Raw genomic sequence first — 142,457 nt, forward strand, 5'->3', positions numbered from 1 at the left:
TCTGGCCTGGACACATGCCTCTGGCAAGGAGCAGCTGCATGCCAGTCCCCATGGGTGTGCGCACGCTGCATGTGGGGCTGTGCGGGCTGTGTCCCGCCTTTACTGGTGCATCCAGCCCCTCCTGCTGCCCCCAGAGTCCCGGCACAGCCCAGCATCCCACGGGTCCCTGTGCATCCTGTCGGTCCAGCTAGCAGGAATGGACAGTCCCAACCCTGCTTCCACCGAAAGGCTGTTTCCCTCACTCCAACTTCTATGGCTTCCCAGAGTCTTTTCTCCTGCCCTTCCCCTGCCTGTGCTCTGAGGAAGAGCAAGCGTGGGAGCAGCCTGACCCCCAGAGAGCAGGGAGGCCGCCTGGCCACTGCTGTGTGACAGACACGTGCTGCAGGGCTGCTCCGGTGACTGCCAGCCCGGCGGCTGAGCGAGCCCGTGCACTGTTTCGTTCACAGGCCAGGGCAGCTCTGCCCCACAGCCTGCCTGGTGCCAGGCACAGGATGCACAGCTGGGCTACTGGTTCAGCCCCAGGGCCGCGTCTGGAGTAAGGCTGGCGTGCACCATTACCCTGGGGCAGCGTTATCCGGGGCAGGCTGTGGCACTAAGCTGCTTTGCTCTGTGTTTTAATCACACCACAGCACCCAGATTAGGCACAGACCAGCACACCCCGTGCAGGTGTGCAGGACACTCCTGACCTATGTCCACTGCTGCTCCTTTTGCTGCATTGCTGGAGCCAAGTTTCCTCCATCCTATGGCATCTTCCACTGAACAGGAAACATTTCAGCAAGACGCATTTGCCCTGCACAAGTGCAGGGGGAAAAGCAGCCCCAGCAGGCTGGTAGGTGCCCAGGCTCAGCCAGCGTGATCTCCCATCCTCATGACGTTAAACTTGTGGGTCCTGCAAAGGGCAGTGAGGAAAGGGACGGTCAGTGAGACATGTCCTGTCACACAGGAGCACGGCACCAGCCAAGGGCAGCTTCCTGCTCCTGCGTGTGGTGGGGACTCATTAGCTCAGGGCTGGCTGTGCCTACTTTATTCTCTGGCAGCTTTTGTTCCTTTACAGAAATGTAGTCTCTCTCTCCCTTGCCCTTAGCCTCTTTTAATATTAAGGTCAATAGGTTGACGATTAAGCAGGAAAAGGGCATGAAGAATCAACCAAATTAAATCTTGTGTGCAAACAGGTGGGTGTGAAATTTCAATCAATGGCTGGTGTTAGCAGGGACCCCTGGGATCACGATTTCCCAGGGGAAGACTGGGAAGCCCCGGAGGGATTTGGGTACAAAAACTCCAGACATGGGAGAATAGAAAAAAAGTCTTCTCAAAAACCAATATTGACAAGGTTCCTGTGTTTGCACCCCGGCTTTCCCCGGCAGCACAAAGGGAGATGATTATCCCGGGTCCACCGGGGAGGGGAAGACGGGAACTCAAAGGTGAGCCAGGCCCCCACTCCCCGGCTCCCCTGGCCCCAGCTCCTCCGCTTAATCCCCCTCTCGCCCAGGCTTTGAAGTCGCCAGAGGTCGAATATGGGATGTAAATCACGTTAGACGCAGTGTGTGATCACAACGCCGCTGCGAGACAATGCCGTGCTTCCCCCGGTGCCCGGGCATCCCGCCGAGCCGCGGCCGGCCCTGGGCTATAAACATCCCCAACACCCCCGAGCTGCGGGCGACAGCGGGGACCGAGGGTGGGCTGCGGCCGGGGACACCCATTCCAGGCGGGACCGAGCCGAGCGCTGCGCCGGGGCCGGGAGCCGCGATGGGCACTGGCGCCCGGCGGCCGCGGGGCTGCCGGCAGCAGAAGGCCCGTCCCTGGGATTCATTAGCCAAGGCTGCGGCTGCGGAGCAATGTAAAACACGCTGGGCGTTGGTTCCCGGGGCCGTCCCGCAGCGCTGCACATCTTGTAAGCATTAGCATCACGTAAGGGGAGCCTGCACAGAAGGACCTGGGGTTTATTGGGCTGTAAACTGCGTTGTTCCCGTTACAGGAACGACGTTGCTGGTGAAGAGATGTGCCTTTAGCACATGAGGCTCGGGAACCAGGTGTGCCGGAAGGAAACAGAGCAGGGTTTGGAGGCTCTGCTGTCACCAGTGGGATAATAGAGAAACAAAGCAGACGTGGGAGGAAGCAGGGGGCGGCACCAAGGATATACCGCCCCTGCCCCCAGGGCTGCTGTGCTTTTCAGCCCTTTGCATTGATCTGCCCCAGACCCGACTGGCCGGTGCTCGGCCCCCCTGCTCCCTGACATGGGGCTGCACACCCTGCCCTCCGCCTGGCAAGTTCAGACCCGGGTGCAAGGGGTGACAGGGAAACGGCAAGTGACTGCTGGCTCCTTGGCTCTGTTTTGATGGACTTTGCTCTGCCTTGCTCCAGCACTTCCTCTGCCTCCTGTGGCACCTGGGAAGATGTGACACATGGAGTTTGCTGCCCGGAGCAGAGCAGGGGCAGTGTTGCCCGAAGGAGCAGCTCTGAGGACCAAAATCTTCCTTGCTCTGTGGAAAAGCCACCCATGTTTAATTTTCCCTTAGCCGCAGAAGAAGCAGCCTCAAAAAAAAAAAAAAAAAAAAAAAAAAAGTGATAGTGGACCATAACAATTAACACATTTCCTCTTTTCCCATTATCAAAAATGTATCCATGTTCTGCAGGCAGCAGGTTGGCTGGTTTAAGTCTTTTTTCACCAATTCACACCTAAACCAGGACTCATTTTTCAAGACCAGCCATCACCGTCTGGCTGCACAGACCTGGATGAACTGCATTATAGGCATGTTCCCACTAATCTGGTTCCAAATGCCCCTGTTTTCTGCCTGGTGCTGCCACCTGTCTTCGTGGCCCTGGCAGACCTTCCCAAGCAGGTGCGTGGTGGGAAACACAGAACCTGTCATACTCCCCACCTCCCCACCTGGTGTGGGGAGTCCTCCCCACCCTGTCAGAGAGGGTGATGGTTGATGCCAGGGACCTGAACCCCATGGCATCAAACCTCTGCACATAGCCACTAACAGGAGCCAGGCACAGGTACCAACCCACCTCACCCTTCCACTCCAGGCTCCCCTCCACTGCTGTGCTCCGTCCCTGCTCACTGCTGCAGTGCCCAAGCACAGGACCCTGGCAGTCAGAAACTATCTGCTTTCAAAGCCTTTTTTCCTTTCTTCTTAATTGGGAGAACAGAGGGGTTTTTTTTTAAAACAAAAATATGTTGTTATTGTGGAAAATATCTGCTCTCCACAGAACATGCCTTGCATTCGCTGTACACATTGTGGACCATACCAGAAAACATCTGATGTGCTTCCAAAGTAGACGGGGCATTTATTTTCTTATTAGAGTGGAAATTTTCTTCAGGAAATATGTTTTACCTAGTTTGCACTGACATTTGCTGCAGCAGAAAGCAAATAGCCCTGTCCCCATCTCACCCTTTCATCTCCAGGAGGTGGCATCATATGGGCATCGTGGCATGACCAAGACCTGCAGCACAAACCCTGGCATTGATTCAAGATTTGACCCAAGTCCTGTAAGCCACCAAGCAACAACCACCAGCACCCACCCAGGCCGGCCCAAGAGGGAACCATATTTCCCTGGGGCAAGATGATATCTGTCTGCAAAGACACAATATGTTACTGGTTTCTGGCTTTTAGTTAGTGTTGATGCTGTACAGTCATACTGGCTAACGTTAAATAGATGTTTATCAAGCAAAGTAAAACCTAAATATTGCCATTTCAGTTTAGTATTTTCTATGATTATTCTATATAACAGAAAAAAAAAGAGGAAAAAACATGCAACGTTTTGTTCATGTCTTTCAAATTCATCTGTGATTAATGTAGATGTTAGGATGGTGATTACAACTCCACCCATCATTTTTCCTGCTGCATCTGTAGCACAATGTGGGATGCACCTGAGGACAACTGTTATGATCCCTCCACAACAGCTCTGTCTGGGTCTGAGTCTGACTCTGTCAGCAACATTTCCAGTTGGGGACCACTCCTTAGCTCCGTTTCCCCCAACAAAGCTTCTGGATACAGCAAAGAAAATTGCCTGTGCCCCCTCACCTGAAACTTGCCTTACCAAGAGCTCCCCACCAAGTGTTTTTGCAAGTGGTTCCCCTTGCACTCTGGAGAGCCTGGGGGCTCCTTAGGCAAGGGCTGCCTTCTCCAGAGACCAACCCAGGAAGCTGCTGAGGTGCCGTGTGACACAGCCAGCCGGGACACAACCATATTCTCTATTTCTTTCTCTTTTTTTCAAACAGATTTCTGAAAAAAACATCTGCTGTGCCCCAAGCCCACACCGGATCTGAAGATCAAAATAAAAGACTTTTGTCTTTTTATTAAGCATTTTAGCAAACGAGACTATTACATTCATATTATATTTCCCTGTTTTGTACAAACACGTTTAAGTCAGCACTAAGAGGATTACGTTTATGGCACACCAATCTCTGCTCAAATGGGTTGACTAAGGAAACTCTTGTTAAACAGTATTTTCTATAATGCCTGTTGCTTTTCTTCCTTCCTTTAGTGCTCAGACGTCTATCCAGGCTCCCTAAATCCACCCTCCCCATAAGCTTTCAGATCAAGACTCTTCCCCCCTCTGCCCCCCTCCACACTCTTTAATACAGCTGAAGATGAACATTAGTGCTTGGTTCAACTGCACTGGAAAGGGAAAGGGCAGATTCATCAAAATCTTTATACCTCCATAGAAAAATGTAGCCTTTTGCCTTTCCTCGAGTGAATGTCTTTTCTAGAGGGTATTCATTAGGGGTTTGGTCTGTTTTTGCAGACAGCTCCACAGATGTTGACATTTTTTTTCTTCACTGGGTTAAGACGCCTTCTATAGGCTTTCAGTCTTCATTTGTTACTTCTTTATTATCCAAGAGGGGTTTTTCTTTTTTTTTTTTTTTCCGCTTCTTTTTTTTTTCCTTTCTTCCCAAGGAGTTGACTCAGTTCTCTGAAGAGAGCAGTGGTAGTCAGGCTCATTATTATCTCGGGCCCTTTTTCATCGCCCCGGCAGGCCGGCTGGGGCCGCGGGGCCATTGTGGCAGAGCAGCAGGTAGCTGTGGCACAGCGGGGTCAGCGCTCCGGCCGGCGCAGCGCCTTTGTGTGCCCGCCTCGTGCTGCTGGCTCCGTTTGTCCGGCGGTGGGAAAGGTCAGGAGCATGCTGCTGCTCCGTACCTGAGGTTTTGTCTCCAGCCGCTGCTGAGAACTTATGTAAATAATTCATTGGAAAGCAATCGCCGGACCTAGGGGGGAGCAGAGGGAAGGGGTAGAGATGTGCTGGCAGGGTGGTACCAGAGGTACCTGGTCCATCCAACACGCTTGCCAGAGTCTTGGCCAGAGCTGTGATGTGCTCAGGAAGCCACGGGCTTGCCACATTCCATAAGGCTTCATATCATCACTTCTATACACCAAGATAGCTGGTTTCCCACTGCAAACTTTGCCAAGAGAGCCATTTGTGTGTGGAGGCTTAAAGCATGGTGCAGGCAGCAACCTGCACTGAAATCCCCATCTCCGAGACCGAACGCACTGCAGTTAGCCCAGGACCCGTTACCCTTGCCTGCAGACATACACCATCCCAATACTCATCTCAGTGCCAGTACCTCTACCTCAGCTCCCACAGAAACTTTACTGTGTATCTTGAGATTTTTCCACAATAAAGGTTCGCGGCACGGACATGGGAACTGGCAAAGGCATCATAATTCAAGTGGTGCTTCAGGACCTGCCATAACAGAAACCCGAGGTAAGGACTCCAGCTAATTCACAGCAGGGCTCATTGTATCACCCCATCTCTGCAAGCCATACATTATCTCAAGGCAAACTAAAGCCCTTCTGCTCTTCCTGAGAGCCCTCCCAGCCCATTCCCACAGTGCCTGGAGTCACCAGCCCTGTAGAGAGCATGGAGCTCCCCAGCCGTGCTCCCAGCATGAGCTGGTGTTGGGGACAGGGCAGAGGTGACAGGTATCTTTATCCCACCATGCTGGAGAGCTCAAAAGTCCTGCTGGCAGGAATTTGTTTGCAAATTTTCCCCCATTGAAAGGAGTGAAGGGACTGATAAGACTGCTTGATTATGGCAGGGGCAGGCAAGGCAGAGGGATGGGGCAGCTCCCGGGGAGCCATGCTCCTAGTCCTTAACCTCTCCTCCACAACCAGATGATTTAGTACCTTAGTGGGGCATGTTGGCTCCAGCCACGGGGCAGGGGGTGGACATTAAGGGTGATGTGGTCCCACTTAGCAGTCACTATCTAAAAGAAATTGCCTCTGATTGGGGAGGGAAGGTGCCTGGCCAGCCGGCATGGCTCCGTCCTGCCCTGCAGAGCTGCAGGGCTGTGCCAGTGCTAGGTGCCCACATTGGGTGCCTAAGCACTCACCAGCTGTCCTTGTCCAGCCAAAAGTGGAGCAGGAGGGGAGCAGCTCCCCCCTGCCTGCTGCAGCCCTGTGCTCAGCCTAGGACACTGAACTTGACTGGAGTCCACATGAGAATATTGATGGGGAGGCCAAAATCCATCACACTCAGCCCCCACCAGTATGCTAAAAGCTCTTGCCATTTTCTCTTTTTATCACAGCTTTAGCAGGAGAGCTCCCATTAGCTTTCCACATCATCCCTGGGGAAATAGTGCTGATAGATGTGTGAGATCAGGCAGGTGGATTTTCTTTTCATCACATACACTGGAAAAGCCTTCCATTGCTAAAAGCAAGAGGAGACTGAGCCAGCTCTTGCAGACTGCTAATGATTCAGCTGGAAGGAGGGTCCTGCCTGGATTTCTTGCTCTGCTCTGGTGCCTGAGTGCTGCCTGGCCCAGCAGACAGGGCCTGATCTGGCCTAGAATCAGAAAGAGTTTCCTTTGGGCTGGACCCCTCATTTTCCCCCGAATGGAGACTGGTCCTCTCCCAGCACAACATTGCACCCCAGCAAATTCTCAGCGCAACCACGGGCAGAAAGTAGCTTTTCTGTAAACAGTGGAGTGATGGCATCTCTGGCTGTGCCTCCCCTTTGTCACTCTGCTGTGTTTGTGCTGGCCACTGCTTCCCCTGAGCACACCAATCTCAGTGGTGCTCATACACACTGAACGGCATTAGGGATATGAAGGAGCACTGGGCACAGGATCCACAGCAGCTCCTGCATGAACATTGCAAGTGCTGGGGTTTATAGCCCAGAAAATCTGGGCTCTGAAGGGCTCTATCTGGCGGGGTGGGAGGCGTGCCGCCCTGCCCAGAGCCACTTTTATGCCATTGTGCCTTTTCAGCACTGCATTAAGGGAGCCAAAGAAGGGGGATTTTTAATGGTTCCAGGGGAACAAAGCAGAAACATTCGACCCAACTTCATTACAGAATCATCTGAAACACTTGAGGAACGTTTCCCACTAATTATCATAAATAGCCGAAAAAAATCTTTCCCTCCCAAAGCAGGTTCCAGCTGCCCCTCTGTGTTTTCTCACCTCCACTTCCAATAGCCTGACCCTGCCCCCGCACAAAGGGGAGACCCCATCTCCGCTCCCCCCACACTCAGGGGCTCTAAAGAAATACAAACAGGCAGCAGATTAACAGCACTTGTTTGCACCTTAAACAAACAGGAACTTCCGCCCCTCCGAGCTCTCTCACTGCCCAAGGGAGGATGCACCAGCTTGTTTTTCTTGCCCTTGCTCTCATGCCCTGCCCAAACTCTGGATAAAAGCCCAAGGCATGAGGCAGACAGGATGAGAATGCCAGGGGTGTCAGCCCCCCATCTGCTTGAGCCCCGTCCCTAATCTGTGTGTCCTCTTGCTGCCCCATCTGCCCCTGGGGAAGTCAGGCCCCTGCTGCAGTAGGGCTGTGAGATGCCAAGGGCAAAGCAAATGCAGGAATGTCCCAGTTCAGCTCTTGCCCCATGTGTCTCACAGGGCTCCTTGCAAGGGGCAGCCTGACCTGGCTGGATGGGTACTGTGAGCGGGTGTGGAGAGGGGTGCTGAATGTGAAGGGTGGAGAGGGAGAGACAAACCATCCAGAGGACACACAGACGAGTGGTGCTGGTGTTCAAAACCATCACCAGCATGGAGGAGGCACAGCAGCATGTTAAGCAATGACTGGCAGCCCACAGGCCATCTCTGCTGACTGCAATGGGGAATGGATGAGTGCTGCACATGCCTGTGCAGCTGGGTTTGAGGCTGATCCCAGCAGCTGCCTCCTCTGGAAGCTGCTCCAAATTGTGTCCTCAACCTGCAGGTCCTATGTTGCCCATCCCACCTCTCCAGTGGCATTGCCAGCATCTCCCTACTCCTACAGGAACAAGTGTCAGACCAACTCCTTCTTGCTCTGCCCACAGCACACAGACAAGTCAGCCCCCAGCTCCCCATGCCTCTCAAACCACCCCAGAAGCTTTTGAGACACTGCTCCCAGCACAGCTTGGCACATGTCTGGCACCAGCACATGAGGCAGGCATGCAGGGAGGAAGCTGTGGCAGCGTGGCCACGAGCTGGGACAGGTTCCCATCACAAGCCAGCAGTGAGACTTGCCCACCAGAGGCCCAGGCTTGCTCCTTGTGCGGGTTATTGTGCAAATCCCCTCATGCAGGTGTGCATTGCCTCCCCTTCCCATGAGCCACAATAAAGAGTTTTGCTTGCGAGCCCCCTTCCTGCTCATGGGGTGCCCCAGGGACAGGAAAGGGACCTGAGGCAGGTGGCAGGGACAGGCCACCACACCCACAGCATGGGTGGCTGACGGCAGGGCTGACATGCAGAGGGCTACAGTCAGTGGTGCAGCATGAGTGACAGTGCAGTGGGAACCACTTCTCACCCGCACAGGGCAGGAAGAGAGCCAGCAGCAGCTGCAGGACTCCCAGGCCATGCTGGAGACCCCTGGTCCCAGCACCACTCAAGGACACACATGTATGGTGTCCTGTCTCTGCTTCTAACAGTTGGTCACCTGAGGCTGTGAGGGACTCAGGCAGTCACAGCAACTGGGAAGAGGTGTAGAGTGTCACAAGCAGCCTGGAAATGCCACACGGGGATGCTCAACTTTTTTTATCCAAAGCGAGAACCAGGGGCATCCTGTGCAAGGAACAGCAAGCAAGGGAAGAGCAAAGCAAGGTGATGTCTTGTTCAGTGCATGGGCAATCTTGGGCTGTCCTCAGCACATGGTGCTGTGAATGCTAAAATCTTACCTGAGTTCAGGGAAACCATAGAAATTCTGAGATGAAAACCTATCAACCACTACCCAGTGCAATGGCATCCTGCAAAGGGATGCCTGGGCTGCCCACAGCAGAGTGGAGAGGGTGTGCTGGGGACCCTGCACTCCACACCACTGCCCCAGCCACACACCTTCATTGCAGTGAGCTGCAGCCCTGAAGCAGCAAAAACTGATCTCCCCGGTGCAGATCCCCCTGCTCTGCCCCATTTCCGTGTGCTCTCTGGCTGGTCTTGCTCAGCAAGCAGAAACCCCAGGGTGCTGTCCCACAGGCTGCTCAGGCACATAGCCCCCAGGGCACCCTGCATCCCTCTAAGCTCCTTCCCTCCTGGAGTACACTGTTGGCCCCAACATGGGCAAATGGGAACAGCTGCTAATTCCTCCCAGCCCAGCCCAGCCGTAACCCTCCAAGGACTGGCCCTAAAGTGGTGGAGGGAGCGGAGTCTTGCCTGAGAGCCAGCTGCATCAGCCTGGCCCCAGGAACACGCTCACTGTATTTTCATTGCAAATTACAAATCGATCATAGCAGCAAATTCCCGTGCTGAGAACACCCTTGGATGTTATTATTTTACAGCACTCTGAAGCACTTAGAGGTGTTCTGGGCACTGAGAAAGATATGGCCCTTTCAGGGCATTATGGGGCAAATTAGTTTTAAAAGCAGCTGTAGGAATGTTGGCCATTTGGCTTCCAGAGCCGGATGGGCACAGGTGGAGGCTGCAGGGCTTTGTGCTGCTTTTGGATACAGCACCACCCTGCAAAGAGGGAACCAGCACGCTCCAGAGCGAACACCTCGTGCCTGACCCCAGCTTTATTAATAACCAGTAATTAATATGAGAGCGGACGTGCCTTGTGTCTCTGAAGACCTTTTAAGATGTGATTATGTTGTGCTAATCTCAGCCCGAAGTACTTCCCTGTTTAGACTGCGCTGGGCCATTAAATATCTGAAAAGCCAGCAGAGACCCCCCCCCCCCCCCCCCCATCACCTCGGGAAGTGCTCGGGGTCTGTTCCCCAGCAGCCAGGCCCCGCTTTCAAACCCTCTAAATCAAGTAGTAAGCTGAGTCCATCTGGATTGCCAGAAAAAACACTCCCTCCCCCTCATCTGTATCTCATTACCTGCTGTGCCAGCCCTGGCCCCGGAGCCGCTCGCTCTGTCCCGCCCAGATGTGCTGCCCCGCGCTCGCCTCCCGTATTTCACAGCCGTCAGCAGGACTTCAAGGAGTAGCTGAAGGGCCTGTAACACTGCACAGGTTCTTAGCAAGGATGTATATCCAGGTCCCTAATGCATAGCTACAGGCATGAACTCCTGCACAAAGCCCCTTCCCCCTCGCTGGTCTTGCACCAGGCAGGGGAACTGGGGTGCTCAGGGCTCACTGGCCAGGAGGTTTCTGAGTTGCTTTCCCACTTTTCCTTGTGAAACACACCTCCACACTATTGCTTTTCAGGGACTCTTTCCCTGGGACACCTCCAAGCCAGGTAGCTCCTATGCCACAAAATTGGGGAAGGCCACCCAAAGGCAGGACAAGATGGAGCAGCTGCCAGCAGCAATGGCAAGGAGTTGAAGACTCTTGCAACCCTGTAGAAACTGTGATCAAATCTGGGAGCAGCTTACCTTGCACAGGGCACAATCAACACCGAACCTAGAGCAAAAAAAAAAGGTATCTAGAGACCCAAATCAAGGGAACAACCCCTGTGTTCATCAGCTCAAATTCTCCTGAAATAAAGCTTCCCAGAAAAGGTTTCTGTGATGGCACTTTCTGTGATGGCAGAAACCACAGAGGAACAGCCACTTTTGTTTAAGTTTGGCACTTCCCTAGGCCTGGCAGGAGCCCATGACTGCAGGGGTGAAGGCTCTCATCAACCCCTCCTGCCAAGTTTCCCAAGAGACCTGCTCCCATCCTGCCGCTGGGGCTCAGCACCAGGTGAGGTTATGGTAAAGAAGCACATGGCCAGCCATGCTGAAACATCAGTCTTCCAGAAGGACTAGGCCAGCAGCACCACAAAGGGGTTTTGGAGGACATGAGATTTAAGAGTGGGAAGAAAAGCGTATCTATTGTCTCACAGTGCCACTGCCTGTGGAGGGTCAGGCCTGGTCCTACCCCAGCACTCACTGGGGGCCCCACACTCCAGCAAGCAACAGGAATCCCCCACAGAAGGTCACGGCAAGAAAAGCCCCAGGATGAAAACAGTTTTCTCACCAGCCCATCAGACATGCAGAGGAAGCTTTAATATCAGGGAGGAGGAAAAGGAGAGGGAGAGGGGAAGAGACCTGCGTGTGACGGAGGTACAGACACGGACACATCCTGCAACGTGGCACAGGGAAGAAGACAGGGTGCGGGGCAGGAAGCCTTGTGATATCTTTCTCCAAGGACTGCAAGCACCTTCCAGGGATGGGAGGAGATCCGGGTAGGGGCTCCTGACCGCGGTGCGGCGGGGTCCCGGCCGGCGGGTGCGGAGGCTCCGGCGTTTCGGTGGCCGCGGTCAGGCGGTGGCAGCCACTGCCTGTGTCGGGATGCCATCTAGTGTCCCTTGTCAGAAAGGCCGTCAGGCAGGGACACCGCGCCTGGGCTTGCAGGCTCCCAGCATCGCCAGGATCCCAAAACAACCTTGCTGCTTTGATCCCCTACACTGGGATTGGCCTGGGTGCCGGGACCCCCATCCCAGGGACAGCGCACCCTGCGGCCAGCACGGCTGCAAACCCCAAAGGAGGACTGGCACAACCCAGGCCATACAGGGGCAGCAAAGCTCACGGTGGTGCCAGGGCTGGCTCAGGGGTCCCCGGAGCAGCCAGAGCCTGAAGGCTCAGCAGCCTCACAGGTGGGCCGGGGTGGTGGCGGGTGTCCTGGTGAAGAAGGAAGGCGACCACCCCCCCCAGCAGTGTGCAGGCTGCCTGCAGTGCCAGCAAAGCCAGCCCCAAGGCCAGGGACACCTGGCACTGCCACGGACTGGTCCACAGGGACAAGCCCCAGGCACGATGACTGCTGCGGGTCAGGGGTGGGGAGGCTGGAGAGGGGCTCATGCTGTCTGATAGTGTGGGGATGGGAGGTGTTGGGAGCAGGACAGTGCCTGCCAGGGCAGGAGTCTCTTGGGGAGTAGTGGGGGTGGACTGGGCACCAGCTGTGGACAAGTCAAACGTGGTGGAATAGCCCCATTCCCTGCCTGGTGCAGGAGCATGGAGTGATGGTGAATGTGAGGCCAGTGGGACTGTGCCTAGAGCAGCAGTCCTGGGGAGTGGCCAGAGGGCCACAGAGGAGGCTGAGACAAGGGGGGTTATGGGTGCTCCCCGTGGGACTGTGGCTGGCCTCTCCCTGGGCACTGAGAGAGCAGGAGGCTCTTGTCTGGTGGTGCCTGCCAGTGAGCTTGTTGGCACCCGTGTGGTGGCAGAAGCTGGAGTGGGTGGCACAGGTTCTGGGTGGGTGGCCCCAGGAGACTGTAGCCTTACGATGGCTGAAGATGAAACAGCTGATGATGGGGTGGTGATGGAAGCCTTGGGCATCTCAGCTGATGATGATGGTGTGGCAGTGGAGGCCTTTGACAGCACATTTGGCGATGAGGTGGTAATGGAGGTGTCTGGCAGCACAGCTGGTGATAAGGTGTTGATGAAGGCTTTTGGTAGCACAGTTGGTGATGGGGTGGTGATGAAGGACCTGGGCACAGTGGTTGGTGATGGGGTGGTGGTGGAGGTCTCTGGCAGCACAGTTGGTGATGGGGTGGCGGTGAAGGACTTCATCACACTGTTTGTTGATGGTGTGGTGGTGGAGGTCTTGGGCTTTTTGGTTGTTGATGGGCTGGTGCTGAAGGCCTTCTGCAGCACAGCTGGTGGTGGGATGGTGACAAAGACTTCAGATGGCTTGGCTGCTGACAGAGTGGTGAAGGCAGCCTCCATTGGCATAGTTGGCAACACAGCAGAGGTGACCACAGGTGAACGAGTGGCTGGCAGTGTCCTGATGGGAAAGGATGCCAATGACAGCATGGTTGGTGCTGCTGTGGACACGGTTCCACGTGACAGGAATGCTGACGTCCTTTGTGACGGTGTGGAGTTAAATGGCAGAGTACCTGGGCAAACCAGGTGTTCATCCCTCAGCAATGTTACTGCTTGCCCTGCCAGGTGGGGTGGGCTCTTGCAGGAGACTTGGGTGGACAATTTGACCTTCTCCCTGTTGCCCAGGATCCAGCGGTGCAGGTAGCAGAGTTTGCAGTCACATCTCCACGGGTTACCACTCAGATACGCTGAGCTGAGCTTCTTCAAAGGGTCTAGGAGCCCTTGGGGAACATTCTCCAGCTGGTTCTTTCGAAGGTTGAGGGTTTTCAGATTTGGAAGAGAAGCAAAGACCTCTTCATCCAGAGCAAAGAGCTGATTTGTATCCAGCTGGAGGTCCAAGAGCTTACTGAGCCCAGTGAAGACCCCTCTTGGCAGGGCTGATAGCTGGTTGTGGGACAAGAAGAGTTTGCCGAGGGATGTGAGGTTGACAAAGATGCCCTCTGGAAGTGTGGCCAAACTGTTCCTGCCCAGATCCAGCTCCCGCAAGTGTGGCATGGTGTCAAAAAGGCAGCAGGGGAGCTCCATAATATGGTTTGAGCCCAGAGTCAGCAACTTCAGTTTGTTTAAACCAAAAAAGCCCTGAAGTGGGAGAACCCTGATGAGGTTGTTGTCCAAGAAGAGTTTCTCCAGGTGAGGCAGGCTCCTCAGAAGCATGGGTGGCAGTGCCCTGAGCCTGTTCCTCTGGAGGCTGAGCTCCAGCAGCTCCAGCTGACTGTCTAGCAGTCCCTCTGGGAGGTCCTGCAGCTCATTCTCATACAGCCGGAGGACTTGCAGCTGGGTGAGTTTGCTAAAGGCATTCACAGGAAGAGTTGTGATCCTGTTTCTAGACAGGTCCAAAAAAGTTAGATTGACAAGGGAATCAAAAATGCCTTCTGGAAGAGAAGGGATTGCATTGATGTGCAGGGAGAGCTCTCCCAGACTTTCCAGCCCATCAAACAGGCCTTTGGGGATGGATCTGAGCTGGCTGTCTCTCAGCTCCAGCCTCTGTAAACTTCGGAGGTTTTGGAAAGTGCCCACAGATAGTTTTTCTAATGAGGCACCAGAGATGTCCAAGTCTCTCAAATTGTCCAAATTATCAAAGGCTCCAGGTTCAACAGTCTTGATCTTGTTGCCAATGAACAAAATCTTGATCAGGTTGGGCATGTACCTGAAGGCACCTTTACTTATAGAAGTGATGCTGGTTTGCACAAAGATCATCTCAGAAACAAAGGGCTTTGCAATCTTTGGGATCTCTTTGACATCGTTTTTTGTCCCTCTGTAGACCTCCTGGTAGTCTTTGGGCATTTCATATGGATCTTCACCTGGGATTTGATCTTGGCATTTATGGGGATTGAAGGAGAGGAGGAAAAGGAAAAGGAAATGCTGGTACATTGTCCTGAAAAAAAAAAAAATCAATAATCAGTTATGAAGAACAAGAAATCTCTGTCCACAGCTCATGAACTGTGGTATCACATTGTTGTTCAGCTCTCAGGACTCTTCTATTCACATACCATGACTCATTTCACGAGAAAGAGAGACTGGACAAGCAAACATACACTGCATTTACACGAGTTCACTGCTGTTGGTACCAAGGGATGGAGAGGGAAAGCATGCCAGCAAGATGCTCCAGGAGGACAAGGGCTGGACAGTCTGTTCCCTGGCCCTTCTTCCCACATGTTTGAACTGTAGGCTCAGTCTGCCTGGGTGAAGAAGGCAAAGTGCTGCTGCCCATTAGTGCTGCCCCAGTGGGTCCAGTTAGTCAGCGGGGCAACAGCCCATTCATGCAACAACAGAAGCAGTCAGCCCTGCACTTGCTAATGAGGGATCAGCAAGGCTCCCAGGAGCCAGCCAAGACCAGAGGACCTTGTGTGCTTAGAATTTCCACACTGTGCTGGGTAGACTTGCTATTTCATTGCTGCTTCTCTCAGTTCAGGGGGCTGATTTAAAACATGGTTTCTAAGCACCTCTTTTTCAGGATTCTTGCTAATTGTACCATATTTTGGCCTTGGTCATGCAGCTCTGACAGACAGAAATAGTTAACCTGTGAACAGCAACCAAGCTTTACAGCAAGGCTCATTAAAACCTTGGAATGTCCACAGATGAACTATTTAACACCTAACATTTGGGGCTCTGACCTTGCAGGCAGAAAGTGAAATCACTGATGCGCACCTACTAGTAGAGCCCACTTCTTCCATGGAAACATTTGGAAACACTCAGCTAACACATTAACTGGGGTTTAACTGCCATGAGCACCTCACTGGGACCGTATTTCCAACTTTTAATTCACAGCCCTGGGTGGGAGCAGGTAAAAGAGGTATGAGTTTCTTCTTGGGTGACCATCAAAGCTGGCCATACAAACAAATTTATTCTGGGAGGGTAAATCTGCTTTGAAAAGTTATTTTTTTAAAGAATGTTGAGACATCAGCAAATACAGGAGATGAAAGCTGCTGGGTTTGAAGAGAAGTGGATGGGAGGTGACATTGGTTGTTCAGGCTGCCCCCCAGGGCTCCCAGGGCAGAAGCCACTGCTGATCCCTGCCCATCCTCTCCCCAGGTGGAAGAGCTGGGGCTGTGGCTGTAGAAGTGCCTGCTTCACTTCTGCTGCAGGGGCAGTGCAGTGGGTGAAATGTGGAAACATCTGAGTGTGTGGGGATGAAAATAGACAGTTTTGAAAACCCCAAAACCCTTTTAAAACTCTCACTGTGGGCCCGTGCTTGTCCCCCACTCCAGCCAGGCAGAGTCATGGAGAAATGGTCCCAGCTCATGGCACTGAAGCCTTCCCTGCTCCTTGCTGCAGGGAAACAACCAACAGCCCTCCACACTACCCCTCCCAGCACATTTTAAAGAGCAAAAAAGAAGCATTTTGCATCACTTACTTGGCTGAGCACTTGCAAACGAGTTCAGCCACTGGAGCCATGCCATGCAAGGAGTGAGGACACCGGATGGGGGTCTCAGCACCTGGCCAGCTCTTTATCCACGTCCCAGGCATGGAGCTCAGTTTCACGTGAGGTCAGGACACAAGTCTGTGTGGGGAGATAAGGGACAGCCGGGGAGCCAGCAGAGGAGCTGGGTCCCCAGTGCAGGAGGCCACGGCAGAAACCCCTTGGAGGGGACGCAGTCACATACTCCCCAGGCGTTATCTGCTGGCACCACTTGACTCGTCACATCCAGGGAAAGCTGAAGATCTCCAGGCCAGCCTGTTTGCAGGCAATGGTCTCTGTGGTCCCGTATCTCCAGCAGGGTAACTCTATAGTTTCACAAACACCACCCCCATCGACACAACAGACAGCTGTTTCATTCCTCAGGATCTGCCTTATGTAGCTAAAAGTGTGGTTCTGAAGCCTTTCTTAATGCTTATAAACAATGAAACATTTATGGCTCCACAGATACAACACCTGGGCTCTGTGCTCAGCCCCACAGCTCCACACCTTGCTGACCCTAGTGTTGTGTGCTGCACCCCAGTGCAAGCCAAAGACCCTCCCATGGTGACACCAGAGCCCCTGGCTAGTGCAGGGCATCCTGTGGGATGCTCATTTTGAGGCAAAGACAAACTGAGAGGATATGTGTTACTTCCAGTGGGTAATTGCACTGATTGCATTTAAACTTCCATTTTCACCTGCTCCTGTAAAAGCTCGGCTTCTGCTTACTGGGTTTCATTGCACGTTTCTTGGCAAATTTAAAAACAAACTACTGCACATTTTCAACAGCCTTATCCCTTTCCGACGTCAACATCGTACACATCCATGTCCCACTGGCGCTCCCCCGGCTCTGCCGGGCCCGCGGAGCCCGGTCCCGATGGCCACGAGATGGTGCCGCAGCACCGCCACACCGCCATGCACGGACAGACAGACACGGGGACACTCACAGACACGCAGGGACACTCACAGACACTCGCGGGCACGGACAGACACACACGGACAGGCCCACGCTCGCCCTCCCAGGGGAGCACACGCCTTACCTGCCACCCCCGCGGTGGGCAACACTGCTGGGACTTTGTGCCTCATCTCCACAGGTCACAGAATCAGAATCCCAGGACGAGAGAGGTTGGAAGGGACCAGTGAAAGTCATCTAGTCCAACCTCCCCACTGAAATAGGGTTCCCTGGGTATCCATGGCTGTGTTCAGATGGCTTTTGAGTATATTCAGAGAAGGAGACTCTACAACCTCGCTGGGCAACCTGTTCCACTCACTCTCACAGCAAAGTTCTTCCTCTCATTTATATGAAACTTGCCACTTTCCATTTTCAGGCTGCAGGGCTGCAGACCAAGCCCTGACAGGGTAGGGGTAGGACCTGCCTGTGCACACCTGGGCTGGAGCTCACCCTGCAGCCAGGCAGCTCATGCCTCTTGCTGGGCAACCAGCAGCACTCCTGGACCTCCCCTGGACACCACAAATCCGTGTCCTCAGGTTTTACCAGGCTGCAGCTGGGCCTGTCTTGTCTCTGCAGTGCCAAGGGAAGGTGGCTGCAGCGGGCAGACATGAGCACACCATGAGAATGCCAGAGTGGCACCTACTCACCACCAGGCACCTGCACTATGGCACACCATGCACAGCTCCTGACAAGATCCCAAAGTACCACATCGACCTTCACTGTCTCTCCCAGACACACAGACAGTGGTGGGGAGAACAGAATGATTCCTCTCTCTTCCATGGGAACTAGTAGCACAGAAATAATAGATAAATTTTAATTACATTTGAAATACACAGGAAACACATAGCTGAGAGGATAAATACCCCCAGGCCAGCTGTTGCAGAGAGCTCGGTGACAGCTGGGGACCATGGCAGCGGTAGCAGAGCGAGACGGAGGGCTGTTTGTTTCCCAGGCTGGTTCAGAGGTTGCCAGAGCAGAAGCAAACGCCTGCCCAAGCCTTAGGGCACCGCGGGGAGACCTGGTGATGTGGCCTCGCTCCCGCTCTGTGCTGTGACAAGGACACTGACCTGCAGCGTGCCACAGCGGGAGCGCAGCACCCAGGCACGCTGGTACGCTGGCCCCAAGCCCCGCTCCTGCCCGGGAGGCGGGAGGCGAAGGCTGAGCTGCTGGCAGGCTGTGGCATTGCAGGCCACGCTTACGGTGCCCTCGGGGTTGGTGTAGGTGCACTGCCCCGGAGCATCTGTGGCCCAGCCTTCCTCTGGGGGGACACCGTGTGCTCCTGGGCACTCCAGCTGCCCGCGGGAGACCTCCAGCAGGGACTGGCCCTGGAGAGCAGCTGGATTGGCACAGAAGGCTTGGCCGTGGATGAGGGGCTCCGCAAAGCTCTGGAGCCAGCGCAGGAGGTAGGAGAGGTGGCAGTCACAGACCCAGGGGTTGTCAGCCAGCCCCACACGCACCAGTTCATCGTTGGCATCGAAGAGCCCCGGGGGCAGGCGGGCCAGGCGGTTGTGGTCCAGCACCAGGGCGGTGAGGAGGGGCAGCCCAGCCAGCAGCCTCGCCGGCAGTGTGGAGAGGTTGTTGTGGCTCAGCTGTAGCTCTGTCAGCCCTGCCAGCCCCTGGAAAACCCCAGTGGGCAGGTGATCTATGGCATTGTGTGAGAGCTCCAGGGTTTCCAGCACTGACAGGTTAGCAAAGAGCTCCTGGGGCAGTGTCTCCAGCTGGTTGCGAGCCAGCGAGAGGTGGAGGAGGCCAGGGGTGCCAGTGAGCAGGATGGCAGGCACAGTGGCCAGGTTGTTGCCCTCCAGGCTGAGGACAGTGAGGTTGAGGAGATCTATGAAGATGTCAGGGGTCAGGCTGCCCAGGGCATTGTGCTGCAGCTGCAGCCGCCGCAGCGCCCCCAGCCCGGAGAAGATGCCGGAGGGCAGCTCCTCCAGCCGGTTGCCATCCAGGTGCAGCTCCGTCAGCTGGCCAAGTGCCCTGAAAGCACCAGGAGGCACCCGTGCCAGCAGGTTGTCACTGAGCTTGAGGACACGAAGGGCGACAAGTGGGGCCAGCAGCCCCTCTGGCAGCTCAGCCAGAGCATTCTGTGAGAGGTCCAGGGCCTGGAGCCGCTGGAGTGGGCGGAAGATGCCAGGGGGCAGTGCCTCCATCCTGTTCCCTGACAAGCTCAGGTCCTGCAGGCGGCAAGAGGCAGTGAAGAGCCCCGGCTGCAGGGTGCGGATGGCGTTGGCACTGAGGGAGAGCTTGCTGAGGCTGGTCAACCCTGCCAGCATCCCGAGGCTGACAGCTGGCAAGGGGTTGCCTGACACTTCCAGCTCAGTGAGGCTGGGCAGCCCCTGAAAGGCACCAGCCTCCAACTCCTGGATGTTGTTATTGATGAAGACCAGCTTGGTGAGCGTGGTGCTGGAGCCCAAGTCCCCGCTGTGGATGCTGCTCAGGGCTGTCTCCACGAAGAAGAGGTGGGTGGCACTTCCTGGCAGGCCCTCCGGGATCTCCCGCATCCTCTCGTTTGAGCAGAAGACTTTGGAGGTGTCATAGCACTGGCAGGTAGGGGGGCAGGATGGGGACAATGCCCCCACCCTCAGAGACCCCAGCCCCAGCAACACGTAGATCACCAGTCTGCACTGGAGAAGGAACCAAGCCTTAGCCCATGCACCCAGAGGCAGGCACTGCTGGGGAAATGGCTTCTGCAGCCAGAAATGTAGCAGGATCAAGATTAACCTCTGACACACCACCAGCATACCCAGCTGCCCTAGCCATGGGGCATCCCTCCAGCCCCTGCTGCCAGCACCTCCCCAGCACTCCCCTTGCAGGAACGGGGAGCACTTCCCTCCCAGATGTCTCCCCAGGGTTTTTACTCTTTGCCCCAGCCCACCCTGTGACAACCGGGGTGATGCCACCCTCACCAAAGGTGGCGAGCAGCTGCAGAGAGCAGCTGAAGTGGGACCTGTGTGGGTCTGTGGAAGTCTTGGGGGAAACCTGTACCCTCATCAGATGTCTCCACAGGCACAAAGCCAGGTTCTAAGGCAGGGGAATATATGAAACACAGGGCTGTGCTGCGCACACTGGGTGATGGGGACAACCCTGCAGGGCTGCTCTGAGCTCAGTGCCAATAGCTGTGGGCTCCACCACTTGTATTTCTAATTGCCTGTCGGGTACTTCTTTTTCCACAATGAATCAGAGCAGCATCAACCTGCTGCGGGGATATTCAGCCTGACCAAACGCCTATTCCCAGCCCACAGAAGCACTTTTTGAGGCAGTGGCCCCCAGACCTCTGCCAGTCCCTCCCTGGGAGAGGGGATACATGGGATACATGCCAGTGCTGCCTCGTGATGGGGGATATTGCCTTATTGCCCACCCCAGAGCAATGCCCACCTACAGTGGAGCTCTCCTGGACTTACACTGGCACTTGAGAGCAGCCCTGGGCTTGGCACTTCCTTTCCTCCATCTCGCTTGTCTTCACCAGAGCCAACAGAGGCTCCCACCCGTCCCAGGGCCCCAAACTACCCAAGCAGTGTGGGCACCACTTACCAAGTGTGGCATCACAGGGACGGTCGCTGAACTTGTGGCAGATTTGCAGGGATGCTGCTTGCTGAGATGGGACAGTTTTCTGGGCGGATGGGAAGCCAGCTGAAGCCAGGGACAAGCTGTTCCTGCTGGGGCGGAGCTGCCCCTCACTGCTTATCGGCAACAACAACCCGTGTCCTTGGAGCACTTTGAAAAATAACCCGGCCTCAGAGGGACTCGAGGTGAGGCCAGGGGCAGCTGCCTGTGAGCATCCTGGCAAGGAAGTGGGGTTCTGGCCCCGGACATCCACTGGTGCAGGGATGGTGGCAGGGTGCTGCTGTCACAGGGGGCTCCAGTCCTACACCAAGGTCAATACACTTGCTTCCAGAAGCCCCCTAAGAGAGCCCCAGAACTTCATTACATCTCACTGGGAAATGGTGCTCAAAATATCTCTGCCATGAGAGAAGCGATCAGGTGCAGCTTAGCAAGGCAGATGAAGGTTGTACATGAGGTTAGAGGACTTTTCCAACCTTATGATTCTTTGGGGAGGGGACCACTGTGGGACCATCATGGTGGTTACCAGGGGTTTTGCATCCCAGCCAGCAGTGGGATGGTGAGGGACCCATGGATCAGCTGGATTCTCTAGGAGTTTCAACCTGCCTGGAGGAGCAGCACACACTACAATAAGAGCTGCATTGCAAGGGCCTATGTTGGCAGGGGCTGGGCTGGCAGCAGCCATGGAGACACCCCCAGGGGCAGGAGGAGGGATGCACTCAGTCAGTCTTATGGAGCAGAGGGTGACACATGGAAAAACACAGTTGACACAATCCAGAGGCAGCCAGCTCTGAAGGGAGCCAAGCAAGCTCTCCACCACCCCAGGAGTGGAGTGTGCAGGAGACAGTCAGTGTCTCCATTGAGAAGCTTGCTGAGGTCTCAGCTCACTCTCCAAAAGCCCACCCACTGCTGTTGTATGGCTTAGCCCTCCTTGGTCCATCATCCCAGGCTGGAATCCAGGAACCAGCAAGGGTTCTGCAAACACAGCCCACTCTCCCAGCCTCACCAAGTCATACAGGCTTCTCCTCAACGCTGTAAAAATCTCTGAGGAATGGAAATCAAGTGCAGCCCCTGTCCCTGCTGGGCCATTCCCCTGCTGCCCACCATAAAGGAGTGAATAAACAGCTCTTGGCACTTGGAGTGGACAGTGGCACTTTAATGAGAAGGTCACACATCAGCACCCAACAGCCCTGTGACACAGTCATGAGTCTCCTGTTACCATGCAGGACTCTGCCCAGAGAGGTGACCCATCACATGCACCAGCGTGGAGCTGCTTGTACCAGCACTGGCTGCTGAGGTGCTGTGAGCAGCCAGCGCTGCAGGGTGGACACCAAACACGCACCTTGTCCCACAGCAGCAGTCCTCAGGTGGCCTGGTGCCACTGCAGCACACATGGAGGTGAGCTCAATCCCCCCATGGTCATGCTACATCTGGAGAAGGCAGCTGGATGCAGGGGGCTGGCGTGGCACCCATTTGCAAACTGCAGAGCAGCCAGTACTCTGTGCTGCCAGCATCCCCCCTGGCCAAGGGCTGCCACCCAGCAGGGGCACGGGGCACACGCAGGAGGGCACTCAAGGGACTAAGAAGAGAATGAAGAAGCTTTGTCAAGCAGAGCAGGACCAGGTTGCTCACTAGCTGGTGGAGGGTGTTAAGGAAATGAGGACCAGGAATGGGGCGCAGCAGAAGCAGCCCTAACATGCCCCAGCAGTCCAGGAGCACAAGCACAGGAGCTTCTCCCAGTCCCTGCAGAACCTTCACACCCATCGTCCCACTCCTCTACCCTCACAGTGCAAGCCCCTGGCACCCTGTGGGGCTGAGGCAGGGCGCTGCAGGCAGGGCCACAGCCACAGCAGGGTCAGCAGTGAGGGCTGGGGGGCTGCTCCTGCCTGCCCATCCCTGATGCCAGTGCCATGGCTCTCCTGGCTGGAGGTGCACGAGGGAAGCAGGCAGATGCTGGGAGCCGGAGAGGGTGCTGCTTGTGCTCTGGCCTGCCCTACTTGCAGGCAGGGAGGGCAACTGGGACGCAGCTGAGACACTCAGCTGGGTGTGCCAGCCTGGCAGCAACGCAGCCCCACGGGAAGCCCTGCCCAGGCACCGGTGAGTGACAGAGCAGCCGAGGACATGCAGCTCCCCCGGGGCAAAGGTGCTCGCCCGGGGCTCACACTGCCTACCCAGGCAGGGGCAAGGGGCGAGGCATGGTGGGAGCAGAAGGTGGGGAAGAGAGGCTGGGCAGGGGTGAGGGCAGCAGGCAACATGAGGGCAGCAGCACTGCAGGGAATGAGGCAAGGTGAAGGATGGGGAAGTCCTGTTATTTGGGGTAAAGCACCATCATGGCCAGGCTGTGGCTGCTGGCTCGAGGGGTCCCTGTCTGCATCCCACACCTCAGCCGCCGGACCCGGGCAGGGAATGGACACAGAGGCTGCACTGGAGGCAGGAAGGGCTGGGGATAGTGGGCAGCCATGGGAGGTCACTTGGTGGGAAGGCCCTGCTGCAGAGCAGGGGCAGGGCAAAGCAGAGCAGGACAGTGGTACACACAGCACACACGGTGATGTTGTCCCATCCCAGTCAGCAAGGGCAGCTGATGCAGAGCCACTGTCATGTCCTTTGACCCCACAAGCACCTCTGCCCTCAGGGTCTGCCAGACATTCAGGCTTCATTCGGAGCCTTCATCCTCATGAGCACAACGTGGCTCTTCTTCCTACAGCCATAGACCACCAGTGCCACCAGAGCAGCCAGCAGGGCCACACACACCAGCACGATGACTGCTACCACCACGCCACTCTGCAGGCGTGTCAGCCCCCACTGCCCCCTTTCTTCCTCCTCCTTCTTCTCCTCCTCATCCTCCTGTGGGGAGGCTGGCAGCCCCGTGGGGGGCTCCACCGAGGCATCTTCTGCTGCTGAGGCATCATCCGATGCTGCCTCAGAGGTGTCAGCAGGGAGCAGGGTGCTGGGATGAGGAGCAGTAGTGGGGGCCTGGGGGTCGAGGAACTGGTCCTGTGGCAGCCCAGCAATGGGGATGCCCTGCAGGGCAGGAGGCTGGGCACACAGCGGGGGTATCTCACCCACCTTGTGAGGGTTCTCCTCCAGCCAGCCCTGCAGGGGCAGGATGCCCTTGTCACAGCGCCAGGAGTTGTTGTGCAGCCTCACCTCTCGCAGGGCAGTCAGCGGGGAGAAGATGCCGGCAGGCAGGTACTCCAGGGCATTGGAGTGCAGCTGCAGGTGCCGCAGCCCAGGGGTGGCCTTGAAGAGGCCCCGTGGCAGTGCCTGCAGCTGGTTATGGTGCAGAGAGATGTTCTGCAGCTTGGGCATCCCCTCCAGTGCCCGGGCATCCAGGCGGCGCAGGGCATTGGAGTGCAGCGACAGCTCCAGCAGCTCCCCCAAGCCCTGGAAAGCCCCCGGTGCCACCGACCGCAGCCGGTTCTTGCTGAGAACCAGGAGCTGCAGCTGGGTGAGGTTGCTGAAGACGGCAGTGGGGAGGGTGGAGAGCTCATTCTCATAAAGCCAGAGCTCCTGTAGGTTGGGCATGGGCCCAAAGGCACTGGGGGAGATGTCCCGCAGGCGGTTGACGTGCAGGGTGATCTTGGCGAGAGCGTGCAGGGGCAGGAAGACACCGCTCGGCAGGGTGGTGAGGAAGTTGTTGGACAGGTAGAGCTTCTGCAGGTTGGTGTTGTGCACAAAGAGCTCCGGGGACAGCGTCTCCAGCTGGTTCTGGTGCAGCCCCAGCTCCTGCAGCTCTGGCAGCCCATCAAAGGTGCCCACCAGGATGTGCCGGAGCCGGTTCTCGTAGAGCCGCAGCACCTGCAGCCGCGCCAGCCGCTCGAAGGCCCAGGGCGGCAGGCGGTCGATGTTGTTCCTGGCCAGGTTGAGCTTGGTGAGGCTGGTCAGCTGGTCAAACACCCCCTCCTGCAGCTCCTTCAGGTTGTTCCCGTGCAACTGCAGCTCCTTGAGGTTGCTCAGATGGGCGAAGTGGGAAGGCTCAACTTGGAGGATCTGGTTGCTGGAGAGGAGCAGAGACTCCAGCTTGTCCAGAGGCTCAAAGACCTGCACAGGGAGCTCCTGCAGCTTGTTGCTAGCCAGGCTGAGGTAGCGCAGGTCGGGCAGGTTCTGGAAGGCCCCTGGGCTGATGCGTGACAGGATGTTCTTCTCGACGCGCAGCCCAATCAGCAGGGAGGCGTTGCCGAAGGCGGCGTCACCCAGCTCGGTGATGTGCGTGTTGATGATCTGCAGGGTCATGGCGTTGGCAGGGATGGGGCTGGGGACCGTGGTGATGTCGGCACCAAAGCACTCCACCTGGGCACTACGGACACACTGGCACTGCTCTGGGCACTGGCTACTGGCCAGCTGGATGCCCACCAGCAGCAGCAGCCACCGCTGCCAGCCTCCCTGCTCCATTGGGCCTGCAGAAAAAAAAAAAAAAAGAGAGGGGTTCAACCCCTGCAATTTCCCAGCTCCCAGAGCCACTGCAAAGGATGGGTGCTTCTTTCTCCCAGGAAAAAAACCCAGGGCTGTGGCCATCCTGCCCCCAGCATGGCAACGAGGCAGAAAAGGGCAGACAAGGGAGGCTTAGGGGAGGCAAAGCTTGACTCAGCCCAGGCAGGAGCTCAGAGCAAGACAGAGTTGGAAGCCACAATGCCTGGCTGCCATACCACAGCTATTAGTGGCATGCCTGGCGTCCCAGCTCTCTTGGCTTCTCTGGCAGCCAGGAGTGTGGTTTCCTGTTTTACAGAGTGTGGCAAGCTGCTACCAGCAGCACTGGCCTCCCAGCACCACCAAAGAGCCCAGACCTTCACCAGAGCTGGCTCGTGGCACCTGCAGCGGGTCCCAGCATTGCCCCAGCACCCCCAGCACCCTCTGAGCTCTGAGCTCCTGTTGCAAAGCCAAGAGCAGTGCCTAGGGATGCTTTAGCCCCAGTCCTGCAGGAGCCTGGGTCAGCAGGACCCTTGCCAGCTCCCCAGCACAGGCTGGGTACAGGCTGGCCCTGTGTTCCCCCATGCCTAGCAAGGTCTCAGCCTGGCCTATTTTTGCCATGAGTGGGGTGTCTGATGTAGGCACGTGTATGCAGGCTGGTCCCAGGGGTGGTGCCCAGCAAAGCTCTCCATTACCCCATGAGCACAGATACCATGGACACCCTCTCCTCTCTCCTCTGGTCTGTGAGCTTCCTCCCTCCCTAGATTAAAGCAGCAGCCTTTTGCCAGGCTGGCATGGAGCAGCCCCCATTAAAGCTTCATGTGGCACAAGGGAGGGAGAAAACCTGCAGCTCCTGCTCTGAGCACAGCTCAGCCAGACAGGCGACTCAGGCAGCACAGGGGTCTGGTCACAGTGCCCCAGCTGGCACCCAGGGTATTGGGGCACAGCCCCTGCCCTCCTCCCTGCCCCCCCCACAGGGAACACTCTTACTGTCAGGCAGGGAGGGAGGAGCCCTCCACAAGCCAGCATGGTTTATGTTTCCCATATGGAAACAATCTGCATCCAAGAACAGCTATGTTTATAGCAAGACATTTATAAACTTCCCCAAAAGCTCGGCTCATCAAAAGCCCTGCTCATGTCACTCCCTGGTAAGGCAGCACTGAGAGCACCCACACTAGAGCAAACTTCAGGAAAGGCAGCTGAAAACAACTGATATCTCTTTTTCTTCTAGGGATAAAAAACTTACAGACTAAGAGGCTGAACAGTGTCTGCTGCTCAGCCCCTCAGCATCTCACTGCTCCTAACATCAGCCCCCCCCCAAAATATTACTTTGCCCCCTTTAATTTTCTCTGTTGATCATTGTCTGGGATACATTGTCTATGTAACTCTTTCAGCTCCCACAGCATCTAAGTTTCAGAGGTTTTCGGAGAACCCTTGCAAGATAAACATTTCCATCAAATAAAAAGGTGCTGAATGTGCAGATCCCACCACTCCACCACCAACCCTCAGAGCTGCCCTGTGAGTCCCTGGAATCCGTGTCGGCTCAGAGGGGCAGTAGAAGAAGGAGACTTACCCGAGTGTCCTGCAGCCACGAGCACCGAGCGAGCACAGCTCCGTGCTGGCAAGAGAGCAGAGTGTGGTTCATTCTTCCCCTCCCAGTATATAACCCGTCCAAATCAATGAATCAGCACAGGGGCAGTGGCGGGGTTAGGGAAAGCGCTGGAGCAGAGCTGCTTCCAACTCCTATTTCCTCAGCAGAGCAAGCATTTCAAGGATGAGTTTTGGGTTTCCCCCTCCTGAACCCCAGTGCTCTTGTAAGAACACAAGCAGAGGGCCCTGTGAACATGCTGCTCATGTCAGCCAGTGCCCAGGCAGTGGCTTGGCCCTCGGAGTCCCCCTGGACCCCAGTGGGACACAGCCACTGACCAATGGGGGCAGACAAGCAAAGCTGGACCCCTAGGCACAACCCTGTCCTTCCCTGGCACGAGTTCACACCAGGCTGCTCCATGGCACTTCCTTGGCATAGGCACAGCTCTTGTTTCCCCGTCTATGGCTCCTGTAAGTGTCAGGACCTCTGGCTGTGCCCCAGCCCAGGGCCACCAGTGCAGGCAGACCCCTGGCACACTGACCCTGCCCAGGTCACAGCCACAGATGCCAAGGGGCCACAAACCCATGAGCACCCACTGAGGGCTCTGTCCTGTGGGCACCACAACCAGCACTCCAGGAAGCAAGAACTGTGCCAGGGTCAGCAGCTGTGTGGGTGCCAGCCACAGGCCAGGCTGCTTCAGAGAGCCCTCAGTAAGCCAGAGCATTGCCCACAAGTCCTGAGGAACACCTTGGTGCCAAGGAACCCCCACTGCAGGCATCCCTGGAGCCCTAGAGCAGTGTCTCCCAGTGGCTGCCCCTGCTCTGCCCCCTCAGCAGTCCTGACACACAGGTGATGGAGCCTGGTACTCAGGGATGTTTGGAAAGCATCCATCAGCTTCTTCAGGGGCACCTGCTGCCACCCCTCCCGTGCCCCCTCCAGCACACACGGGTGCACTGGGGTGCCCTTGGCTCCCATCACCCAGCCCAGGTCTCCCCACCTCGCCCACCTCCTCCGGGCAGTCCCAGTCCAGCAGCTACCGGGAACGGATATTTGGGAGGAAGCAGCTAAGGACCGTCAGCGTACGTGGCCCCTTGGGGCTTCCTGGAGAGCCACTGCAGTCCCTTGCTAAACACGGGGCAGCTGGAACTTCCCTGCCTGCCTCTAATCCCGTCCCACCCCTCCGCCGGTTGCAGCAAGCTCTGCTCAGGCTCCGGTGGCACTGAGGAGCTGCTCAGGATGGGAACAGCGTGGGGCTGCCGGAGAAGGGGGAGGAAATGTGTCATGCTGGGAGGGCTGGGAGCGTGCAGGGCAGTGGAAGGGACAGCTGCCCTGTTCAGAGAGGGGACCAGACCAGGACAAACAGCAAACTCCAGGGGTGAAGAGCAGAGTTCCCAGGCAGTCTCAAAGGAAGGAGACAGGGATCGTGGGAATATGGTAGGGAGTAGGACCTCAGCTGGAGGCCACGGCCACCACGATGTCACATCGCATGGGAGGCCCATCTGCCATAGCACATGCTGGATGGCCGTGGATCCTCTGGCTGGAAAGTGAGTGCAGAGGCTGAAACTACCCCCGGCCATGCTTCCTGCCGGCTGTGGGGCAAAACCCAGGCATTTGTGCACAGAATGGGCATTTTGAAAACACCACCCACCACGTGCTCTAGTTCACACTCTAGTGACACAGCAGTTTCCCAGAACCACACTTTTCAAAACAATCTCCCCACTTCTGTGACAGCACTGCAGCTGGAGGTCAGGCACTGGGCTTGGGAGCTGCCTGCTCCCTGCAGCCCTGGCACGAGAGCAGGGCTCTCACAGCCTTATCACAGCTCTGTCTGCCCACTGCCAGTGCTGCTGGGCTTCTGCCCGCTCTGACTCATCCAGAAGCTCACAGCTTTTCAGAGAGGCAACACAGAAACCAAACCTCAGCACTTCCGATAAACCACTGCCCCAAGCCCATCTCATCAGAGGAATGTGGGACTCGCCTCCTTCCAAGCAGTGCTGCCCCAGGGCGGACAGGGATGCAGTGATGGGTACCTCAAACACCCTGCCCCAACACGGGGGGTCATCAGATTATGGTCCCTACCACGATGCAAAGTTTCAGAGCAGTCCAGGTAACAGCCCTGAAAAAAACCCGCCTGCCTCTACCCAGCCCTCAGGAAACTGCCTCTGGCTTCCGGCCGGAAAAGATGATTGTTTTCAAGAGATCGCTAAAAATAAAGCAGGGTTGAGTAAGAAATGGCACAGCGCGTGAGCCACTTCAGCAGCCACTCCCGGAGGTGAGCACATGGGAGGTTGCCCCAGGCTACTTACAAGGGAGAAGAACAGAGGGTGTGAGAGCACCCTCACCCTGCTTGGGACAGCAGCCCGTACCCAGCCCGTACCCACCCCGCACATCTGGAGGGGAGAGGCAGCTCCTGAGACAGCAAACGGATGTGATTGAGGGTGAGATTAGCATTTTGCAGGGAGAGGCTGTTCCATGTAGCCAGGAACTCACACGGAGCTGGATGGAGTGGGTCTCATGCTGCCAGAAAGCCCCAGGTTCAGCATTGCCTGAACCTTTGCCACCTCCAGCTGCACCAGCCAGAGGCTGAAGCCCCCTGACCAAGCCCTGGACAGTGTGGAATCACAGTTTTATCCCTGCACCTTCAAGGAGATGCTGGAGCCCCAGAACAGCAGCGTCACTTCTTGCTGGAGCTGTCCGCCTTGCTACAGGACAGCAGGACGGTCCCGTGTCTGTCTGTCCATGCTGGCACATCTCCAGCACATCCCCACGGCCAGGGTGGCGGATGCAGCAAAGCTGAGTGGCTCTGAATCACCAAGGGACTCGAGACTGCTTGGAAAAATTCATGTAATCGCTAAAATTAGCAGCTTGTGGGCTTGGCTGGGAGAGAACATTGTTCATCTGCCAAGCAGCTGAGCATGCTCACCCACGCCATGCAGATGCAGCTCCCCCCTCAGCCCCTGCTCCTGCACACCTCCAGCTCCTGCCTGAGCTGGCACCCTGGGCAGGGTGGGCTCTCCCCATGGGCTGCTGCTCCCTGCAGTGCAGTGCTGGGACCCCCCAGTTACTCTGTGCTGCTGCAAAGTGCCCACCCTGCTGTGAACCCCCCACCCCGGTGGCCCCCGGTGCAGAGACCAGCTGGTCCCAGGCACCAGGCCAAACACTGCTGAAGCAGAGGAGCAGGGTGGAGGGCTGGGCTGGGGGCCACAGAGGGAGTCCTCGCCGTGTTCCAGCCCAGGCCAACACCTCTGGGCCTGAGCCCTGCAGCAGGAGCCACAGGTTCACGCCACAGCTAAGGGGTGAAGGAAGGGGCATCAGTCCCTCAGGGACTGGTGCAGGGGCCACCTCCACCCTTAGAGAAGCACCAGCCTCACCACGGGCCCACCCTAATCCTTTGAGGAGCCCAAATGAAAGAGTTCCTCCGTAGGGCCAGTGATCCAGCCGTAGTGACATTTTCCCTCCCTGCTTGCAGCATGCAGGGCCAGGGCTGCCTCACTGCTCATGCCATCATCTGTCCCAAGGGATGGGGACGTGCCCTGCCTTCCCTGGGAAAGTGCTTTTGCAAAGTGGGAGCTCGTGGGGAGCAGCAGCAGCTTTGGTCCATCGAGGACGGTTAGCAGGGATGGCCATCAGGCTGACCTCCGTGCAAGCAGCAGCCCCAGGCCCACCACAAGCCTCCTGGAGCTCAAGGAAAATGGCCTTGAGGATCTCAGGCTCCAGTGGGGCTCACCCCAGCAGCAGAACCGTCTCCTCCAGGCTCAGCCCTGGCCCGAGCGATAGCAGCAGCGCGCAGTGCTTGGCCCAGGCTCAGGGCAGCGCTAGGCTGGAAGGAATGCGGGGCCCGCGGCCAAGTCCGCCTGCAGAGATAATCTGAAGCGGAAGGAGCTTGTCCGACGTGCCTGTGAAAGGGGGAAGGACCAGCTGGAGCGTGAGGTGATGGCATGGGGCTCATACACTGAGAAATGTTTCCTGGATCAGCTCCATCTCTGTAAAGCTACTTCTGGCACCCCAAAGTGTCCCAGGGACCTCTTCCCAACACACGAAGGGGGAAGGGGGCCTCACTTCTTCCCAGGAGAAGCCAGCAGAGGAGTGAACAGCAGACTGCAGAGCTGCTGCCAGCCATCACTGGCTCTCTGCCCTGAGCTTTTTCCATGCAGAGAGACACAAAGGCACAGCTGGAAGTCTGGCATGCCAGTCCTACAGCAGCAATTGCACAAGGGCTGAGCCCAGTGGTGGATGGGTCCGGGTGCTGCTGGAACAGAAGCTCCCACCCTGCAGTGACTCACCCCCCTTGGCCCAAGTAAGAGACTGTACCAGGGCTTATCCACCCACAGGTGAGTGTAGACCCAGATTTTGGCTACAAAAATGGAGGCATAACACCTCCCTGGTTTGTCCCTGGCTGGGACAAAGCAGGAGCTTCAGGCCTTCTGCTCACCATGAATCTGTAAACTCATGGTCTTGTCCAGTGGGAACATGCCTGGGCTGTGTCTCCTCCCAGCTCTTCTGACATCCCTAGGAAATGCTCTCATATTATCAGGGCTGCCAACTCAGCAGCCCTAGGCAAGCCGTGCTGGTTGGAAGCCTAGAGAAGACACAGCCAATGCTCCATAATGTCAGGCAGAGGCTCCCAGAGCTCCTGCCTTGCAGCCAGCAGCTGCACGCACTCCTGAACCACAGAGCACCACTGGGGGCCTTCTCCAAGCACATCTGCCATCACCCTACTACTCTGACATCAGGACAGGGAAGATCTGAGGTGCAGGCTCTGATCTTGCTGCTGTGCATTGGAGGACTGAACTGCATTTCACAGGCAGCTGCCCAAGCTCACTGCCCTCTGCAAGCAGCGATAAGGGCCCTCCTGCAGTTCCTGGTCTCGTGGGGCAGAGGTGGTGGGATGGAAAGGACCAGGACACCAAGGACACAAGGAAAGATCGTGTGTGCTGATGGCTTGGAAGTGCTTGCTGCAGTGGTTGCAAAACAGGCAGAGCTGCTACTGTTTGTGGGAGCAGTTCATTCAATTCTGCCCTCAGCAACCTGTGCTTTGGGGACTTTCTGGCTTCAAATCCCAACAAGCAAAGGAGAATGGCATTTGTAGTGACATCAAGCTGGAAACACAATGAATAGTCCCATGGCTTGGCACAGGGTAGGTCAGAGCTCCCACTGCTCCAGGATTTCCTAAACAGAGAGAACAGGAGCTGCTGCTACAGCAGCAAGCATTTGAAGGGACGGAGCGAGCTATGACTGGGCTGGCACAGCTGGCCTGGTGGTGAGGTACCCAAGCACTCCCAGACAGGATGTGGTCCTGGAAGCAGGTCCTTGACTTGGAGGTCTGGATAACATGCAGGGCTGTTAACCATGACTCTGCATCTCCATCAGGAGCCAAGAGAGCGGAACCGACCCATTCAGCCACTGTATGCAGATGTGCTTTGCATTCACCTCTTCTCCAATATCAGGGACCCACTGGATCAGGGATTAGGTACCTCCAGTTTCTTACCTCCAGCCTACTGTGTTCCCTTCCAGCCTGGTGGCAAAGGCTGGGCAGTAGATGATGCAAGCGTGGGCTGCAGGGACTGAGAAAATCCTTGCACACAAGGGAACAGTGCTTTGAGGCAGCAGCGAGGCAGGGCTGCCCAGAGAGGGTCTGGGGACCAGCCTGCTGCCTTCCTGCCTGCCACAGCTGCATCATGCTGACCTGGACAACTATCCCTTCTCCAGGAAAAACAGGAATGGGGTATGCACAAGGATATCCTTGGGTTTCTCAGGCCAGGGAATTTTTCAGGAAGGGCTGAGCTCCACTGGGCAAGAAACAATGACTCAGAGGCAGCTCAAAACAGTACACCTCAGAGGAAAGTTAGTAAACCACCCCAGGCACTCATTGCTCCAGCCTTTTGTTGTCTGATGACTTCACTTCCCCGTCTGGCTCAAGCGTGGGGAAAGCCCGATGACAGCGTGTGAAGAGGAATCATCCTGGGAAGAGGAATCATCCTCGTCCTAGCACTTGGCTGTACACAGCTCTGTGCCAGAGCCCCCACGTGCCAGAGCTGCAGCTCAGCGACTGCACCGGGAGCCAAGGAGCAGCGTGGGGGCCCAGCTGGCTCCGCTGCAGGGCCAGGGCAGCCAGAGAAGGTTCAGATAGGCGGCAGCTGCTGCTGCCCTGCTGCCCTCGGGTTGGACAGCAGGGTGTTGTACTCATACCATGGGCAAACAGGTGCTTTTCCTTAGAAATCAGACACTGTGCATTCAAGTGCCTGGAGCACGCTTCCTTCACTGAGGTATCGATCACCAGCATGGTTTGTAAAACTCAAAACCAGAATTTCCTCAGTAGTGCTGATTATACTGACCTGCCTACTGTGAGCAGATGCCTGCGTGGCACCGTGCGACAGCGCTGGAGCTGGCACAGCACTAAGTGGTTATTACAGCTGTCCAACCAAGAACCTAAATTTGCAACAACTCTCTCTTCCTAAACACTACATGCAACCACCCAGAACCACCACTGAGAAAGCTCACTGTTGGTTTTGTGCTTCTCTCAATTATATTGCAGTAAATATTCTGGAGCATCTGTTTATGATTCCAGTCACAGCTTGCTTTGCACCACTTGCAGTGACTTACATTTCTGCTTCTTTAGAGATAGCTGTAACTCCTATTTAGCCAGGTTTGCTAAATTTTGTTAAACCTCACCAGCAAGGCAATGACCATTTAACACTATAGAAGCGCATTCTCTTTTCAAAGCCTGGGAGAGAAATTTAGGCCCAGCAGCAGAGCACCCTGAAACAAAGCAGTCAGAGTTTATTCTCACTGCCTAGAGTAACAACAGCTGGGAACCAACCATAACCAACCTGCAGGAAACGCAAGTTTTCTTCACCTCAAGTCTGTTATGCATTTAAAGGTCATCCAGGAAAGTCCCTATTAGTGAGAAAGTCACAAAGGTTACAAAAAGACTCCTGGAGTAGAGGCTCTCTGGCACAAGGAGCCAGGGATCCACCCAGAGGTTTTTAATCACATCAGAGTTTTTAAGAGCAAACTAAGTCCCATATTGTAGATAGAAGCTGATAGTTAAATCCAAGAGCTACTAAAGCACAGGCAGTCTGACAGCCCCAGTCTACCTACGAACTAAAATATTCACACAATTCAAAGTATTAATAAAATGTTAGTATAATGACCAAAACCCACACTATGGCCTAGTAGTTGCCTTTGCACATCAACACTTGGAAGGACTGGAAGACAGGGAACAGCAGTATGTAAAGTAAAAAACAGTGAGACTGAAAATGTGACTGAACACTCCAAGTTGATGAAGTTGTGTACATTCCCCAGCCAGCTTCAAAACTGAGGTGACACTTCATGGCCCTCAGTTCAGGCAGGCTCCCTGCCCCTCAGCTGCATGCTGCTGTTTTGCTAGCCAAGCCCAGGAGAGACCATTCTTTTCTCTCCCAGCTCAGTCGAGATCAGCTCTCAAACCAATTCACCCCTGTGGAGCCCTCCTCAGTCCCAGGCATCCACCTGGTAGTCTGGTTTCAAGATTCCCTGCATCACACAGCCAGGAACACCTTGTTTTTTTCAGACCACTGGCCAAAGTTTAAGGATGAAAGTGTTTACTTAAAATTCAGAGTTGTAGGAACTTTACAAAGTTTCCAGAAAACCTCCAATCAAACAATAAAATACATCAAGAATATACTTCCTAGCTCAGCATCTTCCTCTGCTGTTAGCTTTAATTGGTACCCCTTCCTCATGCCACATCCTGGAAAGGGGCTGAGGACAGAAAGCAAAAGTTAAGACACTTGCACCACACCATTCTGCACACATCCCCATTGTTTAAAGGTCCTTCCCAGCATCTCCTCCCAAAACCACCATTTGTCTTCTCAGTAAGGAGACAAAAGATTGCAGGCAGTAGAGGAAATAATATTATTGGAGTACTTTGGGTGATCTCCAAAGCACAGTTGAAGCCATGTTCCTATGTAAGAGTTCCTCCATTGATGACACTCCATCTGAGCAGTGAACACTCAGCAGGCAGCAGCCTCTGGCAGGGGACAGGGCAGCACTCCAAGGCAGGAAACCCATGGCACAGGTGTAGAGGTGACCACAGTACTTGCACCTTGCCCTCTGGGTTCATGCATTAAGTGCTGTAGCAATTTACAGTGATTGCAGCCATTCTTGGCAAATGCTGCGAGATGCATAAAATTCATTTCCATTATGTATAATGGAAATGTATAAAGACAAGGTCCTTATGGTCTTTGCTATGAAGAGCTGTAATCCAGATCTGAATCGAGTATTAACTGCTCAAATGTTCAAAAAAGCATCCAAAGCAACACTTCCAGTTCTTTCTTGGGCTAGATTTCTCTATCTTCTTAATATTCTTATCAGAACTACAGGCTGAGCAGAAATATTTCTGGAGTGCAAGAGTTGCCTGGTGTTACCCATCACATACAGACTGAGTACAATGACTACAGTCTGGAGTGTTAAAATCAAACTGTGAACACACAAGAATAGCTGGCAATAAGTAACTCTGGTATTAAAATAGGGTTTAGCACTGCTGTGGGCTGGAAATTCATCCCACCAGACAAGAGTAGTTAAATCTGTCCCTCTGACACTGTTGGTTCGTGCTATGATGCTGGGAGAAGTTTGGACTGAAACATCTGAGAAATGTAACCCAGGTTGTCCAACATCTTCAACATGGGAGTAGGTAAAACCTGGAATTGCAGGAAGAATTGATGTGGGTGTGCTGGTGATTTCCATGTCAGACAGCACTGTTACAGCAGTCTCCCGAGATGATGTGAAGTGATACGCCACAGGAGATGTCAAAGTCTGGGAATAAGTTGAGCTGAATGTCTGATAGGTCATAGCTGTGGTTGGCAGGCACTCTGGGTCATCGATGCTTAGAGACACAAGAGAAATATTCTGCAGTGCCATTGGGCTGTGGCACATCAGAGATGGCACGTTTTTAACTATTGCTGTGCTCTTTTGGAGCCATTCTCGAAAGCCAAGAATTTGGCAATCGCATTTCCAAGGGTTGTCATCAAGGACAACTTCTTCCAGCTCAGGTAAAGCAGTAAAGAAGTCTGCAGGGAGAGACTGTAGGTTAGTACTATTCAGGTAAACTTTCTGGAGGTGCTTGAGATTATGAAAGAGGTTTCTAGGAAGAACCTCAAGCCTTGTATCAAAGAGGGAAATGTTCTGCAGTTTCTGAAGGCTCAGAAAGATTCCCTCTGGCAAACTGGAAATATTACTTGTATGGAGAGAAAGGCCCCGCAGCTCATTCAGGCCACTGAATACATTCCTAGGAAGAACAGTAAGCTCTGGGTTAAAACTCAGCACAAGAAGCTCTAAATTTGTCAAGTTACTGAACACAAAATCTGGTATTGTTGAGAGCTTTGTGTGGTACAGCCAAAGGCTACCAAGATGCCTCATCTCTCCAAACAGTATTTCTGGAAGAGTCTTCAGTGGGTTCCTGTACAAGGTCAGTTTAGACAGGTCATGTAAGTGCAAAAAAAGGCCAGAAGGCAAAACCTGAAGCCTGTTTCTGGAGAGTGTCAGGGTTCTTAGTTTACGAAGACAGTGAAATGCATCAGAAGCAATGGAATGGATATTATTGGAATGCAGGAAAAGCTCCTGCAGCTCCTTCAGGCTATCAAACATACCAGACTCTATTGAAGACAGCCTATTAATATACAGCATCAGCCTCTCAAGCCTGGCTAATGCACTAAATATATTTCTAGGCAGTGCTGCTAAGTAATTTCTTGACAAGTTCAGTACTCTGAGTTTGGTGAGTTTCTTCATCATGCCACTGGGAAGTGCTGTTAGTTGGTTTTTGTTCAAGTAAAGCTCCTGCAAACCAGCCAGCTTGTCAAACAGATTTTCCTCAATAGATTTCAACCTGTTACTTTCAATGATCAATTGCTGAAGCTGCACCATGTCATCAAATGCTTCTGAAGGAAGTTCAACCAGCTTATTATCTAGCAGTTTGAGGACTTTTAGCCTTCCCAAGCCTTTAAAAGCCGTTGGTGAAACCAGAGAGATGTTGTTTGAAGACAGGATGAGATGCTGCAGCTCTGTCATCCTAGCAAAAACATCCTGCAAGTATGATATGTTAGCATTTGTTATGTGTATTTCTGTCATGTTGCAAGGCAGATTTAATAATTCCAGGTTTCTTATGTGGGGGCCAGAGCAATAAATTGCTTTTTTTGAAGAGCAGTCACACTTCTCAGGACAAATAGATGCATCCAACTGGAAGACAAGCTTGATCATCACTGACAAACGAAACACCAACATCCTTGTTGAAGTACCAGAAACATTAGCTGTTAGGAGAGATAAGAGAAAATCAGGATTTGATCATAGGTAACTTAGCAGCTCAAAAGATGTGTGATTATATCATAAACCTGCAAATGTGTGCAAAATTTCCCTTGCTTTGAAAGCAAACTTAAAAATCTCTTTTATTGTTGACTGCCAATATTTCTGAAGTGCTCAGCTTACACTGAGAAATACAGATGAATTAACTTTTGTAAATCAAGTATTCCTTGTATTTGTATCAATTAGCTATAATAAAAGCAGACAAAAATAATGATGAAACATTTAAGTAGTCAAAAGACATCTATTTATTTGAACAGAAAAGCATTACAGAATCACAGAAGGGTTTGAGTTGGAAGGGACCTTAAGGATCATCTCTTTCCATCTAACAGGGACATCTTCCACTAGACAAGGTTTAGTATATTATACTAAATTACATGCCAAAAATACTTTAAAACATTATCAAAAGGTCCTGAACTCACTGTGTTTTTCCACTGTAAGTTATCTGAGGTTTAAAAATAAAAAATTTAGCCTGCAAAAATAGACAATGGAGGTAAAAAGGTTGTCCTGTACTTTAAGTGGTGAAAAGCAAAACAGCACCGTCCCATTAAATCCTGTCTCAGCATTTTCAAATGATGGCTTCTTGGAACAGCGCAGGAACACACAAGAAGGAATGGGCTATTTTTGACACAGCCTGAAATAACACAGAAGACCCCATATGGCACAGGACAGTAGTGAGCCTCTGATAACCAACAAGCCTCATTTCAACAGCTTAACACGATGCAGAGCTATCAGCAGTGGTATTAGAAGTACAATGAAATGAGAGGAAAGACGCACACGAAATTAGATGGAAAGTTGTAGCAATAAAGGTACATCTGCATGAAACACCACGAAGTTGGAAAGTTGCATACATTTCCAAACAAACAGGAAAGCAATCATTGTAGGTAGAAATGGTAATATTTAAAAGAGCAAGGCAAACAGAAACCCACGGTCTAGAAATATTTCCTCAATGAAATCAACAAGCCCAAGTGTATCAGAAACCTGGATGTCAAGCACTGGCTGAGCAGCAGAATAAGCAGCAGCTGGGACCACTGGAATAGCTACACAACTTCCACAGATGTAACTGGGACAGCTGACACAATGTCAGGCCTCTGCACCAGGAACATGGGGGAGAGGAAGGCTCCATCCACAGATACTCTTTTTTAGGGGCAAGGATGAAGCTCTCCCATACCAATCCCACAGACAGACTGTTGGGTACAACCACCTTCACTTAAAGAGAAATCAGGAAGAACAGCAGAGCTTCTCAGGCACTTGAACTGCTGACAAGAGCATACCACAGTGGACCCAAAACAGCTGCAAGTCCAAACTAGCTACTGCATTAAAAAAAAAAAAAAAAAAAAAAAAAAAAAAACCAAAAAAACAAAAACACAAAAACACAAAAAAAACCCCAAAAACCAAAACAGAAGAGCAAAAGGTAGAGCTTTTTAAAAAATTAAAGTTTTATTCAGCTTCAGAGTACTGAAGTCTGGTAAAATCTCTAATTCTCCCTCAGGAAGGGAAGGCCATGGCATTTAGGGCTATCAACGACCAGCAACACAGTGCCACAAAGCAAGATCTCAGTGGGCTTTTCACAACTCATTGAATGAGACATAGGCATCACTAAAAAAATAGCAAGAGATTTCACTCTTCCAAAAGCCTTTCACATGTCAAACAAGAGTCTTCCAGAGAATCTCACCCTCCTAGTAATCTTCCCCATGCCAAAACTCTGTCATAAGCCAGTGATGCTTTAACCTCAATAAATTTGTAACTCAGCCTGTCCCTGATCCTACCTATCCCCACAAGCAGAACCCTCCATCCAGAAACATGTAAAAAAAATTGTTTCAAGCCCTGACTGACATCTCAAACTACACCAACAACTCAAGACCACAGGAGAACCACAGGATTCAGTTAGACAAGAGAAGCAAGGATCTAGAGAACCAAATGGATGGAAAACCCCCCAATTTGTTATGCTAGAAACTGCAAATGCAGGTCCCTTGGAAGGTATGACTACAGGCCACTCTGTAAAATCAGAAACAGACTAACACTAGCCTGTAGGTTTGTGATGGCTGTTTTCCTGGTCTTATAGCAAAAGATAAGAGAGTATACAAGAAGATAAGTAGATGCTCAGAAATGCTAGAAAGCACTAGTTTTGACAAACAAGCAGCAAAATGGTAGAAATTCTTTGCAAGATATGAAGGCTGTAAGTGCTGCCACAAGAACTGGACAAGCCTATGGGTCTCAAACATCTAGAGCTACTAAGAGTATTTTTTGAAAAAACATTTAAAGATTTTAACAGTACAGATTACAGTAATACCCACAATAAAGATGATAATTATATGTTCCCATGCATTAAAATTCTCTCAAAACCCTCCCGTGAGACACCTGACATTCCAGAAAATGCACCAGCCTGGCTGGTCATTTACCAAAGTCTGGTCTACAGCATCTTTCCCTTTCAGCCCCCTCCCCCCCAGTAATATTTCTCAAGACTACAAAAGGATGCCAGAGGCATTAATACATTAATACTGTTACTATATCAGAAGTCTCCAATCAGTTTTGAACTTACAGAACACTGAGCACATGTATTGCTTACAGTGGTGCTTACCTCTTTTAGTGTCTTGCAAGTTCCTAAACTCATACAAGCACGAAAAAGGAATTTTGAGCTGTACCTTAGAAACTTATCTGCTTTTTAAAGGAACTTACTAGGAGCAGAGCAGGCAATCAGGCTTCACCATGACACTGCACTTTAAATGGGAAGTAAAACAGCAAAACGCATCCTCTAGATAACACTTTCACCCATGTTTGCCCAGTTACTGAGACAGGCCAAAGGCCAAACAATATTTAAAGCTTCTGAGCAGATTTTTGCCTACAATTGTTCAAGCAACCAACTTCCAGAGGTTGTATGTAACTCCAAAAGCAGGGCTCGAAGCCACTCACGTAACAGGAGAAAGTTTTAAGTCACACACCCAACAGCAGAAGTCCCACTTGTAGCTTCTTTGGCAGTGATATTGGAGTATGTGCTTCAGCCAACCCAAAGCAAATCTGAGTGAAGTCAGAAATCTACATTTCAATGTGAGATGTGATCAGAAATGTCAAATTTGTCACCGGTCTGCTAAATAGGTTTTGAAGGAATGGACACATCCACTTTAAACCAAGTGCTCCTACATTCACAAAGCTGCTCCGACTTTTAATTTCTTGCAGGATTGGAGTCAAAGCAATTTCAGTAAGGAATGAAGGTGCTTTTTGCTTAATGCTTTGGCTAAGCATTCCAAGGTTGACACATTTAGTTTCTGTTTTGCCTCAAAGTCTTCTGGAGTGGCAGGCTAATAAAACCTAAAACCTGTAAGATTCTGAAAGAGAAAAGCTAAGTTGTAAAAACAGAAGCTTGAAATGGAAAGATTAAGTTTTTGTTATTAAGTAAAATGGTATTTTAAGTATCTTGTCTTCAAGTGTAAAATAATGTGCTCTGCCAATGACTGTTTCAATGGAAGGTGAGTCCAGGACAGAAAAGATGCCTTCATTTCCACATGATTTTTCTGAAGATGACTGTGACAATGGTGACAGCTCAGATCATGCCTCCCACATGTCCAAAGAGAAGGAACATCTGAATAACCAAAGGTGGAAACAAGCTGCCATCACATGTACAAGGCTTTAGAATGGCTCTCATAAGCCACCAGGAAAAGCTGCTCAGTGTGATCCCCTGCAGAACACTAACACAGCAGGCACCCTTCCCACCCCCATCTGCAGAAACACAGGGGCACTGAACAACATATCCATGACATCAGAGGGAGTAAGTCTGTGTTCTTCAACAAGCTCTGCACCTAATTCTATACAGAATAATTAGAACAATTTCATGAAACTAATGAGAAGAGTTAAAATATCCGTTCATTTTAATTTTATTTTCAAAGAGCTTCAGTCACAAAAATGATTTACAAGTCTATTTACAATTCTATTGTACAGTTATTTATGTATGCCTCTTGACAACAGGGTACCATTCTAGAGCAGCAATACATATTTTAAATACAAAGATGTAGTATCATTTCAGATTTAAAAATAAAAGGAAGCTGAGCTTCTAGAGAGTGCTGTAATGATGAACATTTTAATCTGTGTTAGGCTTGAGGAATTAATGACAAACTGAGTATTTTCTGGTTCACATAATTATTAAACAAGCTGCAGTTTGTTGAAAATAGTTTTAAAAACCTGAAGCTTTACTGTATATAAAATCAACATATTCAAGACTCTAAAAATTGTCAAAAACCCACAGCTTTCCCTTAGACATACAAAACCCTAAGTTTACAATTCAGAATTTCATGGGAGAAATCCTACAGGACTTGAGCTCTCTCATTTTGTGATGACCAACATAAGCATTAAAAATTTGCAGCATAAAAAGGACTCCACATCTGCTTAGTATTATACTGCATATACACATATACAGTACAGGATTATTTACCCAATTTGGGATGACTGTTCAGCACAACCTTCATGAAGAAAGAAAAAAAATAAATAGAATTAAAAATCCAACAACTTTTTAAAAAGTGCAACAGTAAGAGTTTCCAATTTAAAGTTATGATGAATATGGACAGTCAGTTCTGTGGGTTTTTTCAGCCGCTTCTATTCAAGCATTATTTGCAGCATTTTCTTTTTACAGTAGATTTAGTTCTATAGTACATGAAACTAGAGTTTACTGCTAATTGAATCTGAAGGGAAAGGAAGGAAAAAAACAACTTTAAAAACAACCCTGAGGGATATACAATTTCATGATCTTGTAATTTATTTCTAAAAAGTAACATTTATTATTTAGCAACTGTTTTTCTGGATAGACCAGTCCTTTAAGTATGTGCATAAATAATATTTAAAAATCAGTAATATTTACAAATCCTAATACATCAAAATAAAATACGTACAGATTGAAGTCTGCATACACAAATAATTTAAGAATAAATCAAACTCCTCAACATAAGGCCAAAATATACAGCAGGAAGAAAATGTCTACCCAGTATCTAGTGGAGCTCACTAACTTGGTCTGTTCACCTGAATTTAGATTTCCAAGATGAACACTGAAAGAGATTTTTTTCACTACAAAATTAATTTCATCTTACTTCAAAACAAACTGAATACATTAGTGCAGATCTAGTTTGCTGCATTTCTGAAAACCAGAAAAACTAAACTGCTCAAAATGAGAAAAATGATAGGTGGTCAAATTCAGCTCTTGGGCAGGAAGGCATAAATCCCAATAATTGCAGAAAATGCAAATGCTTATTTTGTGGCTGAACTTGCAACAAGAAGACGGATTCTCAGAAAAGCTGATTTATTATTCTTGACTAAGCGTCAGAGCTCAAGCATGCAACCCAGGAACATTTACCCTGAACTCAGACCTGGAGGAAACAAGCTCCCATTTGCAGAACACTCAAGTTTACTGCGCTCATGAGCCGTTAGTCACTCAGTTAAGTGGAGACACTTGGCAATTTCTGTTTTAGTAAGAGTTCCCATAAATGTTCTCCAAAGACAAGCCCACCTTAATGAGCTGTTTTCCTCCTCACTTTCTAGGTAAGTCTAATAAACTAGAATAAGACTGAAAAACTAGCTTCAGAAACCAAACAAGCCGAGAAAAATTATCAGTCTAGGAAAGTATTAAGCAAAAGCATATAAAAGGGAAAGACACAAATATTTCCTTTCAGTTCTCATGAAACAGCAAATCTAAAATGGTCAATGAAATGGAAAGCAGAAGCTTATGCGTTTAAGGATAAGTCACAGCTCCCAGGTCCAAGATGCATAGCTTCACAATATTTTTCAACTAAAATATTATTTTTGTTTAGATTTGGATACTACTTACGCAGCTAAGAATTATTCTTAATCAGTTATTCCATGCTACAAAGATTTTGTAAAATCAACATTGGCAGAAATTAGCCAACTGACTCAGGTTCATGACTAATTAATGTACCCAATGTTTGCAGACCCTTTAAAAGCCACCAATGTTGTTCAATGTTTATGACCTTATGAAGCCAGGATAATAAGAACATTGCTCTGTTGAATGAATGCTAAGAAAACCACTTCCCCCTTTCCCCCTGCTCCACTCCTCAAAAACAAACAACAACAACAACAGAAATCAGGAAAAGAGTTGACAGCTGGACTGGAAGATAGTACACCCATATGCATACTATTTAGGAGGAGCAATAACTTCAACAACCAAGTTCTAGGAAAAGGTCTTCCAAACCATTTAGCACCACTTTTAGATTCCTTGTTGGCACAGTATATTCAACACTGCAGAAACTACAACATGATTGACATTAACATGGTTAATGGTTGATGATCTTGAAGGTCTTTTCCAACCTTAATGATTCTATGAGCAGCAGAGCACACTGTCCATACTGTCTTACAGAACAGCACAAGGGAATTGGGCCTGATCTGAAAAATTCTGCTTATTGAAACAAGGCTGGAATGGAATTGTCTCCACAGGAATCTAAAAGAAGAAAACAAAACAAGACACCCCCCTGCAAAAAAAAAAAAAAACAAAAAAAAAAGGAAAGAAAGTGAAAAAAGAAAGAAAAAAAATCCCTAACATCAAAACCTCAAATTCCATCATCAGAATATACACACTTCAAAACAATCCCAGCCAGCCAGTGGGTCTGGGGCCCTCATTCCACAACTACTTTAAAGGACCCCACTTCCTTCTCTAAAGGATCTCTACAGAATCATGACTTCTTCAGACCTCAGATCTCCCCCCAAAGCTTGGAGGTGTCTGGAGCAGTTAGTTGCCCATGGTCAAAAATAGAATGATCAAGACTCAATATTTATCATCTTCCCAAAGACACTAAGGAAGTCTTTTCCAAACATTTACAAAGTTGACAATGGTTTCGAAATAATATAATTTGTAGTTTAAAAAAAAAAAAAAAGTTTTAAGCCTTGCAAGTCAAAGTGCTGTCTGCCTCTACTTCTTTGTAGACCTCTTTTTCTAGTGGTCTTGTGTTCTGATACTGCCTCATGGCAAAATGATGTATGGCTACCCCTAGTGCTTAAGCAGCATTAGTGGTGATACAAGCTTTTATTTTTTTCATCTTTTTTTTTTTTTTTAATAAATAAAATCTGCATAAGCCTTATAGTTCTGCAGCAAGACAGACTTCAGCTTAATTTTCTCTTAATTTTGTTTCGTACAGCTACATGTAGCGCCTAAGACACCAGCAGACTCTTTGAAATGCCTGTGCTCTTAACGTGCACAAATCCCACGCGTGGGCATGTGACAATACCTCCCTCCCACTCCCACATCCCTTGCAGCAGTAACTCTGGCCTTACTACTTGAAGGTGTATAGGAAAATGATCTTTAGATTTACAAAAAAAAACCATGGTCCACAAAGGGATAATCCAACCCTTCTGCCAGAAAAAGCACGGTCTATGGAGAAATGCATAGCTAAATGTAATAAAACATGACATAGAGGAAAGTGTTTAGATTCTCCATCCTTCTTTCTCCAAAAACTTTAGAGTGTAGCCAAATGGCTCTTCCCCTGTAGGCCACCTAAGCCTTCCTTGTGGTTAGCTAGAAGAGAAGTCAAGAATCCACATGAAAGCAATGTGCTTATTTCTTAAGGACATAGCATATTGCTTCTACAGCATTCCCAATTCCTGCTGTGGCAGATTAAAGAATTGAACTTAGAACCCAAACATTACACCTGGAAACACTCCTTACTAATAGATACAAACTTAGAGGTACACACATACAAACTTTACAACCGTTCTGAGGCACAAAACTTTTCATCACTCAAATAAAAACCAACTAAACAAAATAACGCCAACCAACCAAAAAGAAAACACAAAAAAAAAAACCCCAAACCATGACAAGGTTATTATGCACCTCTAGTACAGCCATGAAACCATCACATCATAGGGTTTATATGAACACATGCCCAGATATGCAGGTTAGAACAACTATTAAGATATTCCAGGCAAATAATGTGAACCTATTTTAACTGCCCTGCAGTTTAAACCTTCAAATGCATCTCATTTAGGAACAATGAAATCTGAAAGAAGGTGGAAGGAAACACAATCATTTTTGTTCTGCCTAAAGTAACTTACATTTTTAAAATGTATAGCCATAAGACGCCTGGCTCTGAATTTTGTGTTCAGAGAGACAAAACAGTTGGAAATATCTGCATCAGAATTCGACATTTAGCACACTGCAGTTTCAAATAAAGCCTTAAAATTACATTCTTCTGAATACTACTAAAGATACATGCCACCAAGATCCACTGCTACGTTACAGTGATGATTTGATATGAACCATTTTCTTGGGATGGTACTTTTGCTTCTGTTGTTGTCCTGGGTTTTGGTGGCCATTCTGGATCAACCAGCAGTTCCTGAGCTAGGTGCATATACTTGGCTTTTGGTGTCTTCTCTCTACAACCAAACAGGGAAGAAAGGAAACAGACTCCACAGCGGTCCCCAGCCTCCTGCAGAAGTGAACAGATTTGAAAATTGGATTACCATAACAAAAAAAGTCAGTAACAATACAGTAAATTACTAGAAGAAGAACTTTTATTTCAGTCTTTAATTTACTAGCTCATTATCACATTGGATTGGACCTGTGGTACAGAAACTCTTCTGTTGGGTCATCTCTTCTATACTATAGTAGTAATGACATTCAAAAAACATTAAGAAAAGCCCAAGTATTTCACATTGTTGTAACATCTAAGACCACCAACAGTTTTAATTCCTATTTTATAATCATTTCAATAATCACAGATAGAACAGGGAACAATAAATTATTTTACTGTTGGAGAATAAAAGCCTGGTCTAGAAAAAGCAAATTCCTAAAATCCCAAAACACTTTTTAAGTCATGAATTGTTAAACTGAAGGCAGCCAGTCAGACAAAAGTAGCAGAATTTAACTTGTTGGCATGTGAAATCTAAATACTGCAGGTATTAATAGCTATTAAAAAAGACACAAATTACTAAACTTAAGACTTCCTTCCTATGCTTCCTCTCCCAGTCTTAAATGCATGTAATTTAATTAGCTGGGGAGGAAAAACACCAGTCCTCATTCTTGAGACTGAATCCCTCTCACATCTCAGAGAACACCTATAGTCTGCAGGGCTGACATTTTAATGGTAATATATTCTATCGTTTTCATCATGATCTAAGTGTCTATTAATTGGTGAACTGAAGCAAATGTGAGCCTTGAGCAGAGTCTCCATTCTTCAGTGACCACAAAACAATTTGTTCCACAACAGCCTCAAAAGGACAAATGTAAATCTGAAGTGAATATATTTAATAAAATTTAGGGCTGAGAAATAAACCACTATAATTCTAGCAAGCACGAATGTACAACCAGCCAAAAGTATTAAGCCAACAGGCTTAAAGTAAAGCTGTTTTTTATGGGATTCATGTAGATTTCCTTCATGCATTAAAAGCAGAGGGGCAGACCAGACCAAAGGTCACGGTCACCTAAAAAACCTTTCAGTAGTAATAGTGTACTTTCATTTGCCATCTTGTTTTGTTTCATTTGTACATGCTGAAAATTACTGCTCTCAGACAAGGACCTAGAACTCTAAACCAAATTAATTTATTTTAATTGCTTCTAAGCAAATCAAGATGTTCCCAATCCTAGCACACTAACTTGTGACATTACAAATAAAATTTGCTAACGTGGAAACTAAAGATGAAGTGAAAAAAGTCTTAAAGCAATACTCTAGATTTGCTTCAAAGTTCTTGCACACACACTAAATTCTTTAATGTTAATACAGAAAAAAATATAAACCCAGAAGCCTTTGCTTTTAATATTCCAATTACAGAAATCTAATTTAAGCAGACTTAAGCTAAAGATAAGGCAACAGACACTTATAGATAAGAGAGAATATGAAATTAATCCACATGCACTCAAATGATGACAGCAAAATACTCGTCTCCAACCTGAGGCGGCTGGGGTATGGTGAGGCGAGAGTCTCCTTGTTTGTCTCGATTGAACACAACCTTCCAAAGGATCATATCAAGGAGGACATTCTGTGAGACATTACAGTGAGTGGGAAGAGTTAAAGAAACTAATGATCATTTGTTGTTAGTGTGCACATTACAAATAAAACATGAAACAGTGTGTTAGCCATAACTAATCCAGTGGCAAGCAACAGGGAGAGTTTATGCTACTTGTCGTACTTTTGTGATAAACATTTTCATTTCTAAAGTGCTCACACAAAATTTAAGGGTATGAACATGTACTCTAAAATCAACAGCAAACAATGACTAAAACTGCATCCATCGATATGGGTAAAAAACATAAAGACACATATGTTTCAATACTCTAAAAACCTGTGCAGCACCACATGAAGACATGAGTGCTTAGAGCAGTTTCCCCATAAACCATCTTGGAGCTATGCTTTTTACATAGCCTGTTTTAAACCAGGGACATTCTCAGAAAAGTAGCAGTGAGGTGGCAAAGCTGAGCCACCAGCAGGAACAATAGAATTTGGTAGGTATAATTCCAGGTTTTTAAAAGAGGGCAGAACTGAACGCTATGTTGAGCGCATCTGGTTATTCTCATACAACTGCATGGGCAGACTCAGGAGCTTTGAGCAAATCTGATAACACAGGTGTGAACCTGTACCTTCCATGGCCTCGAGCCTACAGCTCTGATCCTTGGACAGATTCCATTTCCAACATCTGACTAACTGCTGCCATTGAAAATGGGGAGCTGATTAGTCAAACTTTTCTAACAGATTTTTATAATGCTTATGATTTTATAAAATATCAGAATTTGCTAGTGCTTTTATAAAGCATCAGGAAACAAATCTTCAGCTTGTTAGATGTTTGTTTTTGAAGCCAGTCTGGTTTAAACATGTCTATACCAGGCATCAGGGGTGAGGAGGAACAGCTGCTAGGATCTGCCTTTGTTGTACAATATTTTCTATCATATGGTAAAAAATCTGCATGCTTTGTGAACCTAGTCTGGCACCCACATGGAAAGAGCAAAAGCTTTTCAGGGCATTTCAGAAAACAAACAGAAAACCACCACAGTCAGAAACTACTCCTGTTGTAGAAGCAGTGACAAAACTACATATGATCATAGCATGACACAAAAGTGTCACACTGGCAAGTGTGACTAAGGAAGATCCAATTCCTCATGCATCTCATAATTATCAGACACTTGAAGTGGCAGTTCCTGAGGGATAGCTCTCAGCAGAACAAACTCTAGGTGAAACACAAGGTACCTTGTTAAAAGATGGAAGGAGCTGCCACCAGTGACCTCTCCCAGATACTCAGAATGTGACCTGTGGCACAGGTCTGTAGTGAAAAGTGGAGGGAGCAGAAAATCCAGCCAGGCACACAAGGAGAGAAAGACAATGAGCTATACTTGAAGTGAAGGAAAGAAATAGCCTGGGATTTCTACACAACACACTGGACCCAAGGAGCTGGCACCACATGACAAAGCTTTAGAGAGTGTAGAGTAACACAGCTGGAACGGGGCAAATGCAGTTCAAGAGGTGGGCTCAAGTTATGGAATGTGAAGTGTGTACTGTGAAACAAGGTTTGGGATTTGAGGATTGCTACACAACAGTTCTGTTGGGACACCTGCTGTACAGTAAAACAACTCATCTGCCATAACAAAGCATTCAACTTACACTTACAAAGTGGGAGAAACTTGGTTTAAGACAAAGCATAACAGCCTACAGAATTAGTGCAAAGAAGTAGGTACTTCTATTTTATTACCAAGGTACAGGCAACAAGATAAATAGGGAAGGCTGTTTAGAAGAAATGTGTCGAATCACCCCTGCAGTTTTGGCAATGAAAGTTAAATGACTGAAGTGTACAAACAAACATGATGCTAACTCAAACCTCCATAAGAAAAAGAGTGGGGTGAGGTTTGAAATACTGGGTGAAAGAACACAGTCTGCAGGTAATTATATTAATTAGGTGATGTTTAGTAGAAATTCACAAGTTTTCAGGCTGATGTGACAACCAGCAAGGCCCAGAAGTGGAACTTGATGAACACATATTTAAACCAGAGGAGAATCATTTGTCCCAGAGGCACGTGCTGATACATGGATTGGCACACAGTACAGACTTCCTCCTGGAGCCCTTAAACATCCAGAACAGAAAAAACACCAGATTCTATAAAAGTTACAAGATCACCTGCAGAACAAAGGGATTTTCAAGCAGATGGTAAATTTATTTCTCTCAGTAATCTTTATCACTGGACTGAAAATTGAGATTAAATAAAATATTTCTGTCTAAGTTTGTTTTAATTTTATCAGAAGACAAAAAAGGCCGTAATTCTGAAGCTTCAGAAGAGCTGTTTTGTTTCAGTGGTAAAGACAGCAAAATACATAAAATTTGACTTTTCAGAAATAAAAGAAAGTCAAAAAAAAACCCAAACTATTGAGCATTCACTAATTAAAAAAAAAAAAACAAACACCAAAACCAGAAGAATCCAAGGCCATAAAGGAAAATCACCACAGGAAAAGCAAGAGGACAACGTAAGTAAGGCACAGGAGCTTAAATAGTGTAAATTAGTATCTACTGACACATTTTGGAAAGACAAGTTGTTGCCTGCCATGTGAAAACACAAAAACATGTTCCAATAAGCAGCAACATAATAGCATATTTTGCAAATTTTATTTGGAACATTTTAAACAAAACCTTGGTAATTTTGATTCAAGTATCTGAAAAAACAACCTTTGTTTAATTTTTACTAGATCACAAATAAAGGGAAAAAACATGTCAATTGGACAGAATATTAATGCTGTAGTACTCTTTGAAGACCAAAATTATATGATCCAAGTAAGTATTATGCTGGTTACATTGACAGCAATCCCTCACATTGTAATGGAAATACTGATTAGAAGCTGTAGAAAATGCTACACAGTAAAAACAGATAATTGTAGTGTGCATTAGATAATGTTGGAAGACTTTTTCATCTTGCAGGAAAAAAGTGACTCATGACTGCAACCAAAACCCAAACATATTCAGGTTGGAAATCACACGTCAGTTAACAGGGAGAAAAACTAACCACAGGAATAAATAACTGACTGTGAATCCAGACTTCTGGAAGATTTGATTTCAACTTTGATTCTCAGAAACAAAAACAAGGCACCAGGATGAAAGGTAGGGCATGTTTCTGCACACATTAACTCTGGAATTATAGCAAAAGAGGTCAACATCCAGAGTGATTGACTTCAGACAAGCTCAGTGATGGAAAAAGCAGATTTGCATGAACATCTCTACTTCTGGACTTTGATCATATCAGACAGACCTGCATAATTCTGAACAATAAGCTATGTGCATGATCCAAATGAAGGAAGAGGGGCTCCCCTAGGGATTTTAGATAGTTCTCTAGTATGTTGTTATTCTGAAGTAACACAGAAAATAAAAATGGAGTCTTTTAATATGAAATAGTTGAATTATTAAGTCTTTTACCTTCCTCCCAGCCCCCATTTTTTAATAAAAAATATTTTAAAATTACACTTCAGACACAGAAAGTCTTGACACCTTAAATCTAGCTTACAAGGACATTTGTAGAAATACACACTTAACAAGAAAACAGCAGCCACTCATACTGGCATGCTGTGAAGAGTGACCTAAATAAAAGACAAACATGTACCTTGAAAAAAGAAACACTTAAAAGAGAAGCATTTTTTCCATGTGGATTTCTTACCTCTGTCAGCACGGATACAACTGCATTTAGAACAACGATGATGACGATTCTTAGGCGCCACTCCGCTGGCACACACACAAGCTGTGGAAACAAGTTGCCAGAGCTTAGAAACACACATGTGAAGTAAACACACATCCAAAACAGAGTCAGCAGGATAAATTCTCCCTTCCCCACCCAGTGATGTGAAGCTAAAGCTCTGCAGGGCTCACACTTGCCCCAAAGGCAGCCCATCAGCTGCCTGAGGAAGCTGACACGCTCACAGATCTGCTCACTCTCACCTCAAGAAATGCGTCGATAGGTTCAACAGGATGCAACATGATGAAAAATATGAAGACATAAAGAACTATAACAGATAAAACAAACAGAACTGTAAAAGAAGAAAAAAAAAATTTAATTGGACCATCTCACAATCAAGAGTTTTAGAAAGTTTTAATATGTATCATGAGTTCATTACTGCCTGGAAACAACCTCTCTTCTCCCCCTAAACCCCTTCCAGGCCAATGGGGGCAATATTACTTGTGCTTATAGCCATAGAGAGAAGGCCTGACTCCTTCTCACCAGCTCACCTGTGGAGTTGAAATATACATACACATATATGGCTACAAATTAAACAACTATGAACACAATTTTCTCCATACAGTTTAATATTTCCTTATTTCTAGCTGTGATTATGAGAGGATAACTCCACTATGATCTCCTAGCAACACTATTGCTTCTGAAGTGGCACAACAGAATTGTCAACAAATGCACAGTCACTCGGGAGTTTTATTTGGAACTGTATGTACTAAGAAAGGACTTACAATTTTTGTAGCATGGTTGTCTAAAGGGCTTTCCTTTAGAAAAGACAATTGCCACTATGAGGTACTGAAAGCTGGATATAAAAAACAAAGTTGTGTTTTCATAATTTTTAATGTAATGTTCATCATGGATAGTCTCATTCCCGTGGTGTGCAGAGCTGGTGTTCCGTGCGTCCAACACATTACATGCACTACAACACAAAAACATTGAACACTGAGTTATGGAGAAGAGGCAAATAGAGCCCACTTATTTACAAAAATAATGACAAAAAAAAATTGCTACAGTCGTAAAAAAGCTTAAACTTGAGAACATATTACAGGTAGTAAGAAATAACTCAAAACTGTGGCAGGGAGGTAGCAATTTTTGTGAATTCAGAGCTTCAAGTTCTTTTATGCTGCCAGTTTGTAAATTTTCTACATAAACTGTTTAAAAACTATCACTGTGGACAGACTTCAGAGACAGGTAAGGAAATACTGCAATCTAAAAAAAAATAAAATTAAAGCACCTCTTAATTTTCAAAAATATGAATTTGATTTACTGTAACTCTAACAGGAAAGCAAAGCTTTATAATATGAAAGAGATAGAATACATTGATCCGTAAATTTCAAATTTCTACCTCAACTGTCCCAAAGCTGAAGAGTCATTAGACCAAGCCATCTGACTCTGACCCAATTTTGCTTTTCAGCCAGTGGGTAGCTCCCATATATTAGTAGGCTTCTCACAAAAAATCAGCAGACTAACAAGCTGCAATACAGAAGCTTTGTTTTCAAAGTCCCCACAGGGAGGGTCAAGAAAGAAGAGAGCATTATTGCTATAGCTTTCCAATTACTACTGTATCCTGCACAGAGCCACTGAAACACTTACTCAGAGTCTGGTGTCCAAGGCTTGTACCAGGGCTGCTGTTTGACCCAAAAGAACCCCAAGGTTTGGAAAGCAAGGCAGATGATGATCTGAGACAACACGGAACACAGAAGTGGACCTGAGATAAGACCTGATGGAGGCCTTCGTGCAACAAGCTCTGTCCAAGCAGGGTTCAGACTCACTGCAGAGAGAACAAAAAACAAACGACACATTGCATCATTATGGTTTTCAAGAGTTATCCTGTTCACATTCTGTGGGATTAGAATGGCTTGCTCATGACATCACTTTAAAATTTAGTCCAGAACTGCAAATGTGAAACCACTTTGAAAAGACCACAGAGCCCTAGAACAACACCACAGTGCCTTCTACAGGCTGGTTCCCCAGCAGCACAGCATCGCAGGGGACAGCTGCAGCCATCAGACTTAAGGAATTAGCAGTGTCTGGCCAAATTCCCTTTGTCTGGCACAAGGACTTACAGCTTGCCTCCTCACTTTTGGACTGCCATTGCTTCAATTAAGATGTTTTTATTAAATTTGAAAATTGAATTCTACTGTTAGCTAGTGAATTGAATGCTAGGCTTGCATGTGAAATCGAGTGTTACACTAGACAATACTTTGAGTGTAACATTTTGTGGACAGAAGTTCCAAGTAAGAATGCAAGGAATCAAAACATTTGAGCAAGATGATATTGCAGTAACTCCTGTTTTGATTCCAAAACCGGCTTCCTGTACTGTGAAAACTTAGTTCCCCAAGATCATGCTCACAACCTGCTTATTGTTTGAGGACATTCCACAAATTTCAGATGAATCTAATTCAGTACACAGTGGTGGTTTGGGTTTCTGAATGCATAGATGTAATAGTCATAACATCTTCACTGTATGTCACAGTGTTTTCTTAAAACCACATGTAATTAGATATTAAAGAAAATCTGACCAAGCAGAAAGTAGTTCACAGAAGCCACAATGGTAATTCAGTTCAATACTTACTAGTGAAGACAACCACCAAAATGATTGCCAAATCAATGAAGAGAAACTGGAAGTCTCCCAAATTGCTCAGGATCTGGAGAGAAAAAACAAATGAACCATTGGTAATTTCTTCATACCACAAAAAAAATCTATACTGACACTTTTACGGCATTAATTCTTTGAATTACCCTCTATAAACAAGACAGTGTCCTGTCAAACTGGCCTCCTTTACCTGCAGGAGTCCTGAATACTCTGCAATTCACAGAACAATTCCTGAAGTATTACAGTATGAAACAATTTCCTTTTCAAGATGGACAAGCTATTTGTAGTTGAAATTTGTTTGTAATCAAAATTATATTATTGAATCTTACATACCAATGCAATAACAGCTTAGGCCTACAGTTCTTTAAACACCATAGCCTTACTATGTACTCATACAGCTGTCAAAATTTCCACCTCAAAGGTCCTTTAATACTTGGCATCTTTAACTTGCTCAGCATACAAATTAAAATACAGGATTTCTATCACATGCCACTATTATAAAACCAATCATATTAACAGGAAATATTCCGTTTTGCTTCCTCCCCAAATCAGTACTTCCAGTTTCTTTCAATTCTAACATAAAAGGAAAGCATTACTCTATAAAATAAGTCAGGCTATTTCAAAATGCTGAAAGATTTTAAATAATTGAAACCTGTGGTTTTGCTTTGTATACATGCTTCTTTGGTCTTCCCACTGTAGAGACTTTCTTTTCACAGCCATTGGTTATTGTCTTTTCTAAACAGATACTACCATGTATTTTGTACAGTTAATATGAAAAAAAAAATCCAAAATACTAACAACACTTTCAGTCTAAACATATTTTTGAATGCATATGTTGTATTCAAATGGACTTGCAATAATTTGTATTAAATATCTATCAACTTTCAAATCTCTGAATTCTGCTGACACTGCATATGTATTTACAGAATACTTACAGAATACAGCAAAGTAACAGTGATGTACTGGATGATGCTGTACAGTGCCATGAATTTAAACACACAGAAGGAAGTTACTAAAGCAGCACGGCCTTCCCTGTCAAAACAGATGCAATCATGTAACTACAAAGCTTTCTGTGCAAGCAGTTAAGTTCTGCCTACCAAAATGTTTGCTGCAATTAAACACACCTAATTTGAGGGACATCAGGCTGCACACATGAGAGAAATAAGTGTCAGAATGGTACACGTCCCTCAACATCGAAGTTGTGGGCATGTCTTCTGAACTCAGCCACCAACTAACTTCAGTCCTCTTTGGACTTCATGTGGTTTTTCAACAGAGGTTTTAAAATTAAAGTCTTTTTACACAAGCATCTATGAAGCATTAGTTTACTGCATGGACTGAATAAACACACAGTCAGCCACAGAGCTGCTGACTTCAGAAATGTTTCTGATAATGCATTACTTCATTAGCTCCCCACAGACCCCTTGATTCTTCTTTGGCTGAACTTTAGCCAAAATCATTACCTAACTTCCAATTCTAGAGTCAAAAATTAGAGTCAAACGCTATTTAGAGAATTTGTCTTCTACTTTTTATGGTGCTGAGCAATTATCTGGAAATTGTTACTACTTTCAATTACACACAGCCTTTATGGAAATTAACAGTGACTAAGACAAAGACTAATGTGTAGAAGCTTGGTCATGCTTTGAAAAATTAACTTTACATGGACAAAGAATTTTACAACAAAATAAAATCATGGTATGGCAGGGTTTTACTCAGAGTACTTTCAGTAAAGAAACAGAACCACTAAAATGTATGTATTGTTCTGTAATTCACACTGGTTTCCTGCAGCATCAAATATATACTAAAATGGAACATGCAAAATAAGTTACACAGACACATTTAAGTCCACAGTCAGTGGCATTACCTGATCAGCTTTGGCACACAGGAAATACTGGGTGTCCTGGAAGTGAATGGTGATGCCACAGAAGCCTCAAGTTCAGACAGAGATATACCACCGTGTGCCCTCTTCAGTGCCTGCCAGGTAACATTGAAATAGAGATCATTTCAGAACTTCCCTACAGCTGTACAATTCAACTGAATGGTTCTGTATGGAAAATAAAAATATACTTACCCCACAGTCATTTGCTCCATCTCCACACATGCCCACATAGTAACTACAAAAAGCAAACAGATATCAGCATTCTGGACCATTCTCCAATCATGGTCCATTTAGCTTATTTCATTAATTACATCTATATTACTTTGAGTTATTCAGGGTTTGCATAACAATGGGTGATCATTAATGCTGAAATAAATTACTGTTGCTGTTATACATATAAGGAAGTAGACAGAAAAGTAACATAACAATGACAGGTCAATCAAAGCAATAATGGTTAATCAGCTCTCTATCATCCCAATGTGGTCTAAAGAATCGTTGCTCTAGGCAATGACACTTCTGTAGTATTCTTAAAGCTGAAAGGCCTGACACCAACAGTCACATATTGACCAATGTAAACAGAAGTCATCCTGATAATACTTCTGTAATACACAGAAGACATTTGATGGGTTTGTTTCATAAGCCAAGCAACTGCGTTTATAAAATATGTTAGTCAGTTTATGCACATATTCCTCATTTAAAACTTCATGAAAAGTCTGAAACTTTCCCAACTAGCCAGCAGATGGTACTACTCTCATTCTATTAGATTAGCTAATAGGCTGATCTACCAACACAAGGAGTTCTCTCAGCCCAGCATTTTTCTTTAGACAAAACAGCTAGCAGCATGCAGAATTTTTGTCTCCTATCCCACCAAACATATTCAACCCTCTCACTTTCTATGCTTAAACAAATACTTACTCTACATTTTGTAAAGCTTCCACCAGCTGAGTTTTCTGATCAGGTGCCATGCGAGCAAACACAGTGCCATGTAGCACGAGCTGCAAGACAGGAGAGTCCTTAATGCTCAAAGGGCAAAGTCTCTTCACCTTTGAAAATGCCCATACTCAAGTAAAATGCTCACCTTGGGTACCAGGTCCTGAAAATGCTCCAAAATCACTGCAAATGACTTCCCATTCATTGCAAAATGGTATTTTGTCATCTGGAGATCCTCAAGGCTTTCATGGACCAATTTAACTGGAATATCCTATCAAAAGTAGTTTAATACTCTAGCTGTAATGGATTTACAAAGATACCTTCCATTTCAAGCTAATACTCAGAGGAGTACTCCTAGAGATCTCACACAAGGCTATGTTTATAAGAAGGTCACTTGAAAAAAAACCTTCATACAACAAAAACATGTATTTCTAAGAAAATTTAGTTTAATGTTTCAACTACAAGCAGATAGAGAAGTTCTGACAGATTGAAATGTTGGGGGAAAAAGCCTGTCAAGTGAAATGTCAAATGTGATATCACAGTTGAAAAACTACCTCCCATAGCTGCTTTACTAGTCTTTGGGATTTGAAGATCTGAAAGTTAATCAGTATATCAATTCTGAAATGACACTTAACTGCAAATTTGCTATTTAATGGAATAACATAAAAAGAACAGTAAAACTAACAGCTTACATTCTAATATATGTGCATAATATGGTCACATTACCTCTGAGTTTATGGCTGGTGATGAACTAGTGCATTTTGCGAGGGTATCTGCATAATGCCAGTTGATCCTGGCAGCCTGCCCATCCTTTGGAGGTAGTGCTTCAGCAATAATGACCTTATCCTGAGGTAGAATCATTCCACAGTCTCTGGCCACAGAGATAGCAGTTAACATGTTATCCCCTGTTAAACAATTGCATTTAAAAGGGTTTCAGTCAGAAAAGCATTAAGGTCATACGTTGATATTCCCTGTAAGAGAAAAGCTAACAAAGCCTGTAGAGAACTGTGAGGAGGACTGCCCCACATACCAGTGCTAGCCTCAGAGCAAACCAAGCCTAGAGACAACATTCAAAGCCCACCAGGTAAACCCCCTCCTCTAGAACTTTTGTCTGCTGCTTGGAGCTATAAAGATCTCTTATTGACCAAATCTTAGTGTATAAGGAAAATCAGGCAGAAAACACGCAGCCATTTAAAATACTGCTTTTTACAGTCACAGAACATGCAAACACAGAGCTGTACTGTTAGCCTAGCAAAGCATTCCAAAGTCACACCACCTGTGATTTAAAAAGCAAACATATATTGTATGAAAAACATTGAGCACAGACATCTTGTAAGAATGCTTACAAGGACCTAAGTCATTCTCCCAAAAAAACCATCCAATACAAAGTGACCTTTCATAGTATAAATCAAAGTGGTAGGGACCCTCAGGACATCCAGTCCGACCTCCTGCTCAAAGCAGGTTCAGTTACAAAATTAGACTAGGACTTCCACTTAGCCTGATTTGGAAGACTTCTAAGGGTTTTCATCCTCCAATTCAGTATCAAGTAGCTTATGCTTGGAGCTAGGGAGAAGAAACTACAAAGTGGAATTAAAGCCTCTGCTGGTTTCTCCAACTTACCAAAGCAACATGCACCCAAAAAGAAAAAAATTGGAGTCTGTGTATTTTCAAGTTTCTAAACTTCCCTGTTGCTATAAACACAGTGTAAACCCACTGACACTAAAATTTGACTTCATACACATAATTAAAACAAGACCAGAAGGAGATGGATCTTTGAGTATCAATGTTTACATGCTAACCTGTAACCATGACAGTGCGAATGTTGGCTTTATGCAAATCTTCAAGTACAGCAGGGGTTTCTTGCTTTAACTTGTTTTGCATTATAATTAGCCCCAAAAAATCCATGTTGCTTTCAATAGCATCTCTATGATGAAAAAGAGACAAGAGAAGATTTTAAGATTTAAAATTATTACATGTAGCTTTAAAAGCCTGATTTTCTACTTATCAAAGTAAAGAGGAATGTGTATTTTTAACCATGAAGTAATTTGCTTTATAAAAAGTGATGTGAAAGATATCATCACAATGATTTATATTTATTTCCCTTTTTTAAACTGAAAACCAGTGTGAGAAAATGTTGTTTCCTCTCAAGCACAATTTTCAGTTTCTCCCACGAGAATGCTTTCTAAAAGAAATTACAGTCTCAGGTTATAGTTAGAAAACCTGCTCTGGAACTAACTGCATTCACAGGCCAAGTATTAAGATATGTTTAGAGTGCACATCTCTGTTTTCCAAGTTAGCTAAACCTTAACATAAAAGCTACCACATTGTTACAAAGGCACGTAAGAGTAATAGGCACTAGCTAATTAGGCAGAGAAACGAATTCCCTTTGGTTTATATTTAAAAGTTAGTGTATTTACAGGTCTTGGGTATTCCACTGCTATTGTAGACTTTCACACCTGAATCTGGAAAACTCATTTCTTTGCTTTGCCAAAGGTTCACCTTGCACACAGGGCTGATACAAAAAAACACAGCCAAAGCTGGCATTTTCATAGCTGTGCTACACATTCAAGCACTGTGGGGAAGATGACATTATCCACAAAACTAGGCTCAGCTGCAAAATAATTCACAGGAGGTACTACTCTTTGAAGGAAGAAACCTTTCTACCTTTCAAACCTCTGCAATGAGAAAATGGACATGCTGCCTTTAGGAGACAAAGAAACTGCATCAAAAATGCACAGGACGATTTCCACTACTTGCCACTATCCTTAATAAAAACAGATGATGTAAGTATGTGCAAGTAAAGAAATCAGACGAGGTTTTCTGCCACAACAATGTAAATTAGACATAATGAAAATAGTATTCCAGTTCATTTACAGCTTAAAGCACATCCTGTGAATTCACTTCATTACAGAAAAAAACTTCCTTATCTTGTGTGTCCAGGGCACAACTAAAGGATGTACAGAACTCTATATGCTGAGACAGAAAAAAGCTAAAGAAGAGTAGTAATTGATTTAAACAAAAATACACATTACATATTAATTCAAAGCATGCAGCTTTTAAAGTCTGTTACTTATTAAAAAAGTGAAGTCACTCTTACCTGCTAATAGTTTGGACTTTGTGCCACGTAAGCTTAGACTCCAGTTTTCTGTGAGCAAGAGCAATAACTCGGAAGCCCTGCTTAGTGTATTCTTCCAGGACACGCTCAAAGTCAACAGGAACTTTAAAAAGATCAAGTTTTCAGTTATTAAAATATTCATATTTCAGCTCAGCTATAGAAGAAATAAAAACAATTTGCTCCTTTACCTGTTTCCTGCTTACACAAGCTGGCAATCACTTCTGGGGCACCTTTCATGTAAGCATCCATTCTCTTTTCCCCTAGAACCCTGGCTATTACACACATGCGCTGCAGCACTGAGGAAAATGGAAACTGGCGCACGATTCCAATTTCATACCCAGTCTGTGTCATACAGGAAGGAAGGAACAAAAGGGTTACATCCACATGCATCTTAAGAAAAATAGGTATGTACCAAATGAAAAAGTATACTTACCGACAGCTCAAACAATTCCTGAAAAAAAGAAAAAAATACAGCCACTCTAAATATCAATTTTAAGTATTTCTTCAGCTACAAACTATTTCAACACGAATCAGTAAATGAATCTGCACAGCATTCTTCATATCAAGACATACTGTATTTTCAATGGATTTCATAAAAGCTGACTACAAATACACTGCATCTGTTTACAATCCTTTAAGTGAGACACAGTAGAACTGTAGAGCTTGATTTCTTGATTAGAAGTTCCAAGACCTTTCACAGTCCAAACTGTTTGTTTAGCCTTTGTAAATGACTAAAGTACTATGCTGTTTCAGAATGAGGCCATGATTATTAAGTATATCCCTCCAAAAAATAATGTAGTAAGTTTCAAGAATGTTCAGATGTCAACTACTGCACAGAAATTACTGTTGTGCACGTACATTGAGCTCTGAACAAAAGAAAGACAGTTTTATCTACTACAAAATACAACTCATACAAATGTACTGACTTGTTATACCCTCCCACTACCCTACTCTGTGATAATCTGGATATACACTCACATGCTTAAAATTTTCCTTTGTGAAATATTTAAAAATACTTCAAAATATAGCTAGAAGAAACTTTTACATTTGCTAAGTACATTTTGTTTTTTTACTCAGCACTTAATATTGTCTCTAAGGTACAAGAGTGGCAAGAATTCCACGCTACACAGTGACATTAACAAATTATTGTTTTAACTGAAACTGCAAGGTGAGCACACCTAAGCATTTCATTAAAACATAAGAATTTGGTAACATACCAATATTAAAAGGCATAAGCTCAAAAAGCATTACTGTACTTCATAACCAATCTGTAAAGGCAATAATGCTGACACTCAGTTTGCTCACCTTGAAAGGGGAATATACTGAATCACTACCTTCAACAATGGTTTAAACATGTTTGCTGTATCTTTGCCATTAAAACCCTCACAGTTCTGATCCCATTTCAATTTTATCAGCCAGAACCTCAGCATACAGTAAAATGTGTTTCTTTAACTTGTATCAATTGTTTTGAGTTTTTATACCATTTCTTGATCTGTTGCTTGCTTGGATTCTGGGGAAAGTTGTTTTGAAGGTCGAACCACTGTTGGCATGATTCGATTATGAAGGGCTGTTTCCTCTTCAGTTGCTTCTTCTAAAATCTATATTAAAAAATATCAACTAATTTATACATTCATTAACTTTGACTTGTTCATAATTCAATATTCAAGGAAAAAAAGGCACTTACCCATCCTATTGCTTCAAACATCTTCAAATCAAGCGGATCCCCAGAAAGCACCCCTTCAATTTTTGTAAGGGAATGACAAGTTGCCATGCAAGCAACAAACTCTGACTTCAGCAAGCTCTCACTGCAAGCCGTCTCTTCCGGCAAAAGGAAACTGAAACAATGAAGTAATAATATACTTAGCACTATAATTATTTATTATGAGCCACTTCAAAAGGTTTGTTTAGATTAACAGAAGAAAATTGACTGCACAAGTCCCTTCACTTGTATTTTCACACATCACAGAAAATAAATTAAGACTCTGGGCTGGAATCTTCAGAAGCTATCACAGCTTCTTCCTCCTTCAAACACTCACTGTTCATTCTTTCCCTGTCTAGCTTTATCTCTCATACAAAGCCCTCTTATCACATAGTAGTTAACTTAATTAGCTAAGCTAATTCATTTTAGCAGCCCAAAAAGTCATCACTTAGGAGGACAGGATTAAAGAAGCATGTAACAGTATCTGCAACAGTTTTGCAACACTATGATCATGATGAGGTCTCAGACTCGATTTGTTAAATTCTACCTCAGCTTCGCGGTGGAGTTGTAACTTCCACTACACCTAAACCACAGTTTAAGTGGCATTGCTACAGCACATTACAGAAATGTAAACATGAGCTCACACTGAATTTCCTGTTCTATTCTGCTGAAGCTGTTGCAGTACAATTTGAGTACCATATTTGCTATCAGCCCTGAGTTCATCCTTACCGAGCATTTTCCACCCTCTGAATTCCCCAAAGATCCAAGCCATCCTCAGTAAGTGTGCCAGTCTGCAAAAGAGACCAAGGGCATGGCATGAAGAAAAAGCCTTTGGAAACAAATTATCTTCCAACAAAGCAAAAATTAACAGCTATTTTAGCAAATTACACTTGAACAATATATTTGCTTTTGTTTTCACATACAAAACAAGACTTCATGACAGAAAATACAGGATCTCCCTTGCTTTTTTGCTAGTAATTAAATTCCAAACCTGTTAAAATAACTTTCAAAACATTCAAAGCAGTCATGCTCCTCTCTGGAGACAGGACAAATGAAACAGACCCTTAAAATCCAAAGATGACAGCACTTCATCTCAATATGCAGGGACTGGGGACGTTGGAAATGGTACCAAATGGTATTAAACCATTAGTACTATCTTACATAGTTAAAACAGTAACTAAAATGTACTTACAGTTGAAATAATATGGTTAGTATTACACTTAGTATTTGATATAAAATCTAAGGAGGAAAATAAATTTTATCTAGGAAATAGCCAAAAGCAAAGAATTCTGGCCATCAGCAGGACTGTCTTTCATTCATGTTTGGTTAACAAATAATAACAAAATACACTTGCTCAGCTTTTCATTGAAAGGAATGAAAATGAGAAAAAGTCTGACTTTACACTTGAGTTTTTCAGAAACTCGTGTGCTAAATAAAGCTCTTAATAAGCCTCAACTCTCAGATTTCTGAGGTTCAAGTAGTAAGTTGGGACTTGGGAGTCTTGAGATAAGAAAGCAGCTCAATTACAACAACTTTTTAGAGAAGATTAAAGTAGAGAATTAACAGATGGTAAACACCGAATACCCAGAAGCTAACAGATCACGTATCATCTAACTTACAGGAAAAGGAATGAGTTTTCCCTTTTTTTTGTCTATACAAACTCCCTTGTCTAAGACAATACCCCTCCAGGTAGCAAGGTTTCAAAATTCACCTAACCTTATCAAAACACACAAGATTCAGCTGGCCACAAATATTTATCCTTTGTGGGCTGATGCAGAAGATGCCAATTTTCTTCAACCTTCTTTGTGCATAAACGATGCCAGCAGTCATAGCAGCAGGGAGTGCTGGAGGCACCGTAATAGTGATAATGTCAAGAGACTCGATGATGATGGTACGAGCTGGAACCTGCAATAGAGGTCAGAGTTAATGAACAAGAACTCACTGCTTACAGATTCACTATCCCACTGATGTGTTACCAAGAGCAAAACCCACACATTGTTTTCCCTAGTACAGTGTGTTCTGGATTGCCCAGAAATTTAGCACAATCTTCACCCACCATCAGCAACCACAATAATCCAGTCCTAAATTATCCACAACCCGTAACTTCAAATTTGCACATTTCTCCCTGGAAATATATTACTTTAAAACATTAGCTGAATAATGCAAAATTTTTTGAGAGCAAAAAAAAAAGAAAAAAACCAAAAAAATTCTGCTTCTGTGCTGGATTTTATTCTCAGTAACCTTGTCTCATTTCACTGATATAAAATAGAGCAAAAAAAAATTTCACTTTAAAGCAAATATTTTCTCATCATCTAAAGTGTGATGGAAGTCATGGTCACCCCTTTTCTAAAATAAGGCAGTTCTGGACCAGAAATTAAAACATACCTCATTTAAGATGCTATGGATAATTGTGTAAAGAAACCCAAAGCCTGCCACCACCACCAGAGACAGAAGAAACAAATAGGCATCTCTGTAGAGCTTAAAATCAGTTGGCTTTGGATACAGTATGGAACGAACAAGCTGTCCTTTAGCAGTACTAAAGCCTAGAAATAAAAAAGGAGTAAGTTATTAAAAATACAAACAAAAGCAAAGCTATTAAAATACATTAAAAACCTCAATAAAACCCTTAAGCTACTAATTTCATTACAACTGTTTCTCAATATCCATAGCAGATGTTTTGCAATGCTGTAATTAAGGTGCTTATATGTGCACATCATACTAAGGGCTTCTCTCCTATGGCAAGGACATGCAGCTGATGCAAACAAACCCCTACTCTGCAGCAGCAGCAAATCCTCACATGGTTTGGCCTGGCAGAGCTTGTTGTACTGCATTTTGTCCCTCACAGTGCAGAGCCAGTGGGTATATTTATTGTCTAATTAAGCCAATCCTTGCAAAAAAGAAAATTAAGATATTCAGAGTCCAACATTAAATACTTAAATGGCAGGTCTACTTAAGGTCCCTTGAGAGCCAGAATGAAAGATTCAGAAAAAACTGCAGTGCAGGGAGTCATCTTCTGAGAAGGGCACCTCGTGATGGCATTTTGACAGCCAAACAAGGAGACTTTTCTTCTAAAGGTCTTAGAGTTGAACAACCAACAGATATCCCAAGGTCGTACTTGAACTTTTGCCTTGATGTTTAAAGAGGCCAACATTAATGCCCGATTTTGTGTGCCCAAAACATTTGTCATCTGCTTGGACTTCAAAGTCTATTACTTCAACTTCAATGTCAATGCCAGGTCTTCTGGCATTAGTGACAGCTGACAGCTTCTCAGTCTGCAAGCCACCACAGCAAAGGCTGAGCCCTCCACCCTGACATTTGGCAGAGTATTCTACCAAAACAGAGCAACTACGGCATCACTCTTGAAGTGGATGAGCTCATCACAAGATGAAAAGCCACAAAGCCTCCAGGCTTTGAATTTGCTACTGCAGAATATGAACCATGGGCCTGTTCAGAGAAGTTCACCATGTCTGTATGCACTTGAGTATTTAGCAATGAATGCTTTGTAGTTCAACACAGAATTACACAGAATTCAGAAAGTCAGAACTACTTTCTATTGTTTCCCGTGTTTTGCAGAAGGTTCTGTAGCTATACAGGATAGAGCACATCAAGGTAAAGCAATAAATGAAAGCCTCATGGGGTGTCTTTAGCATACACTGGATATACAGATAACTTTAGTGCACAATTCTGTTTTCTAAAGCAAAATAACCAGTTTTGAATTCTTTTCAATTACAAATAGGAGCCACAATGACATCCATCAACTGAGTTTAAGGAGGAAAGAAATCAATACAATTTATCTGTATTTCAGCTGTAACATCAAACATGTTAAAGGCTTAACTTGAAGAGTACTGTGAGTATAGCCCCAGAAGATCAGTCTTCTATCCTGATTTATGACAAGACTAGGACTACATGCCTTTGCACACATATTGAGTTCTGTTCTCCTAGATCTTTTGAAGACTAGATTTTTAAGTATTTTCAATTTTGTGGCATTTCCCTCCCTTATATAAAGGGACTCTTATTTGTATCTCACTGTGTGAGAATTACTTTAGTTCTTACTATCAGACATTTTAGGAGCAAGAAGCTGCAAGTGCTGTGACATCTATCCTGTTCTGTGGAGAGGGAAATTCCCTCTTGCCCAAAAACTGTTCCTGTAAACCAGATAGGAGAACAGAGAATTTTCCATCACTTTGCTTCTCTCTATACAAAGCCACAGCAGGAAAACCACATTTGTCCATACAAAAAACCTGAATAAAGCCCAGCTGAATTCATCCTGCTTACAACAGGGGCTAACTTGGACCTGCCATTGGCAAAGAACATTTTACAAACAGAACTTCTGATGTCAGGCCAGTAAGACAGAGTGTTGGGAGCAATGGCAATGTTCCTTGAAAGAGTTACAGACCATAGTATCATACTTCAAAACAAAAAGTACTATCCTTCCTGCAGAGCAGAAGCAACATGCCTTCAGCAGTTCCCTTCTGTTGCTGTTTGGGCTCACCTTGCTCTACATACACACTGGCTGGGCACATGAAATTCATTTAAGAAACAAAACAAGTTGAGATTGATATTATTAAAGGGCAGATGTGTTCAAGGGAAGGAAAATATCTATTTGAAAAAAAAAGACTATTAAAAGCCTCAAGAAAGAGAATAGAACAAAAAAATCAGAACTTTTACTGCTAAAGCAGACTAACAGAAGGTGAAAAGAATACATCAGAGTAAGAAGCAGCTAATTAGGATGAAGTTACTTGTTGGAAAGCTTGCTTTAAGCAGCAGTCTTATCAATGCAGTCCAAATTCTTCTATCTAATTCTATTGTACCTTGGATTATAGCTTGCATTCATTTATTTTGTGGCAATTTTCTTAAGATGATCTTTGTAAAGCAGAATCCCACAATTGTACTTGCTTGTGCAATTGGTTTTCATAGACTATTATTTAATGCCAGATCTCTAACATATGAATTAGCATTACTGTAGATAGATCAAACTCATTTTTTCAGTAAATGTTATGTACTTTGAAATAACTATAGGTAAAGAAAAACATTTGGCATTGTGAATGACTCTGCTAAAATCAGCTGTTTCCCTCTATCCACCCAAACCTTTTCCAAGAGGCACATGCAGTTCAAGCAAGACACTACAAAAAAACCTCTAAAGGACATGTAAACACATGAGGAATGTGTTTACATTCAAATAAGTTTTAAATTGATGCTGAAGTCTGATTCACTTTTGTGCTTGCCAACTGTTAATCTTCAGACCATCATCTAGTTTTATTATTGTTTTAAGACTTTAATCAAGCTATTTGGGGTATATTCCTTTACCCAAGCTCAGCAGTATCAGCCAGCTGACACATACCTACAAAAAGGAGTAGTACATTAACAAGGATAAACTTATCAATCCATACCTGTTCTCACTACCAGAGCTTTGACCAACTCTCCAGTGTAGAACCGGGTCTGAATGACATTGGTTCCACAGAACAGCGTGTGCCGCTTGTGCACTTCGGGACTGTAGATCTCATCTCCCACCGCTTTTGGATATTCCGAAGGATTTGGCAGATTAATCTTTGTGACAGGAACACTTTCACCTTAAAGGAAAGAAAGTCTCTAAGCAAGATCACAGAAGAACAGACTTTTTTTTCATTCACAACTACAAGTAGTATAATATAATCTCACTTCACCAGCACAGGCAGACTTATTGAAGTCATCTTCCTTTCAGCATGTTATTAGGTGGTCTCTCACCTATTAGTCTCAGCTCAGCAGATTCCTTACCCAAATGCTATTTAAACTCTATTCCTTACAGAGCTTCTATGTCCCTTACTTCAAATCACAGTTTGTGATGTCAAACACAGTTCATTAAAAAAAAAAAAAAAAAAACCAGGACAAGCTTCCTTCTCTTGCTGAAAAGCATCACCCCCATCTTTACTTTTTTTCAGAAAAACTAGAAGCTGAAGAAAATTATTCTCAGCTCCTTTGGTGAGTGAGTGCACTCAAGTTAGGGCTACACTCAATTTTTATCAGTTGCTAGCAGCAGCAAAATCAAGTATATTCAGAAAAACTGAACATGATAGAACACAATCTCTGAACTAAAATTTTCTAAAGGTTGTCAATTTGGACAGATTATCCTAGGAATAACAAAATGTCCATCCTATTCAATGAAGCTGTCCTTTAAATACATCAGATCCCTGATTTCAGCATATGCAGGCACAACTTGAGATAATAATTTGCGGTTTTAAATACAGTAGAACATTCTACTCACTACCTTCATTTTTGGAAGAAGCAAAAAGTTTGAGCAAAAATTTTCTGAAGAAGCACGCTTCAGAACTCCTTCTGCACTGAGAACACCAAGTTAAGTTAAGACAAACATCAAGAAGAAATCTTTTTAACAAGACACAATCATTTTTGAAGATTCTAAGCAGTATTAGGTAGCTGTTGCAGATAAGCAGGACACAAGTACCTAAGTACTTCAGAACATGTCTAATTGTAAGAACATACACATTTCAAACAAAATAAACATATCCACTTCTGCTAAAACATACTGCAAGTGAGCATGCACACAGGTATAAACTAACAGTTTTTAGCCATGCAGCACTGTGTATCAAATTTACTTTACCTGTTAGCATACTTTCATTTACAATGCAAGTACCACTGAGCAGGACTGCATCACACGGCATAATTGTCCCATTGGATGGAATCAACATGGTATCTCCAGGCACGAGGTCGGTGGAAAGGATTTCTTCTATTTCTGAATATTAGAACACAAACAAGTTTACTTGAAAATAGCCACCATCTATAAAACCTGGAAAAGAGCCTCGCATTCAAGATCCAGGTGAAGTATGACTATTAATAAAATGAAGTATAACTTCATTAAATTAATGACATGAAAATATTTTAAAAATATCCAGAAAAAGCCATTGATAAACCCCAAATCCACCACAGATTAAACTCCAGAGCATATGGATAGAATACATCACGTCAAATGAAAATAATCAAACTTAAACAAAAGATTTTACAAATTATTAGCTACAGTGTAACTTCAGTATAAAGACAAGAGCACAACACAATTGTATGTCTTAAAAACAATATTATGCATCACAACCTTTTGGATACCACACCTTTAACTGCTGTGGTATCCAAATGAGGGGAAGTTCAGAAATCATCTTGCAGCCCTTGTTGGGTAATAAATCGTAATGGAGACCCAACACAGGCACATCTTTAAGTCAGGAAATAGATTAGAGTGACAATTACATAAGTGAAATGGTAGAGAATGAGAAACAGCAATAGGACAAGCATCTAATCTAGAACAAACCTGATACTCACTGAAAATACCATCTAGAAGGTTAACCCTGAACACATTACACTATCTAAATTCCACTTTGAACTTCTTTTCTCATGCAATTTTGCTAAGGAATGCAAGCATTTCAAGCTGATTAAAAAAAGAACAGATGCAGACCCACTTTACACTCACACTTCATGAGCAATTTAAATTCAACTTTCCAGGCCACCTGTGAAATTTACCTTGGTTTCCTCTGCAGACAGAAACCCTTACAATGCTGTGAGCTGCTACCATGTCATGTAACATAACATATTGCTGCAAAGGGAGAAAAGTTGATTATTCAAAAGTACAGCTTGTCTTCTTCAAAATGCACATTCTACAGTAGAAGTCATGAGATTCTCTACTAACATTCTTTAACAACAAAATGCTACTCAAAACATTCTCTTGAACATAGTTTAGAAAACTTATGGGCAAATAAAGTTTGAGTGCAACAACCTGTACAGCTTTTCCTATTTTAACAGCTTTTTGGAAGCAAACATACAGTGTCACGCAAAATCTTATAAAATCATTTGGTCATTAACATACAAAAGTAAAAGCTGCAGTAGTTGTATGAACTTGAATTAAGGTAGAAGTTGTTTGGGGTTTTTTTTTGTCTCTGGTCTGAATTCAGAGATTGCAATTTAAGGATAATTACTACTTTGATTTCCATCAGCGAAGTCTACAGAGCAAACTGAATCACCAGTTTAACAATCCATATGCTTCTCTGGTGCTCAGCTCTGTAGGGCTTTTTCAAACAAGGAAACAATGCATGATGGAATCACTACTGTCAATAAAACTTAGTACATAAACTTGAGTCTGGGTTTTATTTAAGCAAGGTAGTGTTTCTGTTATCTGAGGCCAACCTATTGATTCATCAGTGTGGAAAGTCTGCAAAAGTCTCAAAGAAAACTTTAAATCCAAATTCTTTCAGCTCAAAGAGGGAAAATACATAACAATATTCTATCTCTATAACTCTGGAAAATTCTTAACAATTTGTAGACAATTTCACAACAAAATAAGGCAATCAGTAAAAACCCAAAAAGATGCATCCAATTTCTTTGAACTTACCTTTCTAATGGTGTAGAGTGAGCTAACAATGGATATTACAGACATAATCACAATTGCTAATGCATAGTAGTGATACTCATCAGTGATCCACAATATCACACTGAACAACTGGAAAATGTAAAAAGGGTTGAGAACCTAGAAGAGTGACAGAACATTCAAGTTACACCAAAAGGTCACATGGGTTCTCCATCAGAACAGAGCTGAAATTATCCTCCTCTAGGGAGAAGACAATTTCAGTTCCTTATACATAATTTTTGTTTGATTTGCCAACATTTTTTCACTACCTCCTCAGCCCCTCAAAAGCACAGCTCTCACTCAAATAAGACACAAATACAGACTTTGAAGACTGCTTGCATTTTCCCCTACACCTCAAAACAAGGTAATGGGAATATCTGATGTACCTTAAGTTATAATTCTTAAACCAATTTGGATGTTATTTTCTATTTGTTCTCAATAAATGCCCTGATACCTCAAGTTCTTATTTCTTTAGATCAGGTTGGAGAGTTTCTTTGTTCAGAAGTTCTACTGTGCATTATTACAGCACAAGATAACAAACCAGTTATTCAAATCCACCTGATACAAGGCAAATGGGACAAATCCAACAACACTACATTTGATTTGCTGCATATATTGTAATATATAATCCCTGGCTTCCTCATGGAAAACATAAGTCATGTTATGTTTGAAATTAAATACAAAAAATACATAAGATGCTGACCCTTTCAAAGAATTCTGACATGTTTTCTAATGTCCTTACTAAGGCACCAGGCTGTGAACTCTGAAGAGGTTATAGTTGAGGCTTCTTTGATCTTTAGCTCTAAGGAGACCTGGAGAGCTCAAAAAAATTGTCCATATGATTTTGTTTTACAATGTAAGGCTCTAGGGGAAGGTTTCCAACAGTCAATAGTCATTGCACTTGAAACAACTTTCAATGATACACCTTTTTTCTTTAATTTGTTAAAGAAAAGATTTTACCTCCTTAACCAGAAGCTTAAAAATGGAAGGCACTTTCACAGCAATTTCATTTACTCCATAGAATGCTTTTCTGCATTAAAAAAGAAAAATGCAAAAAAAAAAAGTTAAGATTTTTTATTGATGTCAAAGTAATTCCACTAATCTGATAAAGTATAGCACGTCCCTAAATCTGTGACTCTCTTCTTATTTATCATAGTTTCAGAAAATGCTTTTCAGAAAATGTTTACCTAGTGAGATGTTCCAATACAAAGATAATTATTTTATACTTCAAGTTAAGCTGTACCTTATTTTTAGATTCTTTCATAACAAGATTTCTCTGTAAACTGCATGGCTCCATGTTATTAAATATGTCATTCTGAAAGCCACTATGTGACTCTCATTAGCTTAAGCTTAAACCAGTGTTAACTCTTACCCTGCAGTAAGACAATGTTTTCAAGGTCTTGTATCTTAGTTTTATTCTCAGCACAAAGAAAGGCAAATCATGAAAGAGGGAGCAAGAAACCAAGCTCTGATGGGATCAGAGCTGGTTAAATGACTGAGACATGAAAAAGCCCTTAAAATGATCTGACGGGAAAGGCTTTTATTTTAGAAAAAGACACAAATTGCCAGAACATTAATTGATAAGCAAGCAGATACTCCCATATTTTAACCTGTATGAAGGTCTCATTTTCAAAAAAAATCAGACACTGATCACTCAATTGTCTTCTAAGCTTTTTAACACTCTGAGCACAGGTAATGAAACATCAACAATCCTTCCCTCAAATACTACTGCAATATTACCTGTAATCATGCATTCCCTTTGTCAGTCCTGTGCTGTGTTCGTTATGAATTGCAGAGCAGAAGGTAGATTCATCCAGACCTCTAAATAAAGGAAAAGTCAATGAGTTATTTAAGAAATCTGATATTTAAAATTAAGTCTTCAGTGACTCAAAAGAGCTAGGTCTTTGCCAAGAGGTATACACCATTTTATAAAACTCAAAATCTATGGACTAATGTGTTCTTAGCTGGTTTTGTCATAACTGCAGATACCAGTGACACACAAAAAGCAGTCTTGTTGACATATCTTACTCTGTAGGATAATCAGATCTATCTCAATCAAAATAGAGACACTTAAAAAATGAAGCAGAATACTAGGATAACTAATATTCAAAGGCTTCTAAAATTGAGCAAGGTTTATAAAACATTATATGAAATCAATGTGGATTAACATTTCTTCAGATTACCTTTGTTTGACTCTAAGTAGTAATGGAAGTTTTTAGAAATAATTATTAATCAATTTATTAAATAAATCTATACCACAGCTACTTCACAGCATCTTACAATCAGAGTGTTATCCATGACTAGGAAAAATGCACCCTACATTTTCAGTTCCTTCTTATCACCAGAAGATTCATTTTCACAGGACTTCTCCACACACTGTGAAAGTTCATGCTGTGCTTTAGGAAATCTACAGATATTCAGAAACACCTAAAACATCATTATGTTTACAGCTATGGGATTGTGTTAACTATCAAACTCAGTAAATCAGATGTATGCTGCCCAATATCGAGGCATTTTCTCGTGGACATACTCTGGATACACAGGAAAATATCATCACCTTCCAAAAGACATCATGACAAAACCAGCATTATTCCACACTATTTTTATATTGGATATTTATTAAGTTATCTGTCAAAAAGAATTCAGAGTTGTCCCAGCAGAAAAAAAGAAAAAACCCAACTCTCTATTGTGCATATTTCGTAACAATTACTTCCATTCTCTAGAACACAGGGAAAGCTTTAAATATCCTCACTACTGCAATGCCTAGGATCACGTTTCCACCAACTGCTTGTACAAGAACAGAAGACGAAAATTATAAGTCAACCTGGCCCTAGATTTAGCAGTTTTCTCTAAATCTTTTCAAGTTCAAGGATTTAAAAAAATATATTTTAAATTTAAAAATACACAAAATTTTGTTAATAGCTGTGTCTTTCCTCCCACTCTACCATGAACAACTTTTCTTTTCCTATAGGAAAAGAAATATAACAGTGGATTTAAGGAGGGTCCCTAAATTTAAGTGCTCTATATGCAAATGTGCATACCTATGTATGCAAGGTCCATGCAAAGACAGAGCTTCTAGCACGATGTTCTCTGCTTTTTACACTACTGCTACAGACTGAATTCCCAGGCATTAAAATCACTGTGTGCAGAGTTTATTATATAAAGCACTCATCAACCCACTCAGATATTCAGCTGACAGTAGCTAAAACAAAACAGATACCCAAGGTCAGAGTTGCATCCTCTTTGGCTATGTGACCAAGTCTGACTTAGTCCAAGAACAATTACACTTGCATTTCCTGTGTTTAAAACAGTGATCTTAATATTATGGTAATATAAAAAGAACAATGATATGAAACTCAAACTCTCATAACTGAAATAGTCATCCAAGAAACCTTAATTTGCCCCCTTTTTGTGCTGTGCTAAGCCTTTCATGATGTGATCAAACTGTTCTGTCTCTGAGTACTTGCGTAAGCAGCAGCCCAAAGCGAATGCTCGTCATGATGCAGTGTTGTGCTTAGATCACAACTACAAACATGCTGCCTGCTTTAAGGGCTTTACTATAAAGACCTCTGCCTCACAGGCTGTCTCTTTATAAATATTAACTTGATTCTCTACCATGTTATTAGGTAATATCAATTTTTGGTTTATACATATAAACTGAAGAGCAGAATAAGAAGACGTATCTTAGAGAAGGAAAAATTTTCCAAGACTTCTTTTCAGAATATTTATCATTCACAAGCTCAGATATTATTTTGCACATGGTATCTAGTACTTCACTACATGACCGTACACTTTAGAGGAAAGTTTTAACAAACTGGCATTTTTATCTGACCTTGTGGAAAAGTGACTTAGTGCTCTAACAGTATCCAGTACGTCTCAGATCCACTTCTTTCCCCTCTTTATTATTCAATAGCTAAATAATCATGTCCAGTTCAGCTACTGTACCTGACTAAACAAGTGGCCAGGCTCAGTCATGGCTAATACATCAAACAAATGAAAGTCTGGCTTATCAGCAAGAATGTGATTGAATAAATGCTCACATAACTTCACAGGCATATCTGAGATTTTTCTAGGGCTTATAAATTGGCTGAGTTATCACAAGAACATCAAAAGGCACAGTCAAATAGCCACAAATGCCAAGTTTCAAGTCACTGCTTTAATGCTAAGGAACAACATTTTTTTCTAAACACATGGAGTCATATGATTTTTTTCCAATACCTGTTCTTAACATACAAGTACAGTTTCTTAATCTCATCTGTGGGAACTATTCCCTTTGAGCAGTTTAAATTAGGAGCACTATAGGCATGAAAACAGGAGCCTGCAATGCAAAATGATGAGTGTCACTACCTGCACAACTGTGTTTCATGGGAGGCTTAACACAAAAAATGCATACAAAGCTTTTAATTACTTACTCCTGAGAACTGAGACATTTCCACCCTCCCAGATGAGGACTTCTCAGTTTTGTAATTGCTTGTATTACAGTAATTTCTTAAACTTGTTTTCACTGCTGATAACTTTCCATATTATTTGCACACACAAACCCATCTCCACATGATAGTTCAATGCAGTGAACACTGATTTAAGTTTAAAATAGATTTTGTGATCTGAATTTATTGTTTTAATGGGCAGTTGCCAAAAATGGAGAAGTCAGTGCTCATTTAACTTGTGGCACTATGAGAAGGCCTTATCACAGAAAGAAAAACTTTCTTCTTCAACCCTAACATCATGCAACAGTGTTGCTGGATAAAAGAAAATACAGTGCTGCCCACTAAGAGACATTTTTTTATCAGTGCAATAGACCTGTTTTTGTTACTAAACAGTAACAAAAGATGGATCAGATCCAGCTCAACTGCACTAAAACATAGAAATAGACCTACACAAAGATGAGTAAAAAAGGTATTTGGTGAATCCCCCTTCTTCCTGGACACTCCTTTTGGGTTGAGCTCAGCAACACAAAAAATATAAGTTATTCCATCATAAGCAAAGTTTTTGAGTGTTTATAGAAGTACTACTGACTATGAACAGGTGCTCTGATTCTCAAGTAACCCTCCAAGAACAGGCAAAAAAGCCTGCAGAAGCATGCAGCCTGTCACCCTACACAAATCACACTTGATAAAGGCAGATTAAACAAACACCTTCCTTCCAAATTCACACTGAGTTAAAATCTCCCTGCCCTCACTATGGCTCAAACAAAGACTCCATGAGCTAAAACAGCTGTCCGAAAATAACACTGATTTTCAGCATGTTCTTAGGCATGCTATTTTATTTTTTTTAATGCAGTTTGAGGCACAACATGTAAGAAAAAAGTATTCTTACCGTACAACATCAAAACTTTGAACTGAATCATTCCAAAAATACTTCACACTGTGATGTGTGAAGTAACGAATCTGTAAGGGCAACAAAACATAGATGTCAAACTGGTACCACTTAACACCTTTCTTCTGACTGACTTTATTCTGAGAGGTGACAGAAACTGAATTTAGAAAAGCTTCAATGAAAAATGAGTATTTTTCTTTCAACATTAATCTTTCAAGCTTGCCACAATTTCCAGTAACAGGTTATTGAGGACATTTCTGTTCCATTCAAGAATGACTTAGCCTTTCGAACTAAAGTAGCAGCTCACATGTACAGCTCACATGTGTGTTTATTCTCAATAGTACTTGAGGATTAGCCAGCACAGTACTGCAAGTTTACTTACAGGCAAATGTTTTCTCGAATCATTTTTATTCTCTTCTGCAGCAGATTCAGAGAAATGAACAGCATGGCCATTTGAAACCTTGTGCACAATAGGATTAGGATTCTGTAAAGGATTGGCTCCCAAGGAAGGCATAATGCGAACCTTTGCACAAAACCATATCTTGAATTCATCCTTAGAAAGGGGGAAAAATGAGTTAGCTGAAAGAACATTTAAACACCATTTTACTACAACAGCTGCAGCAAAATCACAGATCATAGATTAGCAGAGCCCATACACAATTACAGAACATATCTCCATGTTAACATCAGCTACCTTAAGAATAATTTTCTTTCCACAATTCTAAAAGCATATTTTTGCACTTGGGTCAGCAGTTACACGTTACTTCAGCAAATGTACCTTTGCTGAACAATGGATGGGAAACCATGTCTCAGCTTATAGGAACAAGTATTTGTTCTGTGGCTGTTGATGACATCAGCACTCATGTATTTGATTCTTAAAACTGAAATACAGACTACTCGCTATCCCCACTTCTAACAACTGTCAGTCTTCCCACAGAGGCACAAAGGTACACACAGGAGCACCATTCTGCACTGCTGTAAAACACAATCATGTCTACATAGTGAGGCAAGGATTGGTGTACTCCAGCCAGCAGAAGGATCTGCCAACAGGGAGAAGCACATCCCCTGTACACTTACAGTCGTCCTCAGCAGAACCACCTCACAGTCCTTCAGGGTAGTCCTTCTGCACGTTGCTTTCACACGCCACTGGGGCATCCAGTAGAGAAGGAGGAGAAGAAAGCCACCAGAACAGATCACTCCTACAGTAACTAGCACCAGCTTCCAGCGACACAGATCATAGCCATAGATCTCCTGCATGGCAGTAAAACAAGTAGTGATAACTCTCTTAATTACTCTGGCTCAGGATACCAACATTAATTTTTCACACTGTGCAGTATTTAAAGCAAATCAAATTTCAAAGCCATTTCCTTTTTTTTTTTTTTATGGGGGAAGGAAACATTTGGAATACTTAATAAATGGTGGAGTGGAAGCAAAAAGAAACACTATTTTGCTTAATCAGAAGTATAAACATAAAGTAAAAGCCAGACAGCAGCAGGATCATCCACACTGCGTAAAACATTTCACTGCAAGACTGTCTCCTCTCTGCACTGCTCCCTAAGGATTGAGGTTGCAACACAACCTGCCTTAACTCTCAGTGAACAACATTTTTGACCATGACAGAGCACAAGTCAGCTGAACACTTCAGAGCAAAAGCATGTGGTTTTATCAAATGCTGATTTTATGACATAGCATTTGATTAGCTAGCATTCACAGTTTTGAATTACTACTGTAGGCTGAATTTTATACATTCTAAAAAAGCCCCTAAATATATCAAACAACACTTTCTAGCAGAGAATTTTGCTTATTTTGCCTGCCATTTAACAAGAAATGCTACTTTACAAACTCCAAGCCACACTCAAAGGTTCTGTAACTTGCACCAGTTAGAAAAATCCTTCTCCCATGAAAAAAAAACCCAAGTATTCAGTGTGCAAGCACTAAGTTAACTTGATGACAGCCAGGAACAGAAAATAATTTAGTGATTTACTGGACACTGTGTTACATTCTGAGTTTCACATTACATCATTAGATTATATTTCCTGCTGTGAAAGGGTAATGAAGTTTCCCATTGAGTCCCGCCCATTGTTCATACTGACATGAACTTCTTGGATTTTTTTTTTTACTTTTCATTAAACAGTGTTAGAAATTGTTTAAACTCCTTTCCTAAGAAAAGGGTTTTCAAAAGTTTGGTTTGCCACCTTCTCTGATGACAAAAAACAGAAATAAAGCCTATTCTCTCTTACCCCCAAAACACTCTTCAGCAATAAAAATAGGAGAGTGAAAGATGGTGAGAGAAATAAATGCTTATTTTTAGGAGAAAATAAAATTATTTCCTAAAAAAGATATTAATGTTAGTGATCAGGCCATAAGCATCTCCTGTTCTACAATGCATTTGCTTACTTTCTGTATTGGAGCTGTCTAGTGAAGAACTACTTTTCCTAGCAGTGTGGACAAGGACAAAACAAGAACTTCACAGAAACCTATCATTTTTGCAAACAAAAATCCCTATCTATACCAAATGGACTAGAAAAATCCCTATGAACCCCAAGTGGGCTAGAAATTCAAAGATTAGCTGCTAGTACTTTCCTGTCAAAGCTTACTGCTCTGAATTGCATTATGAAGCATTAACCTGTTTTAAAATACAACATGAAATCTCCAGGATTTGGAGGGAAGAAACTCCAACTAACCAAAGAACAATAAAATAATGGTAATAATTAAAAAACCAAAACACAACTCACTTTGTTTCCATTTTCATGTGTAAAAGTAGAAATGTTAAGCACCAAAATGTGTTATCTATTGGACTACTGGCCTTAACAAAAACCTTTCCTATCCCAAGACAAATTTCTTAATACCAAAAAATATTGCCAAGCATAATCTTATAAAATTGCTAAATTGATTTAAACTGAGACAATCCACTTCCCGATGTAATATGCCCCCCTTTAAGCAGAAAACCCTGCAAATACGTTTCTTTCATTGTATAAAAAAAGATTAACAGAATTCATTACCATCTCATCTTCCTCTGCTTTATTGACATATTTCTTTTCTTCTTTCTCCATGTTTAGTATGATATGGAACTTCTCGACTTGAGATATGGAAGACCTTCAACGGACAAGAATTGAAAATGGAAGCAACATTACTGATTTTACACCTAAGTTTTAGGTTGTTCCAAGTTGCTTTTGGTAAGTGCATATATAAAACACATCAATGAAAAAAATATTAATATTTATCTTCAATTTGCACTGTTACTAGTTTCTAGAAGTAACTATCCAAGGAGGTCTATAAAGCTTTATGATTGGACAGTAGATTAATACAAGTGAAATACTGCAGAAACATCAGGTTTTAAAAGAGGAGGAAGAAGCTTGTACCAATTTAACTTGGCCACATTCTACATGCAGCAAGCAGGTTTTGGTACATTCTACAAGCTTCATGATGGAAATGTAAATTAATCCCGTTAAAACAAAAAAAGCTTAAAAGTAGGTTAATATTACACATTTGTATCACTCTATATGTAATAGCTCCAATCAGATGCTTTCAGAATTCAGGCTGTACTTCAAGAGGAAAGGCACAGTACCCCTGAGATCTACACTTCTCATCTGAGCAGAATAAATACTTGCTCAAAAACGTTTAGTCCCCAGTTCATTATTTCTAAATCAAGACATGCTTTTTGGTCAGTCTTTCCCCATCCTCCTAATTCCTCTACTATTCAATTTGCATCAAAATCTCTCACAGTTGCTGATCTTGAGAGGTGCTTTAAGGACAGATTATGATCACAATTTTCATGAATAAGAAAAGGCATGGAAAAAATATGGCACTGTCTACGAGATGTAGTGCACACAGATCTCTACTCCAAAACGGGAGAGCTACAAACAAAGGCTAAATACAGTGAGGCTTATCAGAATTTTCCTCATCACATAAGCAAGAAAAATCTAAAGTACCATGTCAAAAAGACAAATTTTTTAAATTAAAACTGCATCTAACCTTCATTTGGGCACCTCTGTACATGTTAATTGTATACAATTTATAATTAATGCACAGGAACAAAAAACTACCACAGTTAAAATCACTAAATAGCCAGTGCTCACCTGCCAAGACATAGATTAACTACAATTCTCTGCACTCACATGGTACAGCCTTCAATTTTATTTACTGCACATACATAAATCTCTCAGAAGACAGCACTTACTACCACAGCTTATAACCAGTCCTCAAGTATTAAGTCACAGCACAAGCAGCTACTCTAATTGCCCTTTTTCAGGCTGTTATTAGTATTAGGTAGCACAATAATTACAAGCACTACCAACCTCTCTGTCATTAACTCCCCAACACTTTCACAAACCAAATCACCAGACTACAAGTCAGATCCTCTCAAAGCCAGCCCCTGCATCCATGCACTTACATTCACCAGCAATGTCAGCTTCTAATGATGCCTCCTCCCATCTCCTGCAGCTTATCTACAGCATCACATCCACACGTGTTTTCTGCCACCTACCATCTCCTTCCCACTTAACCCAATAAATGAAGCAGGAACCTAACTGGAAAGGTTTCTTTTGCTACCCAAAACTGGATCTCCTCAGAGATCTATTTCCACTGCTGAATAAGGTCCTAGTAGAAGAAACACACACTCAAAGGAGAGAACTGCATCACAGCAGAAAGCTGAGTCTCAGGTGAGAAGAAGCTCAGTACTTCATAAATTGAGTACTTGATAAAGTTGGCATTTTGTTCTGAATGGAAGGAAGCTAACTTGGCAACAACTGCCTTCTTTGATTGGAATATCAGCTCACACTTTCCTCACCTTGTTAAGGTGAAAATTTTCTATTGCTATACTATAATTTTACTGCAGATTTATTTGGATATTAAGCCACACAAGTCATTAAAGTTCTAAACCACACCTTCATTTAAATTGCCACTTTTCTTAACTAAGGAGCTTTCTATCCTGGGAAAGATATAGATAATACATAGAATCAGTTAAAAATCTGTCCTAAATCTACACAGGACTGCTAAGAAAGCATCTGAGGACAATCTTTGAATTAATTACATCAAACAACTTTATGTACACCACACAAATCACATTTTCAATCAAGAAGTCATGCAGCCAGAAAATGTTCTGTGTATTTACAGAATTATACTCCTAATAGAGTTCACAGGTCCAGGAAAGAATTATTAGGTTAATCATAGTTGAGCTAGTCTGCTCTTAAACAAGCACACACTTCCCCGCTATGATGTACAGTAACATCAAAAAGGGTCCTGCAGGCAACTCTCCAACCTTGATGGACATATCAAGGAGGAACTTGATACAGGAAAGCACCAGGCAAAAAAAAAAAATAGCTTCCAGATCAATGGATCTCAACTGAGATTTCCATTTGGCCAATATGTCAGCACAGGGACCTTATGGGACACCATGGCAGTATGAGAGAGAAGTGCAATTGCCTTCATTTAGGCATTGGGAATGAACATCAGTTTGTGGGTCTGAATAAGTACGAAAGAAAATCTCAGCACTATCAATAATTCCTGTGATTCAGTAAGATCTTTGAACAGCTGGGTAGAACCAGACAGGGAATACATGAGGAGAATTAGGAGGCTATTTCTGACTCACATCATTAGCTCCATCTGCATTATTTTATACGGACTCATTTACTGAACAACCTGCAACTAACACACGTTCTCAACATGGCACATGCTGCTGGTAATTTTCCATATTAAACTCCAATTCAAATCTCTAAACTTAAAAAGCATTAAAGAAATATTTTCTTTGTTGATGGGTCATGAAAATTATTCCTATGCCACAACAAAGAACTGCACTCTCCTTTCTATCATATCTCTTTTGGCACACCATCAGCCCAAGCGTGTCACCACAAGTTCAAATGGGTAAGTTCTTTGGTTTGTCTCCCACTGCCCTGCTGAAAGCTGGGGTTGCACACCACCACATGGGACTCCCCAGGGCTGCCTCCTTGGGTGACTTCAGGGTGCTGGGTCAGACTGAAAAAACCTTAGCAATTCAGAAGAGACTTTAGTAATCTGCATTTGAGTTTTACTTCCTTCCTTCTATAATATGATGGGGAATTAAACATTTCACTACTTTAAACCTTTAATTAAAGATTTAAATATAAACCTTGGTCTTTTCAGACCAAGTGAGAGAGTATGACACTTTACTAGTACTCAAAGTAAGGGGGAAATCCAGTTGCAATAAGCAATATGAATGCAGGAATATCCAAATATAATGTGCCTTTGATGCAATCACAGGCTGCCACTCAGCCTCTCTGTGGTCCTGGAGTGAATAGCCAGAGAAATCCACTGCCCCTTTTAACAAATTGAAAATAGCAACCTTTTAAAGAAAGAAAACTTACAACAAATGGAAATGCTGAAAGTTACTATAATGCCACTCATAATTTTTACTTATTGAGTTGCTACTGTATAGCTAAGCATATTCTAGAGTCAGAGTAGTAGGAAGTATCAAAAAGGTCTGCAAAAGAAAAGGCTGTTTGCCACTTAGATAAGAGAATGAAATATCTTGCAACATTTTGTAACAATGTAGGTATAAATTTAACAAATGGTGTCGAGATCAGCTGAACAGTGAAAGGTACATACTTCTAAGAGCACGCATTTGAGTCACAAGCTGAAACAGTAAATCTGTAACTCAGCAAAACACAGTATATAAAAATTAAGTTGAACATCATTTCCAATTTGTTACTGTCCTGAAGAGTGTGCAGCTGTGAGCAGGACAGCACCTGCAGCTTCAGACTTAAGTTGATACTATTTTGGAGATAAAATAAATCACAAGTTGGATCACTGAAGAAATTACAGCAGTCTACAGAGCTTAAAATTATATGCATACCTCAAAATTAAGAAAATGCTGCACTTTTTGTCAATTACTACACCACTCCATATTTGTTCATCTATCCTGACTAAACAATATCTGTAAGTAACAAACTTTGTAGCAATAGTGTAAGAGGTGCAAGTGAAGTCATGGCATATTTATTAAGGAAATTGTACTAAAAGCACCAGAGCAAGTCTCCATCAGTACACCTGAAGATTTCTGCAAGCCACACTTTCGAAGGACTACTGGCTTAACTCAAGTCAGTTTTCTAACAGCTGGCATAATTATTAAACTTCTTCAGTGCAAATTTTACTCTTAAGAGTTTGATTTTTGAGGTGGGAAGCAAAGACAGTCTTCCCTCTGTTACCCTCAACATTTGTCCCAATTCCACAATCCTTAAAAACCAAATAATACACACGTTGTTGCCATCTGTTTATTCTTTCAGTTTTTCAATAAAAATGGTAGTTTCAAGAGAAAATTTTTAAAGTCTGGGCAAATTACAGCTCCAAAAGAAAAAACTTCTGAAATCTCCTGCAACCACTGGGTAATTTAAACTGATTTCTCAGATTATATATAAGTTTTAAAGCTGAAGTCTTTAATAAAATCCATGTATGGATACATATAAAAATTATCGAGTTATTAATTTTGCTTATGCTCTTATCATCTGTCTGCTTAAAATACATGAGTAGACTTCCATATTTGTATCTTAAACGCTCCCTACTTTATTCTTTTCATATTTTTGTAAGAAGTCCTGTGATAGCTAATAGTTTCTCTTACCAACGAGCAGTCCAGCAGCTGTCCTCTGCACTTGCTTTTGTTACCATGAGTTAGCGAGGCAGTTCTTAATAACGGAGACCCTATCTACAAGGGAAGTCCTGACAAATGAACTATTTTGTCTAAAATCTAAAAAAAGTCTCCAAGGGCTTTTCAAACTGTTATCAAAAGATTAACATATCAAAGAAAATTTGGCACTGCTTGGAATGCCTTTTTTTTTTTTTTTCCCTCTTCCCTCCAGTGTGGCCGAACAATTGCAAGACTGTGGCCGGGCTGGCGCGGAGGCTGCGCTTCCAGGCATCAGCCGCCCGGTCCAGCTCCTTCTATTCAAACAAGAAATGCCTCCGCAGGAGCCTGCAGACACTCGCAGGGCTATGCACAAGCCCTGATACTATCTGCCCAGCTAAAAGCATCTATGCTTCTGACCAAACCCTTCCTTGTATTTACAGCGCTTGTGAGAGAAGACAACAACATTCATTTTGAGGAGCTAAAGGCAGCAGGTCAGAAATGCAGGCATTTCTCACTCTCAGCATTTTGCAGTTTAACACAGAGCAAAGCGAAGCAATCACACACACCAGATCAGACGACCTTTAGAGACTGAGTGCTACAAAGCTAAAAAAGTGAACTTTGTCACCACCTGAACATCACAGAAACAAGGTACTTTTCTGTACAAGGCAAGGCTCAGCCAGCTCTGCTTTGGTAAGAACACAAAAGGCAAACCAAAGATGCAGCAAGGCAGAGAAAAAAAGCAAGAGACACATAAGAGGCCAAACTTCAAATTCACCTCTGTGTAAAGATTAATACAAGTAAATCTTCCTCAGCACCCTATGTAATTACTCTCAATAAATAAATCAAACCAAGTAAACTAATACAGGAAGAAAATTAAGAACAAAAAAACTCTGACTGACCTGTCTAGAAAACAATTGAGCACAATTCCTATTCCTGACATCTGAGCTATTGTCCTAGCAAGTGACTTGCCTGGCTCTCCTGGGTCCAAACAGGCTACTAAAGGGCTAAAACTCCTCTTTCAGAACTTATTCACAGCAAGTACATCCTCCACTAAAAGCCACCTTACACTTCTGTTATTAACAATTAAGTTTCTAAATAGGTCGATGTCATGAAAAGCTTTTAATATTTCTGAATAAAAAACACCTTGAAAGTCATCATCTTCAACTGTATCCCAACTAGCTGCCAAAACACAGGAAAAAAAAGGGGTTTTTTTTGCAACTTGAAAGCCAAACATTATTTAGTCACTCAGAAATTCAAAATTTCTGTACTTTAGATCCATACTTTCAACAATTTACCCCAAGAAGAAACCAAACCTACAAGGAAACAGACCTGACAAAGGCAATGTTTTCCACTAGAACTTATTCTTGTTACGCTACCATGAGATTCACACACACTGAGATCATTTACCAAACAGTCAATTTTTTCCAAACATTATAGTGAAGGTTTTTGGGATTCATGCAATGGGCCTAAAACGTAGGTAAAAGAATTGCTACACATACACAAAACACCAGCTAATGCTCAATCTCTGCCATACTGGCAGTAATAAAATTAAAACTGAAGAAACACTCAAATTGGAAGAGCTATAATGGGCCAGGAAGAGGAATGAATGTATCTTCTAAGAAAATATTCCATGTGAAAATACATCCGACTTCTTAGGAAAGATGAAAACTCAGCCTGGGCAACAGCTGACCATTAGGAGAAAGGGATGGCAGTTCATCTTCCTTGACACGAGGAAATAAATATTTTCCTTGATAGGAGGCTAAGAAAATGTAAGGATCAGGAAAGAAAAAGATTATAAAATACTTAAGTGCACATTCTTCTCAAAACATATTTCATAATATGCTGTACATGCTAAAAATCAATCACCAAAAAAGCAAATTTGGACACAACATTTCCAGCTTGCAAGGGATGGAATCAAAATTTCTGCCCAAAGTGTCTTGGACATAAGTCCTGTATTTACTTTCCAGTCTTGCTCTTTTACCTAAAATATCCTACTTTAGCATCTATAAAAATAATGTATTATTTCCTAAAATTTTTCCACTGGCAGCTTTTTAAACAGGACAGGTAGAATCTGCAGCCACTGAGAATGAAAAAAGGACCATTTTAATACACTTGCAATTAAAAATTTTGAAATATATTCTAATGGCTATAAGAAAGTCCTGCTAAAATGCACCTTATGACATCCTGTCACCAAACAGTCTGTAATCAGGACTCATCACTAGTCTCTGTACTTCCTTTAAGGAAAGAGTTTGAATCGTTCTTTTTGGATTCTCAGTCTCCAAGGAGCTTCTGTATACAGGTATGCCTGCACTCTACGTTTTTGCTTCTCCAATTCTGCTTCCCTGTTGCAGGTACCCAGGTCCAGAGCCATGGTGTGTGCCGGATGGATTTTGCTACACCCTGGACTTGGAAGGATCCATGTGTGAGCAGCAGCACAATGCCAGAGACAGCTCACACCACCTGGCAAGCCCAACACCACTTGAGAGAGTCCCTTTGCCTGTCCCCAAAACATAAAACCCAGGTCATGCAAAGACCACCCTGAAACTCAAACAGGTCCCTTTACAGGTGATACATGACTTAGCCAAAGGCCTAGGGCTATCACACTTTTATGACTATAGAAACCAAAAGGTTGTGACTTTACTTCAATAAGCATTACCATGACCTTACACACATAATGCACTTATAAAGCTTTCAGTATTCTTTGAACATAGCTGTATTTTTACAAGCATGTGGTTTACAAACACAAGAGATACTCCACTTGAGAGGCAGCCTCATCCTAAGAAATACATCTTACAAAAATGGGAGCTGATGCAGTTTACAGCTCTCCAGTAACTTGCAGCTGAAACCTTAAATACTAACTTACCCACATAATGTACAACAGATGCTCGGGTAAGATGTACAAACTAAAATAACTATGGCAGATCAAAAACCTTCAACTGCATTTTGAAAGGAGTTAAGGTTATAATTTGTACTACAAACAAAGCTTAACACTTTAGTCAACTAACCAAGCTCTAACAATAAGAATGACATAATAGTTTAATGAATACATGGAAATTTTACAAGTACACGAGCTAAATTTTAACAAAGCCCTCCACTCAATACCTATTTTATCACTTCCCATCTTAGGCTTTCTGTTATAATACAAGCTTTTGTTTCTGTGTTTAGGCTTAAGGAAAACCATTGTATCCAACAATCACCAAACCAAAACTGTATTTACATTTGTAGAGTGTATTCTTTGTAAAGTATACTTTTTGCAGGCTGTAAGAGCAATTGCAATGTTTATAGTAGAGTACAGGCTACATTAAGGAAAGATAATTCTACATCTAACAATAAACTCAGTATGTCAATTCATCATGATAACAAAGTGCTATAGACAATACTACACTCAAAACTTACTTTCTAACTGGTCTTCAGATCATTATTTTCAGACCACTTAGAAATTTGTTAGCAATATAGCAGCAATGAAGAAGATATGTTGGAAGAGAATTTAGGAAAGCTGTTGGTCATCTCAAGGACAATTAGTCAAGTATTTTACCACCTAACCTTCCCAGCACCTCATTTATCTTACTTCAAGCAGCAGCTATTCACATTAATAAAAATTTTAAACTGGAAACCAAGCACCAAAAATCACAATTACCCAAAGCTTGTTCCTACTCTCAAGCTCACAGAAACAGTCTCTTTACCCATCTCCTTTCAGATTTCTGGATCTCTTACCTAACTGCCATGAGAGAAAGAAGACCTGCCCCACAGTCAGGGAATCCAACAAAGCATACATTTATTTTGGATGCTTATTAGTTCTTTTGTCTCTTGGAAGAGTATACCAGACATTTGGGTTAGAATTCACAGACTATGCTTTGTTTGTTCTTGGAAGAGAAAGTTAAACGGTTCCCAGTATCTTGGGTAAGGCATGGTGCCATTATACCCAGCATGAGTTCTCAATAGCTGAGCACTGAGGCTGTTTCCAAAGAAACGTTTCTTTCTCACATGAGGTGTGAACTTTACTCAGCCCTTCTATGTAATTAAATAACCAAGACTATTCTGGTTAGGTAATGGGGATGGCAAAGATGCCCCATCCCAGCACCAAGAGACTCACAGCCATTCCAGTGGAGAACTGGGAGTCTGAAGACCCAGACCCAGCAACAATGGGTCCTTTCAAGGAAGCATTTCCCCTTAGGGGCTGTGCCAAGAGCCCAACCTTTCCTGTGTGGCTGCCGCCTTATTGTGCAATGTGGAGTATCTGCTTCCTGGGATATATTTGCTTTTGTAGTATGGATGCTCAATAAAAGGAGGCAATGACTTTTTTTCCTCTTCCTCTAAAATTCTTGGAAAATATTTTTGAGGTTAGCATAAGAATATTTGAATCAAATTTCTCTTCATCTGCAAGGAGATCATCAAGCACAACTAGACTAATCACAAGAGATGAATTTTCATCTAAAGTTTAGACATTTAACTTTTATTTCCTCAGAAGCACATATAGTGGCATGCTATAACTACAGCAGTCACACTCATTGTAAGCAAGCAATTGGTTTTCACATCTTCCATTTCCATCCTAATTATGGCTTAGTACCTTTCACTGCTTTCAGCAAAGCCTTTTCAGAAAAAACAGCAGTATTTCTTCAGTTTCCTGAAGTCAAAATGCAAAAAAATTCCAAAGTTCAACTATGTAACTACTAAAAGTACAAAACACAAGAGTATATTCCAGAATAACAGACTGTATTAATTGTAACTAATTTCTAAAAATGTATTCTGTAATAAAATCTATACATTAAACCAGGGGGTTCTACTGTTTACTGAAAGCACAATTTTTTTAAATAGTCATAATAAATTGAGACAAAGTCTGAAATATGTGGTACATTCACTTAGATCTGAAACACATCAAGGAAAAAACTCTTGTGTGCAAACAGCTTGCCAATCAATAGAAATACTATGCATTACAGGAACTGTTAAAACTCTATCATAACAACACTAAATATTAATGCTAAAAGACTGTATAAAAGAATTAAAGATGTCACATATGATAATTTGTTTTGATCTCAAATTACAGTAACTGAAATAATTAACAGAAAAATCTGCAAACAAGTTCCATTCCAAGATTGAACTGCTGTACAGGACAATTTTTTATACACAGGAATTTATAGAGCCTGACAGCTTAACTCCTGAAAATGATTAATTTACCCTCAGAAGTACCATATGAGGCAAGACGAAAAAATCGAGGGGGAAAAGTTGCACTCTTTGTTTTCATGAAAAGAAGTTTGACAAAGACAAGAGAACAGACATACAGGACTGTAACATTTAACTCCATGTCTGTAATGTAAACCTTGGCCCACATCCATCTAGCTGCTATGTCCCAGTCATTCAGAACAGTCCTAGAAACCCAGAAGAGATTCAGAGATTTAGTAAACAGTTGTATTTCAGAGAAGGACTTCTACAAACCATGAAATTAAATTAACTCTCCACATCCTACTACAATACATTTCATCATTGCCTTAAGTAGCTCTGTTTGAATGACACTATTCGGTGCTTCTGTGCCCCTTGGGAATGACTTCCACAGCATCAGCAGTGGGACACATCTCCTGCATAATGGAAAGAGACTGCAAAAATCTGACAAGGGATATCCCTTCAACTGCGTCAATCTTCTCAGTCCTTCGGACCATCAGCACAGTTCTTGAATCTTGCTTCTCCCATAAGTAATAACTTTTGCTTATCAGTCCATTTATAGTTAACTTTTATCCTGCATACTTACCTTAAAGGAGAAATTCTGCCTTAACGTATCTTGTCTAGAGCAACATTTTTATCTCTGTTTGAAATACCTTTTTTATAACTTTTCTTTCTTTCCTAGCTATAAAAAATTTTATAACTTGATTAAGAGGTGTAACTGTATCCATCTTCTCAGCTGTGAGGAGGAAAGTTTCCCTGAAAGCAAGACTGAAATGTTTCAAGTACGTGAAGTGTATCAAGGAGTGCTTTTTCCTCAAGCATTGACCTCACTAACTGAAATATTACCACTGTCTAGCCAAATATTCAGAAGTAGCCTCTTCCCAGATAACTCTAGTCCAGATGCTCGACCCAGCCTTCCCCCTTCAGCCTTGCTTTTTCATAAATGTTAGGTGAAAACAGAGGTCAGCTTCCTAAAGCACCACTGAGGACTGCCACAATTTCACTTATTAAATGCCCAAGTAGCTTTAACTCCATACTCTTTGTGTCAGTGCCACAGAAGAACAGAAAGTCGGGCTGAAGGCTAATAGAGCAACAAAACAATGGGCCAGAAAGGTCAGATCAAATGTGCATTTCCCCTGCAGTCAAGGAGACAGCACAGAGAGAGTCACATAACGATGCTCCCCAGTGCACAATCTCCAGTCCCAGGGACTTGTAGTTCAAGAGTTTCATGAGCCAAATACCCTACCATCTTATTTATTACTGAGTGGATTTTTCCTGGGGTTTTTAAGATTGATTATTTTGTGGCATATTTTAAGCTTGCCAACACCCTGCAAAGAACTCCTGAATTCACAGAGGATTCATTTTGCCCTTATTTTGACCTTCACTCTATTAGCTTTATGAACACGCACTTTGATTTCTCCTTGCCTACAGCATTCGGAAAAGCAAGCTGCCAAACAACTACTTCATCTGAATATAAGCAAAATGATCAAAAATGTTTTGAAAAAGACTGAAGCTATGAACATACCTCATTTCTATGGGACATTAAGAAAGGAACCAGCCACTAGTTACTATGTTTTTACTATCTTTCAGCCTGATGTTATCAGTACCAAGCTCTTTTTCATAGCTGTATATACTACCACACTTTCAAAATTGAAAAACACTAACATAGCTAAAATCAAAATCAGTAACCAAAGAACGAGGATGTTCTCTGATAGAGGGACACATAGATATAAAACACACTCTTCAGGAATCCAGCAAAGGTAAGATGGGGGGATAGAGCAAAACACCACACAGATGATTCAACATAAAATACTACCCCACAAACTTAGCAAACTGTCTGGATATAGCATAATGTCTGTACTACCAAAAATTAGTCCCTAAGTAAGTAAGCTTTACAAAAGGTGAACTACTTCCATTAAGCTAGGCCAACAAAAAGTATTTTCTGGGAGTGCACACCAAAATATTCTCAACTCAAAATATTCTTCTGTTGACAGTACCTAATCAACCACCACTACTGTCTTGACTATAAGGCTGCACGAGTTCTACTACCACACCCATCAATGGTACATACAAGTGTTATCAGACTTCAGCTACACAGACAATTCTGGCACTTAAGATACTATTTCTTCATGGACATTTATGCCAGCAGAGGATGACAGGAAGCAGGAAACTGAGACTATACATTTGTTCCAAATGCAAGGTGCAGACTGCACTAATTCAAAGTATTTTGCTCTGAAACCAGAGCCAAGGACTTCTGTGATCTGTTCCAGCAATGGACTTATATGGACCAGCACCTCCAGCAGAGACAGCCACTGTTTAACACACCAGACAATCACTATTGAAATGACCACAGGATAAGAACTGGAGTTACAAATGCTACCAGCATAGCAGTACCAGCTTAAGGCATAAAAGTCCTCCATAATACATGCTCAGAATGCAATTATGCCAACAGTCTCCCTGCTTAAAAAAACTGTATCACTCTGGGGAAGGGATTTTGCTGGGTAATGGAAAGAGTGGCAGAAGGAAGAGTGCGGTGAGGACAACTCCATCTGAACACTACTGAGTATGGACTGTCAAGCTGACAAGACCCTAAGTTATTTTCCATTGTGCTCTCACCCTACAAAAGGCATGCAATTTGTGTGTTCTTATTTTTGCCTGTTCATTACTAAAGTTATTTCTGCTGGAGAAGACAAGTTCATAAAAAACGCAAATTATATTAGCATCAAAAATTAAAATTTGTAGATGAACTAAGGAAAATTAAGAAGCTTGGAGCACAAGCAGACTTTCAACCAACTTAGACTGCACAACAATGGTTTTCCAAGTGCTCCAGTTCACTCAGACACATTATATCTGTCTCTGCTCCAGACATATGCCCTTCATCACAGGTTAATCTCACCCAAGCAGTAGAAAGCCATCACAACAGCACAACTGTAACACAGCAGAAGCTGTGTTTCATCCATACACTACTGGCATTTAAAGTCTGGCTGTCTGAACTGGACTCAACACCATTACCCCCTACCACAACACAAGTCTTCAATATTACCAGTATTAAGGCTCAGTAGGCTGCCTCTAGGAATAAAGCATGGCTACAATGCAGGAAAGTAATATCAGGAGTCTCTCTCAAAGCACTACTTAAGGTTTTGAGGTCCTCACTAAATGGATGAACTGAAGATAGGGTTAATTTAAAGAATGCACTCTGCAAGACTGCGCATTTGACAGCCCTTTCATGTTTCTGTTTGAATTACCAGTTGGTCTGAAAAGAACTTTTTGCTGGCTTGTCAAATCTGGAGTACTGCTCTAGTGACAGAAGCACCACTTTCAGACAGCAGCACCCTCAGCCAAAGACCACTCAAGCCAGTGGAACAACGCTTTAAATTCACTGGACATTGGATCAAGCCTTCACAACTTACTGACAACAGCAGATATGTTAAGAGCCCTCCATGCCTGTATGACAAAAATAGATCCCCTGTTGAGAAACAAAGGTAAGAAAAATTACCCCTCTGCTCAGAGAAAAAATTCTCTAGCCAACAGTAATAGGCCTTTTCAGGAAACAAATCTGTACCCAAAAGTTAAACAGCTCAATAAATAATATTACAGGGTAAAGGTAAAGTCAGGCAGGTAATGCAACTCAAGTGTACAATCTCCCCACTGGAGGCCAACTATTATCCCTGTCATTGACCTTTCAGGTACTGCTCTCTACTGCTGCATTAAATGCAGCCTCCAGAAAATAAGCTCTTGCTATTGTTGATGTCAAACACCATAGCAGATCTTAAGGGCAGAGTTCATGAGGGTAACTGTACTTTTCTTCTATGATTTGGAGACATGATATGGCAGCAAAATGTATAGGATTAATTTTAGTGTTTTTACACATTGCAGTTACATTACAAATCAATTGCTGAAATAGAAGGATTAGCTGGATCCTTTGTTTTGCCATGCAGTCCACTGCAGACAATCAAAAGTGATGATAACAGTGCATAAAAAAAATTATATATAAAATAGCATGGCTATATTTGCAGTTGGATTTTCCACTTTGCAATGGGTCCATCCTCACTTAGGCTCCCTGTAGTGGTGAATATAACACACTATGGGAACTGCAAAGACATCCTCAAATCCAAAGGTGACCTTCGTAACTATGGATGAGAAACATTTTAAGATTATAACCTGAAGCTAAAGCAGTAATCTGAAAGCTACCAAGACTACTAAAATGAATGGAAATTCATCAGTGTTCTGCTAGGTTTAATGCACACAGACATTGCTAACATGCAGTACCTCCACCATGGATGTTCAGAACATCCTGACAGCACAAGAAACCTCGCTCCATTTGCAGGAGGCAGCACAGAGAAGAAAGTAATCCAAAACACAGTATGTTTTCAAATCAATACAAGCACCACAGCTCTAACCATCTGAACCTGTACAAGATGTACACTCACATGACATGACCAAGAGATTGACAAAAAGAATCCTGTCTATTTCTCCCTCACTGGCTCAAACTTGACATCAACTAAAACTAGAATCTTATAAAATGAGATTAAAGGGACAGTAATAGTGAGTTTAGTCTATTCTCCAACCTAAACCATATACTATTCTTTCTAAATACACAAACTTGTTCTTCATGGCCACAAGTAAAGACTTCTTAAAGTTCTATGTTAACTCTGAGAAATGTTAAAAACTTAATTGGCGTTTTCTGTGATGAAAGTTAATCCCACTTCAACCTGCCCATCAAGGCCACTGAAAATAGCATCTCCTTCTTACAAATCTTTTAAATACTTGAAATCTCTTACATTCCCCCTAAACTCCTCATCTCTTGCCAAAATAACTTGGATTTTTTTCCACATTTATGAAGTTGTTTCCTCGAATTCTGATTACTCTCATTTCTCTACTCTGAACTCCTTCCAAGTGGTCCAAATTCTTCTTGAATCTTGGCACCCAAAACAGATGCTGTCTGCACAGAGTGTTCATCAAGCACATAAAGCCAATGGATTTAAACTTTACATCTCTCAGACAATACTGCTGTTTAAACATCCCAGTAAGATATTTGCCTTTTCTGCAAAACAGCATGACACTGAGTCATGTTCAACTTGTGATCCAGTACACCCCCAGGTCCTTTTTCTAGTAGCTAACCAGTTATTCTTCGCCCTGCATTTCAACAGCTGGCAATTCCTGCCTAAGTGCAGTACCTGCATATGTCCCTATTGAATGTTGAGCTATTTTTTCAGGTTCTTTTGAACTCTCATCATGTCCTCCAACACAGTCCCTGAGAATTTAATAAGCACATTTAATCAGCGAGCTGACTAATATTTTCATTAAAGGCCAGGACCCAGGACAGAATCCTTCAACATAACTTCTCATTTTAACACCGAATTGTTAATTACAGTTCTCCAGATCATGCCTCAATTTACTTATGAGGCCATTAAAATGAGGAAAACCTTTTTAAATCAATCAGTTCAGGAGACTAAACCTCCACGGCTTCTGCCATAGCCACTGAGCCTTCTGCTCTGCAGTAAAAAGGTATCAAGATTTCAGGCACAATTACTTTTCCCACAAATCAGTTAATGCTGCTGTATCTTCCAAGTACTTGAAAATAGAATGTTTGCTTATTAATCTCAACTGATGGAAAAAACTGGGACAAACTGAACTGTCAGACTGTCACTTATCTTCCTCAGCTCTTCTCCTTTGTAACTGTTTGAAGACTCATCCTTTGTCATCTTCTAGTACTTCTGAGTAGCTCTAGGTAGTATTTTTGAGCTGTTTTGAGAATTGTACAGTGAAACTTATCAGGGGCAGTTGACAGAGAAACATCTAGCAGAAGTACTGCTGTAGTGTAAAATACTACCTTGTCAAAAATATTCCTAAGAGTAAGCACCTGCATGACACTATGTGAAAGATAAGCAAAACAGGCACTGAGCCCTTCAAATGTTCTGCACCTCCTGGAGACACCCCACCAAATCAAGCAAGGCATTTCCCAATCTTCCCACTACTACTTCCCTACTACATTTCCCAATCTTCCTACTACTTTTACAGGTAGCTGACTTTTATGTCTCTTGCTACTTGCCATTCCATTTGCACAGCAGCCTTTGTGATATCTGCCCCTACTAGTCTTTTTCACGTGTTCTTCACAATGTGACTCAATTTCACATTCTACATACATTTTCTTCTTGCATCCCAAGTCAGTTAAGCTGCTCTTACTACTGTTTCTCAAAATCCTTCTCATTACAATGTTCAGCCATTGCCATTTATCACCTTTCATTTTGACATCTTCTAGCTAGAATAAAATCTGAAGAAGCTGCCATTTTTGTTACTGCATATACCCTCTAAACTGAAAATATCACTGCCATATAACTTTGCTAAAGGTCAAAAAAGAGTTGTGTATTTTGATTTTGAAGGATGATCTTTTAGTCTTAAATACCACATAAAAAATCTCAACCCAGCTAAAAAGTAATGGACTTGCTACCAGTTCTACTACCACATCCAAAGGGCCATTTTAAGATGAACAATGCAATGTCACAATTCTAATAAAGCTGAACCATAAAAAAAGGGCTAAATTCGTTCAAATGAAACACACACAATGAAAAAATACAAACAGAGAATGAATGCAAATGTAGCTATTCTGCTAAGTTTGATAGGATTATGAAACTGATTGATGCTGCACCACTTCAGAGCAATCAGCAAGATTCCACAGCCAGGGAGACCCCTTCCCAATCCCAACCCCCTCACAGCACTCCGTGAAGATGGTGCAGAAATTATACATTTTAGAAAAGGAGCAGCAAGACAAAGAACTTCAGCTTTTTATGCAGATCACATCCATAGCTCCTGAACAGAAATTGTAAATCACCCATCATTTTTTATTTTAGCCTGCTTTTCAGCTACCAAAAATTAAAGTTTACAGTCTTATTTCAATCAGGAATAAAGGTGTCAGACTTGGAGCTATAATACAGCTACAGTTTACTACAAAATGAACTTTTGTTCTCTGCTATGCAGATTATTTAACAAAGGAAGCAGCTTTTTTATGAATGAAAACTATTTTTAGCTCATTGTGTAACAGTGAAAGGGAAACATTTTAGAATTACTGTTATATAAAACTTTTTTTTCCATGTTTTACTGTGAAATTAGGATTTTTGAACTAGGATTTGTCTTGTATGAACTTTCTCATGCTAATCATAACCATATCCAAGCAGCAGTCAGAAAGTTGGGAGGTTTTTCGCCACAAAAACTACTTATCTGCACAACAACATGACTCCAGACCCAAAGCAGGTTTGACAATAGTAGATGCCATGCTGTGGAGACCAGTAATCCCTGCCAAAAAAAAGCCTGAACTTAAATACAAGCTCTGTTCTCCAAGGCAATTCTTGCACGTTGAAAAGATGAGCCTGAACACAAATGGCAGAACCACCTAAGTTCACATTACATTGATAAGGTTTGGGCACTGAGTAAATTAAATCTAAGGAAAGTCTTTCTAATTTCCAAAACTCAACAGTTTTACAAGATTTAACTAAAGGACTTTGTTTCACAAGGCAATAAAGGAATGACACATCTTCTCTCCATGCCAGCTACCATCAGGTTCTGTCCTGGGGTGACTTTATGATGCTGGTATCCATCATCTGTCCACACAGACATCAAATAAGGAAGGTGTTACAACCTTGCTCCCTGGTCTGCAGTTGAAGATGCTTGAGCACAGCACTCAATAGAGACATTTATCACAACAGAAGTAATAATTTCTACAAAAGACCTTGGACAAGCTAAGTCAAAGTAATATCCTGCTGCAGATTTCTGTTGTTTACAGAAATAAAGCGAACACTATCTGAAGGTTTCCAGAAAAAGGAACAAGGGTGCAATGGTCAAAATGCTTGATGAAAACCTGATCTCTCCATGTCAGTTCCCTGTTCTACTACTGATTTCCTCTATGACCTGGACACTCCACTTGGACCTGGCTTTAACAATATAAAGGTATTTTACTTCCACAGAATAAATGGAATTTGTCCTCATCCCACAGAAAATCAACGTCTTGTTGGCTGTTTTATACTCCACACAGAAAACAGTATGATAGAACCTCCTCAAGGCAAATGAGAAAAAATAATCTGAGGGTTCCATGTCAATACAGAAATTTATTTCCTTCTTTATAAATAATTTATTAGCAAAATAGTTTTTCTGATGCGCCATGCATGCCACATGGCACAGAAGCAGAAGAGGACTGAATCACAAAGTTTCTCAATCACTCAGGCATCATGATGCAACTTCCCTTCCTGCTAGGCAGCCCCCACGCTCCCTTGCAGGCACTGTGAGCTTCCTGACCAGGCAGCTGGGACTTTTCACCCCCCTCTCCAGGTTAGGGATGAATTAGTGCCTACCAATGCACTGAGGTGTCCTCCACAGACTAGAAAGAAATGAAAAACAAATACAGGAACAGATGCCTGATCCTAGAAAACAACTAACAAAAAATTTAAGTGGGGAGAGCAAAACAATCTCAAAGTCTACACAGCACTACAGGAAGACATCAAGCAGAGCTTGGAACAGCCCCTCTGCTCCAGAGGTATTTGGGAAGGCAGCAGCTGCTGTCCAGCAGCTCTGCTGGAGTCTGCAGAACTGCTCAGACCCCTTTCACTGCTTACACCTCCTTGTGTCACCAACAGTCAGCCTTGGCCAAAACCAAAGTTAACAAAAAGAGGTCTCTAACTCATTTTCTGAAGCACTTTAAAAACTGATAACCTTGGAGTACATCAGTTTTTCACAGCTAGCCTAGGTGCTCACACTGGAACACTCAATGTAGCCAGAAGTCACTGTTCTTTCCCACAGGTAACTACACCAACAACAGATGACATTTTTGTTTCACTAAGTCATGTTAATCATACGCTTCTTAGAAGTCAGGAGGGTTAGATCAGTACTAATCAATTTCCAAGTCAATTGTACAGTTCAAAGTTTACACAGCATATTTTCTTTAAACTTTGTGAAACTGTACTTGTAATTAGCCAACAAGAAAAAGCAGCTAACAAAAGCAGCAGTACACAGCCATCAGTGTCATGCCAAACACCAAGACGAACATTTCCTCAGTATAAGTGTAATAAAGATACCCTGCTGTCACTCATGACACTGATACAGGAACATTAAGTTTATGAGAACATCACTTACACTATAGAATAATTTTAAATAATGCCAAAAAAGCTGTTTCTCACAAGATCAAGAAAATCAATATTCTACAGGATGTAACAACATTGTACAAAATTTTAAGAAAAGGTAAAAGTAGCAATTCTTTCAAACATGGTAGAACTGATGGCTGAAAAACATTGCTAACCTGTCTGAAGAGCCAGTGTGTGGACAAATCTCATACATACAACAGCTGAGTCACCTACAATAACAAAAAAAAAAAAGTCAGAGTAATGAATAGGCTAAATGAAACATAATCTTGATTGCCCTTGCTAAGAAAACACCATACAATTGCAGCGAGTGCATACTGCAAAGAAAACACACTAACGAATTCTAACTCGGCAACCTCAGAGGAGGAAGCAGTGAGCCAGCATGGCCAGACAACTATCAGCACTCATGTTAGAACAGTTTAGAGTAAACCATCTCCCACTGCTGGAGGCTATGCTATCTCGGCTTCCTGAAGGCCTCCAAAAGTCTCTTCCAACTACAGCACCTGCAGAGATACGCTGATCCCAGCACGCAAGGCAGAGCACTGATAGTGGCAGCAAGCTTTCAGAGCCAATACCGTAGATAGTCACGTTTATCTTCACCTCCAGTATCAATTCTGTCAAGGTTCTCAGTGTTTAATTCACCTAGTAGCCGTTTATCCCTGAACAGGCATAAGCGGGCCTCCTCTTAGGGATGACGCAGTGGCTGTCAGAGGTGCTCGCAGTGCGAGATCCCCGGCTCCGTAGCGCAGCTGATGCAAAAGTGCTCTATAACCTTTGTCAGCAGCAGGACAACGCACTGACTCATGTGCTGAAAAAAGGATGAGACGCACTGAGTCTTCATCCTGGGCTGCGAAAGTTTCTCTTTGGTACACGATCACCAGCATTCCCCACCGACCCGCCACTGCAGAACACGCTGACGTGTGCCCAGGCGGCGGAACGCACGCTGTTCGGTAACGGGGACCGCCGGCAGAACTGGGGGCCGGGCTCAGAGGACGGAAGAAGCGGCACGGGAGAGCTGCCCGAGCTGCCGAGGGGGCCCCGATGCCCGGGGTGGCCCCCGGGCAAGGCGGGGGGGGCGGCCGGGCCTCCGGGCCGGCGCCGCACGTGTCCGGACACCGGCGGCCGCCGCACGCCGGGCGCCCGCGCTGCCGGCCACGCGCGCCCCAGCCCCGGGACCCGCTCCACGGCACCGGCCCCGCCACAACCCCCGCGCCCGCGCCGGGCCGCCCCGCGGGGGCTGCCGCGGCCGGAGCAGCGGCCGGCGCGGCTGAAGGGCGCTGCGGGCGGCCGTGCCGCGCCCGGCGCGGCGGAGACTACGGGCGCCACCGGAGGCCCGCGGACCCTCCCTCACCTGCCGGGCCGGACCGGACCGGGCCGTGCAGTGCCCGCGGCCCCACTCACCGGCGGCCTCAGCGCAGCCCCATCGCCGGCGGGGCGGGCGCGGGACCGGCGCGGGACCGGCGCTCCCCCCCCCCACCCCGCCCGCCGCGCGCGGCTGCCTCGCGAGGCGCGAGCGGATCGGCCGCCAACCGGCTGCACGCGCCGGCCGCGCTGGGCGGGGCGGGGCGGGGCGGGCGCGGAAGTGACGGCGGCGCGGCACGCGCCCGCCCCGCCCCGCGCCGGAAGAGCGGGGTGTCGCGCGGGACCGGGGGCGGGGCCGGAGGGGGCGGGGCTTCGCTGGGAGGGGCAGGGGCGGGGCAGGGGCGGGGGAGCACGTGGGGAGACAGACGGGTGGGGGGACGTGGGGGGACATGGATGGGGACATGGATGGGGACATGGATGGGGACATGGATGTGGGGGACATGGATGTGAGGGACATGGATGGGGACATGGATGGGGACATGGATGGGGGCATGGATGGGGGACATGGATGGGGGCATGGATGGGGGACATGGATGTGAGGGACATGGATGGGGACATGGATGGGGGCATGGATGGGGGACATGGATGTGAGGGACATGGATGGGGACATGGATGGGGGACATGGATGGGGGACATGGATGGGGGCATGGATGGGGGACATGGATGTGAGGGACATGGATGGGGACATGGATGGGGACATGGATGGGGACATGGATGGGGGACATGGATGGGGGACATGGATGGGGGCATGGATGGGGGACATGGATGTGAGGGACATGGATGGGGACATGGATGGGGACATGGATGTGAGGGACATGGATGGGGACATGGATGGGGACATGGATGGGGACATGGATGTGAGGGACATAGATGGGGACATGGATGGGGGACATGGATGGGGACATGGCTGTGCGGGGACATGGCTGTGTGGGGCTCTGCGGGGCAGGACAAGGGGTCCCCTTGGGACAGGGATGGCAGTGGGTGTTGGGCTGCAGGACCCCACCTCAGGGTGGGAGCTGGGGTCCCCCAGGCCATGCGTGCTGGCCACGGGGTGTCCTGCAGGCACTGGAGGCTGGGGGTTGCCCCTAAAAGCTACACAGCAGACATCTCCGTGGAGTCAGGTCCAGTGTTACCTCCAGTCCTCCATTGTCACAGGACAGGGAACAACACCGGGCCAAGAGCTTTGGGGGGATTTGGCTCCGTCCAGCACTGGTGAGCATTGACAGGCAAGCGAGGTGCCAGATGAGCAGCTCTGCACATCTCAGTGTGACCACTGGGAAGTTAGGCAGGGGTGAGAGAAGGTGGGGATCACCTCAGGGCAATCCCTGTAAGGCATGAGTGCCCTGGGGCTCTGCTGAGGGGCTCCATCACAGACCCCAGCTCAGGTGCTGCACACAAACCCAGCCCCACTCAACTCTTCCTCTCAGCCTCACAGAAGTGACAACAGATCTTTCCTATTGTCCTATCTACACCTGCTTTTAATAACCCATCCCTGCTTCTGTCAACTGTCTGCTCAATTTTGAAGAGCTCTGCAAACCATTTAGAGGATTTGTAAGCCACAATAGGATTTATATTTATTTTCACATACTACTTTTTCCAGTAGTTCTTCTCCATTGCAGATGAAGGGAGCCGTTGACTGTTACATCTCATTGCATGCAATGCCAGCAGGGACTGAACAGGGGTTACAGAACATCACATCACCCCAGCACCACTCTGGGCTTCCTGTGACACCTCCAGTGACCCCACAGCTCTGGGGTGAGTCAGCCCAGCATGGGAATCCAGCAGGAAATTCTGACAGTGATAGAAAGAAAAGACAGAGTTTTTTGTTGGCCTGGTGAGTTGATTCACTCATGTGACCACCGTTTAAGGGAATGAGAGGAAAACAAAATGAGAAAACTGCCCCTTCTGGCAGCCACCCACACATAATGCTGAGCTGCTCTGACTCAAATCAGATGGATGCCTTCCTCTACCCTAAAAACCCTAAAAACATCTATTTTCTGTTAATGTGCTAACCATACTGTCACAGTTTGATTCTCTGTTGACTGCACACCTCACCACTCTTGTCAAGGCTGGTGTCAGCCTGGCCAAGTTTCTGTCCCTGCTTACCCAGGACACACCAGTTACCGGGTTTTGTGTAATGACTCAACAGTTACTTCCCCTGATTCTCTGGAAATTCAGCGATACAGTATTTACTGTAAAAAAAAATCAGTACTAAGAGTTTGGTGATGTTCTCAGGCAATTCTTAAAATACTTTTTCGTGACAGTTTTAAAGATGGATATAAACCAGTGGTTTTCATTCACTCTGGTTACATGTGAAAGACCATGTGAAATACCTCCAATATGGTGACACTATCGTGTCAATTTTTTAAACAAAGAACAGAAAAATTAATTAATAATTTCAGCGGGTTTTTTTCAATTAATTGCAATTTTTATTGTCCAACATCCAACCTAAATCACTGCTAGGATTTTATTTGTGCCTCAAGGAAATGCCACTGGTGATCAATGGTACTGGCCAATATATTTTCATTGAATTTCCCTAGCTAGTTACCCTTTTTGCAAACTGCCAAACTCCCCATTGCTATCAGCTTGCAAAATTCCCATTTATATATGTCTTTATTGTTGCCTATTCTTCCCTTTTGAGCAAGATGTTTTGTTTTAAAACCAGAAAAGCCTCCTTTGATGCCACTGAAATTGTGTACAATTGAGTCACCTAACAACACATTGATGAAGGACTCCCCCAGGTTCCATTTGGATCACACTGAGGTATTTTCTCAGGCTCACTTTTTCACATAACCTCCTTTAGCCTTGCAAACTTGCTAGCAGTGTCCCCAGTAGAGACATAGGAATGTGGGGAGATTGAAATGGGTACCCTTCTGCCTGGGTGTTGGAAAAACAGAGGTAAAACACATTAGAAATACAGACCTAGAAACTACTATGATGAGAAGAAGCCAAGGAGATTTTTTTTTTTTTTTTTTTGGATGAAGTACTGACTGGTAAAAAGAGCCTATCATGACTCAGAGGAAAAATATTATGAAATTATTAGTGCTATTAAACAGAAGCTCTTACTCTATCATTCCCTTTTAGTAAAAGGAGTTAAAAGGTTTGCTTTGATATATACATTTCTATGTTCTTCATCAAAATTCCTTTAGTAATTTTCAATTAAAGATTAATTTCTCATCACGTTTTTCAACATATTGTATATTCTAATGTATTATCTTTATACCCATTAGAAGGTTTTCCTTAACACCTAATTGCTTTTCTTTTTCAGTCGCTGGCAAATTTGAACTCGTTTATTGCTTCACAAACCTCAAACCATGCAGGCTTTTATTAACTCAGAGATTAATTTTGTGGTTGGCACACTCCCTGCTTTCCAGCTCTCTTGGCATCACTCTGGTTTGTACTGCTGGAAGTGCCTGGCAACCTCAGCTCTCCTGCAGCATTCCTGGCTGCAGCTTCCCTAGGGAAAGGACGGCTCACAGGGCATCACAGAGTTATTTCTAGGTATACACCTAGAAATCACAGCATTCAGTGCTTTTAAAACATCAGGTGTTTAAACTGTTAGAAAAAATAAAGTAAATTACAAGAGAAATTACAAGGAAAACAACCATTTTCTCTACTCTGTTCATTCTAGAGGAATTGGTTAGCAGGAGGAAATGAGCCAGAGAACACAATCCAGCATTGTCAGTGCTTCTGGAAATGTTATGGCCATTCACAGACAGTGTAATTCCTCCAGACTTTGCGAAGTGGGAGGAGGTAAGCAGCTTGGGGCTTGAGGACAGGAGAGTGGTAAGTCCTGCAGCCTTTCTTAACGGGTTTCCCATGACAATTTTGATTGCATAGTTACATGTATTCCACCTGAAACCTTAACTGGGTACAAGTCCCACTTAATAATAAAACTTACAAGTCCTTTACAACTTTCTGTGATCAGAACATTTCTCACACATTACATTTCTCAACTGCTCCCTCCCATCACCTTTTCCCCAGTGTCGAGGGCGTTTGCTGTTTTCCGTGTCTGGCTTTGCCCCACCAAACCCTGCACTCTCTCCCAGGTGAGGCACAAATGAGCTGAACAATGCTTATGAAGTGTACAGCATTTAGTGAGTCTCAGACTGACTAATCACATTTTATCTGCTTTCCCAGTCTGACTGTACCCACTGTTATCTCTCATCTGTAACTGTAAATACTCCAGGGCAGAGATCAGCATTGTTACCTGTTGTATATTACCTAGCTGAAAGGGGCCAAGGATTTTATGTGCTTTGGCAATAAACAGAATTAATATCATTATGCTTTAAGAACATTTGTGAAGTTTTTCTCCTTTGCACATGTTTTCTAAATCAGGCAGGACAAAAACCTATCTGGGGATCACATTTGTGTTATGAAATCTATCTTGTGCCAAAACTAAGATATCCAAGTAGCAGAGAAAATAAATCAGAACCTACTGTTTATTTATTCAGTCTCTTTAATGTGTATATATTAGCGTGTTCCACCCTGCCTTTTCTGGTAGGGCTGTATAAATATGTGCCTTAGCTCAGAGGAGCTTAAGGGACCCACCTCTGCAGTGCACCAGCAGCCAGCTGGCCACATCTGGTCCCAGATGCTGCAAGCACACCTCTGCTAGCCCTGTACCAACAAGCCCTTCCTGAGGACAGCTGTGGGGCCTCCTATGGGACACCTCTGGCCCTGTTTGTTTGATTTTCCTGGCAAGTGTGTTACATAGGGGATAAAATCCCCATAGCCCACGTTCTCTAATCCCCATATATCCTTAGGCAAACAAAAAGAGGCCCATAAGAAAAGGGGCTGAGAAAGGACGTAGCTCCATAGCCTTGGCTGTGTGTGTGGACATGACATTCCTCCTAGTACCTTTATGTGTTTTCTCTGACCTCAGTTGCTTGCAGGCTCTGCCAGCTTAGATTTTCAAGTTCAGTAGGTTGGCAACAGCAGTGGCATCCCTCTGGGCTCTTGGACACAGGCATGGGATCTGCATGGGAACATGACTCTTGAACTGAGTGCCAGAGCTCATGAACACATAGAGGTATATGGTAACTCATTAAATGGAGGTTAGCAATTATAGTTTCACTCTTCAAGATGATTCACATGCAGGTGAAAGCCACAAGTCTTTAAAAGTTTCCTTTGAAAGCTCCTTAAACTACTTTGGCAAGCCTGAGCTGTTGAACAATTTATCACTTCTCTGCCAGATGAGCTTGTGAAACTGCTTTAAGAGGAAATTGTACAAAGTGCCCAAGATTGTCACAGATGAAATTTCTTTTCTCTTGTGCCGTCCAATCCTTTTTCCCCCATTTCCCAGACATCCAGATCTTCATGGTTTAAAATAGCCTGGCTAGTTAGCTGCTGTTTCCATTACAACAGCAGCCTATCTAATAAGTTGCATGTCTTCAACAGCAGTCAGAGGCAAAGGAGAATTCATTGCTCCATTTATTTGAACAAGATCTTAAAAAGTCACTTTTTATAGTAGATGAAAAAAATAATTCTGTGCTTTCCTATTCCTCTCGCTAGCCCCATGCCATGGGAAGCAGTAAAGGAGGTCATTCCTGTCTCCAGATTACTTCTTGGGTCCTTTGAAGACTATTCCCCCCACAGAATTTACCTTCCACTCTCCTCTTCTGGGTTCCCTGCTGCCACAAAGCTGTAATGGAATCACTGTGGAGCTACTTGCTGCACCCTTTTTGTTGGTACTTGTCCCTTTCCCTCTCCCTTCTATTTTTAAAAAAAAGGCAGAAGTCTTTCAGTCAGTAGGACTGCCAGCCTTTGCCTAACTCACATCATACCTAAGGAAAAGTGGGATCTGAGTGCCATTATCTGCTTTCACGCCTCCACCATAGTATTTCATAAAGCTGCCGTGCAGCACATGCACAAAAGCTCTCCGAGGGATTGTCTCCACCAAGGACACCAGTTTCCTGATGGCTTGCACAGGGTTTGTCCCATCCAGCCTGCAGACTGGGCTGAAATCCTGGGGCACTGGTGATCGGAACAACAGAGCAAAGGCTGCAGCAGAGGGTTGAGTTTGGAAGCCGTTGTCCTAGCCACAGGAAAAAGTTGCCAAGGGGACCCAGTAGGTACCTGCAACGCTGCAGGTACCTACTGGGAAGTATTCCAGTAAATGGGGGGAGTTCCACGCTGACCAATGGACAGCACGAACCCCATACTAGGTAACCTATTTACAGCTAAATTACCCCAGGACTGCTAAGAAAAATAAAGCAACTAGCTGAACAGAGCTAAAAGACCGCCACATACACACCTTGAACATGAGACTCTTGAGAAACCATAACTTCTACCCAGCAAAATACAACAGGCAAAGGGTAAGTGTCTGTGCTTTTATTATTTAGCTGCAAGTATTTTACTGTGAAATGAATCTGCTGATTGCTGCCCACCCAGCACAGAGGACAGATTCAAACTCTCTGGCAACTCTCCTAGCTGAAGAAGGTGATACCCTCTCCAGCTGAAGAATGCACACACACTGCTAATGGATCTCGCCATCTAGCAGCTCAATGTTTTGATGTCACATTAGAATTGCTTGAAAATAGGACCTTTAATATCTCTATTGTTGTACATTTCTCTCTCAAAGTATGTTTAAAGGACTTAATCAGACTCATTTCCTTAATTTCAAGCATATCTCTGAAAACTTATTATCCCAGGCTGATGGCATCAAAGAGTGAATTAGGAATAAAGCCAAGTGAATAAAACCAAAGATATTTCCTTTCAGTTACTGTGCAGCCTTCACAGGCTGCAGAGCATTAGAGCTGCTGAAATACCATTGTCACATTCTTCAAGATCTGCAAATTGGTGCCTTGCTCTTACACCCTTGGCAGGAAGGGAGGACACGATCCCTGTTACACTTCACCCAACAAAGTTATGCTGTGATGAGCAGCTTTAGACGTGTGGCACTGGAAAAATGTCTTTGAACTATTTGTTTGGGTTCCCAGTTTCTAAGACATATTTATCACACCAAAGTTACCCTACTAAACAGGGAAAAAAAACCCAGGGAAAAAAAAAAAAAAAAAAAAAAAAAAAAAAAAAAAAAAAAACAACAAACCCTGGATTTGATTTTATAGCATATGAAACCCCTGATTTCACCTTCTGTCCTTCAACATCATTTGCAGAGAAGCAGCAGGTCTTTCAGCTGTTCTGGGCCAGGCTGGAGGTCCACACAGGCCACTGTCCCAGCCATCTCTGATGGCAGTAAGGAGCTGAAGTGCTCTAAACTCCAGGCTGAGGAGACACCTTGCACACCCTGCCACCAGGTAGCCAAACACAAATCTCTCAATTACAGCCATGTTACCAGGGATGGAACAGAGGCATTTCACATCCACTTCTCCAGGACTTCATCACAGATCCCAAACCAAGATGCCCCTGTCCTGCCAGGTTAAGGAGCAACTCGCAACTCTTGCTGTACCTGGAAACTGGACACAGTTTTAGCACGGTCCAGGGCAGATCAAGCAATTATTGCTGAAGTGATTTCTGCAACCTTGTTCTCACAGCACCTCCTGGGAAAGCACTTGGCAGACTGGCAGTCGGTGCTGTTAAAACAAAGCAGAGGGCTGAGAAGCCTTTCTTCTGCTCTGTGCTCTCCAAAGGCTCTGCTTTCAGAGAGGACAGGAACCAAAGCCTGTGTGCAGCTCTTCTCCCTGGCATGGCGCCTCAGAGAATGAAGCAGGTTATGCTGTCTGGTCATTTGACCCACCATCAGTCATCCTCAATAACTTTTTCATCTCTGTTATTTCAACTAAATGGGCAAAGTCCATGAGTTTATTATGATCTGAGACACTGTGCTTCTGCAATGCCCTCTGATGCCCCAGTGGCTCCCCATCGGCCCCGCAGACTGGCAGCACTGCTGCCGTCGGGACTGGTGTTCCCTGCCCACATGGCCCGGCACCAGCTGGAGCAGAGCAGGAGCTAAATGTGCTGATGGACAAAAGAACATCTTATGCAAGGGCTGGAGAAGGTCGGCTCACCTTCAAGACACTGAAAAGCAAGGCAGGGGAGTATTCACAGTGTGGAAGCCCAGTTTCCCCACATCGGGGAGGCTGGGTTTGCTGGTGGGCAGCAGTCAGAGCCGCACAGCCAGGGAGCCCCCAGGCTATGGCCAGCCCCGTGCACAAACCAGCTTTACAAAGCACAAGGTGAGACCACGTTAGAACATCATTTTGCTTTTCTGAAACTACCGACTTTAGAAGTTACCTGTGTTTCCTTTGCCCTCTGCTTTCCAAGCCATACTGCTCAGGCTCCCTCCATCTCTCCAGTCTTTCCTCGGCAAGCAGGCCTGGAGCAGTGCTGTGAAGACGCCGGGAAGGACAGTTAGCTGCTGTCAGGAGCCAGGGTTTGCATGCACAGCCGTGGCAGCAGCACCCTGACAGACCTTGCAGTGCTGCAGCCTGACAGTGATGGGCAGTTCTGGGCTTTCTCCTTCCTCTGCTCTTGCCAGAAGATGTTTTCCCAATGCACTCTCTTCAGCTCTGTAGTGTGGCAGCTCCAAAACCACGACTTCGAAGTAGCAGCTAATGCTGAAAGAGAAGCCGCTGGATCCTTTCCACCATTCCTTGCCCTCTGGGGTCCTTTCTTCTCTATCCATGAGGTTTTAGAGTAAGAAAGGTCTCATTACTTCTGCAGCTCGTAATTACTATTGCAGCTCCACCCTAACAAGCAAGCTCGTCTGCTTCCCCAGGACAGGTCATGCCCTGACAAACACCTGGCTGCTTAACTGCTCCAAACAGCGCTTGAGGCTCTGCAGACACCCCAGGCTGAGCATGCTGTGGATGCTCTTGGTGGCTGGGAAACCCAACGGGAGGACAGTGCAAGGAAGATGAGTGCACGTTCCCTTTCACACACAGCTGTGCAAAGGAACCGTGTGCACTGCAGCTCCTTGCAGCCTTCCCTAGAAGCAGCAGAGCACCTCCCAGGGCACTGTGTCCCTAGAAAGGGTTCTTGGGGCCCTTGATGGCTTCTTCCAAGACTGCCTGACTCCTATGATTCTGGCTGGATCCTCCTTCCCTACTCTCCATGGCTACAAAACTGGCAGAGATAATAACAACAGAGGCGTCTCCTCACTGTCCAAAGCAGCTGAGCTCCAGTCACCCCACAGAGCAGAGAATACCCAGCAAACACTGAAACCACAAGATCTGCCCAAACCTGTCCTGGTGCCAGCCCTGTCCCTGGCCAGGCTGGTGACCTTGGCTGAGCACATCACCCCCAACACACCTCTTAGAGAAGGGGGGCTGAGCAGGCAGATGCATCTGCAGCCCCTCAGGAAAAGCTTCCTCTAAAGCTGCACCCGCTCAGAGCATTCCCACCCTGGCCATTGTTTTAGGAATTACTGGAAAATGTCAGCAGGGCACTGGGTGCGGGTGGGGGGGTCAGGAAAAAGGAAAAAGAGATGATTAGATTTTTTTTTTTAATCAGCCAATAAATTATATTAACTTTTCCATTGACCTTTTGTGGGGTCACATTATCAGACTAGTGAATGTGGTTCATGAAGATAGGATTATGCTCAGATTTCAAACTGTGCAGAAAGTGCATCCCAAGCAACATGCCAAAATGGAAACGTCAGCTCTGCCAGATGGGTGTGCTTCTCATTATCCTCCCGAGGAAAGCCTGATCCACCACCTACAAATATTGTATATGTTATTGAAAGGGTCTGGTTCCCAGGGAGGCTGGGAATTGCGTAAGGTCTGCCTTTGGCAATGCCTTTTACTCCTTTCCCCTCAAGACTGTGGTGGCCAGGAGCAGCCTGTGGAGGGACTGGTTTGCCACAGGCAGGCAAGATCACTTTTCCCCCCTGCTTGGCCAGCTTGCCACGGAGCAGATAGCTGGGAGTGGGCAGTTTTCCTTGGCCAGGGCATAAACACTGGCCTGGCATCCTGGTGCTGCCTTTAGGGTGGGATAATGTTCAAAGCATGGGGCAGGGGGGAAGAGGGGCTGAGGGTGCAGCTACACGTGCTGGGGGCCTGCAAGGGAAGCCCTGCTGCCCACGGCTGCCCCAGCCTCTGGCAGGGCTGAGTAGGTGTTGGCAGAGCTGCAGCGCTGGGCCACATCATACCTGCTCCCTGTCATGAGCAGCAACAGCTCCCTCTGCAGCTATGGCACCTTCCAGGAGTGCCCCAGGGACTGTGCCAGCCCACAGGGGCAGTGACCCTGCTGTCCCCAGGGCTGTCCTAGTCCTCGGGGCTTAGAGAGTAGCCCTGTCCCTTGGACTGCAGCCCCGGCAGACAGAAGCCTCCTCTCGGCCCCTGCCAGCCCAGCATGGCCAAAATTAGCTTCCCCTGCGTGTGTGCCGCGTAAAAGAGCCACGATTGTATCTCAGAAAAGCATTATTGTATTCCTCGAGCCCTATCTTATCAGGGAAAGGAAAACGGGACTTTGACAAATTGCCTCTGCAGCGGCCGGGGTGAGCACGTGATTCTCGGTAATCGCCCACCCTGTGGTCGCCGGTGGCCACTATTGTTCCCAGCCCTGGCTGTGCCCTGCGGAGTCTGGGCAGCCGTGACCCTCCCGAAGGCCAGAGAGCACTGGGCCCCGGCCACCCTCACCTTGGCTGCACCCGGTACATTGTGTTTGCAGGTGGGCATGCAGCTGAAGTTAGATTGATCCCTTTATCAGGAGCCTTCAAGTGCTGATAAGGTGACATCGGCTGCCTGGAGCAGGGACTTGAACTCTTTTGCAAGGGGAGATGGTTATCAGCAGTCTCTGGCAGGGCTGTGCTGGCTCTGCAGCCTCACAGCTGGAAGCAGAGCCGAGCTCTGAGCCTGGGACAGATAGGAAGGGTTTGTTTTGCTTTGCACAATGGCTGCTCAGATCCTGTCCAACAGCGGAGCAGAGAACACAGCAGGGCACTTCAAAGGCACTCAGCCTAGTGCCGTCACCACACGGGATCCAGCGTGTGTGTCCTGCCCCTGGGACGCTCAGCCTGACCCCAGGGACAGCTTGGCCCATGAAATACCAGTTGCGACAGGAGACACATTGTTCCCAGTCCCAGGGCAAAGAGGCTCATCACCTGGAGAGCTTATGTCATCTCACCAGGAAGTCCAAGAGCCACCCACGAACCCATCTCTGCCTGCAAAGCACCCATGCAGGGAGGAGAGCAGGGCGCTCTGCGATCTCTCCGCTCCTTGCTGCTGCAAGGCCATCTGGGGACCCTCCCCAGCACGGTCATGAGGACCAAAAGCCTGTTCAGTGGGTCCACAAACCACATTCCCTGGCAGAGCAGAGAGCAGCAGGTGCTTGGCTCGTAGCTGCTGTGAGTGACAGGGCAGGAGAAGACCACAGAGTGACTGATGGCCAGTGGGACAGCCAGCATGATCCTGCAATGATGTTCCACAGGGGACCCCTGCCTGACCCGCTGAGCTCACCTGGGAGAGAGAACAGCACTGGGACCATGATGGATGCCTGCAGCCAACCTCACTGCTTCTGCAATGCATTGGGAAGCTCTTCATCCCCCTAAGAGCTGGTGGTTGCTGGTGGGGTGATCTCCATCAGAGGTGCTGGTGCCAATGATGTCTCCCCAAATACCCCAGCAGAAGCAGCCAGTGAGGCCTACTGGGAGCAGGCAGAAGTTACAGCAAACCATATTGCACAGCTGTACAACACCTACCTGGCGTTTTGGTGCTTTGTGCACTTTTTTTGCTCTGCTGCTGGCTCCTTCTTCCCAGGGCTGGATGAAGGGAGAGATTGAAGGTGCTGCAAGTGTCACAGCCATCCCAGCAAAGCTGCTGCATGTCTCCCTCTGCCTACAGCTCAGCTCTCTGCTATCTGGAGCTGGGTTGTCTGAGCGAAACCAAATGGGAAAACTCCAGGTGGACTGAATACAAGATCTGAAAGGGGTGAGGCCATGGATCTCTACTTGCTGCACCTCAGGGTAGAGGACAAGTACGGCTGCTGGAAAATTGCAAACCACAGGAGTGTGTGATGTGCTCCAGCCCCTCCTGCACGGCTCCTCCCTTCACCGGATCCCTGAAATGTCCCTTCCCTCAGCCTGACCAAACACCAGTGTGCACCTTCATGGCTCCCACCCTGGGACCCCTACAGCACAGCACCCAGCCCACTGCTTTCTGAAGTGCAGCTGTCAATGATGGAACACCAAGGCAGCCCTTAGGACACGCCTCTGGGGCCAGCGCAGAGCAGGTCAGCACAGGGTGACATGCAGCCCACCCTGCCACTCCCAGTGCCACAGCCTGGGGCCTTCCTGAGCCAAAGAGCCAGTCCTGGCCTGCCTCCCTGAACTCCTCTCATCATTCATCCCCGTCTTGCTGCCCAAAATAGCCTACAATGATTTCCGCAGTTAATCTGGGCCTGCTCTGAGCCTGCAGGCTGTAATCTGAATTTGGCTCTAGCCAAATTCATTTCAGACTTCCCTGTCCCCTTACTCTGAGACACAGCAGAGGCACTCCTCCTTTCCTTTTCCCTGCTGTCCCAGTGGTACCCACCCCATCACATCTCCTCTTTGGGACAGGACAGTGCTGCAGAGGCTTGCCTCTGTCCTTACTGAGATGCCACCTGTGCCCCTTGTGTCTTGTCTCGTGGCCTGTTTAGCTCTGGGCACTGAGGGGTGCCCGGTGCTGTACACACATCAGATTGTCTTCCAGCCCTTTCCCAACCAGCTCCCACTCAGCACTGCTCCCATGACCAGCCTCCTCTTTGGCAGCACCTAATCCTGCTCCCAGTCCTGCCCACATGGACACCACTCTGTCCCTGTCCCCTCCCCTCTGAAACATAACCTCTAACATACAGAACATGTCACTCTGTCCCTCAGCCACTCAGCAATGCTTTCAACATCTGCCACCAGCCTTGGGATGTTCATATACCCAACAGAAATGTATCACTAGCAAATGTTGTGGCCTCATTTTCTCAGCTCTTCCAAACTGTTTAAAGGAATATTTAAAGCAAGACACCAAGCTACATGATGCAACTGACACCCTTAGACTTGCCTTTCAGTTCTTGAAAGAGACCTACCAGAAAGCTGAAGACAAACATTTTAGTAAGGCCTGTCATGATATGACAAGGGGTAATGGATTTAAGGTGAAGGAGAATTAATTTAGATTAGGTATAAGGTAGAAATTCTTTGCAATGAGGGGAAACACTGGAACAAGTTGTCTAGAGACAGGGTAGTTGCCTCATCCCAAGAAACATTCAGTGCAGGGTTAGATGGAGCTCTGAACCACCTGATCTAGTTGAAGATGTCCCTGCTCCTAGCAGGAGTGTTGGACTAGATGGTCATTGAAGGTCCTCTTCAACCCAAACTATTCTATGATTTCTTTTGCAAGAGTGTAAATGAAGGACACAGATGGTCCCGTGGGATGGAGCAGGAGCAGGCCAGGCCAAGGCTGTTGGTGCAAGGCTCACTGTGAAGCACTGAGAACACCGTGTGCCCACTGCACAGCCCTGTGACAGCCAGACCCGGCGGCTTGGGAGATCCCGGCTCGCACGGACATCCTCCTGAGCTTTAGAAAGCAGCCGAGGTGCCCACACCAGCGTCTGCAGCAGAGACTTTTGTTTCACTTGAGGTTATCTTATCGCCATAGGAAAGGCAATACAGCAGAAGAATTTCCTTTCCTTTATGTTTCCAGCCTTTCCATTGTCTGGCATCTGGATTTCTGAGCCTTGCCACTCACCAATGTGCTCAGGCCTCTGGAAATATGAATGCAGGCCCTTCTTATCAGCAGGAGCTCTGCAAACGCTTTTTGCTGCTGCAGGCAAACCAGGCAGGGTCTGGTGGCCCCGGGCCCCATCCTCACCCCGTTCATGAGCTGTGCATTTTCCACTGCCCAAGGCAGGTGCCAGCTCAGCAGTTCATTCAGAGGGATGGCAGTGCCAGACAGCAGAGCTTGATGAGAATTGGCCAAGGCATTGAAACACCAGAGTTTGCCATTTCTTTCTTCCTTACATGGCAGACCATGAGTGATGGGTCAGCCCCCTACACACAGCACTGAAGACATACTCAACCTGCTGGATGGGTTTCTCACTGGTCCACGGTGCTAAAGCTAGCAGCCAGGGATCACCAGGAAGTGTGATGGCCACCAGCCACAGACTGTCCCTTTCTCCTGCCTTGCTGAGTGCATCAGCTGGCTTCAATTCCACTGGGCATGGCTTGTAACCCTAAATGCAGGGGGAATCAGCAGCACAATCACAAGAGGAGACTGATGGGTTTGAATCAGCTGTGAGGCTGCACTTCTTCCAGAGCCCCAGTTCCAGAGAAGGAAGCCATCAATGGTGAGAAAGGGGAACCCCTATGCCATATCTCAGCAGGACAAGTGTGAAAGATGCTGGGAACTGTCCCTGCTCCACCAGACAGTGCTTCAGGCACAACATGGCATGGCAGCCTGTGGTAGCTGAGCTTCTCACCTTCCCCCAGAGAGCCCCAAAGAACTATCTTCTGCTGCTTATTGCTTGTTTGGCTGAGGTGCTTGGATATCCTGGAGGGGTTGCAGCTTGTCCGAAGGTGCCTGGGCACAGCACAGAGCAAGGCTGAGCAGCAGGGCTGGGCTGGCTCCACTGCACCATCACATCCTCCAAGTCTCACTGTGAAGAGAAAAGAGCAGGCAGTGCCCCAGGCAGGTGCCAGGGAGCCCCAGGCAGCTCCCTGGGCAGCATGGGACCTGCACTGCCTCCTTCCAGAAAGGAGAACTGCCTGCACTTGAAACAATAAAATTTTTGGTTCTCCCTTTCTCCATGGCAAAGCAGAATAGTGCTGGTTTCCATTTTTCTCACACACTTCCCTTGCTGCCCAGACAACATCAGAAGGCTCAGGAGCACACAGAGTGGCCAAGATGTGGTATCAAGAGTAAGAGAATCCTTTTTCCCTGAGACCACACAGCAGTGGTTCCTGAGCATCCCCCTGCACTGCCCTGAGCACAGCCAGTTCTGAGAAGCTCCAAGCAGAGACACTCTTGTTGAAAACCCTGTGAAATCCCAGACGAGCCTGCACTGGTCTATCAATGCTGACCAAAACAAAGGGGCTCTGTAGATGCTTCCAGCTTCCCTTTGCTCTGGGCAGGCAGAAAAAGCCTGGCTGGACTGCAGGACCTTCCCTCATGAATGATGTTTCTGGTTCTTTGCCTCAGCTCCCAAGTGATGAAGGGCTGGTGACATTTCCAGAAGGGCAAACCCAAGTCTGCTCCACCCAGCACATGCAGTCCTCCTGCCCTGACACCACCCATGGGACAGACCCTTTTCCCACAGCCACAGCAAGAAAGAACACTGGGGCAGAGTTCCTCTGACTCAGTAGCAGTTTCTTTTCCTCTTGTCCTCACCATGACCTCTCTTTGTGCCTCAAGATGTCTTGGGCACCTCAGACATTTAGCTTGGAGAGATTATTTTCTGAGGTATACTGGAGAGCTGCTCCCTGCCTCTCTCCCAGCTGCCCCAGGGTATTTTTCCCCAGTATTTTTTTTTTCTTCTGCAGCAAAAAAAGAAAAAACTCAGTAAAAAAGCTGGACTAGAGCCACCACGCAGGGAAGGGGGACAGCACAATACTGCTCCTCACAAATGGGGTAAAGGATCCTGCAGGGGCCAGGCAATGGCATGAAGCTCCTCACAGGTGGGAAGGAGCTGTGACCAGAGAGGAAAAAAGAAAGGTTGCTTCTTACTTGAAAGCAACAGTGTCTCAGGACAATTAGAAAAGGGTTGCATAACTTTTGTAGAAACATCTTGAAAGGCCCTGGACTCAGCTGCTTGCCTTGCCTTGGCCAGAGCCACGCTTCCCATTGTGGTCCTCTTGGCCAGCTCCTTGCCAGGGTGGCTGGGAAGAGCAGCTCACGAGCCACTCTGCAGGGGTGTGGTGGGGTGGGAGTCCCTGGGGACCCACACCTCTGCTAGGATCCTGAACTGGAGCAGGACCCAGCACTGCTGCTGGGGGCAACAGGGCTGCTCCTCGCCTGGGAAAGGCCGGCCCCTAACGGCAGGAGAGCGGGAGTTCAGCCTCTGGAGAGAGACATAAGGGACGAGTTTTGGTCCAGGCAGCGACAGCAGAAAACCAGCGAGATCCCACATGGCAGTCCCTTGCTGCAGAATCCCTGGTGCAAAAAACCATCATCCCGTTGATCCTTGACCTGAGACGTTGGGAAAAGATCAGACACCTGACTCTGACAGCCCCACATCTGCAGTAGGGTGATGGGCAGAGGAGTTGTTTGTGTAGTGCTGGCTCTGCCGCGCCGAGGGGAGTGAAGCTCCTACATCATCTGCCACCAACTGCAGTTAGAAGAGCCACAGCACCCACAACAGAGTGGCTTAGGAATTTACATCCTGGCATCCCCTAGCCCTCAAACTGCTCACCCATGATGCTGCAGGTTTCAGGAACAGAGTAAAAAATACTGCTCTTCCTCAAAACAAGACTGCAAAACACTTTTTTGTAGTAGCTAAATGGCCTAGATGGCAGCTCAGACATGCAATGTCAAGTCCTGTGTGTGTAGCAGAGCCCCAGATCTCTGGACATCCAGGGCAGAACTGCTGATTCCACCACAGGCTGCCAGTACTGCCCTACAGGTGTGGCACCCAGTGCCACGCACAGCACAGACCCACCCATGATCTCCTGGGACACCACGTGCTGTGGGAGAGACTGCAGGCTGGTGTGAGACTCCCTGAACCAGGCAGCAGAGACCTGCAGGGAGAACTTTAGTTCTAAATGCAAGTGCAATTTACCATAAAAGGCTAGTTCAGCTCCAAAACATATTCCCAAACCAGTTCTGCATTTCTGCTGCAGGTATCAGTGCAGGAGGTAACAACATCAGCCAGGAAAACAAGCTGCTTGCATTACAAAGCAAAGCTGCCTGAAAGGGGAGACAGCACAGGGGTGCTGGAAGTGCTGTGGATTGCAAAGAGACTGGAGCCAGTTGCAGCCTGCACACTCCCTCTACACACACAAGACACTTGAAGAAAACAGCACTCCAAAATGGAATCTGACCTTCTCCAGACAGCAGTGGAGCAGCAGAAGCTCATTCACAGGTGGCCAGGGCAGAGCACATTGTCTCCTTTGTGCTGGCTCTGACAAGTGAGCAGTGCCCGCATGGCCTCACGCCTGCCAGCTGCTGCCATGTGCTGTACTGAGCTGTCAGCAAGGCCCAGCTGGCACTGCCCAGTGAGGGATGTGGTTCAGCAACACATCAAACCACCACAGGAAAGCATTAATTTGCCTCTTACCTATTTTGCCCACTGCTCAGTAACAGCATGAAATATTAACAGGCCTTTAAGTCCTTCCTCTGTTGAGGCAAGAGTTCTTTAGCACAGCAAGGAGCAGTTTGCATTTAACACCTGGGCACACAGTACTTGCTAGGTCATGTTTACATTATCCTCCATTCACTCATGCAAACACTGCAAGCTGCTTGGCAGGTCTCAGGGCAAAAGGTTTCTGCAAGCAACAAGCAGTCATCCCAAGTCTCAGGCCTTGGGGATTTCTGTCACTCACTAGATTTGGAAGGGTCTACATCAGGACACAGCTTGTCCAGCAAGGTGGCTCATGGAGACCCAGCTAAGAGGAAAGGGCAGACAATGCAAAAGAAGAGAACTTGTGTAGATGCAACATGAGCTAACAATTCAAAATGCTTTGAAAGGAGAAAAACAATAGAAAAAAAAGTTTTATACCTTCAACAAAAGATACTCCAGTTTGACAGGTAATAGCTTCACACAAAACAGGACAAAGATCTTGAGGAATCAAGTCCCTAAAGCATTGCAGTGGGCTAAAGCAGATACCTTTCCTGCAAGGAGGGTGGAGAAGTCAGATCAGAGTGATTTGGCTAAGGCACAACCTTTTCAGGAAACAAAGGCAAAGATCACCTTCTCCAGGAGAACTAGATTAAAAAGTCTCTCCTGAGAATTTACTTTCTGCTACGGTACACTGATTAAAAATACCATTGACCATATTAATTCACTGTAATTACACTTGTAACTTTACAGATGGCAGGGAACTATCTTCCCTCCAGTGATGTAATTAGGAACTCGAGAGCAGGCACTCCAGGGTAAGCAGGAGCTGAAGTGAGAGCTCTGCTGTCAGGGGACCCTCTGCATACACAGTGCAAACTGGCAGTACAGGACACACACAAAGGGTCACAAAGCCAAAACTGGCTTGGTTGCACACCCCACATTTGCTGTGGCTTTGCTCAGCAGTTGCTTTCATCTCTCCATCCACATTTAAAGCCTGGAAAGTACAGAATTACAAGACAGCAATCCCTTTTTATAGTATCAAGAGACCAGCATCATGTGTTATTCCTTCCACCACCTAAAAACAAAGCATGACTCGTTCTTCGTGGGCTTTTCCAGTCCTATCATTACTCCCTGTGCTGAACAAGGAATGAAGAGCTCTGACCAAGTGCACAAACATTTTCTCAGTAGGGCAGCTGAGAAGTAAATCTCACTTTAATCTGACCCAGGTAAATAAAGTCTTTTTAGCATCAAATATTCATGTCCTCAATTCTGCTAAAATCTGCTAATAGACAGGTCTCTGACTTAGGGCAATGAGACAGAACATGACACATATACAGGAAGTAAAATCTCAAGTATATTTAAGGACAAATTAGCACCAGATATTTAGCCAGTCATATGGAGCCAATGTTTTAAAATACCAGTGGGAAGTCACACAAAAACAACTGATACCAGCTCAGTGTAAAGGATATAAAAGCAACATTTTCCTTGCACGGTGTGCTGTGCTCTGCTCAAACTGGAAAATAGGGAGTGGTTACAGATTCTACAGAATAAGACTGAGAATAGCAGAGAAGGAAGAGGGCAATAAAGACCATTCTACCTCATTTGTCAACACACTAAAGCATTTTGTCAAATCAACAAACAAGCCTTAAAGACCAGGAAAAAAAAAAAAAAGAAAATAAAAGAGCAATAGTGTCTCAAAATGTAACAAACATCACTCATTGCAATTCAACTGTTTATAAAGATTTTAGTCAGTTTTACAGGGCTTGCTTTGATTGCAACAGCTATAAAATACATCCTTTATGGAAGGAAAAAACATTCCTGCACAGCTCCATCTGCTCCGATTGAAAGGATGTTTCAGCAGCAGTCAAATGTCTGGGCTGGCTTCCAGATAACACGAACAGCCAGGTCTCTTTTGTTCTCAGAAGGGATGAACTCCAGCCACCAGAGCACACTCTCATCCCCTGCCAGGCCAATCCACTGCAGAGAGCTCCCAGGTGAGCTAGTGATGCCCACTTATCTGTTTTTTTCCCCTCAATTAAAGCCTGTGAGACAGTGCAGTCCCTGCCCTGAAAAGGCAAGATACTGGTGCCACAGCTAAGCCTCCAGGTGCTTTGTGATCCTGCGGATTTTCTCCTTCCTGTTCCTGTTTCCATGTTTTTTCCAGGGCTTTCCTACCACATTGGCAGGATTGGATGCAGTCACAGGCACGAGGCCGCTCCCAGGCCGGTAGCCCATGGCAGCCCGGACCCCTTTCATCAGGGCACGAACGTTCTCCTGGAAAAGGAGACACAACCAAGGAGAAGATACTCAGTCACTGCAGTTTGTCAGTAAAACCAGACACAGGCAAGCTCAAACCCAGCAGGGCCCGCTCAGCCCCTGCTCCAGAGCTGCAGGAAGGTCACGGCAGGAGCCAAAGCCTGCCAGCAGCTCCAGTTCTGCCAAGCTGTGCCGGGTCCCCAGTGTCTGCCACTGACGTGACACCGTGTCCCAGCCAGTATCAGCTCCAGCACCAGGATGGATCCTCACAGCCTCTGCTCTGTGCACAACAAATTGTCTTCACAAATAAATCTGGCGCCCAGGAAAGCCACAGACCAAAATAAGTTGCTCAAGTCTGGAGCGTGGGCAGCACTGATGGGGCTTGCAGCTTGTGCCAGCGCTTTGGGCAGACAGAGCAACAGTCTGGTAATCCCAAAAATTCTTTTCAGGTCACAGTTTTCTGAAATAGCTCACTTTTTTTTCTTAAAGAGCCTGAGTTCCTGTTTTTAAAATGCATGATTATCTGAGCTGTGCTAAACAAATGGTGTTCACATCCAGCTAACCACACAGAATGGAACATGCTATCTATGACCTATCCTGTTCATGGCTAAAAACCTGTTCTAATCCTTGTCAGGTATGCAGATCTGGTCAGTTATGGATTTCATATTTCACTATGAGTCATTAATACACTTTTTCAATAGTGTAGAGGCAAAACAGATGCCTGTGGGATCTAACAAGAATCATACAGGTTAAGAAAAAATTCCATTTTCCACTTAATTTTGAGATTTCTTGACCAGATTTTAAATCAGTTTGTATTCTTTTTATCTGATTTCAGGTTCCGAGTCAAAACCTCAAGGTAGTACTAAATCAATTGTGTTAAAAAAGCTTATCACATCCTCTAAATACATCAGCTCAGGAAAGGAATGCCAGTTTGAAGGACCTGTTAGTTCAAAACCATGTTCTGGGTCAGTTGCCAAGTTATTCCTCCTTGTCTTTCTTCCCAGTCACACTCCTGTTTGCTCAAGATTGATATCTGATTCCTAATGGCAAGGGTCACCCTGCTGACCTCTGAAAAATCATCTGTGCACACCTCATTAGCAATCTTTCTGTCACCTAGTACATTCCCAGTGATTTAGGAGATAATAAAAAGAACAGAGAGCTCTTGGGTAGAAATTACATGCAGATCCCACAGCATTAAACACCATTAACTCAACCCAGCTTTCCCCCACTAACTACAGATGAGTGCTGCAGCAAAAATTCCTAGAACAAACCTTTTTCAGAATTTACCTGATGGAAAAAAGTTTTGTCCACCACATTTTCAATTTGTTTTGCTTTGGTATTTTTCTCAGGCTTCACCTGTCCAGTGGCCTGCACAGTTATACTGTCAGGGCATCTTTGATGTTGGTGCTGAAAATCATTTGGGTCAATACCAGGAGGTGGGTGGCAATATAACAGCTTCCCCTGTCAAAGCAATGGGACTCAGTTATTACAAAAGAAACTCTGAGAGGAAAGAAAACAACTCCAGCCCTAAGAAGGGCCTGAAGTTTAGGGGCTTACACTGGCAGACTATCAGTACACTTTATTTCTTTTCCCAGGCAACAACTGGCTTGACTCCTAGGTTAAAGTACTGTTTCCACCTGTACATCAAAGCACCATTTGCAGCTGCAAACACTACAGAGCAAAACTCTCAGGAGCACCAGAGGATCCTATTAAGAAATTATCAACAATAAGTTACTGAGAGGTGCTAAAGAAGCATGCAGTTTTACAACACTCAGAGCAACAGTCCTTAGTGCCAAATATTGGTCCAGCTGTACACTGTGGGTTCATTTCTTGAGTATCTGCTAGCTGTTTTGTAGATATGATTATTTATTTCGCTGGTACTGTATTTTAAGCAATCACCTTTCTAAGATAAGGCAGCTTGAGAAATCCAATTTATTCTTTTAAAACGTAAAAGCAGCCCAATTTCAAGAATCTTTTTATACATGGTGATTTTATCCAGAGAAATAGAATTGACTTTATTGTACTCCAGTGCAACCTTTAATTCACCTCTGAGAAGAGAAGAAAACCCAGATGTATGAAGCACTTACACTGACATAATCTTTTAACACATATCGAGCTGATCTCGGCTGGTCTGGCTGTCCATGAGCTGTCATAAAGCCCCTCATATCTGGAAGAGAAATCCAAAGTATATTCTTTGTAAGTATCAGAGAATGTTAATATGTTCACCTCTGCTGCCTAACCACCCATTTGTATTCTTTCTCAAAAATACTCCCTTAGAAAGAGGCTTCTCTTGGGGAAAAAAAGGGAAGAACTTCGGTAACTGTAAAGGTACTGCAGAAGCATCCTGACATGAAAGAAATTATAAGAGCTGACATCTCCCTGCTACCAGTAGACTGCTAGGGTTTTATTTTTGTTTTAAAGGCAGAGAATGAGAATTCACTGCATTCTTCAAAGTCTAATTCAGACACAGATGGTTGGGAGGTATCTGAAAGGATAAGAGCACCACACTATAGACTGGCAGAGCATTTCACCAATATCTTCCACACTATCACTACATCTGTCAGATGAGTCTGGCAAAGCACCACTCCAACCCACACAGGAGATGAGCATTAACAAAGACCATTCCTGAGAGGAGGGCAAGTCCTATCAAAGAGGTCCAATGTACAACAAATCCAAGCTGGGCCTAACTTTACAATGTTATCCTAAGGCCATGTTCAGGACCATGCACACAGTAAAGGTAACAAGTTTTAAAAGGATCATCACTCACAGCCATATGCTGTTAGCAGCTCTTCAGCTGTTGGCTTTCGATCTGGGTCCTCATCTTCCCTTGGCCTTATGATATTTATTCCATAGGTTGCTTCCAAAATGTTTCGTGGGATATGCTGGCAAACATAAGCTAGTGAAGGAAACCACTTTTGTGATTTACAGCTACACAAGTAATCTTGCCCTTGTCACTCTAAGAGCAGACACAAAAGGATGACTTTTGGATTTTGTTGCAAACCAGAAAAATAACACAAGTCTGACAACACAACTAAGTTGAAACGAGACAGGAAAAGACCAACACAGCAGGACTGTGTTATCCAGTATGTCCCACCTCCCTCAAAGCATGAGCACGTGTGCTGCTAGCAGGGCTGGAACATGCTACTTGGCATACTCCAGATCCAACCCTTGCATGCACTCTCACAAACCCCATGCAAAGGATATTAGAGAAACAGGTGGAACATGGTCCCTCATCTGATCTATAGGCAGAATTCCAGAACAAATCATTTCTGCCTTGGTAGAGACGAAAGATGGCATCACCAGACCAGGGCAATCACAAAGGCACAGGCCAGGCTCCACATACAGGGTCTACATGATAAATAACCCATTAGTTCACTATGGCAAGTGAAGGAGGAAAAAGGAAAAAAAAAACCAAAAATCAAATGCATATATGAAACATGGATGCAAATGACAATAAGCAGAAATGCTACTAAAACAGACACCTGCCCTGCTGGTCCCAGTCAATGAATTAAGGAGATCAGATGTAGAAGACAGCAACATTTTTCAAAGTTCCTAAATAAGGTGTCCTGATGGGGGCAGCAAGATCTTCAGCTCTCCAGTCTGATGGGAGAGGAGAAAGCACTCCAGAAACCTTTAAGTGCGTTGGACCTTCTGAAACAGCTAGGAGTTTGAAAAGTACAAATCCCACAATGGTCCCACACTATAGCACTGGAGCTGCTATCTCAAAATCAAAGCTTGATCAATATGAAAATATCAGCAAAACTACATTTATTCCCAGCAATGATGTTGATAAGGATAGTTTGAAGCCTTGACCTTAAGCTACTTGGAGGAAAACTCACTTTAAAAAGCTTCTCTTCTCATAACTGGTGTCGGAAAAAAAGGGACAAAGTAACTAAATAAAATCAGGAGATGGAAAACACGCCCCATTGCACAGCAGCTCTCATGAGTGACTCAAAAGCAAGCACAAGTTTAGAAGCAAGAATTAAAGTTCCAAAATTACATACATGAAGACCACCCCTCTCCAACCTACTCTGCTGGCCACAGTTCAGGCTGGCAGAGTTCTCAGTGAGTGCATGTGGTGCAACTAGGTCATAATGAAGCTCTCTTCCACTGGGGAACAAGAAATTATAAAAAGACTGATGTTATTTGTTAGCAATACCTGGAAGTGTTTTGTACGGCCTGGTGTAGCAGACACTGACACCTTCTTATTTCCAAGGATTGTGTTGATGGTTGAACTTTTGCCAACATTAGGGTAACCCACCTAGATGACAAAGTGAAATGTTATTAGGCAGGGTGATGCCAAAAGACTGACAGCCCTGACACAAAAGTTCTTTAATAAAATGTTAAAAAAAAAAAAAAAAAAAAAAACCAACAAAAAACACACTAGGGCAAGCAAAGGGGCACACTGAGCTCTAGGAACTTCAGTATTAATCTTTGCACAAAATCCACAGTGGTTTGTGCTTGCTAGTTTTTATACCCTTATAGGAAGCCAGACTACAGGATGAATTTTTCCCACGGAGGGCATGTGGAATTGGAATTTAGATTAAGTAAGTTCCATTTAAGCACAAAGTCCAACTCACCAGCCCAACATTTACTTCCCCATCCTTCACCCTTGGTCCATTGTGCATAGTTTTGAATATCTCCAGCAGCTCATTTCTCTGTACCAGATGGCTGAAGTTCCTGATGTTCCTGTTCCGCTCCCGCACTCTGTGCTGCACTACAGCACCATCAGTCCTGCTTTCCAGCCTCCCCGGACCAACAGCATTTATGTTGTCACCAGCTTCATCTTCAGAACAGGTTTGCCAGTCCTCCTCTTCATTATCTTCACAGTCTTCATATTCATCACTGCTGTTATCACTCACCAGAACCTGGTTTGCACTTTGCCAAGTGCTGCCTGTGGACACTCCTTCTGCACTACCTTGTGCTGTGTTGTCATCTTCCTGACTGGAGCCTTCATCCTCAGAACTGCTCGGGTGCTCCGCTCCCCCCTCAGTGCCCAGCTCCTGTGGAAACAGCAGTTCAGAGCTGAAATGCAAAGACATCCCCAAGCCTTGCTGCTGGCTCAGTGAGCTGTCATCAGCCAGATCCCAAGGGCTGACAACTCAGTGTTTACATCACATTGGGGTGTTTTAGAGGTCTTCAGCAAGATGTAGGAAAAACTAGCCCAATTCAGGAGAATGACAAAAGTATTCCAAGAGGAACTGCTCACAGCTCCTCTGTGATGTCATTAAGAAGTTCCTCTCCAGAATGAAAGTGTGCACACCCACACTAGTTATTTTAAATTATTAAGTGTTCAGAGTAAAAGGAATGAAAGTTGTTTTTTTCAAAATGTTCAGAACACAAAGCCATTTTGTTTCGTGTCTAAGTATTTCATTTAAATAATTTCAAGCTGTTTTGTTTTCAGTCAACTCTACATTTCTTCCCTGCAAAGAGTTTACATTCAAAAAAGAAGACATTTTCACAACAATAGTATTTTGACCTCTCTTCCCAAAAAAGAGAAGAGAACTAACACCTTCAGTCTTGCTTTTAAACCAGTCTGCAGAAAGATTTTAAGGACTGTAAACCAGATGAACAGAGTTGGTATTTTTGGAAGGATATATGGGATATTCCACAGCTGAATGGCCATAACAGAAGAAAGCAGCACCTATTGATAACATGTAATTTGGGGCAGCAGCTCAGTTTGTTCCACTGGGTAAATGGCTTTCAGGTACTTAAATTCTCCAAGAAACACCTCCCCTCCCTGGGAAAGAAAAAAACCTCTGTACAGATAACCCCATCCCTCGCATCTTGGAAAGGTTTCCAATTCTTTCAATGAGTTAAAGAGTTTGCAAGCAGGTCTACAAGGGCTAGTCTGTCTTCTGCATTTTGTTCAATTTTACTCTCCTCATTTTTGTCTCTGAATTGAGCCTTCAAATGCTGTTTTACAGCTGCACAGGTCTTTAAAATAATCCTTTTGTGCTCAGGTATATCACAAGGATAGCTGCAAAGCAATTACCAGCTGCAGCCAGCACAGACCTAGTTTGAACTGGTCACCTGCAGTACCTTTGATTCTCTGCACAGCCGTTCACACTCTGCCAAAGCTGACCAGAACACCACCTTGACACCCTCGTTCTCAAAGAACTGTGCCCAAGCAGCACGTTGCTCCTCACTCAGCAAATCTGCTTTGTTGATCAGGATCATGTTCTCCTTGTCATTACTGACTTCCTTAACATAACTTTCCTAAAGAAAAGAAGAGAAGGATCAGTTTGTACTCTGGTTTCAATTCCTTCCACCCCAAGACAATACAAGAGCAGCAAGAGAAATTAGTCCATGCAGCTCCACAGGAGCGTAGCCAAGCTTACCATCCCTAGGTTGGTGAAAGTGCTGTTAAGCAGACAGCTACAAGAACAGACTGGAGCATGCAACTACCACAACACAGCTTGTTGCTGGACATGTGTGCAAACACCTTGTCTGCTTAGAGCTGTGACAAGATATTAATCAGCATCCTGCAGCAGGAGCTCCTAAGATAACTATTTGAGCAATTTCATGTCCCCCTGATGCAGTGTTCTATAGCCTACCATTACAAACTTGTCACTTCAATAATTTTTGATCCTTTGTAATCCCAACCCACTTTTATTCCACTACGCTTTTACGTAAGACAATTCCTTTATGTGAATACGCTTCTAATGGGTAATGAAGAATAAAATAATATATCTGCAATGTAACATCTGGAGAAGAGACTCACACACAATATTCTGTGTGAAATACCAAAAGACAAAGAACAATAATTTCATTATTGATGCCAGAATACTTGCATCAATTAATAAGATATCCACTCAGGCACAACAGCAAAACAGCTTTAAGGTGGCTGAATGCATTGAGCAAAAAACGTATCACATAAACATTAAGACGTAAAATGAAGACAACATTCAAGAAAGTGGTTTACTTACCAGGTCTTGACACCTAAACAGGAGGGGGTTTCTGGCATCTACTATCTGGACTACAATATCACTGCAAAAGTAAAGGGAAGCCCCATAAAGTACTCCTTCTTACCTTGTCTCAAAGAAAGCAGTAAGACACGGTAATTATTCACTTTTAGGTTTTCCTTGGAATTTTAATGGTTTCAACTGTATTATCCCACTAAATACCTTTACTGAACAACAGAGCATCTCAGCAGCCCACCTGCCCAACACAAGCCACTACTGCCATACAGTGTTTCCTCCTCACTTGGCTCATTCTCCTGCACAACTGTACAGCCAGTAAGGGGGAAGAAAACATGCCAGTTTTGCCAACCCATCTACCCTTCAGAAATGCTCAGCAGGCAAGAACCACAGTAGTGGTACTCCATCTTTTAAAATGGTACTAAAAACTGTGATAACAAACTTTGTTTCTGTCTATTCTCATCCTCAACTGTGGCAGGTGGTTACGGAGAGAAAAGAGGTGGGTTTCCTACACAGCGAGATATTTTGGAACATTGTTGTCCTCCTTGCATGGAACAAGATGTACAAAGCCTCCCACAAATGACATGCAGATTCTAAGTATTTGATACTGGGTATTTTCAAAAGTTCCTCTGTGCTCTTTTTGTCACAAAAAGCATAAAACAATGAAAAAATAACCTTAGACTTCAGTAAAATATGTTGCTCCCCCATGCAAGCAAGGCCTTGCAACATGCTTCTAGGAAACACCTTCCAAACCCAGAGACCAGGTTGCCACCACATACACGAGCAGGACTCGTTAGTTTCACACAGTAATTAAATGCAATGTCTTCAGATCCCAAAGGCATTATGCTTCTTTTGTCAAAAGGAGGGGAAAATTTAACTACAGCCTCTTCCACTAGAACTTCTCCAGGCAAGTAATTTAAATGCCATGTATTATCACATGCTAATTCTATTTGTTTGACAGGGATTTCTATTAAGTCAGGACAACTTCATAACACCACAGGTCGAATGGAAGAATTTCAAGCCTCACTAGGCAGTTTGTTATGTATTTAAAAAAAAAAAAATCAATAATCCTCCCAAGGGAATAATTTAATAAGCCCCATGGGTACAAAGAGAACTGTACAGTTACAGACATTCAAAGATCAATATGAGGGAAAGCTGACACCATCATACTGGGATGGGATACAGAGAAGTTACTGAACCACGCTGCTGGGAACTAGTTTGAAGCAAATATATGGAAAAGGCTGATAACAGATCAAATTTTTTGGAAAGGTTAAAGGACTGAGTGACTTTTCCATTCACTTCTGAGACAGCATCCTCACTCTACATGAAATAAAAAGCTTCAACAGGAGCAGAAAGGCATTAATGACACATTCCAGTCACCTCAAAGCACCCTGCACACTCACAGTGCACATCATGATTCCCTACAATGGATTCTCCTGACCAGCACTCTCCCAGCCAAAGGCCCAGCAGCACTCAGCACAAAGCCCCTTCTGTGAAAGGACCAGCTCACCATGACCTCACTGGTGAAGTATTTTTCAATTTTAGGAAAGTGAGATGAGATGATCTTAAACCTAATTACTATTGAAATTAAATGCCCCAGTTAGATTAAAGTAGCAGATAGCACTCTTATTGTATTACAGCTCAGCAGAGCAAACAAAGCTGTTCCTATGGTATGACAGCCCTTTCTTCTGTGCACTGCTGCAACTTCTCTGTGCAGCAAAGAGACAAGGGGTTCCTTCTTTCCCAACATTACTTACTCCTTGCCTCCTGCTCCTGAACATCAGCTGCTGCAGTTTAGTTGGGAAGGAGGGGAAGAGGTTAATCCTGGCAAGAGACCTCAAAGGCACTTTCTCAAAGGAGGCCTCCAACACAGAGTTACTGGGGAAGGCCAAGAGACTCACAGTGAACCACTGCACATCACACTGTTGAGAGCTAGCAGGCACCAAAAAAACAAAATCACTGCAGTGCTGATAATAAAACATTACTAACTTAATAATTTTTCCTGTGCTGAGACACTTGAAACTTGTCTCAAAAGCTGCAATTCCTGAAAATACATTCAACATCGCTTTTTAAAAAGTGGATAGCAAAATACTTTACCTTCTTTCAATGACTCTCCAAAGCTGACGCCAAAATTCCAAGTTTCTTTCAAATGGGGTTAAAATTAACTTTTTCTCTTCCTCGAGGCTAAGGCAAAACAGAAAAAACAATGTCACATTTGGTCCATGGCAGGCTGTAAGCTCACTACCAGTTCTTCCCTAGATCCAGAAGGCCTTAGTTTTGCAGAGAGTAATCAAACCAAACTCATACAGAAGTACTATTTCTAATGTTTTTTCAAACAGATCAAGTCCTCAGGTACACTGCTGTCAGTGGCACTGGTGACACAATGGCTTCTGATCTTGTCAATGCATAAGTGGTAAAAGCTGGAAAGAACAAGAACTCATCAAGACTCTGCCTGTGAAATTTGAGAGCCATGATAACAAATGAGAGAAGTTATCCCAAGTGCCAGTAGTTTTCTCCTAATTGAGTACCACTTGGAAAAAATAACGAAATTTGGGGATGGTACCTGAAATACCTCTATACAACTTTTAACTTGGTGTTACCACCACCTGAACAACTTTACTCAGGGTAAGCATGGGTTTACAGGGTGTGAGCAGATACCACCCAACTCTCCAAGGCAGCGGATGCAGCACCAGACCAGCACGAGCTGCTGGATGCAGCAGGCTGGCAGCGCTGCCTTCCAGTCAGAGCAGCGCTCTTGCTCTTAAAAGACACATCCAGTAACCCTCTACTTCACAGGCGAATGAAGAACATCACATGCCATCCTGAATTATTTTAAAAGAACATGCACATACAAGACAGCTTTGCAGAGCTGACCACAAAGACATGCTTGTGGCTGGGATGTCCAGCCTTCCAGGACGAGTACAGAGAGCTACCGAGTAGACGTTAGTTTTATTGTCCAACCAGGATAAGTACAACCCACTGCTTCCTGTGTCACTAAATGCCACCAGCTACTTACCCAGCCACAAGCAGCATACTCACTGGGCAAGCTGTCGCCTCCACTCGAGAAAGCTCTCTCTCTCTGCTTGCTTCAAGTCCTCTGCACTGGTTGTTCTATCCCAGTGTGGCCTATATAACAAGCATATTTTGGAGTGGTCAGAAATAGCAGTCAGTCCAGCTACATTACTTCAGTAAACAAGAACATAAACACCATACATTCAGTTATGCTGAAGTAACAGTCCAGATGTGCATGCATCTATTTTCAGCAGTTTTAAGTACACTTTTTCCCTTGTTCCTTCCAAACTCCATTAGCAGGGAGCATGTATATCATATACCACAAAGCTGTTTTCCTAAGTTTTGTAGGGTCCTTAAGATGGGGATTAATCTCTCTGTTGACCATTCACAGAGCTCTGAAAAGTCTTACCGGGCAGCCTGGATGCACCTGCTGCAGCAGTGCCAAGCTTTGGGCAAGAAACCCACACCATCAGGCCAGAGAGGCTGGCACTGGCAGCACTCACATGGGAGACAGGCACCTGTGCTGTGGGTTACAGCCTGCTCATGTAGGTTAGTTGGTGGCTTCCCCAAAAGGAAGGTATTGCCAAGCTGAGGGCTGTCCTCAGGCTTGCAGCCACGGAGGGATCAGCCATGGAGCCCCAGTCAGCCAAGGGGCATCCAGGCAGCCCTGCAGAACTCACCTCCGTGGGATGCGCAGGAGCTCCTGATTCTCCTGGTGCAGCTGCCGAACGCGCTGGGCCTCCTCTGCTGTGAGCAGGCCCGTGCAGCTCTGGGCAGACACGATCTGGGCATTCAGACGCTCTGAAAGGAGAGACAGTCATCCAAAGCCACCCGTGCCCAGCGCTGCTACCCCTGCCACCCCATCCTGTGTTCCTGCTGACCCAGCCCTGGCTCAGGGCCCGACAAGCTGCCCCCAATTCCCGCCCGGCCAGACCCACTGCCAGCTCCCATTTGCACTCACTCATCCCAGAACCGGTGTCGCCCAGCCCCGGGATCCCCTCCTCGGCCCCCAGCCCAGCCGCAGCCCCAGGCCCGTCCCAGCTGCTCACCGGCCACGAAGCGGGTGCCGGCCAGCTCGGCCGTGGCCAGGAACTCCTCCAGCGGGCTCTGCTCGGGCGCCGACCGCAGCTCCGGGCCGCGCTCGGCGACCACCTCGCTGGCGTGAAGCTGCCGGGACAGGACACCACGTCAGCCCGGGCCGCCCCGACCTCTCTCCCCGCCCCCCCGGCCCCCCGGTTTACCCATGAGGAGGCGCCGCGCCGCTCCAGCCCGCGCTGCCGCTGCAGGCAGCGCCCGAGCCCATCGCTCCGCTTCTTGCCCATGTGCCGCCGCCGCCGCACCGCCGACGGAAGGGGCGGCCCGACCGCCGCGTTCCACCGCCCGCTGCCACCGCCCCTTCCGCCGCCCGGCCCCTTCCGCCGCCCGGCGCCTCCGCCGCGCCCCGGCATCTGCCACCAGGCGGCGCCACCGCACCGGCACCGGCCCTCGCCAGCCAGGCGTGACGATAGGACACAGCTCGAACCCGCACAAGGGGAGGTTTAGGTGGGACACTGAGAATTTCTTAACTGAAAGGGTGATCAGACGTTGGAGCGGACTGCGCAGGGAGTTGGCGGAGTCACCGTCCCTGGAGGGACATTTAAGAATGTGGCACTTAGTGCCATGGTCTAATTGATATGGTGTTGGACTCTATATCAGAGGTCTTTTCCAATCCAATTGGTTCTGTGATCATCCATCCATCCATCCATCCATCCATCCATCCATCCATCCATCCATCCATCCATCCATCCATCCATCCATCCATCCATCCATCCATCCATCCATCCCTCCCTCCCTATAGTGCTCAGTATGGACACACATCTCTCTGTGTGTCCCCTCCACAGGCTCAGCTCTAACCCCTTCCCTCCCATAGCAGCCACCAGCCCCATGTAATGAGCCTGGGGGCACGGTTCACTCCCACCCCAGGGTCTGTGCTGCAGCTGGAGGCCCTGGCAGTGGGGTGGCACGCAGGGCTGCCAGCCCCAGCCCAGCCTGTGGCAGTGCCGGTGGCACTGGGGGCAGTTTCTCTTGCTGATTCAGCCTGGTGCAGATTCTATTAAACCACATCGTGCAAACCCCTGTGCGGCAGCCAGCCATGGGGGCAGGCCTTTGTTCTCCCTCTGGGGAAAGCCACCAGCTCCTGTGGCCAAGGTTGACCCTGTGCCCTGTAACACAGCCAGGCCAGTGCAGGTTCCCCTTCCCTAGTGGCCACCATCCCCATACAGCAAACAGTGCACGCAAGGAATGATGGTGGCAAAGTGCGATCCTGGATGCAGCTGTGAGAGGCACACTATGAGGTTGCTGGCAAAATCTAGCCAGAGTCTGGGCATCTTTGCCAGATGGAGGACATTGCATGACCAGCCAGGGAACCACTGAAAGGATTTCAGCACCAGCCGTTGTGACTGGTCCGGGTCAAGATGGGAGAGCAGGTTAAATTAATAAACAACTTGACCTGTACTTGCTCACTGAACTGATTTATGAAGCATTTCTCCTTTATGGGTGTTGGGTTAAAGCCAGACAGTTTTCACTACAACTCTGTAGTGTGTATCAGTTGTAACTGGAGAATAACCTGTCTAATCCCTGGAAAACAGAGGCAGACAAAGCTTAACTTCAGGAGCTGGCCACCAACTGCATGGCAGCATGCACAACCCCCTGGGCAGGAGTGGTCTTTTCTCTCTTCTCTTCTCTTGTCTTTCTTTTTTCTTTTCTCTTGCTCTATGATAAATGCCCATTAGGAAGACACAGCTTTTCTTTTCTTCTTCTTTTCAAAGCCAGTAACTGCATGGCATAAATTTCCCAAGGACGTCTGATCCTTTGCCATGCTCATCCCAGGCTCTGCCGCCACCACCAGCCTGGTCTGGCCCCTCCTTTACTTCCTAAAGGCAAATAGGAGAAATGAAAGGGGACTCAGCAGTCGCCTTTTCATTTAGGTGAGGTGCTTCAATGGAAGGCTGGTGGGCTGCAGACAGCAGGCAGACATTTAGTAAAATAATTTCTAATCAAGTAATCTTTAATAAAACCATCTCAAGTCTTTATGTGGGCACTGAAGCAGTAATATAAGTGCTCATTATTGTCTTTCTTTTGTACTCCAGTTAAAAGTTACCTTCCCTCTACAATGCATAATCACCAGCCAGAGCAGCCAGCCAGCCTGGCTGATCCCCACGCCTCGGGTCTGGCAGCACTTCTAACCCCACAGCTGAGGCACGTGCAGGGCCATTCCCAGGCTGCCCAACCACAGGCAAAATGCTCTAATAATCCCATTGGCACAGCCCTGGCAGCACAGCCTCAGCACCACCGGGGTCTGGAGACTGTCAGTACAGAGTGCAGAGCTCAATGGACCTCCATGGGACACTTGCAGCTGTGCTCAGTTGCATGAACTGGAAACAGACACTCAAGGACAGGCAGAAGGGCTGGTGCAGTGGGAAAAGGAGGCTTGCTCTGCCACCTGCAACCCATCCTGGGCAGGGAGGTTCGAGGGTAACCTGAAGAACAAAGATCTCTGCATTTAGATTGGGATGTTTTTCCCACACTTTGCCCTTCCGCCCCCCCTACCTTTCCCAATTTCTAGACTGAAGAGCTTCAGGGGACATTTAACTGCAGGTATTTTCTACCACCTTTGTGGGACCTACTTAAGCAATGCCCAAATTGCCCTCATTGTTGCAACAGATACATTTCTGGGCACTTCATAAACACTAAGGAACAATTTCTTTCTGATGATGCCAGCAGCACTGTGAAGATGACTTTGAGCAGAGCAGTGCTGAAGGAGATACAGACTGGGTCATCCAAGTGACAAAACCACCAGAGCTAGAGTAGTAATTGTATATTTCTAATTGCCATGTTTCCCATCCCTCTCCCATTGCTCTGCTGTGCCTACCTGAGCAAGACAGGCTGCTGCTGGTCTTATCTGAACATGACAGCCTGCTGCTCCTAGAAGACATTTATGCATGGATTAATCTCACACAGTGAAAAGGGAAACTGAGGAACAGATGCTGTCACAAGAGCTGTGCAGAGGCAGCTTGGCACCGGAATGTGGGTGCCAAGAGCACAGCCAGGCAAGGAGAGCTTGGAGGAGAGGGGCACGCTGCTGTCAAGTGTGATAAACCCTTTGATTTGCAGCCCATTCCCATATGATGCAGTAGCTACCACTGCATGCAAAATGAATACAATTTTTGCTGCTGGGCTTTGTTTGTACAACTCATCTCTTTGACAGAGATGGGCTGGACTGAGGTGTTGTCCTGGGAGAGAAAGCACCCCTGTGCATCACAAAACTTCTCACCACTCCTTTGAAAAGCACTGAGTGCCCAGCACTGCTGGGTCTTTGGAATGTGGTCACAGCTTTGGGAATTCTCACAAAACCATTGCATAGGCAAAGTAAAATCTGCTGTCCTTCCAGCACATTGTAATCATTGACTTGGGCTTCTCTCCCAACTTCTTCTGCCTTGGAGCCAAACCACTGCTCCAGTTTTTGATGCATATTCTGAGAATTATTATTTAGCAGCAGCAGCTCTTTTTCAAAAGCCAGTGATAACAGTGAGTTTTTGCCTAAAGGAAACATCATTCTTTCTGAACAATTTTTCCTCCATATTCCTTTAAGGCAGCACTGGGAGATCTCAGGGCTGTGTCTCTAAAATATTCATGTGATGGCTATTCATTATACATGTTCACAATGCTCAATTCAGTGGTACTGCCAGCCTCAGCCTGACAAGCAGACCCATTAAGAAACCCTCCCCACAACAGCCCTGAAAGAACACCAAGACAATTTTGCTCTGTGCACAACTGCAGCTGCTTGAACCCCCTTCTTTCCAGCTGTACTCAGAAGCGGACTGGCACTGCAGGAAGAGTGGGAGCTTGTTCATCTCTTGGTGAAGGTCTTGCTCCTCTTTAGAAAGAGCAGCATGCTAAGGAAACTCTGAAGCAGGGTTTGAGGAAACTCTGAAGCTGGCCAAGGCTGAGCCCTGAGACGGCACCAACCCCGCTGGGGCCCTCGTGTGAGTTTTTTTTAGACACTGTTTCTTCCACCAGCCCTATGAAGATAAAATCACCTCCTTGCCTGGCAGGGTGGGGGCAAGTTAATTAGAGAGAACTGTCTGCCTCTTGGAAGGCACAAAGCACTGGATGAGAAACCGATGGGATTTCTCCAGCTCCCATTGTGTCAGCTCTGCCTGGGAAGTCTCACCTGCGCTGCCCACTGCTGCCCCTTAACATGGCCCATGGTGGCAGCCCCCAGGATGGAGCACCGAGCGGAGGATGCTGCCCCAACACCGCCTCTGTGCCCCTTGACTGGCAGCATGGTACGAGGACAGATGTCCAGCACCAGCCCACCCAGCAAGCCGCCCCGAGGGTGCCGTGACACCCAAGGGAGGGCTCTGCTCCACTGGACACCGGCTGCCCTTCTAATTATAGCAGCCGGTGCAGGAAGCGCCGGGGCCGCAGGAAGCGGGGTGTGCCGCTCTCGGTGACTGAAAAACAACCGCGGCAGAGGTGTGCCCGCACCACCACGGCCCCGCCGAGCAGCAGAGCCCCTGCTCCACGGGTACTCCCGGTCTTCGGCACCCTGAGCAGCACGGGCATTACCCTTGGTGCCCCAAGGGGATCCAGCCCTGCCTCTGCGTGGACCTCCCCCAGTGTTCACGTGGCCCTGGCATCACCTGTGCTCCCAGCCCCGAGCCCCCGAGCCCTGCCAGGGCACACCCGCTGCAGGATGGGGTGCTGCTCCCCTTCAGAGAGTCAGGAGGGCAGCACGGGTGGCATGTGGTTTCCATTAAAGGCTGTTAAGGACTCTTCTCCCTGAGCAGGTCATGCTGTCCCCTGCCCTGCCAACTTGTCTCAGGCTGTCCCTGATCTTGGCAACAGTCGGCTATCCACACTTGCTGCTGGCCAGACCTGGCTGATGGCTGGTGGGGCTGGGGACCAGGGCACCCTGCCTGCCACCACTGATGGCCTGTGAGGCTCAGGAGCCGCTCTGTCTTTCCGCTACATGAAAAAACCTGACAGTTCAGCATTTCCTCTGTCCCGGGTTGGAACAAAGAGTCAAAACTTTGACATGTAGCATAGTTACAGAGACTCTGAAATGATTTGTTTTGGAACATACTGAAATGCCAGTTTGCAGTGTTTCACTTTGACTGTGTCACTTCAGCTGCTGTGACACAAGAAGTTCTATTGCTACCTGAGGGAAGAAAACCTGACATGTTTTCATATGCTGACAAAATCAGTACATTCCCATGAATTATTTTGGTTTTGTCATATCAACTTTCCCCAGCACCTTTTCGCACCACTCTCCCGAACCAGAGATCCGCATCAGCTCTAATTCCAGCTGCTGGGCACAAAAGCCATCCCTGAAGTGGGGCTGCTCCCTGCAGGGTCTCACTCTCTCCCATCAGACAGACCCTTGCATCTCTCCACACTGCACAGGGCAGCCAGCACGGGCAGCCTGGCAGTTCCCTCCAGCAGAGGTATTGGACAGCTGCCTGCCTGTCTGCGCCTCAGAGACACCGTGCACCCCAGAACCTATGGGCTCGTGGTGGGGTGTGCCCACGGGCTCCAGTGCAGACTGGAGTGGCCAGGGCAGGAGAGGGATGGAGTGTGGCAGGGAGTGTGGTCTGCCAAGGGCCAAGTGCAGCACTCACGGTGCTGCCGGCTCTGGGCTGCAGGGCAGAGATGGTATCTTACAGATTTTCCCACGCCTCGCTCTGGGTTTCCATGCATGCACAAAGGCAGGTGATGCTCGGTAGCTGCTAGAATATTGCATAAATAGAGAGCAGGCTGCTGCACTCCCCTGGGGATACAGCGCCATGCAGATAAGCCCCCAGCATGCAAGTCCTACACATCACGGGTGCTGCCGGCCTTGCAGGCCAGGAGGGAGCCTCGTGCTCACTGGGAAGCAGGCAGCTCATCCTGGCCACAGAGGGCAGGCTCCAGGCTCCCCTGTTACTGTGCCTCAGCTTCTCCCCCTGGCAATGAAATACAGACATCCAACACCACAGGAACAGCCTCAAGCATGGAGCAGGTGCCCCAAACTTAACTGGGCTGCTCCCTGCTGCCAGACTTCACCCAAAGGCTGTGGCACAGCTCCTCAGCCCAGCACAGAACTCAGAGCATTTTATGTGGGAATTGCTGTCACAGATCACCATGATTTGTAATGTGCTCTTCAGCTGCTGAAGCATGTTGCAGTCATCTGTGCCCAGAAATGAAGCAGTTGCCACATAGCAGGAAAGAGATGGTCCTGAATTAACTGGGCCCTTTAGTAAAGCAAAGAAAGCTACAATGATCTGGCACACAGACTGGTGAACAAGCATGGCGAGGAACTGAGCTGAGAGAGATTCCATTCTTGAGCCGGCATGTGACCACAAGACACCTTCCTTGCTGCTGCACTTCAAGTGGTACACAGGCAGGTATTCTGGGGTGCTGCTGCTCCCCAGCCACAATCTAGAACCCCCAGTGAGTCTCTGAGATGCTGATAAGGAAACCTCTAGAACCTGAGAATGCAATACAGAAATGGCAATGCTGCTGCCTTGGGACTGCCTTGGGACTTGGGACTGTTTGCAGACAAATATACCCAAGGGCTGCTGGAGAGCTATGGGGCTCAGCAGCCTGCACGAGCCATGCTGTGAAAACTTGAAGTCTACGTTCCTGAACACAGATCACTTCAATCGGGATGGCAGAGCCCAGCATGACTCTGCAAACAGCTCTGTGGGCATCATTATCAGAAGTGTCTGTGTACCAGCACCAGCCCCCCCAGCTCTAATCTCCCTCCAGAGGCAGCACTGCAGGAAGGTATGTGGGTCTCCTTGCTTGCTCCATCCCACCTGGAGCAAACACCTGCCTGCTGAGCCACCAGCCAAAGGCTCAGAACAGGTTTCCCTGCCCACAGCTGGAGGCAGGCAGGTTTTGGCAAAGCAACTCCCTCATATGGAGAGACTGCCATGCCCACGCATCTCCAAGGAGCAGACGGGGTTGCTCTCGGCCCTGCAGCTCACAGGCACTGCTCAGGCAGGTGAGCACGAGGCAGGTGTTGGTCCGAGGAGCTGTATTTCAGCAGGACACCTTGAGGGAGGAGGCAGATCTTCGGGCACTTCGGGAGTGACACACTATGCATGGGTGTCAGATGTTACCTCAAGCTGTTGGATTTATTTTATGTGCACAGCAACATCTTCTGTTTTCACCTTGCAAGACAAAGAAGACAAAAGAAAAGTACATTGTATGCTACTTGGAGATGAACCAGCTGAATAAATCAGTCTTTCTCTCCATGGGATGGTCCTGCAGGCTGGCAGGAGCTGTCTGCCACAGGCTGCAGCACAGCACACAGCCCCTCCTGCCCCCCACACCAACAGCACCACGAGGGCTCCCAGTGGGTGCCTGACACCCAGCCTGCATCAGGGCTCAGAGCAGAGAACCCCCAGCTGGGCAGGCTGCTGCTGGGCTCTGCAGTCAGGGCAGACAGACCTCAGCCCCTCACCTGCCCCCCTGTGAGGTCCCAGCGTGGTTTTGTTGAAGAGGCAGAGGGTCTGGTTCAGCACAGTGCTGAGACCAATGTGCATCTCAGTGGGTGCTGGGCTTCACGTCGAGGGGCCTGGCAGTTCAACAGCACTGGATTGGTGCACACCCAGCCCATGCAGCTCTCCAGCTGAAGTTTTCTCATTGGAAAATGGGAGCATTAACACATTCACTTCTCAGGGCAAGCAGCAGCCTCCTTAAACTGTCAAACCGCTGTGCTAGAGCTGCTGAAGACAGGAACTACAGCATGTTACTGACCCACGTCTACCACTGGCCTCTGGAAACCATGGCTGCGGCCAGGCATCCCCTGGGACCAGCTGTGGCTGAGCAGTCTCAAGGAATGGTGCTGACCACGCTGCCCTCCAGTGAGGGGGATTTTGGAAATACAAGCAAATGGGCTTAATAGTTGATGCTGGTCACTGTGGTTACTTGCAATTCCCAAATAATCTGCTAGATGGCATTATGTAATAATAGTAATAATAATAATAGTAACAACAACAACAACGATAGTTACATACTAGTTTAATTGATCCAAACTCTAGAAATGATTTGTGTAATAATTTAGGCAGGTGTTTACATATTTCACTGCACGAGTATGTACTGCCCACCTTTTGTCGAGCATTTATCCAAACCCTGATGAAGTGCCATTATCTGCAATGCTAGAATTTCTATTCTTTTTGGCAAGAATCTGACACATGACCCAAGAAGCTATAGTAACAGCACAGAGACCAACTTTCTCATTCTGTCTGTGAGTGTACTCAGCAACCCCAACAAGAAATTACAAGACAGCTTCTTGTTTTTCGGCTGCTGCATACAAATAAAGAGCAAAGGATTACTCATACATAATAACTAGTATGTGCTACAGGCCCTTCAGGTCTCAGAGCTGGACTAACCAAACCAAAGGAAAGATCATGTTGCAAGAGCGGGATTTGTCCATGGCACACCCTGGCCGTGCAGGCAGCTGAGGTTGGGGCTCGCCCGGCCCTGGGATCTCTCAGAGCGCGAGGTTCAGCAGTAGCTTTGGGATTTTTATCAGTTTAAGGGGATTTGGGGCAGACGGATCCCCCGCGGTGCCCTCTCCATTCTCCCCGCCCGTGCCGATGAAAGCTGCAGGAGAGCGCTGTGGCACCCACCCTCCGCACGTGGCCGTGGCGAGCCAGGTGGGGCGGGACGGGGCGCACGGGGGTCCCCGCTCTTCCGCGCCCGCGGCAGCACCGGCGGGCGTCCCCCGCTGGAGGCCGCGCTCCACTGCGAGCGGGGAGGGGATAGGGGCCGTCCGGCCGGGCTGGCACCGCCCCGTGCCCGCCCCACGGCGCGGCGGGGCCGGGGCTGGGGCCGGGGCCGGGGCGCCGCGGCGGGCGGCGCAGAGCGGCGGCGGCGGGCGGGCGGCGAGCAGCGAGCCGCCGGCTCGGCGGGCCCGGGCAGCGGGCGCTCCGCCCTCGGTGCGCGGGGCCTCCCCTCTCCGCGCCCGCGGAGCGCGGCGCCCGCCTATATCTACGGCCGCGGCGGCCCGGCGCCCGCAAGGATGTGAGGCGGGCGGGCAGCCCAGCCGCCGCCGCCGCCGTGGCATGCCCCCCCGCGCCCGGAGCCGTCGGCGCGGCGCCTAGCCGCGGCTCCGCGGGGCCATGCTGCCCTGGAAGCGGAGCAAGGTGGAGCTGGCGGCGGGCGAGGCGCGGCGGCAGAGCAAGCCCAAGGGGTACGCGGTGAGCGTGCACTACTCGGCCCTCACCTCGCTGGCCCGCGCCTGCCCCGAGAGCGCTCTGCACCGCGTGGGCAGCATGTTCCGCTCCAAGCGGCGGAAATTTCGCGTTACCAGCGAAGACCCCACGTATACTGTGCTCTACCTGGGCAACGCCACCACCATCCAGTCCAAGGGTGAGGGCTGCACCGACCTGGCCGTCTGCAAGATTTGGAGCAAGAGCGAGGCGGGCCGGCAGGGCACCAAGATGAAGCTGACCATCAGCGCGCAGGGCATCCGCATGGCCCACGCCGAGGACAAGGGGCTGCGCCGGCCCGGCCACCTCTACCTGCTGCACCGGGTCACCTACTGCGTGGCCGACCCGCGCCTGCCCCGTGTCTTCGCCTGGATCTACCGCCACGAGCTGAAGCACAAGGCGGTGATGCTGCGCTGCCACGCCGTGCTGGTCTCCAAGCCCGAGAAGGCGAAGGCCATGGCCCTGTTGCTCTACCAGACTTCGGCCACGGCACTGGCCGAGTTCCGCCGGCTGAAGAAGCGGGACGACGCGCGGCACCAGCAGCAGCAGCTGGTGGGCGAGCAGAGCATCCCGCTGGTGCCGCTGCGCAAGCTGCTCAACGGGCAGTGCTGCTACAAGCCGCCGGTAGAGCGGAGCCGCAGCGCGCCCAAGCTGGGCTCCATCACGGAGGACCTGCTGGGCGAGGAGCAGGAAGAGCGGGCCATGCACTGCGACTGCGAAGACATCCTGGAAGCGCTGGGCGAGCCCGAGGGCGAGCTGCTGCGCCCCAGCACCGGCCGCGGCGAGAGCCCAGAGCTGGGCCAGCTCCTCCGCGACCTCGGCGAGCTCAGCCTGGGCAACGATCTGCGCTCGCTGCGCGCCGACCTGCGCGTCCGCCGCCTGCTTTCTGGGGAAAGCACGGGCAGCGAGTCCTCTCTGGAGAGCGGCGGCACGGACGGGGCCGCCCCGCCCGGCAGCGACGCCGAGCAGCCGCCCCCCGGCGACCCCGAGACGGGCTGAGCACTCAACCCCATACGGGCGTGCGCGGTGCCGCCGGGGCGCACCGGGTTCCCTCCGGGAACGCACGGTCCCTTCCGGGCGTGAGCGGCGCCGCAGGGGCGCACCGAGTTCCTTCTGACCCCTCTGGGAATTCCCGGCCCCTGCCGGGAGTGCACGGCCCCAGCGGGGCGTACCGGGCTCCCTCCGGGAGTGCACGGTCCCTTCCGGGCGTGAGCGGCGCCGCAGGGGCGCACCGGGTTCCCTCCGGGAATGCGCGGCCCCGCCGGGGCGCACCGGGTTCCTTCCGGCCTCTCCTGGAATGCACGGTCCCTTCCGGGCGTGCACGGCCCCACCGGGGCGCACCGGGCCCCTCCGGCCCCGCCAAGGCCCCTCGGGGAATTCGCGGTCCCGCCGGTTCCCCGCGGTGCCCCCGCGTCCCGCAGCATCCCGGGGAGCGGCCGCCCCTCCCGTGCCGATGCCGGTGGCCGCCGGAGCCGGACCCCAACTCGCTGCGGCCCGAGGAGGGGAGGCGGCCGCGGGCTGTTTACCTCCGGCTCAGCCCTTGAAGATCTGCCAAATTCCTGGAATAGCTTTCCCCGGGGAGGGCGGCGGGAGGGAGGTGTTGCGCCTTGTTTACAGTCAGAAATCTCATATCGAGAGGCCCCCCCCGCCGTTTTCTCCATTAAAGTCACTCCATCGTGCTGTCGTGTCCAAGAGGTTTGCACTGTTGTGAAGTTCGGGGTTTTTTATTATTGTTTTTAAGTTAGACCTTTTTTTTGGGCCCCGGTCCTGTCCCCGGTCTCAATGCTCTAGATCTTTTGCTGTGCAAAAGAAGACTACTTGTGGCTGTTCACCTGTACATAGGGAAATGTATGCAAATACATTTTGTTATTTTTAAGAACACCACCATTGCGATCTCCTCTGTTTGCACATATGTGAAGAAAATAAAGATGATGGTAACTTAAATGGGGTCACTGTGGCGATTTGGCTGTGTGTGGATTCCTGTAAGGAGCTGGGGGTTGAGAGATCCCTTGGGAAGTGTTGTAGGTGCAGGAGAGCACTGCACAAAAAAGCTGTTACAAGCATCAAGCGTGATTCCCAAGCTCGCTGGAAATGTTACACTACAGGGAAACACACTGGGAACTTAAGGACTCTTAAAAGACACAAGGATGAGGTTTCCTCTCCACAGCCTCTAACAATGGGCGGGAAAGTGCGAGAAACCTCTCGTCAGGGTGTTCTGGCTGGATCCTAGTCTGGAGAAACCCAACTGCGGGGCCCTGAGACTGCCCTGAGGCGAGGTGCCCCTCGCCTGGGCACTGGGGATACTGCACAGCGTTAATGCCGTCTGCATCCAGGTGCTGCCGCTGGTCCCTCGCTGCTCACAGTGCCAGCCTGAGACAATTTTTAACCTCACTCAGGGTAAGCAGTGAAGTTGATTAGCCACGGGACTGCCGCGGTATTTTTAGCTGTAAATCTGTTTGTAAGTGGCAGGCTCCCAGGGCAGGAGAGATGTTCCGGTTTCATTTGTCCCCAAGTGGAGGTATCAATTAAGAGATAATTAATCTGGCATTTTTGATGTCTAAATGTTTTCCACTGGGCCTGTGCTGCAATCGCTGGAGTCGCAGGAATGTCAATGAAAAGCCCAACCAGCTGCCAGGGCCAGGCCACACTCCTTGTGTAAGAAGCCCGCCTCGGAACTTGTAAATACCTCATTAAAACCTATTGCAAAATCTGCCACCACACCAGCGAGACCATTGTCTCAGTATGAGTCAGTCAGAGGAGGAAGACACTGGTGTGGCTTTCATGGGAAGGGGTAATGGGGAGAGGGGGAATCCCCTCAGAGTGGGCACCTTCTTGCCCAGGCACCTTCTTGCCTTGTGATGGGCAGTGAGATGCAGCAGGTGCCCACTGCTAGATTTGAGCAGTGTGTGCTCAGGCCAGCACTGCAGAGACATACCTTGCTAAAGAAATATTGTGTCTTGCTGCTTTTTCTCAGACAAAGCTTGCTTTGCCTTCCCTAGGGAGGGAAGGGGCACGAAGTGGAAATGAAACACCAAGGAGAGCTTATCCCAAAGTGCTTATCCCAAGATGGGGCTTGCCAAAGTGCCCTGGGCTGAGCTGAGCGCCCCAGGTCTGTGCCCAGAGCTCTCTGTCAACTGCTCTCTCCCGGGGCAGAGGGAGCAGGCAGTGCTTGGAGCAGGAAGCAATACAGCAGGTGGGGAGCAGAGAGGGCAGAGAGGGAGTCATAGGGGTTAGTTAAGTAACCCTGGGTGCTGAATGACCGGGTGGTGTTTGCTTTACATCCTCCGCGTGTGCTTAAAGGTGGTTAATGGCCTGAGCTTAGTCAATGCCTTTCCTCTCTCCCGAAGAGCCATCATGTCTGCAACAGTGAGAAAAGGTTTTTATCGCATGCCAGAGCTAAAAGCACAATTCCCTGAGCAGCAGTAGCAGCAGCCAGGGCCTGAAGCATTTCCCCTTGAACCCATTAGCAGGGCTACTGTGCAGTTTCCTTAGAGGCCTGCATAGATCATTAGCTGTAGAGTCCAAATCCCTTTGTGCCTGGGATATTTTGGTACTAGAACCATAGAAAAAAATGTCATACGTATGTTTGCAGTGCTGGTATGAGGTTATTCATGTGTGCTTAGCTGCCCTGCCCTCCCCAGAGCAGCATGCCTGGGCCTGCAAATGAGAGCAAGTGCATGTGAGGAGAAAAAGGTAATTTTATTTTCCGCACAGCAAGTTTGAAGAAACATCTTCCTAGAAAAAGGAGAGGAGGAGAGAGCGAGACGTTCTCTCCAGTAGATTTGAGTAAAAGGCCGAGCTGCTGCTGTTTTTTCCTTTTAAACAAGTAGCTGCTTGCTAAACTGAAAAGCCTACTGCTGGCTGATGGGCTGGTGTGGGGAGGTGCAGCAGGGCTTTGGGAATGGCCTGTATCCATACGTAGAGGACAAATTGATTTTTAGTCTCTGCTGGGTGACAAGGTTGATGCCAGTCCCCGTGCCAGGGCTGCTGCCCACTGACAGTGCCCCACCAAGCGTGGCACTGCCCCTGCTCGGGCTGTCAGCAGAAACACGTTCGCTGTCGATCGGGCTCCATCCGTCAGCACTAAGTCAGCCTTGCAGCTGGGGATGGTGAATCAGCCCCTGACGCAGCGGAGCCGGGAGGGCTGCACAAAGAGCAGCACAGACTCTGAAACTGCTCCCCAACAGCCAGCAGCCCCATCCCACCACTGCTTTCCTAGGGACAGGCAGGCAAAGGGAGAGCAAAGGCAGCCTGACAGCTCTGCCAGTAGGTTTGAATTGTGGGGCAAGAAGTCAAATGTGGGAACAAGTGTTTGCAGAATTGCGTGCATTGCTATCTGCCCCTGGTGCAAATCACTGCCCTGCCCAGGCTCGGTGGGCCAGCCAAGGAGGTTTCCAGCACAGCAAGGTTGAATGCTGAGCTTCACACATCTCTGACCTAGCAGGCAGTGTGTGATGAATTGGCCAGAAAATACCTATAACAAACAATACTAGGAAAGGCAATGATCCTGCTCTGAGCCTGACACGTGGAACCAATACTTTGGCAAGTCACCTTAGGTGCTGCACCAAGTGCCTGAGGTTCCCCAAGTGTGTTATGGCTAAATAGAACATGTTATTATTCCAGGCAACAATGATGCCTCCAGAATATTAAGAGATTAAAGGGAAAAGAGTCCTTTTTGCTAATACTATTTATTGATTGTGTATTTGCTGGTGTACTACAGATTTTCTCCTGAAAATGAGGCTGAGGGGGGACCATACAAATGTGTTGGCAGGATCCCATGTACAACTTCTTGTTTTTCTCTGCCCTTAACATGCCCTTCTCCCATCTTTAGGTCTTCCTCATCCACAACAGGAAAAAATATCATGTGCAACCAGAAAAATTAGCCAGTGGTCAAGTGGAATGAGCCAAGTCATAAACTGACTTTTAGCCCAGACTGTAGTACTGATTTAGATCCAGAATTATTTGCAGTTTAGTTTGGAGATGTGCCTTGCATGGGGCACATCCAGTTTGCCTGAACAGGGGGACGATGTGGGAACTTCTGGCTGAGGGGCTGCTTTGGACTCCTGCAATTGAAATCTTGTTCAATGGCAGCAGGTCAGTGGTGAAAACCTTTTCCTTTTTGGGGGCTACAGGCAGTACTCAGTA

The 142,457-nt window shown here is 46.2% G+C and overlaps 7 protein-coding genes and 1 long non-coding RNA gene across 10 annotated transcripts; 2 read left to right on the forward strand and 6 right to left on the reverse strand.

The window, feature by feature from the left end:
- Positions 1-11,350: 11,350 nt before the first annotated feature.
- Positions 11,351-17,592, reverse strand: LOC128812378 (platelet glycoprotein Ib alpha chain-like). The gene is made up of 2 exons (XM_053986746.1): positions 16,023-17,592; positions 11,351-14,543 (listed from the first exon to the last, which is right to left on the reverse strand). Exons 1-2 carry the CDS (start codon positions 16,133-16,135, stop codon positions 11,873-11,875), a joined length of 2,784 nt encoding a protein of 927 aa, XP_053842721.1. The 5' UTR covers positions 16,136-17,592; the 3' UTR covers positions 11,351-11,872.
- A 220-nt stretch (positions 17,593-17,812) lies between these two features.
- LOC128812379 (carboxypeptidase N subunit 2-like) lies at positions 17,813-20,639 on the reverse strand. Its single transcript, XM_053986747.1, has 2 exons — positions 20,548-20,639; positions 17,813-19,703 (listed from the first exon to the last, which is right to left on the reverse strand). Exons 1-2 carry the CDS (start codon positions 20,557-20,559, stop codon positions 18,015-18,017), a joined length of 1,701 nt encoding a protein of 566 aa, XP_053842722.1. The 5' UTR covers positions 20,560-20,639; the 3' UTR covers positions 17,813-18,014.
- A 1,073-nt stretch (positions 20,640-21,712) lies between these two features.
- Positions 21,713-26,597, reverse strand: LOC128812434 (leucine-rich repeat-containing protein 15-like). Its single transcript, XM_053986840.1, has 2 exons — positions 26,558-26,597; positions 21,713-24,974 (listed from the first exon to the last, which is right to left on the reverse strand). Exon 2 carries the CDS (start codon positions 24,967-24,969, stop codon positions 23,224-23,226), a length of 1,746 nt encoding a protein of 581 aa, XP_053842815.1. The 5' UTR covers positions 24,970-24,974; positions 26,558-26,597; the 3' UTR covers positions 21,713-23,223.
- An 8,178-nt stretch (positions 26,598-34,775) lies between these two features.
- LOC128811959 (platelet glycoprotein V-like) lies at positions 34,776-43,404 on the reverse strand. 2 transcript variants are annotated; one of them, XM_053985997.1, is made up of 2 exons: positions 42,714-43,404; positions 34,776-36,855 (listed from the first exon to the last, which is right to left on the reverse strand). In XM_053985997.1, exon 2 carries the CDS (start codon positions 36,827-36,829, stop codon positions 34,901-34,903), a length of 1,929 nt encoding a protein of 642 aa, XP_053841972.1. In that variant the 5' UTR covers positions 36,830-36,855; positions 42,714-43,404; the 3' UTR covers positions 34,776-34,900. The 2 variants fall into 2 exon arrangements, with proteins under 2 accessions (XP_053841972.1, XP_053841971.1); XM_053985996.1 differs by lacking the exon at positions 42,714-43,404 and adding an exon at positions 39,486-39,732.
- ATP13A3 (ATPase 13A3) lies at positions 43,401-97,401 on the reverse strand. Its single transcript, XM_053985995.1, has 33 exons — positions 96,535-97,401; positions 77,500-77,593; positions 75,575-75,748; positions 74,880-75,050; positions 74,498-74,568; positions 70,922-71,002; positions 70,142-70,211; positions 69,167-69,301; positions 68,302-68,374; positions 67,397-67,528; positions 66,192-66,371; positions 63,187-63,344; positions 62,518-62,706; positions 61,531-61,592; positions 60,787-60,937; positions 60,584-60,700; positions 59,536-59,553; positions 59,291-59,444; positions 59,085-59,205; positions 57,787-57,911; positions 56,714-56,892; positions 56,136-56,258; positions 55,973-56,052; positions 55,250-55,292; positions 55,043-55,152; positions 54,117-54,213; positions 53,161-53,233; positions 52,179-52,356; positions 51,317-51,504; positions 50,795-50,883; positions 50,517-50,597; positions 46,781-46,870; positions 43,401-45,321 (listed from the first exon to the last, which is right to left on the reverse strand). The coding sequence occupies exons 1-33, from the start codon at positions 96,570-96,572 to the stop codon at positions 45,124-45,126; spliced, it is 3,843 nt and encodes a 1,280-aa protein (XP_053841970.1). The 5' UTR covers positions 96,573-97,401; the 3' UTR covers positions 43,401-45,123.
- Positions 97,402-98,712: 1,311 nt separating this feature from the next.
- Positions 98,713-102,009, forward strand: LOC128812215 (uncharacterized). Its single transcript, XR_008438652.1, has 5 exons — positions 98,713-98,950; positions 99,358-99,572; positions 101,370-101,491; positions 101,723-101,787; positions 101,879-102,009. It is a non-coding gene; the product is annotated as an uncharacterized LOC128812215 (long non-coding RNA).
- A 14,205-nt stretch (positions 102,010-116,214) lies between these two features.
- Positions 116,215-128,527, reverse strand: LSG1 (large 60S subunit nuclear export GTPase 1). 2 transcript variants are annotated; one of them, XM_053986632.1, is made up of 14 exons: positions 128,310-128,527; positions 128,118-128,235; positions 127,749-127,869; positions 127,096-127,182; positions 126,154-126,240; positions 124,066-124,126; positions 123,179-123,355; positions 121,717-122,139; positions 121,296-121,397; positions 120,325-120,484; positions 119,904-120,032; positions 119,224-119,303; positions 118,424-118,597; positions 116,215-117,154 (listed from the first exon to the last, which is right to left on the reverse strand). In XM_053986632.1, the coding sequence occupies exons 1-14, from the start codon at positions 128,514-128,516 to the stop codon at positions 116,975-116,977; spliced, it is 2,106 nt and encodes a 701-aa protein (XP_053842607.1). In that variant the 5' UTR covers positions 128,517-128,527; the 3' UTR covers positions 116,215-116,974. The 2 variants fall into 2 exon arrangements, 1 of the variants encoding a protein (XP_053842607.1); XR_008438689.1 differs by lacking the exons at positions 116,215-117,154; positions 118,424-118,597; positions 120,325-120,484.
- An 8,464-nt stretch (positions 128,528-136,991) lies between these two features.
- On the forward strand, positions 136,992-139,256 carry FAM43A (family with sequence similarity 43 member A). Its single transcript, XM_053986842.1, has one exon. It carries the CDS (start codon positions 137,223-137,225, stop codon positions 138,309-138,311), a length of 1,089 nt encoding a protein of 362 aa, XP_053842817.1. The 5' UTR covers positions 136,992-137,222; the 3' UTR covers positions 138,312-139,256.
- The last annotated feature ends 3,201 nt before the right edge of the window (positions 139,257-142,457 follow it).

The sequence above is a fragment of the Vidua macroura genome, chromosome 10 (genome assembly GCF_024509145.1).
Source record: "Vidua macroura isolate BioBank_ID:100142 chromosome 10, ASM2450914v1, whole genome shotgun sequence".
Lineage (NCBI taxonomy): Eukaryota > Metazoa > Chordata > Aves > Passeriformes > Viduidae > Vidua > Vidua macroura.

Excerpts from the sequence above, each read along its gene's own strand:
- LOC128812434 (XM_053986840.1), bottom strand. The coding sequence starts at position 24,969 with ATGGAGCAGGGAGGCTGGCAGCGGTGGCTGCTGCTGCTGGTGGGCATC.
- FAM43A (XM_053986842.1), top strand. The coding sequence starts at position 137,223 with ATGCTGCCCTGGAAGCGGAGCAAGGTGGAGCTGGCGGCGGGCGAGGCG.
- LOC128812378 (XM_053986746.1), bottom strand. The coding sequence starts at position 16,135 with ATGCCTGGGACGTGGATAAAGAGCTGGCCAGGTGCTGAGACCCCCATC. Across the intron at positions 14,544-16,022 it reads GTTTGCAAGTGCTCAGCCAA|GACAATGTACCAGCATTTCC; the intron begins GTAAGTGATGCA and ends TTTTTTTTTCAG.
- LOC128811959 (XM_053985997.1), bottom strand. The coding sequence starts at position 36,829 with ATGTTGGTGTTTCGTTTGTCAGTGATGATCAAGCTTGTCTTCCAGTTG.
- LSG1 (XM_053986632.1), bottom strand. The coding sequence starts at position 128,516 with ATGCCGGGGCGCGGCGGAGGCGCCGGGCGGCGGAAGGGGCCGGGCGGC. Across the intron at positions 127,183-127,748 it reads CTCCTGCGCATCCCACGGAG|GCCACACTGGGATAGAACAA; the intron begins GTGAGTTCTGCA and ends CTTGTTATATAG. Across the intron at positions 120,033-120,324 it reads TCTAATATCCTTTGCATGGG|CTTATGTTTGCCAGCATATC; the intron begins GTTTGTGAGAGT and ends TTCCTTCACTAG.
- ATP13A3 (XM_053985995.1), bottom strand. The coding sequence starts at position 96,572 with ATGTATGAGATTTGTCCACACACTGGCTCTTCAGACAG. Across the intron at positions 51,505-52,178 it reads CCTTGGACACCAGACTCTGA|TGCATGTAATGTGTTGGACG; the intron begins GTAAGTGTTTCA and ends TTTGTGTTGTAG. Across the intron at positions 46,871-50,516 it reads TTGTATCCGTGCTGACAGAG|AATGTCCTCCTTGATATGAT; the intron begins GTAAGAAATCCA and ends AATGTCTCACAG.